Genomic DNA, 144,179 nt, shown 5'->3' on the forward strand with positions numbered 1-144,179 from the left:
GCATGCATAAATTGGTCTGTTAAGTTCCTCCATACCTCTTTCCCCAATCCCTTTGATCTACTGTAATGGTCTCAATTCTGTTTTTGATGAGGTTCTTTTCTTTCCTTTTTTTCTCAAGTATTTCATATATGAGAGAAAACATAGGACCCTTGACTTTCTGAATCTGGCTTATCTCACTTAGCATGACATTCTCCAGTTCCATCAATTTTCCTGCAAATGCCATATTTTCCTTTTCTTTATGACTGAGTAAAACTCCATTGTAAAACTTTACATTTTCTTTATCAGTTCATCCATTGTGGACAACTAGGCTAGTTCCATAGTTCAGCAATTATGAATTGTACTGCTATAAACATGGGTATGCAGGTATGACTACAGTTTGCTGACCTTAATTCTTTTGGATAAGTATTAAGTAGTGGCATAGCTGGGCCATATGATATTTCCATTTCTAATGTTTTGAGGAACCTCCATACTGATCTCTACAGTGGTTGTACTAATTTAAAATCTCACCAATAGCATGTGAGCATTCCTTTTCCCACATCCTCACCAACATTTATTATTTTTTATATTCTTAATGATTACATTCTAACTGGAGATGAAATCTCAATGCAGTTTTGATTTGCATTTTCCTGATTGATTGCTAAAGATGTTGAACATTTTTTCATGTATTTGTTGGAACTTTATATTTCTTAATTAAGATTGTATATCTGGGTTTAGAAAAGACAAGATAGATGATATGATTTGCATGTGGTTTGTTTACATTTTTATTTCTCCTAGGTATATTCCTGGGAGTGGAATTGTTGGGTCATATTATGTTTCCAAAGTGGCTACACCATCTTACATTCCCACCACCGATGTATAAGACAGTGGTCCTATTTTTCCACATCCTTATCAATACAAAATTATTATAAAAGTCCATAGTTTACATTGTATTTCATCCTTGGAGTTTTGATAAATGCATGATTTCATGAATCTACCATTAAGATATCAGAACAGAATTGTTTCACTGCCTCCCAGACCCTTGTGCTCCCCATTCATTTATTCCTCCCTCTCAGCTTCCAAACCCTGGACACGACTAATGTTTCTTATAGTTTCAGTAATTTTGTTTATTCCAGAATTTCTTATAGTTGGAATCATAGTGTGTGACCCCTTCAGAATGATTTGTTTTTCTTTAAACAATATGAATTTAAGATTTCCCTAAAGTCTTTTCACAGATTGATAGTCTTCCTCTTCCTCTGTGTCTTGTTGTACCTAGGGGTCAAACCTAGGGTTTGGGCAAGCACTCTACCACTGTGTTATAGCAGTTCTTTTTATCACTGAATAATATTCTGTTGGAAGGATGATGGATGTACATCTGTTCATCCATTTGCCTCTTGAGAAACATACTTAGTTGTTTCCACATTTGGGCAATTATGAATAAATGTGCTATGAACATTCACAGGCAGGTTTTTGTGGGATATAAAATTTCAAATCATTTGGGTGAATAACAAGGAGCACAATGGCTAGATCATATGATACTATGTTAATTTTGCAAGAAACTGATACATTTGTCAGCTATACAGTTTGCAATGCCACTTGATATTAATGAGAGTTCCTGTTGCTCTTCATCCTCACCAGCACTGGTATTGCCAGTGTTTGGGATTTTAGCCATTCTAATAGATGTGAAGTGATAACTCGTGTTTTATTTTATAATTCCCTCATCCCATGATGTTGATCATCTTTTAATGTTTAAGCAACGCTTTATTGATATAATTCACATAATATGTAATTCATTCATTTAATATATACAGATAATGATTTTTAGTGTATTCACAGTTATGTCACACATCTCAACCAATTTTAGGACATTTTATCACTCTCAAAAGAAATCCCATACCCCTTAGCAGTCACTTCACCTACTAACTCACCTCTCCCACTCCCTGTGAATTTTCTGGACAGTTCATATAAATGGAGTCATATAACACCATAGCCTTTATTAACTAGCTTCTTTCCTTTTGTACAATTTTGCAAGGTTCATTCATGTTGTAACATGAACATGAACTTTATTCCTTTCTTTTCTGTTTTGCAATACTGGGAATTCATTTGGTTGTTTTCCATGTGTATACCTTCTTAGGGGAAATTTCTCTTCAGATCTTTTGCCCTTACTTTAGTTATGTTGCTTGTTTTCATATTGTTGAGTTTTAAAGTATTTTCTATGTTTAACATAAAAGCCCTTTATCAGATATGTATTTTGAAAATATTTCTCCCATTCTATGGCTAGTCTTTTCATTCTCTTAACAGTGGGTCTTTCACAGCATGGAAGTGTTTTAATTTTGATATAGTTCATTATATTAACTTTTTATCAATAGACATGTTTTTGGTGCTACATCTAAAAAAGGGTTACTTAGATTTTCTGTTATCTTGTAAAAGTTTTATAGTTTTGCATTTTACATTTAGGTATATGCCTCATTTTTAGTTGATATTTGAAAAGGTATTAAGTCTGTCTAGGTTTCTTATATTACTGTGAATATTCAGTTGTTCCACTACCATTTGTTGAAAGTATCACAGTTTCTCTACTGAATTGCCTTTGTTCCTTTGTCAAAGATCTGTTAATTTTATCCATATGGGTCTATTTCTGAGTTCCCTATTCTGTCTCCCCAATCTGTCTATGCTCTCACCAGTACACCCTGTCTTTATTACTATAGCTTTGTAGTAAGCTTCAAAGTTGACCACTGACAGTCCTCTGACTTGGTTCAATATTGAGTTGCCATCCTGGGTCTTTAGTCTTTCCACATATACTTTAGAAGGTTATTTTATAGCCACAAATAACCTGCTGAGATTTTGATCAGGACTGTGCTGAAACTACAGATCAAATTTGGAAAAACTGACATCTTTACAATATTGAGTCTTCTTAATCATAAAATGCAGAGTCTTTCCATTTATTTGACTGCTCTTTGATGTCTTTCTTCAGCATTTTGTAGTTTTTCTCACAGAGATCTTATACATACTTTGTTTACTTATACCATGCTTTTCCTTTTTTGCTTGTTTAGTGCTGATGTAAATTATGTTTTGATTTTACTTCAAATTCCAGTTGTTCCTTTTTGTCATAGAGGAAAACAATTGACTTTGCAAATATTAACCTTGTGCTACAACCTTGCTAATCACTTATTAATTCTATGAGTTCTTTTTGTGTTAGAATCTTGTTAACTTTTTTGTATATTTTTAAACCCAAATAAGAATGGGAATAAAAGTCCATTAAAACAAAAAGAAAACTGAAAAATGAGCCCAGTTATACTGCAAGTGATTCACAAACCACCCAGGAGGGCAAGAAGAACCCTCACCTAACTCCTGAATGTGTCTGTGACTGTATACTCTAAGTTGAATAACAGGGAAACAATAGCAAATATATCCTGACTTTTATTTTTTGGTACTGTGGATTTAACTCAGAAGTGCTTAACAACTTAAGCCACATTTCCACCCCTTTTATTTTTTACTTTGAGTCAGGATCAAAGTTGTTTAGGGCCTCACTAAATTGCTGAGGCTGGCCTTGAACTTGTCCACCTACCTCAATTTCCCAAGTCACTGGAATTACAAGTGCGCCCCACTCCATTGGCCCTGAGTCCTTTTTAGAAGGCTTGTTTTTGATGTTAGATGTATGGGTAAAACACTAAGAAATCAGTTAAAGTATACAACATAATTTAACAAACATGTTGATGTTGTTGGGAGCCAGGGTGTGGCCCATGGAAGAGGCCAGATAGAAATGAAATGGATCAAAGGTAAAAAACACCCTTTTGGGAATGTTTTGGAATTAGAAATACCAGTATGTACTCATGATTTCTAATATGTTTTATACTCACACATAGTGATAGATGTAAAATATTTTTGTGTATGTAAATATGTACATATGTATTTCTAACTCTGAGGGCTGAAAAGGCCTAGGGACAGAGATACCCCACTGAACACACCTGGTACCTAGATCTCGGTTTCTAATACCCTTTCCCACTAAAAGGTATTTAGGCTCCTTGGAGAAAGAAATGATTCCATGACTGTGACAAGGAATGTGATGGGCTTGAAATAACTGTTATGCCAGAAATTGAAGAAGTACTAAAAAAAAAAAGAAGTAAATCAAGGCATGCCAAAAGGACAAAGGTGGCAGCTTGAAGGGGACCCTCGATGATTTAATATGGAATAATTTGAGCATCAGAATAATTAAGGATAATAATAAATTATAAACAATTGAAAAATAAAAATCCTTTGATCATGAAAAACCAAGTGGATCTATTCTGAAAGAAATAATATGCTACAAAAGACACTACTGAGTCATTTCACAAAACAAATAGAGTCTAGATTAAAGTACTGTGTCATTGTTAGATCTTTTGAAACTACTAACACTGGATTATTTAATGGAATCTTTATTATTCAAAAACATATATATATACTCTTAATTATTTAGAAACAATGGGGCATGTGTTCAACTTACTCTACAATGATTCAGAAAGCAAGCTCTGTATATTACTTATCTGTGTACTACTTGCATGTATATATGTGTGTATGTGTGTGTGTTACTCAGAGTGCACAACATAAAGCAAATGGTGCATAAAGGTAAAAGGTGAATCTAGGTTAAGGATGTGCAGTTTTATACTAATCTTACAACTTTTCTTAAAACTTGAAATTCTTCCAACCAAATGGGTTTTAAAAGGTTGGTGTTCAACATGCACAAAAATCTAAGGGTAAGAGCAGACTTTTGAAGGCATGATAATGCCACATGTTTTGAAGGATTGTCATGTGGAAGGAAGATTAAGACTTTGAATTTGGGTCATCTTATTTCGGGTCAGTCTGCTTTGTATATATCATTATAGCATATCCAAGTGCTCATGGCTGAAATGAGAGGTAGGAGCTCTTAAGCTTTATGGAATCTTCAGAACCATTCAATACAAGAGGTGCAAAAATCACAGGATTCTGAGGGTACGTTATGTGGGATAAACAGAAGGGAACTAGGTGTCAAAAAATGGGAAATGATTGAGTATGCGAGTAATGCTTTTTCTGATGTCATTCAAATATAATTAAAGAAAAAGCTATAGCATTGTGTTATAATCCAGTGCTGTGTCTGGCCTAGGAGAGGCCAATTGTGACCCCCAAGTGTTACCTAATCTTTCGGGTGAGGAACAAGGTACCAAAAGTTACAGTGTATAAGATAATAGAAGGTGTAAATGTGTACGTATATATCAAAACCACACCATTTTTAATGAAAGAAACTGATATCCACACATTTGTACTTCTGTACAATTTGGGGTAATATATAATTTTAAGCTGTTTACAAATAACATGTACTGCTTCAAATATTACATAAGGTTGATAATACATTTCTAGCAGAAATAAATATATTGCACTTAAAAAGAACTTCATTAGATGTTATTTCATAGTATTATGCTTATAACTTCCTTTTTTCCATAAAACATTTCCCAAGCCCTTCCCCCCACCCCCCACCCACACACTTCATTACAGTGATGGTTCTCACACAGTTCAGTAAGCAAATGAAGACACGGCAAACCATGAAACTGTGACAGTCTACTAAAGAGGCATATCTAATTTCACCCTTTAGGAAATAAAAGAAGTTTTTTTTAGGTTTTGGAAATTAAAAAAACAACAACTAAATACTGTATGTTAATGTGCCAGAAGTAAAATACAAGAAATTGTATTTTTTGTCCAGATATATGAATTCACAAAAGTTATTTACTTATTACTTGAAACAATGAAATGTTATTATCTTATACTTTGTTTAAAAAGAGGCAGGGACTGAAATTATTCAAGAGAGGAACAGAAAGAAGGCTGGAAAATACTTATGGACTGCCTGTCCATCAAATATTTATAAGTGAACCTTTCAATATTTAAGCATGCTGAAGAAAGATAAGAATTAGGATATTTTATAAATGGAATGGATAAGGAAGTAATGAGGGAAAAGTTTTATGATTTTCTAAAGTTTTAAGATTTTGTAACCATTGCTTGTTTACAGAAAAAAAAATTCTTTTATTCTAATATAAAAATTTATATAAAACTCCTTTCAGGTACAACTCGCTAGAGGAGCAAGCTGAATATCTTCTGCCTAGTGCTTTGTCTAGATTTAGGCTATTTTGTTGGTTTAGTAATTATTAATTCCCTACCCATTTCATAATGAAAACAATTTTCTTTAATTAGTCAGTGGAAGATTGAATAAAATATTAGTTTTCTTGTGATGTTATCCTGCACATTGCATCACTGAATTTTTGAAGCTTTAGTTACTAAGTATGGCTGACCTTGTCTGTATATTTAATGGAGTTTAAAGTCATTTCATTCACTTTATTTGAAGGTGATCGGTCTCAGTATAATCCAGCTTTATATAAGCAAAAATTTCATTTTTGTATGAAAAGCAAATGTGAAAGATAGAAATGGGATAAATATCCTAACATCTTCCTGAAAAATTTATAAGCAGTATGAGATGAAGACACTTCAGTTCTAAGACTATTTCCTGGGCTTTTAGAGGGTTTCCTTTTCCTTTTGTTTGGGGGGTGGCTGTGGCTATAGAAACAAAATGACAGAGGTATGGGATAAGGGTGGAAGAGGGGAGATCTTGGAACATCCCAGAAGTCAGTACCTCCTGCAGCATAGCCCTACACAAGGGCACTTGCTAGATAATGAGTCACTATCAGGAAGCAGGATAATACCACCTACTCTGTGCCCACGTAACAGAAATGGTGATTGGCCCTTCAGACAAAATACCATTGTTATAAACTCAAAGGGACCAGCAATGCAATACAAAATCATTAATCTAGACCTTGTTACCTAATAATTTGTGATATGTTAGACACAAGCTGGATAGATTTATTGCTTGTACTGCTAAAGGTAGGCAGAGGGGTGAAGATTTACTAAATAAGTAGAAAGAGTAATTGAACTTAGAATTACTGACAAATGTTTTAAAAACAAATCCCAAATGTAGAACCAACTAAGTTATAAACTAATTCCTTACAGTTCCATCAATCTAGTCTGACAGGAACTCTTTTTAGCAGCACTGCACATTAGCTGTGCTTTTCGATACTGTAATATAGAGGGAAAACCTGAATTTATTACAAATATAACTTCTGGTTGTTATTATTTGATTGGCTTTCCCATTAAGTATATGTTCTTGCAGTCATTTTAGGTAGAATAGATTTGGAATTTTAAATACTAAGCTCCCCAGGGGTTAATAAGAATTGACAACCATAATTACTTGGAATGCCACAGGTGGGGTAAATGTCTACCCCTCAGTTCCCATGACTAGAGTGACTGATTTGCTTGCACTCCGTTTCTCTTGTGCTTTTTCTCTCCAGTTCAGGTAATACCAATGCTTAAAAAATATATCCCATGTAGAATTTCAGGTATCATTTTTCCAGAGCATACTTTGCTTTTCTCTAAGCACTCTACCTAGTTTTAGTCCCATATTGCTTAATTACAAAACAAAGGTTTGAAGTCAGGAAATAATGATACACAACTATATCTAACAAAAAACACATAAGCCTACTTTGAGGCACACATACTGGGAGTGAAATAGTAAATAATTCTCTCATTCTCTTTGAAAAGGAAATTCAGACACAGATTCGCTTAAGTAGACCAGTAATTTATCATAGTATTGAGTATCATCAATGTGAAATAGCTAGCATCTTTTGTTATTCCTGCTTTAGGCAACAGTATTCTGTATTCAGAGGAATACTGGCAACAGGCCAACTATTCAACATTAAGCCCCTATCCCAGCTCTATGAATATTTAGTCTAAACATTAGTCATAACTGCTTTTTTAAAGAAATGTACCTCTGTACTCTGGGAACAAACTACCTAAGGCTACTAAAGCATAACATGCAAGAAGTTAGAAATTAGCCTACAGTATTTGCCATAGGGCTTTGAAATGCTTTGTTAACAGAGTTCATGCTCCTTTGTAAGTAAACTGGAGGATTCGATGAAAAATGGCAAGTGCAAAGTCCAAAACTGGCATCTTAGTCAGCCCATGCCAAGATGCCTTGTTTCATGGACTGGATGTGCCCAAGAAAGGCATTTGATGTGGAGAAGCCTAACATTAAACAACCAAATAAAATCTACGGAAGTCTAATGTGATAAGTATATTGCATTTACCCCCAAATACACTTCTACTGTCAGTAGCAATATTTTCCACCTCTTATAACAGATTCAATACTTCTGCAGTAAGAACAGAGTAGAATTAAAATCATATACAGATATTAAATTAGAGTTTTGGGGAAATTTACTAAGAAGACAGTTTACATCCTGTAGCTGGAATGCATTATATCTGGAGTTGAAAGAGTATTAATTTCATTAAATCTCTATTATTAGGAAAATGAGCGGTTGCAAAATACCAAATGTGGTTACCCAGACAATAAATGCTAAGATATATGATGCTCAAAAATAACAGATTATATAGAATTAAAATATATAAAATATAACTATACACATTAAAAGAAGGCTTAAGAAGATAGCAAAAGTTGAAAAAAAGTGGATGAAGCTCTAATTGACTTATAAGAACTGCCAATATTTCAGTGAGTCATTGAGCTTATATGCAATTTCATATTAGAGACTGAGAATATGGTAAAAGAGTCTCCAGATGTAACACAGCAAAGGAGAATGATAAGTCAAATACATGGGCACATTACTACATATGAGCACACTAAATCATGGCTACCCAAGCATTTAGAATGGTCATTCTCAAATCCCTGTCAATCAGTGGCAGCAGCAACAAAGCAGATTTATCAAAAATAAGAATATGGCCCAATGCATTTTAACATCCATAAAGTCTCCCAAAAGCTGAAGTGAAAATGAAGGGACTTTTGCCTTGGTAGAAAAATTCCTTTCAGAATTGAATAACCATCTTTTTATTGCAGTTGTAAGTGAAATAAAGCCTCACATATCATCATGCATAGGCTTTGGAGTGTTCCTCAGTGATAAGTCAGTAGTATATTTAGAATGCAGCCCCACAAAAATCAGTCCTTAATCTAGAGAGCCCCTTGCTTCAAAACTGTATATGGAAGATTTTTCCTATAACCAGCAAGTAGTTGCAAGAAAGAGAATTAGGAAGAAAGAAGATCAAAGACTGAGCTTGTCAAGTACTGGCCCTTCAATATTGCAAAAAAATGCGTGATGAAGGCTTACTACATATTCATCCACACAACAGGATGCATTAGCATTATCTCAGCTCCTTCCCCAGCAAACTAATACAAAGGAAAACTAAACATGCTTAAGCTACAGCACTACAAATATTTCTCTATTGGCTCCCACTTTCTACAGGGAGAAACTGACTTAAGTTAGTCATATGGTCAGTATGCTATAAATAGTATTGCCTCTTTGAAGAATCTTTTTTACTTGTGGAAAGCAGAAAGAAAACCTATACACACTGATTTTATACATTACTGCATTGACACAGCATTTTTAACTAAGGAATAAAGCACCTTAACATTCATCTGCCTTATATTATTAAGCTTTCTGGGTAAATTGATGTCTTATTAGTTGCAAGATTTAGGCTGGCTAAGAACTTTATTTTGATTCTCTTCGGAACCTAAGAGAGGTTCCCAACTTAGCTTCCCTAAGAGATATTCTCCCAACTACAGATGAATCCTGGTCCATGGTGCATTCCCTTAGCAGTAGGTTTTATTGTGAGTCCAGCTCTCCTCTTTAATAGGTCCCATGTGTCTTGGAGAGCCCCTGCTCTAGTACTCCCCATCCCGACCACCCAACCCTGCCTATATTTCCATACTCATTTGCGCATTCTGGATCTAGCTTCTCCCCTTTTTAGAAGAGTCATACAAATGGTGTCATCACAGCAGAGGAGTGGCGTAGTCCCTGGATGGCAGCATAGGGCCCCTGTTGAAAGTAGTGATGATACCGTGGCATGTGGAATGAAGGGAACGTTGGACCACTCCCTTGCATGGAGCTGGCAATGGCTGATGGGGTCAGAGGCATCCCCAGCCGGCTATATGGTGGCAGAGAACCCTGTATGGGGTGAGGAATGGGTGTTGCTATGGATGCTGTGCTGGTGCCAAGAGCAGTCAGAGACTGTGGGTGCTGAAATCCAGGAAAACTGGAAGAAGATGATACCCAGGAGCTGAGAGACAAATTGTCAGATGTTGTAAAGGCTGACCCTATGAGGAAAAAAAAAACAAGCATTAGACTGGAATGACATTATCTGTAAAGATCTATTTATTTTCAAAAATATTTAGTAAATCTGTGATTTGAAAAGATGGATGCACATGAGATTTGTCATGGGCCAAATCTACCTTTCTAGATACAACGATATCATTTAAACACTGCATGAAAGAAAGCATTTACTAACTGAAAAAAGTCTTAACTCACTAAATGGCCTGCATCTTCCCACAGAGTGGTCAAAACACTAATACCTTGCCAGAAGGTGATGAACTGATGCCCTGGGACTCCATATATCTACTGTGTGTTCTAACCTTTGCAGTATTTTCATAAGGAAGACTGAATGTCTAAGTCTTGACAAAGCTACATGAATTCCAACGCCACTTATGAGAACCTGAAAGGAAAAGTTGTCCTACACTGCAGCACCTAAAAGTTTAAACAAGAATTGACATTGAATTTTCTGGCTATATTAGCAGTTTGTGTAGATTAAGTAATAAGAAATATTCTGTATTTTCTCTGATGATATCATCCATAGTTTGGACAAAAACAATGTCAGAGGTTCTTTCCCCATACAAACAACCCAGTTCCCAGGAAGGAGCACCTCTGGCTTCTTTTCTAGGGACATCCTTCCCAGGTGGAGGGGCTCCTCCCTAAGGCAGGGAAACTCGGTTCATCCTTCCTCTCACTGCTGGGGCCACGACTTCTACATGATGCCCTGCACAGCACAATCTTTTTTTAAGTGTTTTCCACTTTTTTCTTTGATCCTAATAAGACATTCCTAATGTACTTAGAGCAGATATATTCCTTGATTTTCAGATTATATAGCTGAGGTTCAGAAAGTCTAAGAAATTTTCCCCCAAATTCAACAGCTCTTTGGTAATAAATTGCAGACAAGTACCCCCGACCCCTAAGACAAAGACTCAGTGTCCTTTTACTAGAAAACAGTAACTTCAGGAAGCATTAATCACTTAGAACTTGGGTAAATTAATGAGACGTGGAGATCAGCATTAGGGACTGTCCCCTCCTGAGAAGGCCTCTGAAACCCTTTCCTGACATTATGTACCCTGAAGACAGTCCATCTCATCAATTACCTGCCTTCGTTCTCCTTTAGGAACTCTAGCTTACAGTGGTTCACAACCCCCAAAGCTGTCTTACCTCGATTTTGTGTTGTCTGAGTCTCATCCCCCAGGACATCCTCTTCTCCTCCATAGGTACGGATGGGTGAGCGGGCATAGGAATGCTTCTGGATCAGGCTCTCCACACTTTCCCTAGGTTACAGAGTGGTAAATCATGAGTTCATTACAAAGGTAAGTACTCAGATATGGAAGGAGCTCTTAAGGATAATTCACTAGTCAGTAAATCTGTTTTTTCAGCCAGAAAGAAACCAACTACTTCAGGGAAAGAACATTCAAAACATGTACGTGTGTTCTGTTATACAGTGATGACTCAGACATGAACTCAAGTGCATAAATGCAAGCACATATAACTATAGGGTAAGAGCAATCTCCTGAAACCCTGGATGATGTAGGACAAGGAGGGGAACAAGGAACCATGATACCTGTCTACTGGAATATAGAATTTAATGATGTAAAAAACTTTGTGACAGAAGAGGGTCTGTTGTGAATCTTCTAATTGAGTTCATGAGCTAATGAATACAAAATACTTAAATGATCCAAACTGCCCTGATTCAACATATGACTAAGTGTTAGCAAAGAATTCAAAATATCGATCATAAATATAACTTAATGTTCCCTAACAGATCAAACAAATAATGATAGTATATGACAATATAGATAGTTTGGATAATGTACACTTTGAGATCCTTATTGCTTTAAGACTGAAAATTACAGAAAAGCTGTGAAGGAGACATAAATGGCCAGTAAGCTATTTAAGCCCCCAGAAAAACTGGTACATTATCTTTGTAGATGATCTTCCTCTTACACTATAGTCTATGAACCAAAGAATGAGGTTAACTTTAAAAACAAAAATTAATTTTGGTACTGGACAATTGATCTTCTGCTATTATAAAAAAGGGTATCGAGATTTTAGCCACATAAGTTCTTGGCCAAAAATGAATACTAATAACACATCAGTTTGCACAGCATATATTTTGGGCCAAATGACAAAGAGAGGATTTAAAAATTTATGTTGGTAGTAAATTTCATATTGGCAGAATAAGAAAAACAAATAAAACATACTAGCTTTTCAAAATGTGACTCTCATCATTTAACATAGATATGCCTACTTGTGGAAAAATACTATCTAATTCATAGTGCATTTGGTGTTCTAGAAAGCTCATGTACATATACAGATGAAAGAGGTAGTCTTCTGACTAGAATAGAGGATGGGTCTACTTCTCAATCCTCCATTCTGTTCTTTTAATCTATTTGTGATCTTGATAGCAACACTGTCCTGATTATTGTAGCCCAATTAAAGTCTTAAAATTAGCCAATATTTTTTTCAAAGTTGTTTTGGTTATTCTACTTCCTTTGTATTTTAATGTGAATTTCAGTATTACTTTATCAATTTCTTTAAAAAGGCCTACTAGGATTTTGATCAGAATTGTGTTAAATCTATAGATTTAATTTGCAGAAAACTGACATATTGAGTCTTTTGATCCATGAACCAATATATCCTATTTAAGTCTTCTTTCTCTCAGCAGTGTTTTGTAGTTTTAAATATGTCTTACGCATCTGTTGTCAGATTTATCCCTAAACATGTTTTACTAAATATTGCTTCTTATTTTGATCTAATTGTTCATTTATAATGTTATTTTTTGTATGTTGATCCTGTGACTTAACACACCTATTTAGTAGCTTTTTTATAGGTTTGCATTTTCTATACAAATATTTGTGATGTCTATGATCAGAGATAATTGTACATGTTTATTTTCCAGTCATGATGGAGTTTAATTTTCCTGGCTTACTGAAATAGCTAAAACTGCCCATACAAATTTGACTTCACAGTGGTAAGAGTGAACATCCATGATTTTTCCATATCTTTGAAAAAAATCACTTAGTCTTTGACCATTAGTTAGACCTCAGTGTTTTGTATATGCCTTTATCAGACTGCAAAGTTCCCTTATATTCCTAGTTGGCTGAATTTTTACCAGGAATGGATGCTGAATTTTCTTAAATGCTTTTTCTGTCTATTGAAATGATCAAATGACTTTTCTTTTTAGTTTGTTAATATGGTCAATTTTATAATAATTGGACTTCATATGTTAAACTAACCTTATATTCCTGAGCTAACCCCTAGTCAGTCATAATATATTATTCCTTTTGTTGGACTCAACTGCCTAGAATTCTGTTTAGAATTTGTCCATAATATTTATAAAGTATATTGGGCTATAGTTTTCTATTTTGTGGTATCTTTCTTTAGTTTTAGCATTAAGGTATTACATTGGTCTCATAGAATGTTTTAAAATATTCCCTTTTCTTCAATTTTCTAGAACAGCTTATGTAAAATTGTTATTATTTCTTCCTTAAATGTTTGGTTCAAGTCACCAGTAAAGTAATTGCACCTGCAGCTTTCTTTTTGAATGGCTTTTAACTAAAATTTCACAGCTATCAGATTATCTGTTTCTTTTTGAATGATACTTAGTAGTTTGTACCCTCAAGAAATTTGGGTATTTCATTTAAATTGTGGAAATTATAAGAAGTGTTCATAATATATGTTATATAATAATATCCCTTATTATCCTTCTGTTTAACATCTGTAGAATCTATGGTGATATTACTCCTCTCATTGATAATGATTATTTGTGGCCCCCACCCCTTTTTTGGATCAGTTTGGCTGGAGGGTTATCAGTTTTATTAATCTTTCCATTTGATTCCATTGATGTTCATTATTGTTTTCCTGTTTTTCTATTCCATTGATTTCTACTCTAATACTTATTATTTCCTTTCTTCCACTGAACTTGGATCTTATTTGCTCCTTTTGGCCTAGTTTCTTGAGATGATAGATGAGGTAATTGATTTGAGATATTCCTTCAATTCTAAAGAAGATATAATTTCCTCTAAATACTTTTTAGCAGCATCCCACAAATTTCTATACGTAGTATTTTCATTTTCCTTCAGTTCAAAATATGTTCTGTTTTCCTTCTTGATATTTTCCTTGCTCTATGGGTTGTTTACATGTGCTACTTAGTTTCCAAATATGTGTGAATTTTCCAACTGTCTTCCTGTCATTGATCTCTAATGTAAATCCATGTCCACTGTGGTCAGAGAATATATTATATAAGAGTTACATGCATTTAAATATATTGATACTTGTGATACAGAGTATGGTAAATTTGCAAAGAAGATATTTGGCTTATGTTGAATGGAGTGTTTTCTAAATGTAAATGGGGTCAATTTGGTTAATAATATTCAAATATTCTGTATCATTACTCATTTTATGTCTACTTGGTCTACCAAATTTCTAAGGATGACTGTATCTTTGTCCTTGTAGTTCTGCCAAACATGAATATTTATTATTATGTGCATAAACACCTAAGACTGCATGTCCTCCTGAGGAGTGGAAACTTTAATTAGTATGAAATGATCTCTTTGTCTCTAGTAACATTCTTTGCCATGAAATTTACTTTGACATTAATATAGCCATTCTGGCTTTCTTTTGATTAGTGTTAACACATTAGACCATGTTTTTCTATTGCTTTACTTTCAATTTATGTCTTTATATGGGAAGTGTGTTCCTTGTAGGCAACATAAATTTGGTCTCCCTTTTTAATTCAAACTGAAAACCTCTACTTTTTAATTGAGGTATTTAGAGCATTTATATTTAAAGTGATTTTTATGTGGTTACCCTGAAATATATTAGCTTTTTATTTGTTTCTTATTTGTCCCATCTGTTCCTTATTGCCTTTTCCTCTATTTTTCCTTCTTTATAGTTAAATATTTATGATTCCATTTCGTTTCCTTTGTTGGTTTATTGGTTCCAACTTTCTTCTGTTATGGTGGTAGATTTCTTCACATTTGTAGTACGTGTCTTTACCTTATCATAATTTATCTTCAAGTTAGTTATTATATCTTCAAGTATGGTATAAGAACTTCACCAATCCCCAGCAGTGCCCCCCTGCAAAATCATAATATATTCTAATTTCTCCTTTTCAACCTTGGTGCCATTCTTGCCAAACATTTTGATTTATATAGATCCCACTCTGAATTATTATAATTGTTTAAATTGTTAATTATCTTTGTTAAAATTATATATAGTATGAAAATATTTGATCTACTTATCCAAATAGTTATCATTCCTGCTGTTCTTCATTCCTTTGTGTATACCCAGAATGACATCTAATGTAATCCCCTTTCACCTGAAGGACTTCATTGAACACATCTGTACTGGAGTTTGTTTTAGCTTTTGTATGTCTGGGGAAAAGTCATTATTTTTCTTTTGTTTTTTGAAAAGATATTTTTTCTGGGTATAGAACTCTAGATTGACAGCCCTTTGCTTTCTTTTCTTTAAAAATAGTCCTTCACTGTCTCCTCACTTTGTTTCTGTCAAGAAACCTGCTCTCATTCTTATCTTTATTCTTCTTATTCTAGAACTTATCTTCTTGGATATGGGTAAGCTACTTGGAAATAATTTTGGGTTTGGTTTTCAAAATATGTGATATAGGACTGGACTCCCTTTCAGCTGAAAGCTAATCTTTCTTTGCTTCTGAAGCAAAACCCTCCTAAGCACTCTACCAAATGCCATGTAAATCACAAAAGTTTTCCACTCCAGCTGGTTGGAACAGGTACTTTTCCCATCCCTGAGTGAACACTAGGCACTGTTTGTTTCCTGCAATGTTTGCAGATGCTTCTATGTAAATAAAATGAGTGAATAATGAATAAATGAATATATAATACATATATATATATCCATCCAGACATACAGACATGTATATGGTGAATTGCCACTGTGAACAATGCATTATTCTAGAAATTGCGGGGATAGCAGTAAACAGAGCATATAAACTTCCCTGCCTACTAAGGGAGGAGAGTTGGGGTGGGGAAGAGAAATTCCATAAATTAAATGATAGTGCTATGGAAAAATAAAAATAAAAAATCAGAGAATAATGATAAGAACTGTTAGTGTGCACATTAAGCGATACTGAATTTGAATTACTTCAAATAGTATCTGACACATAGAAGATACTCAGAAAACATCAGAGCCCTATAAAAGTATATCTAAAACAGACAAAAATATTTTATTCTCTAGATTGTTTTTCCAATTCTTCTACCTCTAATTCATAATAATTTGACCCAAACAAGAGAATTTTTTCAGTGATTAAATATTAAAGTCAGCAGAGAAATTGTTTAGAATGTTTTTTGCAATGTTACTACAAAATGATACCTATCATATTAACATTTTCATGAGTAAATGGTAAGCTTTAGTTTGTATCACTTGATTAAAACTATAATCTATTTTTTAAAATTCCTTGAGCAGACTTGTTGAAATAAAAATTTCATCGTGGTGACTGTATTAAGTACATAGATCTACTTCTTGATCAAGTTATCCCACTTCTGGGTATACATCTAAAGGAAATGAAATCAGCATGCTGAAAAGATACCTTCATGCCTCTGTTCACTGTGGCACTATTCATAGTAGCTAAGATATGGGATCAACCTAGGTACCCATCAAGAGATGAATGGCTAAAGAAAATCATTCTCTGTCTCTCTCTCTCTCTCTCCCTCTCTCTCTCTCCCTCTCTCCCGCTCTCCCTCCCTCCCTCCCTTCCTCCCTCCCTCCCTCCCCCCTTCCTCTCTTTCACACACACACACACAGTAAAACTATTCTGTCATAAAAAAGAAATCCTATTCTTTGCAACAACATGGACATTACTGGAGGTCATTATGTTAAATGACCTAAGTCAGATATAGAAAGACAAATACCACTTGTTCTCTCTCGTGTGGAAATTTAAAAAAATTTTGATCTGAATATAGAATAGTGATTACTAGAGATTGGGAAGTGAGGACACGAGGGTAGATAAAGACAGACTAGATCTGATAAGTGTACACTGTATACCTGTGTTGAAATATCACACTGAACCACATTAACATGTACAATCCATGTTAATAAAATAAGTTAATGGAAAGGATAATTTAGCATGACATGGGCCCTAATTAATCTTCTAACTGCCATATATTTAAGTCATTATATTCTGAATGTTGAACCTAGAAGTTTTAACACTAATACCACTTGCTCAAGGATTTAATCTACTATAATATTAGAAAGTGACTAATTTTGGATAACCTGTTTCATTAAGAAGAAGAAAATCAAATGACCTGGACAACTCATAATAAAATGAAAATTATAGCAAACATTCAAGTTGGTGTCCTTTTGAGAATGAGCCACATGTTATCTTTTAATATTTAAAATAAAATTAGAAAAGAATTAGGTGATTGTTTTAGTATAAGCAAAATTTGTTACAATATCCTAGAAATGTTTTCTTTGGAATAGTTATAAACAGATGGCCATCAAAGAGCCCAAATTATTGATAGTATATTTCTAAGGTATATTCATCTTTCCATAATTTGTAGACACAATTCTACATTCAAGCATTGAAAGTCTAAATAAAGTATTTGCCTCTCCAAAAGTGCCTTTTTATATAAGATCATTTAAACATCTTTCACATACCCTCAAAAGAAAACTCATTTTCCAAATGACACAATGAATCACTGCCTTGTGAAACCATTCTGCTTTTCTATAAAAAAATACATTATATTCATTTTGTCCTTGCTAGATCATTGGTATCATTACTTATGCTAGTCTCTAGGAAGGGAAAAAAAGGGATTTTATCGAAGTGATTTACTTGTGTCAGGCCTGGAAGTGAACTGAAAGCAATGGCAGTTCTTATATAAAGGATAGCATAATTGAATTATTGCCTTTTAAGTGATTGAATACAGTGGTGCATATCAGAGCCATCTCTTCGGAAGACGTTACAAAAAGTAGTCAGCCCATGTTGTTTACTTTATGTCTAATCCCTATTTGCAGCAGAATGAAAAGTGCAAAGAACTTGTGTAGCCTGGAAGCCTATTGCAAGGATTTCTAAAATGCTGTACCCTCAAAAATAAGGGATGACTCACCTAATAGGTTAAGTGACTTAGGTCTTTCAAGCTATGACAGTATCTTGTCATGCTGAATTCTGTTTATATCCCAGTGCAAGAGACTTTAGTTCTAGTAGATTTACCTTTGAATTTAAAAGTTAAATAAAATGGATACCATTAATGAAGGTTAGCTTTTTAGCATCTACTGTTGAATTACTGTGAGACAAAAGAATATATTATTCTCTTAGGTGATCTTTAAAAGAACTATTCTGACTACTTTGTAATCATCAAGTCCAGGAATGATAAACATTTCAGAGAAACAATCAGAGCTAAAGATGAACAAAATAGAGGATGGTGACAATGATTTTCATTGCTTCTGTCAAAATGTTCAGAACTACTTCAAGTCATTTGGACTACTCATTCAAATTCTAGACACAAGCAACACTCTCCCAATCTTGAAACTGGCTGCCCTTCCTCTATCTCAGAAATATCTCAATGCTCAAAAAACAAAGCCTTCCCTTTCCCCTCACCTTCTCCTCCACATTACCACCGTTCCGAATAAATTCCTCTCTTACTGTACTTAACTAGATTGATAACAGTTCTGTGCTTGCATTGACTGTCTTCACTATTGGACTACTGGCCCCAGATCAGGAAAAAAACAATGCTTTCTTTGTCTAAGCAGGGATTCTTAGACTTGGTGTGCATCAGAATCACCTGGAGGGTTCCTCACCACAAACTGTCCAGCCCCACCCTTGAGCTTCACTCACTATATGTCTGGGGGATGAATGTGATGTCTCATGTGTTTCCAAGTGATACTGATGCCACTAGCATGGAAGCCACACTAAGGAAACCACTGCCCTAGGAAGCAGTTTAGGAGTGTGTTTGCTGGAGCTGCTTAACTTGCCCTTCCTCTACAATGTGTCAGCTGTGTGCTTGAGGGCAAATTACTTCACTTGCCCATGTCTCCATTTCCTCATCTGTAAAATGAGGATTTCAATATGATCTCTTGAAGTTATGTTTATGTGAATTCATGCACATATACAGCTTAATTATTACCTAGCACATAACACAATTAAATTTCATTATTACTAATGAATATCAAGATCATGTGTTTAAAAAGCTGGTTACATAATTATATTCATTTTATATGAAACTGACACTGCCAAGCTTTCCATGCTTCATTTAAACCTTCCTTCCTACAATATATTCATTCTTATGTATATTCTTATATATATTCTTTCTGATATATATTTTTTGTATATTCTTTTTCAGTAGTTTTTAAAATTTTTTAATTTTACTTGTTCTAATTAGTTGTACATGACAGTAGAATGCATTTATACATTTTCATAGATCATACATAGAGTGTAATCTCATTTTTTCTGATTATACATATTGCAGGATCACATCAGTCATGCAGTCATACATGCACATGAGGTAATAATATCTGTTTCCCTCTACTATCATTCCTTTATATATTCTTTATAGTGAATACATATACTATATATATTTTTTCTGATATGTATAATTAAATGTTATTTCAATTTAAACTTTAATTTTCTCTTCTAAATATAGACCTGGCAAATGATGTGTTCAGGAAGAAAATGTCAAATCCATAAAAATCAAACCCAACTTTTGGTAAACAAAATCTTTAAAGCTGTTGCTCATCAACTTGTTCAAATTTATAACATGTCTCACTGGGTCTTTATAAATAACTCCTTGTCACAGTATTTTGCTAAAGATTTATGCAGCTATATTATAAATTATAATATATCAATATTTGTAGCTTCCACAAAATACTTGATAAATGAAAACTTTTAGGTAATACAATTTTAGATGTATTATAAATCATTAATTTTAATTTGAAAATCAAAAAATATGCAATCAATTTTTGAAAAACAAAATAACTAAATTAATCTTTTAAAAAGCTTTTAGACTTTATTTTTATTTGACTAAATCCTATTGATTTTTTCCTTTCCATAGTAATATACATTTCTAGTTTTATGTTACCATTAGTAACTTAAATAATGTTTTGGTGAAAAAAATAAAAACCTAGTTTCGTAAGTCTTAGGGCTGTGACAACTAGAACTAAGCTTTTATGCAAGGTACAGACTACTCAGCCTATAAATAAACTTCACTAAACCGTGAGGCAGGGAACAGACGTCCTTTAACTCAGATAGAAAGACACCAGCAAGAACAAAGCAGGATTATTCACAACCATAAGTCAACTGTGAGCAACTGCTACTCTAACTCTCAGACTTTTTTGCAGTTTTGTAAAGCGAATGTTTCCTCTTAAAAGTTGTGGATAAATGAGTAACCTCTTAAATGCAGGAAAAATATTTCACTAGTTAAAGGAGTTTGTGGTGAGACTCCTCCTAAATCATTGAAAAAAGAAATTAACTCTGTTGAGTCCATCCCTTCTCATTTATTGTTTTCTTAACAGACTACTCAAATTTTATTAAATGAATAGATTTTATTAAAAAGCAAAATTTAATATAGTTTCCAAGCAAAACCACTTTTATTTTATGCATGTACTTTTATACTATTTTCATTAGAGAAACTAAGTAATTGGATTATATATATATATGTATATATATAATTATCTATCTATCTGTCTATCTATATATGTGTGTGTGTGTGTGTGTGTGTGTGTGTGTCTGGGCTTTGATTTATTCCATAAAACGGGGTGTAGAGGGGAATGGAAGGATGGACTAGATGATCTTGTAGGTTCATTATGGCTCTAATGGTTTATGAAGCTATAAATACAGCTGTGTACCACATAATGACATTTCAATGACAGAACCCATAGACCAGGATGGCTGTATCTTACAGCCCAAATGTGCAATGGGCCATACTACCTCGGTTTGTATTAGTGCACTCTGTAATGTTTGTACAACTGTGCAATGTGTAAAGATATAATTTTCAGAGGATATCCCTGTAGTTAAGTAACACATGACTATATATAAACAAAAGTAAAAACTTAAATAGCTAATTTGAAAAAGTCAAGTGTGAGTTGCCAAGAAACCGGGTGCTAACCCCAAATCTACTACTTATGTGGCTGGCCATAAGCAAATCACTTCCGCTGTCTGGACCCTAGTTGCCACAACTGGTATATCGACAGGGATAAAGTAAGAAACTCTTAAATTTAATTCTAATGTCAAAATAAATACTTCCTATTAAATTCTTTTCTGAAAATTGAAAAGCAAAGTGCTAGGGCACACCTTAGTACACATAATAAAGTTGAAAAATAATTTCTTACTTTTCAATCCATATTTGAGAAAGAGTAAAGCACATGCCAATACTTAAGGAAAAATCTATTCTCATTTCTACAGGATTAGAATATTATAATACACTGTTCAATAGTCACAGAGATAAAATTTAATTTCAAACTCCTTGATTTTTGTTTCTTGGTTCTGACATCTATCATGGTCTGAATGTTTATGTCCCATTAAAGTTCATATTTGAAACCTAATCCCCAAAGTGATAATATTAAGAGGTAGGACTAGGTCATGAGTGTGGAGCCCTCAAATATGAGATTGGTGCCCTTATAAAAGAGACCTGAAAAAGTTTATTTGCTTCCATGAAGAAGGTGCCATCTATGAACCAGGGATGGAGATATGAACCAGACAACAAATGGGCCAGCACCTTGATCTTGGACTTTCCAGCCTCCAGAACTATAAGAAACAGATGTTAGTTGTTTATAAGCCACATAGCTTATGGCTTTTGTTAAAGCAGCCCAAGTAGACTAGACACATCCAAGCAACATTGTGCTGCTGGGTTCCCTGCCTCCAAGCAAAGGGGATATAGATGTCCTCTCTCCTCATCTCAGATGCCCTAATCTGTTCCACAGCTCCTACTGTAGAATAGAGGTCCCAGGAGAGTACTTTGGGTCGGTAGTAGCAGGGGTAAGGTCTAAGGGACAGCCATTAGCTTTTGCCATTTCCTACCTTTAGTATTTCTTTCAAGTAGCTTGCTTCTTCTGTAGTGGGTCCCTTTATTCAGGATTGTTTGATGGATTCTTTATGTACACTTCATTTAAATGGCATCTCATTTCTACTTTGTTAGGGAGATTTCATAATCTACTTTGTAAAAGTCTCCATAATACACAAATATAGTTGCATTTATGAAAGATTAAGGGAATCAGCTAAGTTATGAGCCATAATAATTTTGTTATTCACTAGGTTTAAGCCTAATCTGTATTTTTCTGAGCCAAAAAACTCTATTTTTCCCTGCTTCAAAAAATACTATAAATAATCTTTTCCTTGACCCAAATCTATTTTGATTTTTCTTTTAAAGAGATAAGAGTGATAACGAGAACTTATTTGTTAGCTACTTAGGCAACAACTATCAGGTAAGGAGCCCTGAGTGGGCTCTCTTTTCTGTGCTAGACAGAGGGCTTGGAAGAAAGACCAGACAAGCACATATCCTACACAGTGAAAAGTGAAGACAAAGCAGAGAGGAACTAGGTGCATTGCAGAAAGTCTCATTCTGGATCAAACTCTTAATAAAATGTGACTAATATGTCCAAAATTCCAAGGCAGAGGAGAATTTTAAAAGAAATGCCTCTACTATAGGACAGCTGGAGAGACTACTGAACATAGCACCCATTCAGATCTCCCAGGAGTCCACTGAGCTGTCTCAAGTGCCAGAGAACTGGACAAGATCCATAATGCAGGGGAGGGAAATCTACATAATCCTCACACTTCGTTTCACTGTGAATTTCCTCCTCTCCACCCCTAAAGTAATCAGCAGAGCTTTTGACAATGTAAAAGGGATTCCACTGGGAAGTTCACTATAATTTAGAGTAAGCAAAGTCTGGAGTTGTCTTCAAAAGACCCCCCCATTCTAAGAAAGTGCAAAGGAAAGAAAAAGTGATGTTCAGAGGATTGCTTCCACCCTTTCTGTCACTTCACATCATGTTTGGGTAAAAGAAACAGAGGCACGCAATGCCAGTAATGCCCCCTGAAAACTCTACCCTTTGAGTAGACAATAAAAGCAAAGCAAAAAGAAGGTATCTTCAAATCTTAACAAGTTGATGTTTTAGTAATCTTTTTAACACATGCTTTCCTAACTCCTTTAATACAAATTGTCTAAAATCTCTGCAAAGTTCTAGTACTCTAAAAGAGAAAAAGAACTCCAACTTGTCTTATTCTGTTTTGTATTACCATCACAAAATATATGAGACTAGGTACTTTAAAAAGAAGAGGTTTATTTAACTTGCAGTTTTGGAGGCTGAAAGTCCAAGATGGGTGACTACATCTGGCAAGAACCTGGTTCTGTGTCATAACATAGTGGATGGCATCTTGTGACATCATGTGTGAAAGTGATGATGATTGTGTGCAGAGGAGAGAGAAGTCACATGGATAGAGAAAGCAAGCAAGATGAAGGAACACTCGAAGGGTGAGCAGTCTAGTCCTTCCAGAGCAAGGACTTACTCCCTTGAGAAAATGTTAATCCCTCCTGGTCACCTAATCATCTCATACAGGTGCCATTCCCACCAAGCCTCAACGTACAGCCTTCAAACCATAGCATCGCCTGGTTTTCAGTCATAATAACTGAAGCACAAGATTAGAAGATGGACAGAAGTAGCACAGATATAGGGAATCTGAAATGTGTGCATCTCCAAGCTGTTACCTTTCCTACTCTGTCATCTTCCTTCTGGCTTGAACTACAAGTGCTAAAACAACCCTAATAACCAGCCTCCACTACCTCTGTAGGGACAGGAAGGACATGTATTGGCAGAGGTCAGATATCTCCAGCTTTCTCAAGTAGCATCACCATATGGTTTCACAATGAGGTTAGGATTCTTCTCATTTTAATTACAGAAAAAGAGGAAAAATCACCCTAAAGAGGTAAAATTTATAGTAGGTTTCCTTTGCCACCTCTTGCTCAAGGTTGTTTAACTGATTAGAGGTGGGCCCCACTAACCCTGCACTCTTCCTAAGGAAAATCTTCTCCATCTGAAAATGCAAACTAGCCTAGATCTATGATGGGACTACACACTACTTTCTGGCAGTGTAAGTCACTATAAAAGATCCATAAATTACCCACAAATTGTGAACCTCTTTAGCAAATCTGCCAACATGCTTGCTGCTCAGTGCCTTGATGTAGATAAAACTTCTATAATTTCCTAGAAATTAGATTTGAAACTTCATTTCCTAAAGTCTCCTTCATCATCTAAACCAAGAGAATGAGTTCTGAGCAAAACAAAATAAAACCCCACTGGGATTTTGTCCAAACTCCAAATTTCATGTGTTTGAAAGTTTTATTCAATATAAGGGGTTTTAAAATCACTTTTACAGAGACTCTCATTATGGATTCCAAACTAATGGGGTGATATAAACATATATTTAATTTCCTGTTCCACTGATATGACCAAGACAACAAGAGAAACCCAAAGCATGAGGTATGGTGCCAACCTTGTAATTAGATATTTCAGCCACAAACGGGAGAGGTGTGAGAGAGGTATCTACCCGCATGACACCTATCAATGTGCAAAAAGAAAGCTGTCTGGGGGAAGTAAATGAGAAGACTTCTGAGCTTTACTAGATCCCTACTTGGAGCAATGGAGGTTAAGATGAAAGCGGATCTTTGTGTACTTGATGGGGAGCAGATTCTCATACTTCTGGAGTCCAGAAGGACAGCGTTAGCCCACAATGCATTTGGCACACCCAAGGGTGTGAACAGCTCTGGAGGAGGGCATAGGTCACTCAGCTGAGTGTTGAAGGGAGCACTGCCCCATCTGGTTTCTAGCAGCCAAGGTAGAGAGAGCTACATCAATGCAAAGAAAATGCTATCCCTTTTCAGAGGCTGCTTCCCCCGTCAACTGCAACAACTCTCTAATCCACACACAATTACTGTTTTTCCATATTGGTGAAATGAAAATAAATTTATTCCTCTTTCTTTAGTCTGCATTTAGAAACGCTGACAAAGCACCACACACTTATATTCAGAATTAACCTTAGCTTCTAATATTAAACAGATATTGTATTCTATAGAGCAAATGGAGAAAAAACCCTGGACATTACAAACCATTCAGCAATTCAGAAGAAGAGTTATTTAATAAAGTAAAATAAATTATTCCTTCTGAAACAGATATGTTGCAAGAAACAGGAAGACACAGTTTAAATTTCTAACTTGTGATTTGAAATTTTCAATGAGATTTAAGAAGACTATATTAATGAAAGAGGAACTAGGAGCCATGAAATGGAAACATTTTTGAACTTGTAAAAATTTTCTAGAAATGACAAAATAGCAACATATTTTATAGGAACTCAGTAGGACAGTAAACAGAATATTGGATGCTGCAAAAAAGAGAATCAATGAATTGGAAAACTGATACAAGAAATTATCCTAAAATTCAGAGTAAAAAGTTAAATATATAAGAAAAATAGGAAATAGATTCAGGAGATGCAACATATGTTGCATGATAGGAGTTTTAGAAGATCAATTGGAAGCTAGGAAAAAGAGAAGAGGAGGAGGAGGAGAAAGAAAAAAAACAGGAAGAAAATCTTCCTACACTCAATTAGAACTTGAGTTGTTAAAGTGAAAGTTTAAATCATTTTTAAACGCTAATGAAAAAAATCTACAATAGGACAGGTATTGATACGATTTATGCATTTTGATGATAAAGAAAACATTCTAGAAATATTGTATACAGACAGGAAACAGGTAACTTTCCTGCAAAGGAAAAACAGTGAGTTTAGCATTAACTTTCATTCTATAATATGTAAAACGCAGATGCCAAACCTAGAAGGAAGAATTAACAAATTCTGAGGAAAGACTAGTCAGATTCATACTTAACAACAGAACCTCTCCAATAGGCAAGAACCCATGAGGACCAGCATGACCTTCCTCAACCAATTACTCAATGTTTACTAGCAACTGAGAATGAAGTCAGAATACAATTCCAATAACTAAAGAGAGTATAGAAGGAATGAGCAGTAAGCAACAAAATGAGTTGCTTGCGTTAAATTTAAATGATTGTGATTAATGTGTTGCAATCCTTCTATTAACATTAAGGAAAAACTTGCAAAAGACATAAAAAAGATGCATGTATAAAAGTCCGCATTTTAAGTTTGAGATTATTTAAACACAAATTATTGGTTGAGAGACAGGTAGTATTTATAGTTCCCATTTAATCAGACAAGAAAATGTATAAATGTATAAATTCATTCTTGGCAAAAAAGGAGGAATATCAACTTTATGATTATGTTCTTCTAAAGTTTTAAGGTTCTTTTAGAATTTAAGAATGTTAATAATTATTTGAAAAAAATATAATAAGAAAAATATAATGACATTAGAGAAAGGACTTTTGGTTTCTGACAAACTGAACTGGGTTCACATGATTTTTGTATAATCATGTAATAATCTCTCTAAGCTGCAAGTTTATCATCTATAAAAGAGGGATGATAATAGTTTCTTTGTTATGTGACTGTTCTCAAGAGTAACTGAAATAAAACTCATGAAGTATATAGCTCACTGCTTGACAGATAGCAAATACAGAGTGTTTGCTCTTATTGTTCTTATAATATAAGGATAAAGCTTAGCTGAGCATGGTAAGGCATGCCTGTAATCCTAGCAGTTTAGGAGGCTGAGGCAGGAGGATCGCAAGTTCAAAGCCAGTCTCAGCAACTTAGCAAGGCCCTGAGCAACATAGCAAGACGTTGTCTCAAAATAAAAAATTAAAAGGGCTGAGGATGTAGCTTAGTGGTTAAGTACCCCTGGGTTCAATCCCTGGCACCAAAAAAAAAAAAAAAAAAAAAAAAAAAAGATAAGCTTGATAAATAAAACAAAAATCTAGAAAAGAAATTAAAAAGTTAAAAGACAAAGCAAATATTCTCTATTATACAGAAAGCAGAAACAGTTCAAAGAAAAATCAGTTACTACAATACTTGAAGATAGGTTCAATTTTTCTATTAAAAAATAAAGACCATCAGATAAGAGACCAGTGTGGCTGACCCACTGAAGGAAGACAGAGAAGGCAGGAGAGCTGGATGAGGTGGGGCAGATCCATAGGGCCTCTGGAGTTCACTCTAAATGAGTAGGTAAGTAACTGGAGAGCTCTGAGTATGAGTGATGTGATCCACTTCCTTTCTTTGACATGGTCATTTCAGATTGCATTACCAGCAGCAGACTTAAAGGCAGTAAGAATGGAGGCAGAGACCAATTAGAAAACTAACATAATAATCCAGGGAAGAGATGACTATGGCTAGATCAGGTGGGAGCAGTGAATGTGGTAACTAGTAGGACTCCTCTGGACATATTTTGAATGATAAGTTGTCAAGATTCAACAACTGTTCAAATGTGGGCAATAATAAAAAACAGGAGTTAAGGGTGACTCCTAAGTTTTTTGGCCAGAACAATGGGAAGGACTCAGTTGTCACAGCTAAGATGGGAGCAGTAAGGGAAAGGCAGGATGTGGTGGGGCACTCTGTTTTAGGTGTGTAAAATCTGAGGTGCTCTTGGGGGAGAGGGAAAAGTAAAAGTAAATAGCCAGTTAGGTATTTCAATCTGGAGAATACTGAACAAGAAAATGTTAATTTGATAGTTGTCAGCAAATGATGGCATTTAAAGGCACAAAATTGGATCGGACCACCCAGGGAATGGATACGGAATAAGAAGAAAAGTGCAAGGACCAAAACTTAGAATATATCACTATTCAGAGATGGAGGTGATGAGGAGGAACCAGCAAGGTGGGTGGAGAGAAATAGCCAATGGTAAAAACCAGAAGTGAGAGAAGCCAAGGGAGGGAATAGGGAGAGAATGAACAACTGTTCTAAATGCTGCTCACAGGCTAGTAAGATAAGGACTGGAATGAGCCTGGCCACTGGGTTTAGCAATGGCAATGTCGCTGGTGACCTGGAAAAGAAGGGCTGGGGAATACTAGCAGTGCAAGTCTAAAAGGCAGAGCAGCAGAAAGGAAAGCAAGGGGCTGAGAAGGAAATACACATAACTTCCTAAGAAGTTTTACTCTGAGAAGGAATAGAAAACTGGGAAAGGCAAATGAAATTAAGAGAGGGTTGTTTTTGTCTTAAAGTAATTTCAGGATATTTCTATGTTGTTCACATTTAAGACTTTTTGTGTCAATCTTCATAACAGAGATATGACTTTGTTTTTCCTTCTCTATCAGTTTTGGTTGTCATGTCTCTGCTAGTTTGTTCAAACAAAATGAAATATTTCCTTCCTTTTTCTTTTTCTTTTTTGAATTAGTTTAAATAGCAAAGAAGTAATCATTTACCTGAGGAGTTTACCAATCCGGTCCATAAATCCATCTGGGTGCAGTGTTTTTTGGAGGAAATAGTTCTCTTTGTTTTATTCATTCTGTTATTTTTTCCTTCCCCCTTACCCTTCCCACCCCTCTTTTTCCTCTATATAGTCCATCCTTCCTTCATTCTTGCCTCCTTTCCACCTCCCCCTTATGTATTATCATCCGCTTTTCAGCGAGATCATTCATCCTTTGGTTTTTTGAGATTGGCTTATCTCACTTAGCATGATATTCTCCAACTTCATCCATTTGCCTGCAAATGCCAAATTTTATTCTTCTTTATGACTGAGTAATATTCCATTGTATATCTATGTACTACAGTTTCTTTATCCATTCATCAATTGAAGGGCATCTAGGTTGGTTCCACAACCTGGCTATTGTGAATTGAGCAGCTATGAACATTGATGTGGCAGCATCACTGAAGTATGCTGATTTTAAGTCCTTTGGGTATAGGCCAAGGAGTGGGATAGCTGGGTCAAATGGTGGGTCCATTCCAAGTTTTCTAAGGAATCTCCACACTGCTTTCCAGAGTGGCTGCACTAATTCGCAATCCCACCAGCAATGTACGAGTGTACCTTTTTCCCCACATCCTCGCCAACACCTATTGTTGCTTGTATTCTTGATAATCGCCATTCTAATTGGGGTGAGATGGAATCTTAGTGTAGTTTTGATTTGCATTTCTCTTATTACTAGAGATGTTCCCTTATTATTATATGAAAAAATGTTTGACATCTCTAGTAATAAGGGAATACTTCTTTAACAGTGTTCTCAATTTGTTCCAAATTCACAAATATAAATCGACTTCTGTCCTATTTTGTGCTGTTCACCTTGAATTCTACTTTTTCTAATTTACATTGCTACCCTTTAAAAAATTTTGTGTTGTTTGCTTGTTGATTTTTTAAAAATGTTCCTGTAGCAATATGCTCCACTTGTATTGAGTATCTATTTGTAACAATGAAAACATTCTGGAAATGGATAGAGGTGATGGTAGCATGACATCATGAATGTAATTAATGCTGTGGAATGGCACAGTTAAAAAACTGTTAAATGGTAAGTTTTGTGTTATGTATATTTTACCACTATTTTTAAAAATTCCATGATTATACAGTTTATTAAACCATTATTATACTATTGAACATTTAAGTTCTTCTGATTATTTTAAAAAGTATATTTTAGTTGTCAATGGACCTTTATTTATTTATATGTGGTGCTAAGAATTAAATCCAGTGCCTCACACATGGTAGGCGAACACTCTACCACTGAGCTACAACTCCAGCCTCCTTACCCCCAATTTTTAATATTAAAAATAGCACTACAATAAAAAGAAAATAAAGTATAAGTCTTGACTCAGCATTTTTATTTGCGGGTATTTGTCTTACCCACAAAAATTATGTGGGTAATAATTAAGAATATGTATAAAGAAAAACATTTTTGTCCTGTCATACTTGTAATGGGGAAAAATAAGGAACTTAAATAGACAACACATTGGATTAGTCAAATAAATTATGGTACATAATGAAAAATTAGGCAGCCATTAAAAATTGTGGTACAGACATAGATCATTAGGTAGATAGGCAAAAAATGATTTAAAATAGTATGTGCAGTAGGACAAACTTTAAAGGAAGTAAATGTTCTTTACATGCATAGAACAACACTTGGAAGAATGAATAGATAACAGAGTTTGTCAATGGTTATTTCTTAGTGAATGGGATTTCATTATTTTTATGCTTTTTCTTCCTTGTCATTGTTTTCTGCAACTGATTTCTGAAGAAATTATTTTTTAACAAAAACATTCCCAGCTATTTTTCCTTTCTCAGGATTAACAACATGGCTTTGTGTACCTCACAAAGTGCCCCTTGCCTAAAGAAAAAAAGGAAATGCCAACTGGCCGACTGTCTATTTATCATATAGAACCAGCAGGCAATTCTTTTCCTGATCTAAATAACTAGAAATTGTATTATATTAAGATATCCCTTTGGGCTTTTTAGACTGCTTCTTAGCTGGCCATAGTAGATATACTTTCTACTTTTGATAATGAAATTGGTTTTCTTTTACAAGTGAGGAAGATGCTTCCCTGAAAAGTAACAGTGTACATGAAGTGAGACATTCCACTATTCAAACAGAATGCAGTAAAATTAAAACTAGAAAAATGCTAATGCCTTTAAAAGTACCCAAAGCTAGTGCAGTTACAAAAGGAAAAATACTGAGTTTCAAGGTATAGGCAAACAGATTAGATCTGAAAGGCATTTTTGTTAGGTTGTTCCACACAGTGAGTTATAAATCTGGAACAGGAAACTTGAAATCATTAAGGTCACATATTCATAACATCATATTCAATTAGGTTAGAAAAGTGCAATATCTGTCATCATGTCATAAAAAGATGTGTTTTTCTCTCAGATCTCTTATGAAGAAAAGCTCCCAATATTGTTACAGATAGGGCTGTTTTCAATCAGTTACAAGAAGCAATTCAATTACTAGATGGTTTAGTGCAGTAACTGACTCCAGACTAATTTAATTTCTTTAGGTCTCTAAAGATCAATTGATCTGATTTGTCCCATCCCCAAAGGCTGTTTAGGAAAAATTCAAACTTAACTACCTGGAAATGAAATCCAAAACCTTGGCCAATTTCACACTACTTAGGTCATCTTGCAAACTTTCAGCTAGTCACGTAAGAGTGCTCTCTTGGCCCTCAGACCATCGAAAACTACTTAGCTTCACGTACACGTGAGTGCTCCCACATCAGGATGCTTATTCAATAAGTGGAAAATGTGGCCACATGCATTATCAAATCTGTTGCTCTAAAGGGCAGTCAGACTGGGTACTCCTATCTCATGAGCACATGTGTGACTGCAAGGCTATTTTTACTCTAAGAGTAGTTCATTGAGACCATTAAAAGTAGACTTAGGAGGTGGACAAGCTGTGAGAGGCAATGCTCATCTAATATGATCAGAGACTTGCAATTATTTTGCATTTTTGTATTTATAAAGTGCTTCCATAAATGTCATATTATTTGATGCTCCAAAAAACCTTCAAAGTGAACAGGGTTATTGTATCCATTCTCTAGATGTGGAAACAGACCCAGGTTCAGTGACTTCTTCAGGATCATTCTCCCAGCAAAAGGCAGAGCTGCACCTCTACCCCATGACTGTTTTCTCCCAATGTATCATGCTTACCCCCTGATCTGAGACAGGAGATATGACCCCTACACAGTGAAAACATATCACTACTGCCCCACTGAGTCACTGTTTACATTCATACTTGAAACCCAAATAAAACTGAGGAAAAGTTCACTTAAAATCATTCCAGCTGCACAAACTCATCTGCATCAGAGCTTCTGGCCCTCAGAAGGAGAAACTGGAAAAGTCATGCCTAAATAAAGAAGGCCCTGTAGGTAAACTCCTTTCTTACCCAGACTGGTCACCACATTCGCAACTGACTTATTTACCTAACTGTAGACTTACCTACTTGCCTTCTCTCAGTATTTTGCAATGGATTTGCAACCACAAGCCTGAATTTCCTACCCTGACCTACTATCCCCAACCACTTGTCAAACTCTCCAACTAATTAATCTTTCTTTTTAACTCAAATCCCACAGTTTGCACCCAACGTTCAGCCAGTCCTGCTCGATCCTCTGCTTCCAAACACAGTCTCTGTATCTTTTCTCCCCATTCAAACCACCTCCCCATGCTCTGCCACCTGGGAAGGTGTAAGGAGAATCAGACTTCATTATCCCTTAATGTGAATTGCCAAGACAGGTTGGGCAGAAGTGCTGAGGTCAGATGTGGCTATGTGGTAGCTAACGAAGAGTGTGGCAGAAATGTATAGCAGGTGATGAGGAAACTATACAAAGATGTGGAGACACAAGTAAACCAAAGGGCTGGAAGCTAAGGTACTCAACTTATCAATAGAGACATCAGTCACATAAAAAATTAAATACAGAGAGACAGTGTGTTAAAGAAATAAAAATAACTGATATGGTTAGAAATCTCTTTGGGAAATACATTTTTAGACATTCATATTGGACAAACTATGGGCTCCATATAGGCATTACCCAAGACCTAGATGGTCTCAAGCTGCATGAACCATTTTAATTGAGAAGAAGTGAGCTAAGTTATAGGTACATGACTATTGTTTGTCTTCATACAGGTTCTGAGACCTGATGCTTCTTCTGTTGAAGATAAGCAGTTTATAAATAAAATTACATAACCTTGATTTAAATTATATTTCCTTATTTCAAACTTCCAAATTACCCTTACGCTTTTGGTGTTAGCAAATACCTTCCACTTCAGGACGGAAAAGGCTATCAAGTTTTCATTGCTACAGACTGCCACTCATCAAGACATGAAACTTAATACCATCAAGAGGACCAAGACTTTGATAACAACAAAGTCCTATTTTTTACAGTGAAATTAGTGTCCCAACCAAAGGATCCCCTTCACTCAAACTGAGCATATGATAGATTCAGTTACAGCAGCTGTCAAGACTTAAGAGCTGCATATCTGCAGGGTTTACAACTGGAAGGAAGGGGTGCAAAGAATTGGAGACTATATGCATAAGGTTACGGTTCCTTGGCGTCGAAAGGCATGTGTTCTTACAAACTCACTCTTCTCTTTATCTTATCTGGACAAAAAAGTAAACAGAGAATTCTCATTACCTCTCAATGTCAGTGAGCCTGGAGGAGTCCCGGAATCCTTTGGCAAAGGGATTGCTATCTATTTTCAGCTTGGTTATCTGGAAAGAAAAGAATGGGTACAAATCAATCTCATTTCTGAGCTCAAGGAAGTAAAATCAGAACGTTCTTGCACTTTTCATAGCACCACAAGAATATCATGATGTCTCTCAACATTGTGAGAAGGATTTCCAGTGCTAGCCAAGTTCACAGAAGGAATGGATCATGGCCAAGATAGACACAATTAGATTTGGGGGCCTTGCAGGCAAGAGTAGACATGAAATGGGGTTTGAATCATTTCAGGGAATAGTGAAACACTAGAACTCAACTGGGGAAGGGGGAACTACCTATGTGGGAGAGCTGTGTACAATTCCGGCATTGGTGGAGAATGGGGAATACAAGCAAAACCCCGAACTCACTCTAACTTGGCAACAGATTTTGTTAATACTATTAGCATGTATATATACCATAATAGATGAAAAATTAAATGACCAATAATAGCCTCATGTTCAATACTATATTAATTACATGGCATAAACACATGATATAAAGCCTTCAAATTATGTTTACTCCTTTCCCTCTTTCCACTTGACTAAATTAGAATCAAATTAGTCCATTTTTTGTTATCTTCCATACAAAGTTATTTATAGAACTCTTTCTAATAAGAATTGTGGTCTTAGGTATTAAGTGTCTATGCCAAAGTATTTATAATTTTTTTTTTTTTGTACTGGGGGCTGAATCTAGGGGTGCTTTACCACAGAGCTGCATTCCCAGTCTTTTTATATTTTATTTTTGAGACAGGGTCTCTCTAAGTTGCTGTGGGTCTTAAACTTTGCAATCCTTCTGCCCCAGAGTCCTGTGTCACTGGGATGACGGGCATGTACCACTATACACAGTATCTATAATTCTTATAAGACTAATATTAATGTAGAAAGAGTCATTAAATCATATGTACCATGCCTCCAATGGAAAATACATCAGGTTGTGAAGCAAAAAAATAAATGAAACACTAATTAAAAGATACTTGAAAAGGAAAATCCCTGTCAGAGCTGAAAGGAACCTGAGAGAGCAGTGAGTCCATGCCTTCCTCTGACAGATGGACCCACTGAGGCACAAAGGGTGTAAGGACAAAGTCACAGCTGGTCAACAAATGAATTAGAACAAAGAACACCTACCAAAAGAGGTATATTTCATCAGCATCAAAATTAGAACCCATGTTAATCTTTGCAGGAAAACACATACAAAATATTCTTAAAGGGAAGGTAGTCATGAATTGAGGAATGTCCTCCTCCTTCAAATTAAGGAATAAACAACTAGAACACAGGGTGAAAGAATATTTTGCCAAGTGTTAACTTTTCATTTAATCCAAGTGCATTCACAGTTCCCTTTAAATGATTAACACCTGAATAATTTATTTTCTCACTACAAAAGATGCTTTTTTCAAGTTTTCTTAATGTGAGCTAAACTTGCAAAACTGCAAACCAGCTCTTCACTTCCCTTAAGATGGAAGCTCTGCATAATCCCAAGCAGATGGATGGCTCTGCTCTATGGATAACACTAAGGAGTCATAAGATGGGTTCTGTGATAATAACCTTTAAGGGCACCTTAGTGTCTCAGAAATGTCTATCTTTAGTTCATGTGCATTCACTGTAGAGCAGCAAAAGAAAATAACTAATATCCTTTTATAGAAACTGGTAAACAGGGAAGAAAATAAGCAAGACAACAACCTGGCCACAATAGAGAACAACACCTACTTAGAGCATGTACACAAATAACATACAGGCCCCCTGAGGTTGCTTCTATAATGTGCCATCAAGAGCTGGTGGAGAACTTTTTTTCACACATGACTAACATTTCACAAAAAGTTGTTGACTCCAGCCATTTGTTCATGCAGACTAGGACTTAATTTTTTGAAGACTGATTTTCAAGAAGGAGAAAATTTCTGTTTGTTTGAAATAAATCATAAACATCCAGACCATCAATAATTCTAAGATTGTAAGTACCAACAAGATTTTTTAAATTCTCAAGGGCAAAAGCTATGCCTCTTTCTACTAAACAATTGTGATTTAAAATATTTTCTATTTTTAAATATTGTGATTTAAAATATTTTCTATTTTTAAAGTGCTTTACAGTTCATGAAAACGTTTTTGCAATAATTCATCAACAACTACTTAATGAGAATTACTTCATCATGTTCTGTGCTACATGTTGGGTAGTTTAAAGATAAAGAACACATGATCTCAGACCTAATGGAGCTTACTATTCCTTGTAGCAGACAGAGAGATGCACTGCTAACTGGAACTGAAAGGTGGCACCATGTCCCCGGCAGGGTTAGTCACCTTCAGGGTAAATCAAATGCAGATGAAAATTTCAAACCCAAACTATGGGACAGTACAATAAAAGTGAGCCTTCCTTCAAGAAGCATGTTTATAAAATCAAAAAGTGAATGGATTTTCCAGTGGTTAAAATGTTCTAGAGATAACAGCAGATAACGTAGGGGATAGAAAAGTTCATATTGAGAATAATTCTTTCACAAATGTTCTTAAATGTGAACTATAACAAGCTTTATTATTTCCGTGTAAACTAAAAGGGTAGAAAGAATTATCTATCTTTTATCATTTCTAAATACTTTTGTCCCTGAAAATGATTTTGCAATATATTTGGTCTTGTTCATATTTCCAAAAATAAAGATTAATGACTCAAATGTGATGAGTGTGGAGTGATCTTAAAGCCTTCAGTCCCTAACACCAGATAGAATATGTACTCTCAAAACATGTGTTGTTCACTGTCTGCCTTATCTAATGTTACTGCCACAGCTTTGAACAAGGAACTCAATTAAATTCAATGTGAGTTTTCAGATTTCCTTGAATTTTCTTCCATTATTAGAATTATCTACTTCAATATCTCTTAAACCCAGCTTTCATAATCCCCAGGAGTCTCAATAGTAAGTTCTTCCTCTACATTTTGGTATAATTTCAGATTTCAGAAAAGTTGCAATAATTGTATATGGTACTCTATACACTCAGATTTACTAATTAGGTACAGAATTAATTTTAGGTTACTAATTAGAAAAAAGACTTTGAGACAATTATCAGGTATTTACTTTCTCTAAGGAACATTTTTATCTAATTCTGGAAAAAATAATTGCTTTTACACATTAGAGGGGAAAAAGCTAAATGAATCTATTATCATTAAAATTGTATGGGGACTCTTGGTTGATACTATATCCTTAAACATTTTTCCTGGAGTATTAATTGGCAGCACAGAGACATGGGTTCAAGCTCTCAATGAGTCCATCACATTCACTATAATTCAGCTAGACTCTGAATCTAGCTGGGTGTCCACACTAATACACTCGGAAATGTTTGTTAAGCTTTACTTCAGCAATGAACAGCCAGAAATATGATTTCATCCCTTTACCAGTCACAGACTAACTGAAACTCTTCAGTTTATTTAAAAGCATTTTATTTTGCTTTCTAATTTTTAAGATACAATTATTCTTAAATAGCGAAATTTTAACATTCTAGGTAATCACATATGTTAAAAGATCAGACAGAGATTTCCTTCATCACTGTTTAAATAAAAGCCAGCAGTTATACAGAAAGATTCACTTCAGAAGGTGTAGTTTTACATCCCTTTCTGAAATTTGGGATAACTAAAAAAGCAGTGCATTTGATGAGAGTTGGTCAGAGAAAGGAGTTGAGCTACTGATCTCGCTGCAGTTGGACATCACTTCATAAACGCTCTAATACAGGAAGCCTTTGGTGTGCCATAGAACAAGATTACCTTTGTCAAATATAAAATTAAAAGAAGAATCAAAAAAGAATCAACTACCAAATGTCATTTATAGAGAAACCAGTGCTAAGGCTTTTTTATCAGTCAAAACTAATTTTAAAAAGCAGAAATGTTTCTTACCTGGTGAAGAGAATGTAAAGGTAACAATATGTGCTTAAGAAAGCCTACAGTTGAGTGTGTGTGACTAATTTAGGCCAAAATACAATGCTGTTTTCATTTGTCATGTATAATATCCACAATATAGAATATAATGCATTTCCTTTGCAGAAAAGGGCTCTTTTAACATCTCTATTATCTGCAAATAAATACATGAATAATTGGAGGGCAGATTTTTGACACCATCAGTTGTGCCAAAGAAAAGAAAGCTTCTGATTCCCTGTGATATCACTGAACTCTGAACCCAACCTGGGATTCCTAGCGACAATGTGAAACTGGCCCTCAGAGACTTACTTCTCCAATTATCAGGAAAAGATCTGACCAAAGGCATTTAAAAATGAAACCTGACCTACACTTCAACTCTACAGCAATGATCTGCCTGCTCAAAAACAATGCATGACCTTTAAATTTTAAATTATAAAACAGTTTGTTGAAAGTGTAATGTATTTAGCTTTTATCTAATAATGTAAAGAAATGCAATCATTTCTTTGTGGAAAAAAAAAAAGAAATAACAAAAAAAAGTTCCATTTTCATTACTTATAAATAAAACCACCAGCCACAATAAATGAGAAGATTTTTTTTTCCCACAAATTCTACTGGAAGCTTTGATTTGGATTTTAATAGAAATAAAAATAATGGTCCTATCCAAAATTCAAGATATAAAGTGGTCCTCAAAACCAACTTTCAAATCCTCTCTCCTCTTTTTTCTTACTTCCTTGTTCTTCACTCAAGGAAAAATTCTAATATTTATGGTATACATAGTATATATTTGTTTATATCTTATGCATTTATTTCTTACAGTATGCTTACTGTAAGAAAAACAGTACACAAACAGCATAGTACTAAAGAAGCAGTTGATGTAGGGAGACCTAGAAAGAGCTAAGAAAACTTTAGAAAATGGCATAGAACTAGTGAAAATGCTAAATCCCCCAAGTTGATTTATTAATTCCACATATTTTTAAGCATCTGCTTTAGGATTTTTGATTCATTTTCTGAATTTATAAACCATTTGCAAAACTGGCCTATTGTTATATCAAATCAAGTCTTGGACTATTAACTGGATTTCACATATATAAGGTTTTATACCAAAGATGGTGGTTTTAAAGGCAGATGCAAAGAAATAAATTCACACACAAAAGGGTCTGCTGAGGAAGTTAATTCTGAATTCACATGCTTCCACTGTGGGTTATTTAGCAATGAAATGACACACTAATCATATTATTCTTTATACTTTATGATGCAATAAAGGATAGCAGGGTTCTTGTGGTTGGTTTTAAGCCGATTTATAATATCAATTAGAAATAAAACATTAGCAAGAGAAGCTATTAATGTTGGAATCAGCATCAATTACTATCTTAACCTATTTTAACTTAGCAACATTTTCAAACTCACTTCTCAAACCTTTGACACGGGCAGTGGTTATATCCTTGGCCTTGCAACCCATCAAAGTGCTACCAAAAAGGTAGAATTAAAACCTGGAAGATCAAAACCTCAGGAAGGACCTGTTGTTTATCAAATTTGTAGCCTTGGGTGAGTAACTTAACTACTCTGAACCTCGGTTTTTTAAATCTACAAAATGATGCTCATAGGGCTTCCTTTAGGGATTACTGTCAAAATTAGAGTACAAAAATAAAGGTGGAAAGATTCAAACTATGAACTTTAGTTAGAGCCTAGTTCAGAGAGAGAGGGAAAAAAATTACCAAAAACATTATTGGTACATCCTACAAAGTATAAGAATACCACAAGAGGAGAGCAACTGTCCTGACTACCCACAACTAATCAAATAAAAGCAAGATACAAAAATAGGCTATTAACAATTGAATGGTAAGTATACCGAGAGCTTACACCCCTTTTACTGAAGAATATCAAAATTCTAATTCTGATCTTTCTAAACTACAGAAGTTACTTCTCAGCCTCAGCTTCCTCACCTGTTGATTGTTTCTTTTACTGTAAATCCTTTGAGCTCATGCTGATCACAAAAGAAGAAAATGTATTAACATTGCTAGGCCCTTACTGGAATCTTGGAATCTTGATAAATATTTACCATATTGGACTAAACTTTACGGACAAATAAAATGCACAAATTTGAAATGTATTATACAATGGAGAGTAGAAAATATATATATCCAATATTATAAATTGAATATCTTGATATTAATTAAATACACAACTGTTTATACACTGCAAATTCTAGAAAAATTTAAAACCATTTTTCTAGAATCATTCTAAATTACTAACTGAGTCAGCCTCACAAAATATCTGAAGTATCAGTAGTTTGGACAGTTGGCAAGAAGATGAAACATTTAATTTATCAAAGAAACTGAACTTTTAAATTTTATGAAGCAACAAGTATATGTTGACAGGAAGTAGAGAAAAGGAAGCAGGTAATCATCTGGAGAAGAAAATTTGAGAAGGCTGATTGGGGCAAGAAGTGGGCAATGAACAACCTGACTTGGAGTCTAAAGATTCTAGACAGTAACATGGTGTCATATACAGCTACTCATCACACCCCTAGAGGGCCTAGGGCTGGCATTCAATAGTTCTCTCCAAAGTAAACATCCATTCTGAGTGCTGGCAACTTGAGCGTCCTAAGTCCTTATCCTCTGCAGAAACTAAATTGTGAACTGTGCACTCACCAGCTGATTCTGGTAGGCTGTGACTGCTGTAAAAACTGTCTCAGGAAAGATGAACGTTCTGAATTCTTCGGACTTCAGGTTGAGCAACGAGGCCGTGTGGTCTTTCTTCTTAATGATATGTACCCGTGGCTGGTACTTATGCATTGAATTCAAAATGATCTACAACAAAGAGATGGGAAATACTGACTTTTACATACTTAGCCAGACAAAGAGTACAGTGAGGCAAAGCAAAAACAAATCAAATTCAATTTAAAGATTAGGATCTACCCTTTCCATTCTCCAGGCAAATCATTTTCACACACTTCTGCAAAGTCATCATTGTGAATCAGGTTTTACCAAAACAACTGCAAATAACACAGGTTGCTTCAAAGGTCTTTTCTAAAATGATGAGGGAGAGGGAGTGGGTCATCTGGAGGATAAGTTGATTCATTTTGTAAAATCAAATCCTTAAAATGCTTTAATTAGACCAAAAATGTATGTCTGAATTTTCTAAAATAAAAAATACATATATTATAGGAGGCCAGGTTATGATTTACTGGGAGGGGGTATGAAATAACTTAGAAAGGCAGTATGGTATAGGACACATGGGTGAGAATACCAGATTTTCCATTTTATAGCTCTCCATTTAATCTTGGGATCAAATGATCTCAACTCTCCAACCTCTAGTTTTCTCAAACACAAAAACAAGGCTAACCTCGTAAGGCTGTGGTGAGAATCAGACAGCATAACCCTAGAAGCACATAGAAATAGGAAATGCTCAGTAGATACTCTACTGCTCATATTTATGACAGTTTTCTTCATTTGTAACTTCCAGTTGTAAAACTAAACCTGAAGTCTGGCACAGTGCTGCATGCCTGAGCCCAGCGACTTGGAAGGCAGGAGAATTTTAAGTTCAAGGCCACCTTGGGCAACTTAGCAAGACCCTGTCTCAAAATAAAAACTAGAAAGGGCTGGGGATGTAGCTCAGTGGTAGAGTATTCCTGGATTCAATTCCCCAGTATCTGCCCAGCCAAAAGATAAAAGAAAAAAGCTAAACCCAATCACAGTGATGGTCATCTTCCATTCTATAGCTGATAAAAGTTGTCAAATTCTTAGAAATAATAAACATACCCTGTAACAAGTCAGCTAAGAGACCATATTTTTTTCATTTCTCTGTTAAAGAAAATATAAAGCATTATCATTATGAAATATGAGCAACAAAACTCATTTTCACATATAAAAAGTTTCTCACCTCTTTCCCATTGCCACACACATAGCTACCTAACTCTCCAAAACTGGTTCTGCCTTTCCTAGACTTGGGGGCTCACATTGTTTGCTTTTCTCCAAGCATAGGAGCAGAGAGCTGGCTCTCCTATTCACTTGGTAAACACATGGCAGGGCTGCAGGCACTCAGTGTTGGTTGCTGCTGCTGATACTGTGGCTGATGACTCCCTTGCTCTCCAGCTAACATGGGTGTGGTGAATGAGTGTTTCTCCTGATTGCCTTTAGCAGAGTTAAGTACTAGCTTATTGTGAGATAAACTGATATACAATCTGCATTTCAAGATTAAATCAACCTCCAATTAAAAAAAAAGTTTTTTAATTGCATCTGTACCGAACATGTTGACTTTTTTCTTAATTGTCATTATTCCCTAAACAACAGTATAACTGTTTACATTATATTAGGTATTATGAATAAACTACAGGTGAGCAGAAATATATGGGAGGTTATATGCAAAGACTGCATCAGTTTATATAAGATTCTTGAGCATCCATGAATTCTGCTATCCAGGGGGGGTCCGGTAACCAAGCCCCTATGGATATGGAGGGAACAACATAATTATCTCTGTCAATCTCTTTGACTTGGAAGGCAAAGTAAAGTAACAGGAGGGGCACTGAATTTTGTATATGCCACCTTTTTATGACTCTAAACTAGAAGAGGAATAACTGAAACAAATTAGAACTTCAAAAGAATTAAACTTTTAAGAAGTAATGTCATCTGTATAGTGCATTTATTCCTGGCAGTTCATGCTACTGATCCTAATCGGTACACACAGAACTGGAATACATTTGAAACAACAAAAGGAGGCATTTGTCCCCTGATGCTGATATAAGAAAAAAAAAAACTTCAACATTCCTTATGTGTTCAACTAAGAAGAATAATTTTCAAATCATGTACACACCAACCCACACATATACATACCAAATGACAAAAAAAAAAAAAAAAAATACCCTAAACTTTAAATAATACCTTTTCCCCACCTCCAAGTGGCCTGAAGGCCAATTTCACTTGGGAATATGCATTGAACAGTGAGACCCCAGGGCTTCTAGCTCTGATTACCATGCCCTTGTGGGGCTAGGAAACACTAACAGAAATGTGGACTCTGCTTCACTGAAAAATAAATTTCTGGGAATAGGAAATTGTTCTGTTAAAAGACTAAAAATGCATCTGTATTAGGGCTTCAGAACAGATTCAAAGAAGTCAGCCAAACAACAGTGTCAAAATTTTTTTGTTAAAATTTTCAGAACACACTCATTCTGGTGATAAAGGGTTATATTAAATCATGAAATTTTAAGGGCAAAAATGGATATAAGCAACCTTCTAAGAGAAAACCGTTCATCAGGGTCTGATCTTGACATGAGCAGGTTAAAACCCAGAGCTCCTGAAATCCAGTGTATTGCTCTTCCCACCACGAAGCTGATACTAACAAGAAAGACATTTTAATTCCAGACAGCTGATCCCAAAATGAACAATGAAGTCTTTCTGGAATGACCCAAATAATCCTCCTAAAAGCTTCACATGTGGAAAATAGCAGACCTATAAAAGAATTTCCTTTCTCCTTGCAAAGATTTCAGTTGGTGCCCAAGAAATTTTAATATGAAAAACATTAAAAATGATCACTGACCTATAAAAAATATCACTCAGATGCTTCATAATTTTTAACCTGAAAAAAATCCTTGAATGGAAGCATCAAAAAAAAAATGATGATGATGATGATGAAAGGAAGATACGCCAATATCCATAAAGGTCAGTAACTAAAACAACAGAAGCTTATTAACCTACTTTCAATATCTCAACAGTGCCATCACAGCCACAAGTTAACCTGGTCTCTCTGACTCACTGTTATAAACAAGGCCCAGGGCAACTGAAAGGTGGTTCCAGGTTCAATCCAACGATTTGAAACCAAATCTAGAACTCTAATATCTACTTAAAGACATCTTTGAAAAAGATTTTGAAATGCTTCCTCTAATTGGCAGATTCAATAAAAACTAAAATCTTAAATAACAAAATAATAAAGGGACATGAGAAAGAAAAAATAGTAATATCTTATTAAAAAGAAGTCTGCAAGTTTGTCCAAAGTTTTCTTAATATAAAAACTGAATCAGAATGTATATGTAAATTGTTATATAGAGCCACTGAATGACATCAAAGATAATGCCTTCAAAAGGAATTTTGGCAAATGTGCAAGGGTCTCCATCAATGACTACTTATTCTATTAACTACTGATAAGAGCTCATAGTTGAAATTTCTCTTTTTTTTCCATATTTTAATGAGCTCTCTATTGACACAAAAAAATGCTTCATTTTTAATTGCAGAGATTCTCTATGTTTTAACATTTACAAAACTCTCCACAAAGGGGATACACAATAAGTAAACAGCATTGCAAACTTACTTAGAAATAAGCCCTTTTATTCTATTGCATCTCACATGAATGTGTTCTGTAGAACACACCCAAGGAAAGTCTTAGTTCCATTTCCTTTATGCTAAATTATTTGACACATTACTAACAGAAATTAGATGCTTAATCCAAGACGAGTCTACATTAGCCTCCTATGTGTAGTTGGCTCAGGTGATAAGGCAGTTGCAGAAGTGTTGGGAAACCCATGGCACAGAAGATCCCTGGGTCTCTCACACAGTGGTGACATTTGGCATCCCTGTAAATGGCTTCTTGACAAAATCCATCAAGGTTCCCTGAAGAACACATGAATGTTCTCATAGAATGACTGACAGATGAAGGAAGGAGGGAAAGGACTGACAGGACATTTTGTATGACTTCGCCATTCCATCCAGAGGAATGGGCATAGTTCAAGGCACCGTACTTACATGGCCATGTTGATCCAGTTCATTGTTGGTGAGTTTCACCTTTTCAAAAGACACCATCTGTTTGAGTAGCTGCTCGCCAGTAAAGGGAGAGTCTGGGTGCACATAGAGCCTAAAATCACAGGAGAATTTCATTGAGACACTTTTTAAAAATCTGTCTCTGTGAGTTGTACAATGTTCTGTGCCTAAAGGAACTCGTAAACATCATATAAACGGTCCATTTTATTTGCTCTACATGCCTCAAATTTATTAATATAATTAATGCTAAACTATAATCCCAGCGGCTTGAGAGGCTGAGGCAGGAGGATCTTGAGTTCAAAGCCAGCCTCAGCAAAGGCAAGGTGCTAAGCAATGAGACCCTATCTCTAAATAAAATACAAAATAGGGTTCAGGATGTGGCTCAGTGGTTGAGTGCCTGAGTTCAATACCAGGTGTCCCCCCCAAAAAAAGTAATGCTAAAATAACTCTAAAACATCTCATATATTTCATGTACCAATGATCTAAAAGATGTAAAAATAAATAAATTTTCTATTATGTGCTGAGCAGGCCATTTTTAAAAGATGAGTGTTTTCTTTCCTTCTATCTAGTTAGCTACTGGTCTGCAACTGCCAAATATCAAATCTTGTAGGTATTTTCAGAAGAAAAAAAATTATTAATAGGAACTATTGCAGGAGTTCCTATTACAAATATCATTAAAAAGCAAGGAAAACAAAGCATTTAAAAGAGGTGACAATTTGAATCCATTTATTTATACTTAATAGTGACTAGGTTTAAAGTCTATGTTCTTTGTATGCATAAAAACAGGAATTTTAATACAGGGACATGGAGAATGCTTAATAGCCCCAGCGTAGAGCTGAGAGTCTGATGAGCCTCCTGGTACTTTAAACACTGCCACCTATGTTCATCATCATCTATTTATATGCTCACTAAATGAGAGTCTAAACAAGTTGCGTATTTAAACACTGCCACCTACTTTCATCATCATCTATTTATATTCTCACTAAATGAGAGTTTAAACAAGTTGCATAAGCTTTGAATTATTCAATCAATTCATTTGCAAACAGCTTAAGCAAATAAATAAATAAATAAATAAAAGTTTTAATGGAAAAAATCTATCATTTATTGATCCATTCCTACATGCAAAGCAATCTTTTACTCAGAGCAAAACGTAGTCCATTTGTTTTACCTGCAATCATTACCCTAAGTACAATTCTTTGTAAATCTCTATCCTGTCATCTTCTTGACAAAACCTTTCCCAATTGAGAGGGAGATTACAGAACTATTGAGTGGGGTGGGGGGAGGTAAAATCCAGGGCCTCTACATGCAAAGAATGAGCTCTACCACTGAGCTAGACCCCCCAACCCTGATAAACTTCTTTATCCATATAACAGGCTATTTATTTGTAGGTTTCATATAGCATTCTTATAAATATAATTAAACATTAATATTTTGGTTGGGCAAAGCAAAAGAAAAAAGTCACAAGATCCTTTGCTTATAACATTCATATACAGAACAAGAAGGCTGTGCCATGGTTTGCCACACAAGAGGACTAAGAAAAAGGACTTGTGTACTCAGGCTGGAATTCACAAAACCCACCAAGAGCAAAGCAGAGGAAAAACTAACAGCACTGAAGATTCTTGCCAGATTCAAAGAAGAACTTTAAAGCCTTCAGGCATTTGCTGCCTGTTGGTTTCATATCTTTTAGGACGGGTGCTCATAACTGCTTTTCAATTACAGTATTCATTTTTTTACAGCACAGACATGACAGTCTTTCAGATTTCATCCCTCTGAAGCTGTAATTTCATAGGTGCAGTTGTTCTGTGGATCAGTCTCCTTTCCTGCCCCCTCCTCCAAAAGTACAAAACTACTGAAAATCTTGGAAGTTAATGAAATTTTCCTCTTTAAAGTATCATATTTAATACACATAATCACATTAATAAAAATAGTAACCTATTTACATATGAATTACTTTTATAAAAAAAGAAATGTCCTATATGAAAATGTAATATTAATTTAGATCAGGAATAATGTATTTTCCATTACTATCAAATAATATTGTCAGGCATTATTTCCTCTGATTAAAAACAACAGACAATGAATTTTAGTCTAAGATAAAGTGCTTCAATGACCTAGAACCATAAAAAATTCTACCATGAGTACAAAAATTCTCATTTCCCAAATTTCCCCCCTTTTCTTAGTAGAGGTAGAGAATACAGCAAACTATTTATTTTGACAGCAGTAATAAAGAATAGTTGCTTGAATTATCTAGAATATTTATATTCCATAATCCACTACACATTTTTATCTAATATCAACATAAATAAACTGAAGTAGGATAAATGAAAACACATACAGGAAGCCCCTCCCTTTTTGACCCCCCCACCCAACCCGGACTTAAAATTCCAGCAATAGCTTAAACATGCTTCAGTTAAGATAGTGTATTGGTACGCACTTTCTTTCTCTAACCAGAACAGATTAGTAACATAAACAAGACATGTCATATTTCCAAAGTCCTGCTGGCCTGCACCATTTCCCCATACCTTCAGATAGGAAGAAAATGCATGTTAAATAAGAGTGATTAACTTCTTAGAAGACTGAGAAAAATAAAAAGGAATGTTTGTTTATAAAAATAGTTAAGAATCAGCTAAAATCTCTCATTTAAAATTTTAAAACAGTAAGTTCACAAGGAAGCTCAAGAATAAAACTAAACTGACTATTAAACAGTAAATACAGAACACTAGTTCTACCAATTTTATATTGTAAACTGGCACATCTTTTTCAATGAAAAAAATGAGTTGCAATATTTAAGATTTCTGAGTCCTAAATGTTATTTAATATACTGATTTGGAAGGGTTAGGAAGATGACCTTCCTAGTCTAGAAAACTGAAAAGCTGCTGGTAATCTCTTCTCTAGTGCATTTAGCATGCTATAAACGATACTGTGATCAACTATTCATTAAGCACAATGCTCTATCTGAACTGTATGTGCAAATTGTGTTGATTCTGTCTTGACAAGAATTCCTTACTAGATACATTTCAGTCAGAACTTCAAAGTTCCTAAGTCTGCACATTTAAATAAATTCTTAGCTCTGACACCAATTTTCAACCACCACAAAAAAAAGTCATAAAACAATTTAAATGCTGAGGTTGATGAACACAAAATACAAAGTCAGCTAATATTCAGTTTTATATTATAGTATGAGATTAGATCCTATACTTCAGCTATTCACAATATGTGTTCTTTTTTTCTCCCCCCTCCCAGAATAGTCCTATGGGTGAAATATCAACAATAAAAGTTTGTCTGGAATTTTTTAAAACAGGGTATTCCTAGAAAAACATTATTAGCAATAACTACCACATAAATAAACATATATGATCCCTAATACATTGATTGAATAATGTTTCATGTAAAGGAATATTGTTGAATTACATTCATCAACTAAAACTGTGGAGGGGAAAAAAGGGTTTGTTTTTCTTAAATCTGAGTCCTTTATCTGCCAAAAACAACCAAATTTTAGCAAAAGATGTTTATTATGTATAAATGTAGCCAATTACTAACAAATGCTCACTATAAGCAACCACTTTGCTAAAATACATTGCTCTGAAAAGAATTTTAGGGCAATCATTTCATTAGTATGTTTATAATCTGGTTTTAAGTACCAATTAGCAATTAAGCAATTTTATACACAAACATATATCAGATGGTTCACATTTCTAATAAATATCCAAATTAAAGAAAACTTTAAAATACAAGAAAAATAAAATCAACGTTTGCTCTATGTGCAAACTACCTTTCTTGGAGACTGATATATTTTCCATTTGACCCTGGAGTTTCCAGGTTTAGAAAAACTTCTTGCCAGAACCCTGCTTTAAAAACAGACCTGCTTAAAATTTACACAAGCCAGAGACATTGTGCCAGAGGGGTTAATAACATTTTGCTCCAGCGAAAAATCCAGAAGCACGAACCTGGCTGGCAGCGGCGGGTCGGCCTTGCCCGCCACCAGCCAGGAGGACCGGTGGTAGGCGTAGCGATATCTCTTGTTGTCCACCGGGACAATGTCCATCAGGACTATGTACTTGGCTTCAGGATCCACACCCGAAAACGACACCCGGATGGTTGGAAACATCCTCCTGACAAAGAGAGACAAAGAACCCGCCCTGTTCACACTTTCTAGAGAACTGACTTGAACTGGGAAAGGAGGGGAAAGACCAACTTCCATCCCTGTGCGTTCCTCTCCACAAACCACCCTTTTTTTCTAGTAAAGCCACAGTGATGTGAATGTAGAGACACAACTTCTTCTAAATGTAGATGATTTTAAGTGTCACCTTTATGCAAGTCCTCATTGCTAGGTGACAGTTTTGCGGTCCCCACCCCCACACCCCAAAATCCGTAGGTGTGCGTTTAGAGAAAATCCTGTTATTTATCTGGCACATTCAGCTAGAGAGGACTCAAAGTCACCAGAGCTGATCCAATTGTACAAGCCACCCGGGAAAAGATGGGGGCGGGGTGGGGGGAACAGCAGGGATTCCAGGAATGGCTTTCCCAAGACACTGAGACTTGAGGGTATCACAGGTATTGCTCAGGGGCACTGACCTAGGAGCCTTTGCCGGGTTCCAGCCCACACTCCATAAGACTTCCTGCCGGCTAGAGCCTACCCAACTTCAGAGCCAAAGGGCCCACCGCACAGCGCTCCTTGAGACAGGAATTTTTTTCTTTCGAATTTTATTTTGAAATAAGTTTTTAAAAATTTAATTTGCGTAGTTAATGGAAGTTGGTGGCTTCTGCAAGTTGAGGATAATAAAAGGGAAGCGACCGCCCTCCCTTGCTGCCATCCAGCCGCCCACGCTGTACTCGGATCTCCCCTCAGATCGTGACCCAGAACCCCAAACCCTCCGCGGGGTGCAGGGATAGGATAAGAAGAAATCCCACTGTGTCCTCTTTGGGGCAGCGCATTGTCAGTTTCTGTACTATCCTCATCAAGGCCCTAGTGGGGCTTCCCACAGCTAGAAAATGCAAACATCTGCAGCTCTTTTTAAATGCCACTTGGCAGAAGGAAGCAGCCTTCTTTCAGCAAAACTGCTTCCCGGCTCCAGGACGAGCCAGCTCTCAAATCCAGTTCCTGGAAGCCCCTGAGCACTTCCTCCGCAGGCTCTTCGGTTTCCTCATTCCCCACCCGCAAAGGCCCAGCTACCTGCCCGACTTGGTGATGATCATTTCCGTGCCCAGCTCGTGGAATTTGTCCCAGAGCTCCTTGGTCTCCAGGCTGCAGGCAATTTTGGCCATTTCCTCGCTGGGGATGATGGGGGTGGTTGGGATTAGCGGCTCAGTGCAGAGAGAGGAGGACGATGGGCTGCTACTGCCTCCACCGAACTCCCCATGAGCATCCAGGCTTGTCAGCTCCCCCAGAGGTTGGGAGCAGGACGACTTCTCTACAAATTGCTCTGGAAGTAAAGAAAATAGAGAGTGATGGCTGACACTGCTAAACACGGAAAATTTCAGGAAGAACGGCATATCCAAACAAACACCTGGATTTGATGCTGGGAAAGTTAAATTCAGAAACTCCAGGAAGCTAGGAAAGATGTATCACTGTACAAAATGTACCTGAGATTTCCAGAGGGTAACACACCCATTGCTTGCTTACTAAACCAAATGAGTGAGTTCTAGAACCATCACTTGTTACCAGTATTATTGAAACCCACTTGGGGGGAAATGTGAGGAGTGAAGAGAAAGGTAGTGATCAGGAAGGCTAAAATGTAGACTTTGTAGCTTGTGGGATGTGGTACCAGTTTTGTCTCTAACAACCAGGATGCTTTCCTCCTTGGAAATCAAGGGAGTGAAGAGATCAGTCAGGACCTTCACCACTTTGAGAGGGATTTTCCCTTCTTTCCTGGAACATTCTCTCCATGAAAGGAGGACAAGGGATTGGGAGAAAGGTGGGGATGTGATTAGTAATAACAACTCCATTTCTGTGTCTGGCTCTTGGTTTTCTAGACTTTGAGATGATAATGATAGATTATAACAATTTTATAATCTCCCTCCCAGTCTGAGATCTTACGAACAATGCCAGCATACAGTTTGTTACAGCAGATTAGCAGACTCTTCAGGCCATTTTTTAGACTTGGAAAATTCCTGGAGAGGTGATATGTGATTTTTCCCCCCTTCAAAAGGATTCTGTAAGTGAGAAAAACCACCTCAAACCCAGGCTAGCAGGGAATTAAAGTGGGGAAAGCAGAGAGCACTACCCCCATCCAGCCTGAGGATGGAATACCACTGGATGATCCAAACATTCTCCTGCCCCTCTGATAAGGGCCTAGGACTACACCAGTCACTTTGATGGAATACAGGGGGACTTTTGTAATTGTCCCAATTATCTTCCATCCCTTAAAAAAGAAACTACTTGAATCTACAATGTGAAGCTGATCTCCAAACAACTCTATTCTAAGTACTCTCAAGGACTGGGAACAAGTTATAAATGTATGTATGCACAGGTATACAAGGTAGATGGGCACACATGGCATGTTTATATCATAAAATTCTTTGTTATTTCTCACACTTCTTCTTGTGGGACAAAGAGTATGTATAGAATAATTGCATTTTCTTCTCATACAATGGTCAACTCATGGAAGTGTTTTAAATTAAGAATAATCAAATCAATTGTCACATTGATTGTTTCAAATTCAAAGAAAGGGAACAAGGCCATCCCCAAATTTTATCTTCTCCTGATATTTTGAGAAACACATTTAAATGATATCTTTATAGGGATTTAAGTAGTGACCTTAATATTTTTCTTATTTTCCAATAACTGAAAGAGACAAAATTCCTAAGCCTCAGACTTAACCACTACATTGGGAAGCAAAGGACAAGAAAAATATTAAGATTACTACTTAATCCCTATAAAGACATCATGTGAATGTGTTTCTCAAATATCAGGAGAAGATAAAATTTGGGGATGGCCTTGTTCCCTTTCCTGGAATTTGAAACAATCAGAATGACAATTGATTTGATTATTCTTAATTTAAAAGCTCTAGTGGTTCTTTTAAATAGTTTTAAAGGGTGAACACAGGATACATTGGACCCCCCCCCCCCCCATACACACACAGTGCTTCAATAAAGGTATCGCGTTGTCTCATAACAGAACCTTTGGGTGTTCTCTGACAGGAGTCCTTGGCTTACAGTCATTAACTGTGCTCTGTTGAACTGGCCAGTGCAAGAAAGAACACCTACCAGTTCTTGCTGAGCTCTTTTCAAAAGCTAAGAGGATGCTCATTTTGAGAGTATATGGGAGGGGTCAGGTGGAGGGGTTGATGAGGACAGGGAATGGCTTTACAGTTTGGAATTTAGAAATTTGGATAGAAGGTAGTTTTTCTCAGAACAATAAATATAAAGAAGTAATATGGAAATGATAGTGCAACTGGATCTGGCATGTTCCCCAGTTCACTGTCTACATATCTGTTAAGAATTTTAACCTGGAATTCTCTTTCCTGCTAGGCACCAAAATGAGATGGGGAGTTAATAAAGAATTCAGGATCCCTCTAATTAGGAATGAATAATGGTGGGAAGTCCCACAAATACGACTTTGAAATTGATCGTTAAGGTTTCTTCTAAACAACTGAGTTTTCATTGGTTGCTCCCATTTCTTCAACAGGTTTTGATGGAAGGTAGGCGGGAAGAACCAGAAAAGGGGAGTGAGGACCTCAAAGGAGAGACTTTTTGACAAGATCTTTCCTGAAGATCTTCCGTTTCATTTTCCTTGGTTCCTGTTGCTAGGGATTTTAGTTCTCTGGCCTCTCTGCCTAAGCCTCTTGTTTTTCATCTCTAATACTTCCTCTTACACATTAAGATTATTTTGAATATGATATGATATTAAGATTATTTTGAAGATTTGAGGAGGATAGGAAGGAGAAAGTAAACATTGGGGGAGTTAAAATAGAAAAAATTACCTTAAGTTTGCTATTTATTTTCACTATATTAGGTATTTGAAGGGATCAGGATATGTGACAATTATTTACTGAGGACACCGGAGTATCTGAGAATACTTCTCTCTCCTTCGATTGTAAAGGGATTTTAAAACACTTATCTTGGGCAGTTTCTTTCCCACACAACTCACTTGTGCTAAGGAGAACATAAACCGTACTCTCCCTTTACTCTGAGTCTAGTGACTTCTATAAATGGCAAAGGTTGTTAAATAAACATTATAACTAAAAGTTGAGGAATTTGGGAAATGGTTACTGGTTAATGTTTTTGCCAACCTCAAATGAAAATGATGACAGTTACAAAATGAGTTTTACTGATAAGTGTGGAGCTTCTGTAAAGAAAATGGTTCATGCGGAGAGAAGCGGCTTAATTTACAGCACTTCACAGTGGTGTTAAGGACTTGGCTCCGTTTAGTCTACTCACATCGGAGCAGAAACAAAACCGAAATGGTTTCTTGTGAAATCGTTTGGCTTCTCCTTGGTTTCAAATGCACAAAGTAGGTGTTACACGCACCATAAATCCTGTGGTCTTAAAGAGGGTTTTATTATGATTTGTCTTTGAATATTTTTATCCCCACAAACCCAACACTCATACGCCATACGTCTGATTTGACATCAGGATTTTAGACACAAGGAGAGCGACTAGCTCAATCTGGAGATGCCATACCCTTGGTGTTCAACATACTGTGAAGCCTTCAAAGAAAACCTGAGCGGAAAAGGAAAAAAAAAAAAAAAAAAAAAAAAAAAAAAAAGTTCCTTCTTAGACAGGACCGGGGCAGGTCAGAAGCTCCACGAGCCAGGAAAACGGCTACACTTGCCACCAGACTCGCGAGCCGCGCGGAGTGGCCAGGAGACAGAAGGATGCGCAGCAATTGCCTCCCCTGTCCGCACGGACAGCCAGGCACTCCAACTTACCCAGGGGTTTGATGGTGTTCTCTGCCGCCTCCTTCTCCTTGGAGCCGCCACTCGACATGAGCGCAGCGATGGAGAAAGCGTTGGCCCGGGAAGACAGCTGGGGCTTGGGCGACGCCGTGAACTCCATGGTCCCCGGCGCGCGGTCCTGGCCAGAGACAGGGCCTACTGAACTACCGTCCAGCTTCCCCAGATAAGACAAAGACCCGAGACACAGCTCAAAGTTTCCGAGTACAGTCACAGCGGAGCCTGGGACTTCAGAAGAAACAGCTCTAAACTTCCCAGAGCGCCACACTGTCCTCTCCTCTCTCCCACCGCAAAGCCCCAGGGCCGCAGAGACTTTGAACCAGCGGAAGAGAAAGGGAAAGAAGCAACCGCAGACTTAAGAAGGTGCGCAAACTGCCCGGAGCGCGGCAGGAGCACAGACTGCCCGAAGCCGGAAACGAACATCAGCTGCGGAAAGCACAGGGGTCAGCGACACCCCCTCCGCGTTCTTCCTCCCTGCCTCTGCTGGGTACAGCCGGACCGTCCCAGACTGTCGGGAGGTGGCGACCGACCGTTCGGCGCTGCAAGGGTTCCAGCACCTGGGAGCCCCAACTCAGGCGTGCAGAGCCCGGCGAGGCGCGACGGACACTGCGCCAGGGCACTCGCTGCCCTGCGTCTTAATTTGCTGGCGGTGGCTATCCCTTAGGCCCGCAGCCAGTCAGCGCTGTTTCACGTCACCGCTTCCTGATTCTGCCGCCGGGGGCGTGGCCGCAGGCGGGGCGGGGTGGGCGCGCCTGGGGTGCGGCGCTCTTGTGGCTGTGCGCTTTCGCGGGCCCACAGTCCAGCACCAGTTCACTACAAGGGGTCCTGCCATCAGCATGACACAGCTACAGCAGACACTCACTCCTGACCTTGCAATTCTGGGGCGGGAGGACGTGCGCGCTGCCTGGAGAGGGCAATTTTATCACGGCCTAGGACCTGGGATGAGGGCGTAGAAACCTCGGGGAAATCTTGCTTCTTCCATTCTTTTTCTTACTGGGTCTCAAAGTTTCAAAAGAAAGTTGGGCAGCGCTAAGTAGAACGGAAACCGGCGCCACTGAGCTGGCACTAATCGGCTAGGTCCCCGGACTCCCACTCAACGGTCTCCAAATTCTATCTCCTGACAGTGGGGTTGAAGAAATGCAGCCCTAAGATAGAAACGCTGAGGGAAAGCTGCGAGCATTTGGCAAAGGATGCTGCACTCAAAACCTTGGCATCCGTCGCGCATTGGTGCGCCTCTAGCCTAGGGTTTCTATTTACGAGAGGAACTGTGGAAAGTGAGGCGGAGGCCTAAGGGAAAGCGAGGGTCAGGGCGCGGAGCCCTGCGGGGACCACGCGACGCTCAGTGGGAGAGTATGACCTTTACAACACCTGGCCTCAGAGAACACGGAACCCGTCTGCCTTTGCAAACTCGGTCGCGGCCAGAGCTTCCCACAGCCTCGTGGGGGGGCGTCCAGTTGGCCTTGCGCAGCCTGAATAACTCAAATTCTCCGAATTCACAGGGTAATCCGCTTCACTTGGAGTGGTGTAAACTCAGGCTGACACACATATTCAAACTATACATGTAAATATTTGCCCTCCTTTCCAGTGAGTCGGCCTGGCGATTAGGGGCCTCTTGGTAGGTCTTAAAAGAAAAGGAAAAAAGAAAAACAGCTCCTTTTTCCCACCCTCCCCCGCCTCCCGCCCCAACTCCCGAAATGAAGATATGGGGAAAAACCAAACGTCGAAATAGTTGTTGAAAACATTTGTGTAAAAAAAAATGCTACCTCTAGAAGAGTTCTGATTCAAGTCTGTCTTGGTCATTTTGTATCAATACTTTTAACAAAGTTCTGCATTCAGGTGACAAAAATACGTACAATGATATCTTTACCTAAGTGCAAAAGGTCTATGTAAAACTGGGAGAAACTAGTAAAACTATGGATTTAGGTACTTCAAGGAGTTCACACCGTTGTCTAATTCATCACCATTTGCTTTTTGCGGTCCCGAGTGGCAGAGCTGCTCATCATCCCTGCAGTCCATTCCACTAGCTAAAGGGAAATCGCTGTGCGGGACTCACTCCACGCCGGGGTCATGATTATACCGTGACCTGTGGCTGTGCTGCTTCTAGATATGTCTGAGGATCGGTTTCCATTCTTGAATGCTTTGCTGGTTTTGGACAACCCAGACCAGTCCAGATCCCTGGTTTATTAAAGTCACCACCCCAAACTGGACTTGGTGGTGCACACCTGCAATCCTAGTGCTGCAGAGGCAGAGGCTGAGGCAGAAGGGTCACAAGTTCATGACCAACCTGGGAAATTTAGTGAGACCCTGTCTTAAAAAAAATAAAAGATTACCACCCCACACACCCTTTCCCCTCCCAAATACAGCACCTTCTCAAGGTGACATTTTCTTCTTCTGAACGGTAAGGCGTATACTGGTTTATTTTTTGTTTGAAATGCTAGACCTTGGTACATACTTAAACAGGGGTTAGCACATTTCATTGGCTGGGTTTTGTTTTCAAAAACTTGCTGTGGAATTATACCTCAATTTAAAAGAAAAAAATCACCATTGCATTTCTACAGAGCGGAAAAAACCATGTCTTATGTATCTTAATCAAGTGGAGTTTGAATAACATCATGAGAGGGACATTTTCAGAAAAACTGATGAGTAAAGGGGAAAGTGAATGGACATTTGTCATTTTCCACCTTCTTTCTGAGCGCTGGTGCAGCTTTAGCCCAGCTCTTCTGGGCAGGCAATCCCAACTTTCCATCCTACTAAAAGTAACACAGGAAGCAAGAAAAGCTGAGTGACTGGAGGAGGCAGGCAGCAGACCAGAGGAATTGAAAAGACTACTTGAAAACAAATCTGGGTGCAATAGGTAAGCCATTTGGGCATCCCTAAGCTATGTATCTTGTTGGTGTTGAAACTTCAGCAGTAAAACATATGCTGCAGCATTATTATCGGGGACACACTGTCCCTCCTCTTAGATTTATTGCCTTTAAGAATCAATATGGTGCTATATAAAGGGGGAACCAGAGCTTGGCAGAGAGGTGCTGTCAAAGGATGATTAAAAGCTCTCCTAAGCAGAGTTCTAAGGTCCCTTCAAAATCCCATTGTTGGCACAGGTTAACAGGTAAAACCACCTAGGGGGTTGAAACAAAGCAGTCACATTCACACATTTCTCCAGTCCTTCCCAGGCTGATGGCAGACCTGGGGGCAGCTTTGGATGTGGAAAATTTGCATTACAATCAGAGAAGTCTTTGAATACGGCTTTAACAAATATCAGTTTTGAGACTTTGTAGGTTATCTAAACCTCTCAAAGTTCACTTTCATTATCTACATTAAAATAGGGCCAATAATTTCTACACGGATGATCGCTCTATAGATTAATGAAATAATGTACAATGTACCTAAATAAGTAACATAAGTAACAGCAATATTTACTCCTGTATAAACAAAACAACACATACTTTTAATTATATTAATTTTTGAACTGCAGTTTTTTTTTGGTTGGAAAATCTTAATCTCTCTCTGCTCATGTGGAGCTGTGTAGACAGTTTTGGAATGTACACCGAAGAGTGAAGCCACATGATGGTATCGAACTGTTATTTATATCCTGGTAAACTTTAAAGCCTAGGATTGTAAAATTTTTGTTGTACGTCTGAGTTCAGTTATATGGAAGACTAGAAGATGCCTCCTATTATACAAATCGCGGTTTCAAATTTCCATTCGTAGCCTCCAGAACTCAGGTTAGCCGACCCCGAAAATTGTCTAGGAAAAAAAATGTTTCCCGCTTTTGACCAATGATCCCTAGCTTAACGAATGCTAATGTAAAACCCTTCTGTTGGAGCTTCAGGAACCGGTCCCTGCAGGTCTCGCGCGGACTGTCTGCAGGCTCCAGGGCCGGAGTTTCGCCCGGGCGGCGGGCCAGGTTCCAAATAGAGGCTGCCGCCTTGCTGCTGGTGTCAGACGCAGGAAAGGAGAAAAGAGATCCGCTTCTTAGCACACGGGCAGCTACTAGAGAAGGTGGCCTCAGATCCCGTCCACATCCTCCTTCCAGCTCTTTCCGGTAGACGCTTGAAAAGCAAAAGTAACGGGTCTTGGTGCCTTTGGATTCATAAATTCGGTTTCCAAAACAGGAAAGATGACGAGAGCACTGTGCGGAGAGCGACCGAAGTCCTTTGGGGACCGCTACTGCGCGTCCCCAGGCGCCCAAGAGCAGCTCGCGTCCGGTGCCGGCCAGAGAGCGTGGCCTCGGATTTCACCGCTCCGCGGGAAAGTGTGTCAAAGCCTTTCCTCCGCATAGCCCTAACCTGGGATGCCACACACACTTCCGCTGGGTTAAGTTTTCTCGAACCCAGTGGTCCAGAAAAGCTAGCGCCTATGTCCCAGCCCAGGTCGCAAGAAGTGGCCCGAATGTCCAGATCTCTGGCAACTCCTGTGGCCCCTGGGCCACACCTCTCAAAACACCCTTGTCCAACTCCTTTTCTAAGACTGAAGCAGAGAGCCAACTCCTCAAGGGCAGTGACTGAAGTTTGTCATCGGAGGGTCCCTGGTGATGTGTGTATGCGCGTGCCTTGGGCCCGCCCGGCATCTCACACTCGCTGGGGCAACGAAGAAAGGGATGTCGTTGTGGCTTGAAGCAGTTACATCATCTGTAGGGTAAAGCGCTGGAACCAGAGGCGTGTGGTCAGGAGGTAAAGGTCTGGAACCAGTGGTGCTGCGACTTTAACTGGCCCGACCTCAGGCTTCCGGAGGTCAGCTGCTGCGGGGGCACATAGCCTCCATTGCTAGGCTGTGGGAGGCTGCGAGCCACTCCCCGCCCAGGCTGTCCGGTGTGCCCGCTCCAGGCCTCCACCGGGTCCCACCGCTCAGCGCCTTGCGGCCTCCGGGCCTCCTGGACTCCCCATTTCCTGCACTCAAGTCTCAGAGCCAGCTCATAGTACAGTCCTCAGGGTAGCGACCCATTCTCTCCTCCCTGTGGCCACTCTTATCCCTGTTCGTTCGCAACGCAACCAGCCCTGGACCACACAAGCCCTCGGTGCCCCGGGCAGGGAAGAACCTGAACCCTAGCGTTGGGTGCAAAACACGTGCCAAGAAGTGTGAAGAAAATTCTCTTCTGACTGTACGCACCGGAACCCAGATCTATTCTCCCCAAACCCCTGCACCCCAACCTCCTTCTCCCCCTCCTCCTCCTCTACTTCTTCCTCCCCGAGTTCCCACCGTCCTTCTCCAGCCCTCCTCTTGGGCCATCGCAGCCTTACCTCTCCCAACCGCCCAACTGTTGGTGGGTGCTATTTAAAATTTAGGTATCGTATACATCGTGATTTTTGCATGAATTTTATTTCTGAAAATTATTTCATTAAAATGTTTTCTTGATTATTGAATATTCTTGGCGCCTTCCTAAACTTTGAGCTCTCCATTCGTCCTGGGACTGTCATAAAGGGTTAAGAATTGGATCGAAATCACGCTGATAATAAGCTGTTGAGAGGGAACTCCAACGCAAATCTACAGGTTCGAAAGCGGTTGTTTCTGACACTGTGGACTGTACTACTAGCCTGTTAAATAGGCACCCGCAAGACCGGAAGCAAAGAGGCCGGAACACGCGTTGCCTGCTTTGGGATGAAGGATTTTGTGGCCAGGTTCCCCATCCCTCCCCGGCGGTCGCGTGAGCCACAATGGATGGCTCAAGCCGCCGCCAGACAGGCAGCCTGAAGGTCCTCTATGATCCGCGGTTTAAAAATAAACAAACTCAAACTAAATGTGTTCTTGAACGAGTAACTACAGGTGTCTTACTAGCGTCCTTCCCTACTCAAAGTAGCGCCTGTTTTGGAGATGTCATCCAGTTAAATTTATAGCAATGGAGCCTTTGGGGAAGATGATCGAGCCCCAGCCAACAAATATTCAGTCTCCCTTCTGGTGATGACGGAAGCGTCTTCACACATTTTTCCAGTCACTTCCCACCTTTGATCTTTAGGAGACAGAGCCAGCTGTTTGGTGACAATCTATCCACATCTCTGTCAGGAGCTTTTTGGGGGATCAAGGTGAAGACCTTAGCAGAAGTAGTCCTTCTCGTTCTCTGCCACCAACTCCCACAGCAAGTCATCCTGAGGCCATGGACTGAAGTTCATATTATTCCCAGCAGTGGGAAAATTCACCCACTAAGGGCTTGGATGCCGAGTCACAAATATCAATGTTGCAGACAACTTGAATCACATACATGAACAAAGATGCATATATCTAATAAAAGGTGAAGAATGCAGTGTATTTGTTCATTCACCAATATTACCTAGTTTTACTCTGGGCTGGATACTGTGTGAGACCCAGGGAATGGAATAGTGATCAGAACACTAAAATTTCTGCCTCATGAGACTCACAGTCTGGTGAAAAACACAGACAATATACATGTAAACTGATACAAAACACAGAAATTATGATAAAGATTCAAGGACTGTAGAAACAGACTTAAGAAAATTCTACCTATTTGTGGGCATTCATTTGTACTGGGCCTGGTATTGGCTTGTTGAGGTGGGATAAGTTGCTACAATTTGCATATGATCCCTGACTGCCCAACGTTCAAAGCCTAGCTTGGAGATGTATTTAAAAAACATCAATGTAGAAAAAGTATTTTTCTATATTGTTTTGCTAAAAGAACTCAGGAGGAAAGGTATAATGACTTAATGTTAAAAACACCTAAGATAAAAAATTCTAATTTGAATGCAGAAGAAGTGTTGAGGTCTGATGTCAGGTTGTGCTGCAATACTTTCCACACCTGCAAAATATTTTTACTGTTGAGACTACCTACATTGAGTTTGTTGTGTAGATTAAATTAAGCCATGTCAGTATAAGAGCAATGGTTTTCACATGCATTACTATTTGCCAAATCTGGAACTGAGAAGAGGCCTCCTCAATTCAGAGATGATATAAATCAGATCTGATCAATGTGGAAATGTGTTTAAAAGTCACAATTTCAACTCAACCTTTAAAGGGTCTGAGAAACAACTTTCTCTCTAACCTCTGTGTGGGTTTTCAGGAGCTCTGTGTTAGGGGCCAATGGATAAACACACGTGTAAGTGCAAGTGGAAGCCAGTGCAGATGCTGGGACAGGAACCCTCTGCTGTGAACCTCCTAGCTAGAATGGCCGAAGACCACAATATGCCTCACCATTTTCATGGATTGACTGATTTTTTTTTTTTTTTTTTTTTTTTGTCCATTAATTCAATTCCTTCTTTGAGGGCATCTGCATACATCTTAAGTCTGGTATGCCAGCTTTTCAATGCATTACAGAGAGCATTTTTTTTTTTCTTGTGCACTCAGTGTGTGCCAGTCTTTGCACTAGATACTTGAAATGAAATATATAATGTTGATTACAAGTCAGGTAGTGTTATTATGTGCATTTCAAAGTTGCATGAAATGAGGCTCAGAAGGCTAAATAATACTTGCTCAAGGGCTCATGGATAGTTTCAAGGTGGAGCCCCTGGTCTGCGTGACCTACATCTGTTCACTTCTCAGTGTTAACCTCCACCCTATCTGATTTCTACCAGGAGTTAGATTTGCTGGATTTTTTTAGCTGGGATGAGGGGGCTGGATTTTCTTGGTCTGTTTATAAGTGGCAGTCTGAGAGTCCAGAAATACGTGCATATCTTTGTTACCTGCCCTCAGGGACCCAACTTCTCCGCGTGCAAAGCAGAAGTGAACCAAATAAATGTCTTTTGCAGTTGCGCTTGGACCCCCCAGTCCAGTCGGACTTTGTAATTTGTTTTCTTTTCTAAAAGGCATTGCTTAGTAATCTGCACGTTGGCCTAGGGCAGCAAAGACGGGGATGGAATTGGGAGAAGTGGGTGGTGGTAGGGGAAAAGGACATACTCTCAGGGCTGCGAGCAGTCTATGCGGGCTCCCTGCCTACGGTGCTAGCTTCCACGTGGCCGGGGTGCTGACAGGGCACCTCATGCCGCAGCGCTTGCAGTCTCCACAAATCCCCAAGTGTTGGAAGAGAAAACCGACTGCCGCGGTTCGAAGTCAGCTTTGTCCTTTGCTGGTTACGTGACCCTGGCCTGTCTGTACTGCTCTGAGTCCTAGTTTCTTTCACTGCGAAGGTGGAGGAAGTGTCCTTGGTGTGGACCTCATCAAAAGGCTGTGCGGATTGTATACTATGATATGCAACGCGTCTTGCAAAGAGCCAGGCGCCGGCTGAGCGCTTGGTAAGCGACTGCCCTAATTAGGGCGATGAGATCGTAGGAGGCAGACACTTCCTCTGCAATGAAGGGGCGCGGACACACCGAGTCAGGGGCTTCAAGGCGTGGTCTCACTCACAAACTGAGTCTGGGATCCGCTGGCTCCCCGCCCCCAATCCACTCCATCTTTAGCATCCTTCCTTGGTCCCAGACCTCCAATTTGGAGAGACCAAGGCGGCCCAGAATTAAGGGGACAGCAGCACCTTACGCCTGGCTCTAGAGGTCAATCTGTCAGTTCAGACTTCTCCCAGGCCGACGCTGTCCAGGTCCCTGCGAGCGACTAAATAGTCTCGGCTCGCGGTGCCCAGATCCCTCTCGGATCCGCGCGGTCGCTCATCCGGGACCGGAGGTCCGAGACTGTGTCCAGGGCTCTGGCGGCCGCCACCCCTGCGGCTGAGATGCAGACGCCGAGTTAGAGACCCCGCCACTGCGGGTCCATGCTTCGTCGACTCGGTGACGGTGGCGCTGGCGGCGGCGGGGGCCTTCCTTTGGCTGCCCCGCCATTTAATCAGGGCTATTATCAGACTCAGCTTGCAGGATGGCGCCGGCCGAGCTTTACCCCCATTAGCACAGGGCAGAGTGGGGGTTGGGTTCCGAGACCGCGGCCTGTCCGGGCCGCAGCTGCCGCGCTTCTGGGGTAGGATGAGAAAGAAGGACTCACAGGTCTGGCCCGGCATGCGCGGTCTTAACCCGGCAAGTTTTCAGGCTGACATTTTATTAGAATTTTACTCCCTAGCTCTCCATCCGACGTTGACTGCAGTGTAAAGTTGAGGCATAATCCCTGAAATTTTTCTGAATTTTAGTTTTCTCATCTGAAAAATGGGTCTGGATAGATATTTAACTAAAGGTTGTGAAGATTAAGATGAGGCGTCTTTGTTATGCGGAGGCTCTAGTACACATTAGAATTTAGCTTTTTAAAAGTCCCTGTTTATTTGTTTAAAAGGAAAGAGGAGAGAGGGACCAAGGTTAAATATCTCAAAGAAATCTAGGGATTAAAAACTTACTGGGCTTCCCCACAACAAACCGGGTTCAGATTTCACCTTTGCATTGTAACCTGTGTGGATTTGGACAAGTCACTTCATCTCTCTAAACCTCATTTGTCTTAGGTGTAGGATAGATGGAGTAGTAGCAACCACATCATCAGATTCTGGTTCACATGAAATGAGATGGTATTTGTGAAATGCTGCCCACAGTGTAGACACTCCTTAAGCAAAGGATATTTCCTTTTTGTTATTAGCTAAATATTTTTACAAACCACATACTTTAGATTAAAAAAAAAAAAAAAAAAAAAAAAAAAAAAAAAAAAAAAAAAAAAAAAAAACCTCCCTGCAAGCAGCCTGCTGTACTCTGATCCTAAAGGGTATTTATAACTATATAGGGTGCACAGGTTTAGGCTTGGAAAAAGGAGTTGTGAAACACCCACCAGCATTTTCTGGCCTCCTGTTTCCTCTTTGCATTTCCAGTACAATGCCCTATTGATCTTTCATTTAAAGATAGAAGCCCAACATTAGAATAAGTCACCATTATTATCAGATGGCTGCTAAAAATAAACAACAACAAAAACTAGCACTCATAACAACCTAGTATTGTCAGCATAGTTTCTAATCAGTAAAGTGTAATTAGTAAAGCAGGGCTAATTATTAAAGTGACCTTCTAAGAAGTGAATGTTTGTGAATGGTCCTTAAGTGGGATGTGCTGGGCACACAGCCCAACCCTGTGAATTGCATAGGGATTCTTTCTGCTCAGCTTCAGCCAGGACTGGCTCCAGCTCTCCAGTTTCTTCCAAAGCATAGCCTGTTTTTGAATTGACTCTCTCTCTCTCTCTGGCATGTAAAACAAATGGCTCATAATAATGGCTAATGTGTTTCAAGTGCTTGTAGGTGCCAGGAGGCAGCCCAAGCAATTTAGCTGTATAATCTGATTTTATTTTCCCCATTTTACAGATGAAGAAACTAAGTTCAGAGAGATTATGTAATTTACTATAAATCACACAGCTCATGGGGTGGTGAAGCATTGGCTTGAACTAATGTCTCCCTTTCTCCCAAAGCTCTTAAGCCCGGGTCCCCCAGCATCATTCACACTCTACTCTTATGCTCTAAATTCTTATCCTCTAAAAACACTTTGAAACTGATGCAACTCACTGAGTCAGTAGGAAAACAAACACACAAACTCAGAAAGCTCCTGTGCTTCTAAGGAGGCATCTAAGGGTATGCAATAGTTGCTGTAAGGGTCCCTTTTAGTCAACATGGCTTCTTATCAGTCCCTCACCATTGAGCCACCATTCACTCTTTTGTAAAATGATTGCACACATCTTATTTTGTATACTTGAACAACTAACATTTGGTGAGACCTAATGTATGTCAAAACCTGTGTGGGTGTTCTTTTATTCATCATTTTGTTTTAAATGAATTTCATAAATTTTAGTTTATACTAAGTAGTCTACTTTGTTGGGCTTTTTTAATAATCCAAAGAAACAAATACTTGGAAGTATTTTTTAAAAGAGCTTATTAGAAATTATTATTGTTATTCTAAACATTCAATATGATGCATTTCTTACCACAGCAGTTTTTCAATGTGTGGTACTATGGCTCCCTGAATTCAGAGCACCTAAAAGTTTTGTGTATGTCTTGGCTCTACTTAGTTGTTGAACTCAAGGCCCCTGGGGTTGTGTGAGAGAGGAAATCTGCATTTGAACCAAGTTCTCCCAAGAGGCTGCCAAATTCCTAGTCTTTCATGGTAGCACAGTCTTTCTTCTGGATACATTTAGTTTTGAATTTGACAAGCAAAAAGAGAAACAAGCTGATAAATCTTCTGTGATGATATAAAAGTCCTACATCGAAACCTGTTACTTTCATAATTTCCCATCACACCTTTAACCTGAGGGAGGGCCTTCTGGTCTGTTTCTCTCATGGGTGAGTACTGGAAGATCATGACCAACACTAACTTGAAAAAAGAAAATTCACCAACAACCACCCCACAGCCCCCATTACATAGAGGGCAATGCTAGAGGTGACTCGCCTCAGCTTCGATTACTACAGAGAAGGGATCAAGACATTTTAGTGTTGGAAATGATCAGAAATGTCACTAAAATTCACCCCAACCTCCATTTTATAGATGAGAACATTGAAAATTGAAGCCTAGGTCAGGGAGTGACATACCCAAAGTCACACTGCTGGTCAGGTCTTTGAACCCTGATTTTAAATTAATGCTTGACGTTAGTCTTTTTGACACAAACTATCCTTGGGGGTACAAAGCCTTCTCATTATCTGTTCGGGTTCCTAATTTATACAACTATACCTCCCCAAGGTGGTGGCTTACATATATTTGGACTTCTTAGTGATGATTATAAAAATCACATGATTGCTCTGAGAATTGAAATTGAATTTTGCATCTTGGCTTCATTTGCTCTTGAGCTGGGAAGAAAACTAGCACTCATAACAACCTTCAAGGATTTGACTTCTGGAGGAGTTCCTGGTCATCTGCACCACACAGTAATAATCATCTTTGGATTTTAAGGTTGACAGATCTGCATTTGTAATTCTCTCTTTTTGGGGGGAGGAAGGGGAGGGCAACATTTACACATGCCAGATAAAATATAAGCACCACAAATGAAACAAAACTTTTAAGGAAGGGAGGGGGGGTGGATTGAGATGATGTGTATATCAATTAGGATTCTATATTTTGAAGAATGTGAAATTCTTTTCAATCTGGTTTGAACACTAAGAATTTGTTGGTTCATCTACTTCAATAGTTGAGGGACAGCTTCAGGTAAATCGTGGTCCCTGACTCAGAGGAAACCCTCTGTGCCTTGTCCCTGGCTTCTTGGTCTCAAGTGTGTTTGTTTTTGTTTTTTGATTTGGTACTGGGGATTAAACTCAGGGGCACTTAACCACTGAGCCACATCTCTAGCCCTTTTTTGTATTTTATTTAGAGGTAGAGTCTCATTGAGTTGCTTAGGACCTTGCTAGATCCTCCTGCCTCAGCCTCCAGAGCTGCTGGAATTACAGGTGTGCACCAAAGTGCCCTGCTCTCAGTGCTATTTTAAGCAGGTTTTCCTCTGGGGTCACAAGATGGCTTCAATGGGTCTCATGACAACATTCTTCCTTGTGTGCACCTATTAGGAAAATCTCTCTCCTTCAGTAGACCTGCAGAGAAAGCAGTTGAGGAAATACCTCTTTATATCTCATCGACCATGATTTAGGATCAAATCAACTCAGTGCCCCACTTCTGGAATTTGAAGCCAAGCAAGCCCTCCAGAACCACATGACTGAGACCATGCTAGGCATGAATTCATTAGGGAGAAATGAGATTACTATTGATAAGAGGGTGAACAATGGTCACAGGGAGAGCATTTCTAGTAGTCCACCAGAGAGGTGGGAAAGACAGGGACTGTCTTGACCCACCAATATGGTTTGTTTCCAGCTTTTGAAAAGACTGGGGTAACCAACTCAATACAAAACCCCTGCAATCATAAGTGGCAGTCAGTGAAGAGGGGTCTCCATTGCATCCTGTGTTCCAAACCTCATTTCCTTTGGGAAGAACTTCTGTCCCTATGCCAGTTGCAGGAGAATTCAGGATGCCAAGAATGAAGTACAAGGTGGTTGGTCAGGTGGCAGGAACATAAAGTGTCTGTGCCAAAATAGGGATCTTAAAAATCATCTCTTGTCAAACTTTTCATTTTAGGGGCATCTTTAGAAGTCATAATCACACTCAAACTTGTGGGATTTTGCTTAAAGATATATACATATGACATATATTTAAGTTATAAATATATATGTATATATACATATGTATTTTTTCTTTTCAGGAAACTTGGACCGTGTTTTCCAATAGTTTCACAGAACACAGGTTGCTGTAGATGTTAGATCTGTTGCACATCCTGAGAGTTAAAAATGGTTTTTACATTTTCAAATGGTTGGGGGAAAAATCAAAAGTAGAATAATATTTTGTGACATGTGAAAATGATATGTAATCCACATTTCAGTGTCTACAGAGTTTTATTGCAGGGGTTGGTGAATGCTTTCTGCAAAGGGTCAAATAGTAAATGTTTGGGTTTTGCAGACCATATTCTGTCATAATGATTCCATTCTGCCTTTATAGCATAAAACAGTCACAGACAATACCAAAACAATCGAACATAACTCTGTTTCTGGTAAAATTTTATTGTGGACACTGTAATCTGAATTTCATGTAATTTTGAAATATCACATCTATCTCTGTCTCATATTTATTTATTCTTTTGAAGCATTTTCACAACCACTTAAGAATGCAAAAACAATTCTTGGCTAGCAGGCTGCCTAAAAACAGGTGACTGGCCAGATTTGACTCATGGATCATCCTTTTCAGATTTGTGGGATGGGGGTTGTTAGTTTTTCAGTACTAGGAATGGAACCTCGTGGCTCTCTACCACTGAGGTACATCCCCAGTCTTTCATTTTTATTTTTTTAATTTTGAGACATGATCTCCCTAAATTGTCCAGACTAGCCTCAATTTGTGATCCTCCTGCCTCAGCCTCCCACGTCATTGAGATTATAGGAGAATGCTACCAATCCCAGCTTGTGCCCCTATTTTATTGGCTGCTTTTGCATTAGAATGGCAGAGCTAAGTGACTGTGACAGAAACCACATGGCTTACAAAGTCTGAGATATGTACTAGTTGGCTTTTTACATAAAAAGTGTGCTTAAATTTAGAAAAGTACTTCTCATTTTAATTTGCATACAAAGCAAAGTACCTGAGAGAATCATATTAAAGTACAGAGTATAATTCTATAAATCTGTGTCCAAAGGTTCTGCATTTTAGTAAGTTCTGAGGTGGTATTGGTGTTGTTGGTCTGCAGGGCACATTTAGAGGATTTTCACTCATTCTTGGAACATCCCATATCAGAAACCTCAGGTGAACTCTGTAGCTCCACCCCCACTTGTTGCATTAGCATCAAGTTGGCGAGGGTGAGAATCCTCCATTAACCATTAAGCATTTTTGAGAACCATTGATCTGGATGCCATAACAGAGATTCAATGACAAAGTCATTGAGGAATCAATCAAGGTATCAGCCAATCAGGTACCTTCGTGCCAAGGAAATTTTGGTAGCTTTTTGTTCAATAGAAGATTAATAGCACATTTTAAAAAGCTATTAACCATGTAGTTACTATGCTGCAGTAATTATTTATCTGTTGGTTGATCTCCAGGGAGTAAATGCTGCTTCCAGCCTCCTGATTTTGTATGAAGGCAGTGACTTAGGCATATTTATTTCAAGCAAACCAGTACTTTCTTCATCATCATAGGTCTAAAGACAAGGGATAGGGTTTATATTTTACATATAGTAGCAAATAAACACTGTCTATAAAATCCTTCTAGACCGTTTTATTATATCCTTTCTCTTGTATCCTCCTTCCATTCCTTACTTTCCTGGATGGCTCTCCATCTTGAAGTTTTGATTTTTTTTTTTTTTTTTTTTTTACCTCAACTACAGTAAACTTCTGAAGAGTTAACTTTCCAAATACCTTGTACCTTTTATATTAGAGGTAAGTTAGAACAAATAAAACAAATTAAATTTAAAAAAAAGAAATGAGAGGGCTGAGAGTGTAGCTCAGTGGTAGAGTGCTTGTCTAGTATGCAGAAGGCTGTGGGGTTGATCCCTAGCATTGCAAAGCAAAACAGAACAAACAATAAAACAAAAACAGACAAACCCAAAAAAGTGAATCTTTAGGGCTTACAGAGTGTGGTTCCAGCAGGAAGCAGACAACCTGGGAGTCCTTAAAGACTGGACAGCAGCTTCAGAAATGAACACTCTTGTTTCTCAGTGAATGAAAATCTGCCCTGTGAGGTATTACAGTTTGGATCTGGAATGTTCTCCAAAGGCTCATGTGTTGAAGTCTTGGTCCCCAATGCAGAGCAATATTGAGAGGAGGTGAAAACTGTAGGAGATGAAACATAGTTGAAAGGAATGGGTCCCTGGGGGTGTGTCCTTGGGCATTATATCTTGGCCCTGTCCTCTTCCTTTCTGTTTCCCAGCTACCATGAGCTGAGTAGCTTTTCTTTGCACACTCACTGCCATGAGCAATGGAGCCAGCCAACTGTGGACTGAAACCTCAGACACTGTGGACCAAAGTAAGTCTTTTCTCCTTTAAGTTGTTTTTCTCAGGTATTTTGTCACAGCAACAAAAAATTGACTTACACGTGAAGTGTGGTATGTTAGAAGCACTGTTCCAACTGTCCATGGCACTGGATCACATGAGTGGAAGAGCACTACCTGTGCTTTCTAACTTTTTATGCTTGCCAATGACTCAAAGCCAGCTTTTTAATTCAGTCTGGGCATGTGGTCATATGAGCCAGGACCATCAGTTCTCTCTGCTTTTTATGGCACTAGGAGGGATGACACCCTGGAGAAGGAAGAGGTATATGGAAGCAATTCTTCCATTTAGAGGCTACACAGAAGTCTAGAGTATCTTAAAAATCTACTAACCTGTTATTAATTTGGTTTGTTTACTTCAAAGTGGACCTTGATGGGCAATGTTATTTTCATTAAAATTTGCAGAGTTTTTTGGGAAAGAGATCATCAATAGATGAAATTCATTTATTTGCAGTGCTGGGGATTGAACACAGTTCTCTCTCAGTCCATGTGAGGCAAGGACTCTGTTTGGAGGTACACCTTTAACCTTAAGAGATGAAGTTCAATAATGATAGTCTTTGTTTTGAAAAGGAGGACTATCATGAATGTTCTCAAATACTTAAACTCATTCAACCAAGTCAAGTCATGGTGATAGAGAAAAAGCAACAGTCTACCAAATGAAGCACACACACACACACACACACACACAACTAACTTGTCAGGTGGGAATGTTGAGTACAGAAAGCCTTCTATTCTTGACTTAATGCTTACCGTAATGCAGAATGATTAGTCTCTTAGCTTAAAAGACCTCAGAGTAAAAGAAACCTGAAAATGAAAATCCCCTTAGACCTCTTAGAATAAATTATGTGGATCTGCTAAGTACACAGACTGGGCCTCTTAAAAGGGAGATAACCACTTTAACTATTGCCTTCGAGAGACAATCCATGAGGCCAATTACGAGTCTTATTTTACATTAGTCGTTTTACACCAGTAAAAATAACCACCTCAGATCTTTCAAGGGGTGTTGTTTTAAAACAAAAACCAAACGAATTTAGAATCTGTTTACATTTCAAAGATAAAGTAGCAAAGTGTAGTAAAGAGACTGTCAGATTAGGAGTCAGAAATCCAGGATTCTCCTGGCTCCTTCTGAGCACGCTTGGCAGGCTTGTGAGCCTTAGTCTTTTTCATTTATGAAAGGTAAAAAAAAAATGTCTGCATGGCCTTCTTCGTGATATTTTTAAAAAATTGTGGTCAAGTTCACAGTACTTTTGTGAGTCATTGATAAAATGATGAATAAAAATTTCTCCTTTGAAAATGATAAATTCTAACAAAAGATATTTTGAAAGGCTGAAAAATATTGATAGAGACCTTCACATCAATGTGATTATTTTAACATCAAATCATATTCCATTTTCATTTTCTCTTCTTAGCTTCAGTTTTCTTGCTATACAAAATTATGTATGATGTGAGAAAGATTTTGAGATTGCTCTTTCTTGATGATTGATCCATAGGCTCCCTAGTAACCAGCCTCCTGCATATTCCCCAATGAACCCACAACCTGTTATGACATCCTTGTATAGCTGCCCACTTCCCTATATTGTTTTAGGGTTGGCCTAAGTGGCCAAAAGAATACAGTAGAGGTGATGGTGTGTCACTTCTGAGCTGACTTATAAAATACTATAGCTCTTCATCTCTTTTCCTTTCTCTATTCCTCTTTCTCTCAGCTCTCACTGGAGAAAGCAATCTGTGAGCAGTCTGAGCAGCTCTGTGCAGAAATTCAAGTGACTAGTATCTGAAGTCTCCTGCCAATAGTCAAGTTTATGAGCAGATACGCCAGCCCAAGTGGATCTTTTAAATGATTTCAATCTTTCCAATCAGCTCGACTGCAACTTATGAGAACTCTGAGCTAAAATCACCCAGGCAAGCTTTGTCTCAGATTCCTGACCTTAGACAGAGTATAAAACAATAGATATTTATTATTCTAAGCTGCTAAGTTTTGGCAAAATTTATTGTGCAGCAATAGATGACTTGTATAGTTTCTAATAGGAACAGAAAATGGCAGAAATGCAGATGACAAATTCTTTTAATTAGAGAGAACTTAATCAAGAAATCCTGTTGGGTTCACATTTCCTTACTCATCAGTTTGGCTTTGATAAGAAATGGAGAGGCAAAATATCAATACAGAGTCATTGAATGTAAAAGCATGTTTTCATATTGATGTTGCCCTGAATGAAACAGCACACAATGAGCATGGGAAGTAGAATTCACTGAGGAACACTGTGGCTTAGCCAGGTTCTAGTCAGGAACACAGAGCCCATTGCCAGAGAGCTCAATAGAGGGAATTTAAGACAGGAATCCAGCCACCCAGACTCAAGGAGTCCAAAAGTCAAAGGCAGACTGGGAGGGAACCAAAATTAATAATAAAATAAGCAATTATACCTACCCCTGCAGAAAGCTATGACAAGGCTAGAGATGAGCTCACAGAGAAGGAGGCCCTGCTGGAAATGCTGCCCTAAGTGGATAAACCAGGAGAAATTATGTCTCTGCTCCCTTGGCTGGCCTTAATCTTTCATCCATCCCACCCCTGGCTGACCTAACCAGGATCCATTTATAAAAGAACCTTAGAAATGTCACTTGCCAGATCACTTGCTTGTGAAGCAGAGGAGGGAAAGAGTGGGAACTGGGTCAGAGAACAAATGAAGGACCTGGCACAGTTCACCTCTTGGGTTTGGCATCGACTCTCACACTCCTACCCATATTTATTTTCCAAACATTATCAACTGCACACTTATAATTGATGTAAATGAAGTCTCCCACCCTCCTATAAGGGGGAGATGGAAAGTCACATCAGTTATTTCAAAGTCCATCTCTACTCATTTCAAAGCATACTACAGAGATACAGCCATATCAATGTTCATAGCTGCTCAATTCACAATAGCCAGATTGTGGAACCAACCTAGATGCCCTTCAATTGATGAATGGATAAAGAAACTGTGATATATATATATATATATATATATATATATATATATATATATACACAATGGAATATTACTCAGCCATAAAGAGTGATAAAATTATGGCATTTGCAGGCAAATGGATGAAATTGGAGAATATCATGCTAAGTGAGATAAGCCAATCTCAAAATACCAAAGGACGAATGATCTCGCTGATAAGTGGATGATGACACATAATGGGGGGTGGGAGGGGTTAGTGTTAGGGTTAGAGTTAGGGCTAGGGAGGGGGGCAAGAATGGAGGAAGGAAGGACTGTATAGAGGGAAAAGAGGGGTGGGAGGGGTGGGGGGAAGGGAAAAAATAACAGAATGAATCAAACAACATTACCCTATGTAAATTTATGATTACACAAATGGTATGCCTTTACTCCATGTACAAACAGAGAAACAACATGTATCCCATTGTTTACAATAAAAAAAAAAGTGTAGAATCAACTTCCTCATTCCAGGCAATTCCATCTCTTCCCAACTCCTCCTTGTGGTCAGCTTTATTCTTTCTAAGCCTTTGCTCAACTGAGCAACTTCACCACTGCCTATGTAAGAGGAGATCCATACTCTTCTTCTAGGCAAAGTGGACAACTAATGTACTGCATAAAGATTCATTTTCATTGAAAGTTCCCTTCTCCACTATTGGGCCACTCTAGAGTAGAACTTCAGTGTGGCAGCTGGAATTCCCAGTTGGGAAGAGCAGATCATGCAGACTTCTATATAAAATGTGTTGAAGTGTTTTCCTCCTTCTTTGACTGCTTATAGGGAACTCCTCATGGGGTCACAGGAATGGTCTGAGGGCCAAGTGATGACATATTGAAGAAGATAGTCTAAGATATCTACCCATTCAAGCATTTTTCTTCAGGCTTCCACACAGCTTGAGCTCAAATCTATATATACCATTCCCACTTGATGATGGATTACTTATGTGCTCACCCTAATTTATGGCTTGATGGATCACAAAACACCCAGTTTGAGTGGTTTTGTAGCCTAATTATTGGGTGTCCTATACTTAAGTATTTAGTCTTGTCTAGGACCCAGTAGTAAGCTGAAAACTATTCTCAGAAGGAAAAGAATTATCAATAAGTGTTCCATGTTCCAAAATTTAGGGGTCTGCATAGGATTGTTTTGTCGTGGCTTCCCACAGGACCCATAAAGCATCATAATTTGCAGCACTCTAAAAGCACTGTTGATCTGCAAGTTCAGAAGATCTGAGTTGCAGAGTAATTTGTACTATGGTTTTGACAAACCAAAGGATCTTATCAAAATTAGCCATCTTCCAGGCAACTAAGTAAATAACACTGAAGTAGCAAATTCAAACAAGGAACTTACTGCCATCAAAATGTACAGGCCCATTAACAATTGTACCACAGAGCATGATGAATCAACTTATCTTTCATTTTCTCCTAAATATTACACTTTTACCAACATGTTCCTGAACATTTGAAAATTTTATTGAGTGGCAGGACCATAAATTTTTATGGAATTCATCTTCCACCCCCTAGAATACATGTGTCTTTCCAAGGTGTCTAAGATACTTGCTGTCATTGCTTGCCAGGTCCATTCAGCATATTTACAATGTGGGGGAGAATTATGATGTTCTCCAGAACATCAGAACTATCAGGGACCTAGTGCACAGTGTATGATGGAGAACCAGAAAGTTGACAGAGCCCCAAATGAAAATAGTGAAGGTATATTACTGTCCCTATGAAGTGAGGGCTAAATGTTTCTGATTTAATTTGCTAATTGATATAGAAGAAACAGCATTTGTCAAATCATTAGTTGCATAATAAGTGCCAGGAGTTTTAGTAAAAATTTCCAGTATATGCACATTCATCTGGAATATCATTATAATTGATACACTACTTTATTAATTTAATGATAATCATAGTGGAGTCATTCTTCACATGGATTTTTCTCAGGCCAGAATTTTTTTTTAAAGGAAGTTAAAATGGAATATATGGGATTCATTATCCCTGCATCTTCAGGTCTTTGATGCTGGAATTACTAAGCTCTACAATTCCTCCATTCATGTGATATTTTTTGGTTTACTACTTTGGCAAAAAGAGATAATTCTGGGATCTTCAACTTGACCCTACCACAATAGCCCTTATGACAGGTCATGGAGCCAATGAAGGTGATCTTCAGGTTCCTTAGTATTATGTCTTCTCCAGCATGCTATCACCACATGCTTGGGTCAGCAGTCCCTCTAGGACTAGTCTGAGACTGACTAGGACCTAAAAACTCCATTTCAGTTCAGACTTTTACAAACATTTCACTTTGACCAGTGGATCACTGAGAAATTTTGGGTTCCCGGAAATTTATGTGAACTCAAAGCCAGTGTCTAATAACTTCTGAAAGCTTTTGGTATTATTGCCCCTACCCTTGATGCATTGTCACTTAACTGAATGGTTACAGTTTCTTTGGGGGAAGGGATGGAGAAAGATCTACAATGTGGGAACTGTTATGGCAATGAGTTTTGCTTTCCCCTCAAATAAAAGAGTCTAGGAGTCTAGGTCTGCCAAGCTACTTGAGTTTGGGAACTGGGTGAAAGGACTTTCTTCATCTTCTATGGTGGCAGCTGAAGTCAGGGATTATGCTCACTAACCCTGCAATTTTTCTGATAATACAGATCAAGAAATATTTTGGTAGGCATTTCATCCTTAGAAGCATGACGATCCATGAACCACCTCATCGATCCTCATCTAAGCACTCTGGTTGCCATTCAGCCCTACTGCTCATTGTGGTAACTGTACCCACCATGTGGCTTCCTGCGTCTCTAAAGTCCCACCATTCCCATAGAAATTAGCACACTTATTTCAGTGGTAGTATCTCCTCTGCCTGTAAAAACAGCAGTCACAGAACTTACCAAAGATGCTGGGTCTCCTCTCCCTGTTTCGTTTTTAAAATTCCAAAATAGACTATCCCCCCAAAGTCCCACAGGTTGCACAGGGATAGGTTGCCTATGATAAATTTACTGAGGTATTTACATCCCCTTGAACTTCTGAATTCTCTCTTCCATACTATATCAGAGAAGTTATGGCATCTTGATCTCATTAGATATAGGCCATCAGGCTATTCAGAGCCATTTGCCACCAGGCAAATTAGCACATTAACTTCAGAAAGTTGGGTAAGTGCATTTCTATTGATAAATTTAATCTGTACCTTATTGGTTCGAAAATTATTCACTCCCACACATGGTTCCCAGGTTCTTACTAATATAAATGACAAATACCTTCCAATTTTAGGGGTGCATAAGCCATCTTCCAAGAATAATCTTTACTATTCTTCTTGAAGTATGTTGGCATCTGACTTTAACTATGGATCTGAAGGCATTTTTTAGGTCATGAAGCATCAGAGGATAGTCAGGAGAAAAATAGATATCTCTTTGCAAAGCAACTTTAAACAAAGGAAGAATGGTCTGAACCTTATTAACTGGAGATTTGCTAAGTTTATACATGCAACACTTAGCAACCTGGCACACTGGGTTCCAGTCTGATCAAAAATTTACAATAAATGCTTATGGCAACAGAACTTGTTTTCCTCTCAAATCAAAGTCTCTGGGTCTGTCAAGTTGCCAGATATTGTAGCCATGTCTGCCCTTGGTGATAAGCAATAAAAATTTTCAGACTACTGTAGACTTTCTCTGATGCTCTGACCATGCCTTGGGTTAAGACTTAAATTAATGAGCTTATAATTTAATTTGTTAGTTCTTCAAAACCATTAGAAATAGACTGCCCATTGCACAGTCTTTACTATCTTCATTACTACCATAATGGTGAAATGTGGCAGCCTAGAGTTGGGCATGTGACTCAATGGTAGAATCCTTGTGTAGTATACCTGAGGACCTGTGTTCACTCACCAGTACCAGAAGGAAAAAAGGAAAAAAAAAAAAAAAACAACCTCATCCAGCAGGTCATTCCAAGCAATCTCGCATGATAATTGGAGTAATATGAATGTCTGATTATTATTGCATGTCACACAATATCAGTATTCCTTTTCCTATCATCAATGAAGTATTCCTGAACAATGCTAAAACCTCGTAACTAACTCTACTAATCAATTTTTAGATTTGCAGAAAAATTACAAAGATAGCAAAGAATTCCCCAGTATACCATTCTCCATTTCCTCAACTAGTATGGTTACTTATACTAATATAAGGTGTTAATTTGTTGCAATAATTTTATTACAAATAATCAACTATTATTTTGCTACAAATAATTGGTGATTATTAGTGCATTATTATTATTGGCATATTATTGTTGACTGAAGCCTACACTTGACTCAGATTTCCTTAATTTTTACCTAACGCTCTCTTCTCTCCCATGATTCCATCCAGGATGTCACTTGACATTTTGTCATCTGTCTCTTTAGTCTTCATGTGACTGTGTCAGTTTTATTCTTATTTTTGAAGGTTATTTTCACTAGGTATAGAATTCTACATTGACAATGTTTTTATAAATTCAATATTCATTGACAATGGAATGTTGGATGAAATTGGAAATTGGACTGTCACTAACAGTGTCATTCCACTATCTTCTTGCATCTATAGTTTCTGATGAAAAGTCATGAGAGCCAAATAGATCATGCTCACACTGAAGGTACTTAATACTACCTGTTATGGTTTGAATATGAGCTGTCTCCCAAAAGTTCACGTGTGAGACAATGCTTCCATTTCTTCAGAGGAGAAATGATTGGGTTGTAAGACTCTTAACCCAATCAGTGATTTAATCCCCTGATAGGGATTAACTGAGTGGTAACTGAAGTGGTAGGGTGTGGCTGGAGGAGTTTGGAATTGAGGCGTGGCTTTGGGTATATATTTTCTATCTGGAGAGTGGAGACTCTCTCTCTCTGCTTCCTGATCCCCATGATGTGAGCTGCTTCCCTCTGTCGCACTCTTCTGCCATGCTGTTCTGCCTCACCTTGAGCCCTGAGGAATGGAGCTGACCATCTATGGACTAAAACCTCTAAAACTGTGAGCTCCCAAATAAACCTTTGCTCCCCTAAAATTGTGCTGGTCAGATCTTTTAGTCACAGCAGCAAAATAGCTGATTAAAACACTACCACACAAAAATGTTATAGGTAACAATGATTATATATTAGAAAGAACTTGAGATTAGACGTGGAATTTGAATCTTGGCTCCATCTATTGCTAACTATAGAACTTTGTGACAGCTTTTCTTAGACTCTCTGACCTCTGGTTGTCTTACCTGTACAATGAGGGCACTAAGATTTGCCTCACAGAATGGTGGTGATGAATAAAATCACATTATATGTACATGAAGTATCTGATGTTCCATAAACACTCTTAAATAGTAAGAGTCAACCATAACAACAATGTGATAACACTGACTGATATTATCATAATGTCATTAGTAAAATAATTATGCCATTGATTACATAATAAATATTTTCCAGTTTTTAAAAGCCTTATGATGGTTAATTACAGTTTAATAGAGATTGCATAATAACATGCCAGACCAGTTATGCTTCAGAATGAATTTCTTTTTAATGTTTTTTCATTTGTTCTTTTTAGTTATACATGGCAGTAGAATGTATTTTGATACATCATGCATACATGGAGTGTAACTTCCCATTCTTGTGGTTGTATGTGATGTGAAGTTACATTGGTCATGTATTCGTATATGAACATAAGAAAGTTATGTCTGATTCTACTGTTTTTCCTATTCCTATTCCCCCTCCCTTCCCTTCATTCCCCTTTGTCTAATCCAAAGTACTTCTATTTAAGAATGAATATCTGGTATCATTATTTTTTGCCTTCCTTTTATTTTATATTCCCTAGAAAAATGCTTCCTCAGGACAGCCAGTGCAAAGTCAAGAATGCTGTCAAGGGGAAGTGGGTGCTAAGAAAGTCCTCCTGAATATGCTTGGCTCTTGAGTTCATGGAGACAAATTGGCCACAAGTCCCCTGTCATGATGAGATGACTCCATACTCTGTCAGAAGAATAGCAGCCCTAGAGCATGAAGCTTGTAACTTTATAAGATAGGCCCTCCAGAGTTGAGCAGTGCCAGCATTGGAAGAGTTCTGTGAATATAGATCTGAATTATATTACTCTGGAATTATATGGATCATGCAGAATCAAAATCCGTCTCAGAATGCTGTACCTCATATACCAATATGTGGAATGTTTTCAGAAAATGTCTGCTGAATGAGTAATGAATAACTTATGAATGTGCTAGGTGCCCTGGGATGCAAAGAAGGGCAAGACTTGGCTCCTGCCTTTGGGGGCACAGGATTGAACACCAGTAATATAAAAATAGAATGTGATTACATGATAGGAAATCAAAGGAGGAAGCTGGGGATGTCATAAGTGGGATGAAATGGAAAAGGATGGATGAATAAGATTTTTATGAGTGAAGAGAAATGAGAAGAAATTCTAAGGGAGAAGAATGACAAAAGCACTAAAAGTCCAAATAGTCAAGTTGAGGATGATTAAGGAAAGGGAGTCACACGAAGGGTTTTATTCTGCAAGAATGGAGTCTGGTAAATTTGCAGGTTTTAAGACAACTCAGCAGAGATGAGAGGAGGAATGGACAGACAGAGCAGACAGAGTGGATGGGGAATTGGATGGTTGATTGTGGTCTAGACTTGAGGACCAGGAGTCACATGAAGGACAGATAAAAGAGAAGTTTCTATAGAAGGGTTGTCAGGGCTAGATAAGTGCTGGTTATAAAGATGTCTTCCTGAGAAGTGGGGTGACATTGGAAGAGAGAGGGAAGGTGGAGAGGTACAGGTCTAGACAAGTCCCAGTGTTTGTACCCTGTAGAAAAGAAGAACAACTTTACTGTGTCTAGGAACATGAAAATCAGGACAGAGGATTAGCTGGGGAAAAGATGGGGAGTTTAGTTTGAGAGTTTGTGTGTTTGTGTTTCTCAAAATGTCTATATGCAGATGAATGACAGGCCAGAGTGGGAACAAAGCAAAACCATGTAGAGAGGAAATAACATTGTCAGTGTTTTGTGGGGAGTCTCTGGGGCTTAGTGGCAGGTGAGGTCTTTAGTTCCATTCTTCCACCCACAACAGTCTATAAGATGGTGTTTGTGTTAGTCAGTTCTTTATCATTATGACAAAATACCTGCAATTATCAACCTAAAAGGAGGAAAGGTTTATGTTGACTCACAGTCTCAGAGGTTTTAAAATGTCATTGGTTACTTGGCCCTGGTGCATTGGGCCTGTAGCAACACAGTATGTCATGGTGGGAGCACATAGCAGAGGAGACCTGTTTGCCTCATGGCAGCTGGGAAGTGAAAAGAGGGAGGAAGGGACTGGGGTTCCACAAACCCCTTGAGGGCACCTCCCCAATGCCTAACTTCCCCTCACCTAGCCCCACTTCCTAAGGTTCTAGCAACTTCTAATTGTGCAACAGGCAGTAACCAAGTCTTTAACACATGGACCTTTAGGAGAACTCCAGATCCAAACTGCGGCAATATGGTACAATGAAAGCAAACTCCAGACAGACTCATACCAATGTTTACATCAAGCAGGAGCAAAAGAGTTATATCTCCTGTTCCTGCAAGCTCAGAGAGCCCCTTAGATACTTCGAAAAGCATCTTGCCTGGAAAACTCTGTGAGAGGTAGATATAATAATACTATGATGTAGGAGCAACCATGTTTCTGGGCCACAGAGTCACTTATTTAATGAATGTTAGGGTAGAAGCAGGGTGGACAAAGAGGTAAACTGAGGGTCAGTCAAAGAACTCATTGTACCACATTCCTACCACGTGAGTAGAGTCCATAAAAATCTCTCTAATAAACCACGTATCTTGTAGACCTCTCTTTCCACAAATTTAAGAGTGACAAATTTCAACAGCCATTGTACAAAATAACACCCCCTCCAGTGCAGGTTTAAATGACAATATTAGAAGTACTTGTCACACACACATAAGGCCCCATTCCTCTTACTGGGGATATGAATTCCTGATATTCACTAACACATATATCTCATATGCAAAAGTACTTTAAAGTAAATTACTACACAGAGAGGCAGTTCCAAAGAGACAGAGCTGAAAACCCCATGAGGTGGTGAGCCCTCTTGGGAGATGACCCCTGGTGGAAGGTCACCTGAATGCAATGAGAGCATTTCAAGAATGGGAAGGGTAACTGCCAGCCACGAAACGCCTAGAAGAACAGCATCATTGGAGTTGGAGATTAGGGAGGTAACCAGTGACCTTTGAGAGAACAATTTGTGAGAATAGTTGGGACTGAAGCCAGATGGCAGGAGTGAGGGTGAGTCTGAGTGGCTTGTAGACACATGAAAGCAGCGGATGTGAGCCTTGTTTTTGAGAAGTTCCATCCCAGACATGGGTCAAGATCCTGGACCAGATGAGGCATCAGGGTTGGAATGTAGAGAGCCATGCTGGTACCTCAGAGGTCCATTCAAATGCTGTTCTGAGGCCCCTGCTACCAGTCAGCTTTACGAGGACAGTCTTCCAGCACTTGTGTAGTACAACCTTTTTGACAGGTGGGTGGTGACCCACCTTCTGCTAAATATTGGGCAGTACTAAGGACAAACTTCTGAGTGTATGATTTCTGGTCCTTTGTAGCATGGTTAGTTCTCATGTATGGTTAGTTGTATTTCTTTCTCTTTCTTCCTTGCACAAATGTATAGTGAGGGGCAGTGGTTGTCTTGGGTCTCATAACAGATACGACATAAGCTCTGCCTTCAGGGCCAACAGGTTAGTTGGGTATAAAAGGAAAAGGTCACAGAAAGATATTATGTACTAGAGGGATAGGGAGGATGTTGTGGAAATGTTGCCTGGAAGGGCTTTCTAGGGAAGGTTTAGAAGGATGGTTAGGAATTTACAACCTAATTAATGAACCACAAAGCCAGATAGAATTAACAGAGCAAGGCTTTCTTTGTCACATGGCTTTCTCCAACTGCAAAAACGAGTGGGAAAGTGAAAGCGAGGCCAGAAGAAGAGATGCTTTTGTTCCAACTCTCGTTCTCCATGCTATGGGACACTGTATACATTTTTGCTTAATATTTAATGAGAAAATAAAAGGTGCTTGTGGTTTCAGTAAAGAGAGTCATTTAATACATGATAGGCATGAACTCCAAATTGGAAGATAAGTGACTAAAATCACTTTAGTAGTCATGTGGTCACAATGTGCTCTTCAGCAGCTACCTGCAGAGAGAGAGATGACTTGCCCAAAAAGCTGAGCCTTCAGATTAAAAAAAAAACCACAGATGCAGAGTGGAAACCAGACCATTCCACTGTGAGAATCCAGGCAGTACAAGATAATCCCACCAGGGCAGGGCCTGTCTTTCCCCAAAGTCTGGTTCCCAATGACTCTCAAAAGTAGGAGAGTTGCTTTTGCAACTCCAGAGCTGCCTGGTCAAGGTGCCATGTAGATGTCTTCCCTAATCTTTTCTGATGACAGGCCCAGTGACCTTTAGTGGCACTCAAACTTTTGAAGGGAAAAAAATCATAACGTGCAGAAGCCTAAACAATCCAGTCCCCAGGATTAGCAGCCCATGTCCAGCCTTCATCTTGAATCCTTCATCTTGCTCAGTTTCCCATTAACATGAGACAAGGTATTAAAAAGGTCGGAGTTCTGAAGGAGTCTGTGTGCTGGGCTTTCTTTCCAGGTCTGTATTCCGAGCATAATGAAAAGGCTCACTTCACAAATTTGTGCACAACTCAAGAGGCCTAAAAGGAATCTAAATGTGATTTTTAGAAGAACATTTTGTGGCTTGGAGAGGGGCAATCCATGGTATTAAAGTGTAACTACCTGTTCCCAAACCCTTTTCAATAGCATGTCAGGGAGCAAAGCTGCTCTTATCAGATCTGACAAGCGTATGCTGGTGAGGAAGTGGAGGGGAAGCTCTCTGTTCATATGACTAATTAGACGGACTTCATGCTGGGTTGCTCTTTTTTGATGCAGGTCCTGGTCCTAATTGTCAGTTTGCTCCTCCAAAAGTAAGGTTGAGTTCAAATGCTAATGTGGCCTGTTTTTTCTTAGCATTCTGACCTGAAACTGATGCGGGGTGACAGGGAACAGAGGGGGGAAAAAGGACTCATTGCATTGGGAGTAAACCTTTTCAAGTTCCCCATGAGGAAACCTGGAACACTAGGAGCAGCTTCCAAAGACTGTGTTTATCACCTTCCATGACTCGCACCTGCTGGGAGCTCTGCCTTGTAGATTTCTAGGCTCTGTGATGGCCTGCCAAGCACAAGTGGGGAAACCAGAAAAGCAGATTGGTCAAGTTCACTTGGACAGTTCTCCAAAGGCCAAGGTGGTTATCAGAAACAAACCTGGTCCCTGTGCATGGTGATAAGTCTAGGAAATGGGAGATGAGGGACTGATTGCAAGAATGCTGCAGTTCTTCACCCCTCCCCATTGTCATGGCCGTTGCCATGTGGTTTTGCAGCTCTTCCTATCAAGAGGTGTTTTCTGTTTCCTCAGCCTTAAATCTATGCTGGTATTTTCACATTGTGGACCAGCTAAATGCAGTGGAAGTGATTTCATTAGATTCCAAACTCAGATCCTGAGAGATCTGAGCACGTCAGCTATTTCATGGGTAATGCTAAGTGCATGAATCCAAGGATGAGAAATCATATACAGCAGTGCTGGAGTTGAGGCCATCCTAGACCATTCTGTGCCAGGCTGAACCACCATCATGACACCTGAGCAATCCAGCCAGCATAAACCTAGAACACTGGGTTGGAAGAACAGTCCAACCAACCCATGGATTTATGAACAAAAAGAAATGCTATTATGATCTTAGGGGATTGAATTTTGGGGTGTGTGTTAATTCAGATCCTCTGAGAAATAGATGCCAAGATGGAGGTAGATGTACAAGAGACTGATGTGTATAAAATACCTGTGATGGATAAATGGGGGAGGGGACCAAGGTAGAGAGGACTTTCAGACTAAGATGCGTGTCTGATTTCCAACAAAGAAAGAGGGAAGGAAGGTTTGGGCAAAGAGTCTCAGACTGCAACACAGTTCTAAGAAAGTCCTGGCTAATTGAAGGGTAGTCCTAGAACCAAGGTCACTGTTTAAGATGCTCTGCATCTCAAAGAAGTGGGTCTGCATTAGTCAAGAACATCGCTGTTCTCAGTCACTGACTGGGAGAAGCCTGGGAGAAGAGTGGCTTCACTGTGAACTCAGGGTGGGGGGTGGATCCAGAAGGGTAGCAACTTGGGATATTAGTCCCCAAGCAGGGATCTGAGAAGCACAGGCTTGCTCTAATGCAGCATTATTGGGGCAGTAGGTAACTGATATGTGAGGCAATTAAGTCTCAGTGCCTCAGAGATCTCTGTTGTGGCTGAGCTTGACCTTCCTTTCCCCTAAGCATTGTCTCTTTGATTAAAACTAGAGCAGATCTTTTCCTTGAATAGCATCAATTTTTTTAAATGTTCTTTCTTATCTGCAGTATCTAAGACTGGAAAGATCTGACAAAAGGCAACAGATCCAATGTCCCCTGCAGGGCAAAGCAGAGTGTAAATTGTTCATCATTTTGTCCTGAAAGGGGGTCACATGATGTCTTGCATAGCATACCAGGAGGAAACCGAGTCCTTGACTAACAGAATTCAATTACCAAGATTTGAAATTGGCTTCAATCTGTGATGTAGAACTTATGGAATATTGTTGTTGATGAAAAATCCTTTATGAATCTACATGGCCTGGATTAGCATGCCTCATTATTATTGTTTTTATGAAGCAATGTAATTACTAAGCATTTGCAATCACTATAATTAATTAGTTTTTTATAGATATCTAGGAAGAGGATACAACTTCAGATTCAATTAACATTTATGGAGTTCCGTTTATGTGCTAGGCACTTTGCCAGGGACATATTTTATTGAATTCTCACCAAAACCATGAGAGGTACTAATTATATCTATTTTCTCAGGGATCACTCTATTAGGGTAGAACACAGACATGGAGTCAGGTCCTCTGACTTCACAATCCATGCACTCTGCAAACATGTATTGAGTACCTAGAAAATTCTAAGAACTGAACTATATGATAGCTACATCAACATAGTTCCTGCTCTCAATTTGCTCACAGGTTAGTAGATACACAGATGTCATAATCATATATACTTCATATACACATATACATACACATCATATACACATATCATATACGTATCATATATCACAATCGTATACACATATGAGATGTGTGCTATGTCTGAGAGAAGCAGAGGGCATGGTGGACACTGAGAAATGGCCCTTTGTGGACTGAATTGTGCCCCTGTCCATTTGTATAATGAAGCCCTAACCCCCAGTAGCTCAGAGTCTGACTGTATTTGGAGGCGGAGTCTTTGATGAGGCAATTAAAGTAAAGTAAGGTGATATGGTTCAGTCTTATTTGAAAATAGTTGGTGTCCTATGAAAGAGGAGAGTAGAACATGGGCATAGGTGTGAGGAATGACCATGCAGGGACACAGCAGGAAGATGGCCATCTGTGAGCCCAGGAAGAGACCTCAGAAGAGACTAGTCTTGTTGACACTTCACTCATGAAACTTCTGGTCTCCAGAACTGGGAAAAAAATTAGTTTTTGTTGCTTTAGCCACCCTGTCAGTGGCATTTTGCTGTGGCAGTCTGAGGTGACTGACACAGTGCTGACCCTCCTGGGCAAGGGTGGGAGAAAGCTATTCCCAGCGCATTTCCTAGAGAGGCAGGCTTGGTAGAACAAGATGGGACAGGCTGCACATCCCTGCCTGACCATTGAATCGCCCACGGGCCCTTGGCAAATTACTTCTCCTCAGGCCTCAGTTTTCCCATCTGCAAAATGGGGAGAAAATCCCAGAAATGCATTTCCCAAAGCATGTTTCATGGAACACTGATACCTTGAGACAGTTCTCAAGAAATGGGACAGAGGGGTAGCTGGCCAGATACATTTGGGAATACTGTTCACTGGTCTCCTTCTTGGTTATTCAGAGCATGGAGTTAAGTATATTACAGGTTGAAATGCTTCAGGGGAAAAAAAGTTTCATTTTCTTAGAACTTACTTTGTTTAGCCACAAAACTCCATTTGACAGCACACTCAAAACTCATGTTCCAAAGAACCCATTTTGGAAGACTGAGGCCCAAGTCCCATATATCTTAATTTTCTGAGTCCTTACTTGGTAACTTAAAAAAGTAAGTAAAGGTAAGCATGGTGGCAAATCCCAGTGACTCAGGAGGCTGAGGCAGGAGGATCATAAATTGGAGGTCAGTCTAGGAAATTTAGCAAGAACCTGTCTCAAAATAAAATAAAGAGGGCTGGGGGCTAGAATAGTGGTAGAACACTTGCCTAGTATGTGTGAGGCCCTTGGTTCAAGAGTCTAGACCTGTGATCTAAACCACTGATCTAGTGAAGTAGTTCTAACACCAGGGACAAATGGAAGAGGTGGCATTGATTCGGATTTTAATCTTCTATTTGAGAATTAATTTTTTTCATTTCTAATATTTTAATATGTAAACTTACTTCTCCATTTCCTCCCCTTCTTCTCCTTCCCACCTCCCCTCCCTCTCCCTTACCTCTGGTTCTTCTCTTCTCCTCTGATTTTTTTTTTTTGAATGGGGCAGGGATTGAACTCAGGGGTGCTTAACCATTGAGCCAGATTCCTGGTCTTTTTTAATTTTAATTTTTAGTTTGAGACAGGTCTCACTAGGTTGCTTACAGCCTCACTAAGTTGCTGAGGCTGGTATCGAACCTGCGAACCTTCTGCCTCAGTTTCCTGAGCCGTTGGAATTACAGGTCTGAGCCACCATGCCCGGCCTCCTTCCTTTTCTTAACTTGTTCCCTTAGCAAAAAGCCACAGACCAATGTCAAATAATAGTGATGATAGTGGGGATTCTTGGCTTTCTTTTGGCTGTAACATACTAGTGCTTCTAGTGCTTCACCAATAATTTTTCTTTCTTTCTTATTTTTTTTGTATTGGGGATTGAACTCAGGGACACCTTACCACTGAGCTACATCCCAAGTATTTTTTATTTTGCTTAGTTGGTGAGGGTCTCCTTAGGTTGCTGAAGCTGACCTGAAAGTTGGACAAATGATTATTGATTTTTTAGCAAAATCCTGTAGGGATAATCATGTCGTTTTATCATTTGAATTATTAATTTAATAAATTATTTAATTGGTAAATGACCATTACACTCTTAGTGCCTTTGTCATGAAGCAGTGTGACACATTAATTGGTTTCAGAATTTCAAGCTAATATAATTACTGACTTTCACCTGATTTTGATCAGATATATATATTACAAAAACACTTAAAACAGATTTGTGCTAATGAGAATTTCACCAAATTCTATCAGGATGCTTTAGTTCCCATTAGATAATCAGCCCAGCTCTGGTTCAAGGTGATATCAGTCAACTGTTAATCTATTTTAATATTCAGTAATGCATGCATAGAATTTAACAAAAAAGCAGGCAGTCTCCAGAGAGCCTTTTAAGGAAAATTCTGTCATAAGAATCTCAGTTTATATATATTAGTTGTGGCCACACAAATACAGTGCAAAGAGTTGGCATTTTAAGGTTAAATAGAAAAATGAGACAATGAAAAGAGTTTTTAAAAAAGGCATGTTAGCAATTATCTTTTGCAAATGCTCCTTTCTAAACCCCACTCTTACAAAATACTGATGTATGTAAATTTTTTCAGCTTTAGCTGTAAAACGCCATATCTAATATCTATCAACAAATGCACCTACCGGTTTCTTTTTACAAATTTCTAGCTAAAAATGTGATATCTAAACTTTTTCTCAGATTGACTTTTAGAAAGTGTAAGCAATAGAGTTGGACTAATTATGATGATAAAGTAAAGTGAAAAAATCATTAGGGCTGATATTCTATACCTTTTAGTAATGTAAAACAAAGAAAATAAGACACCAGGGGAAATTGCATCGGGCTGATTTATTTGGTAGTTAACTAGTTTATTTCACATTTATTATTGATTTAAATGCTTACTCACATCTTGATAGTAACACTCAGATACACATCAATGACAGATTATTAATTTATGCTCATCTCAGCAACGTTTCCCAGCCATAGAGACAATCTGACTTTGGAGATCTTCAGAAAAATGTACACATTAAGTCCAGTAACATCATTAACCTCTTAATTTCTCTTGCAACTGCAGCAATAGTCATGGGACTCAGTCTGTGTAAAATCACTGCTTCTTTTTCTAATCCCTGGATTCTTGGACCACATCTTTGCTAAATGAGGAGCATGCTCAGTGGGTCTTTGAGTGCCAGGGCTGGGACTCTGCTTTGCTGTTGGCAGCTCAACCAGCAGCATTCTTTTATCTTTTTGAATGCCAATGAAAGCAATAAAGACGAATGCGGTACCAAGAAGTGAACATCTCAGATTATAGCAAAGCAGTATTATACAAGTCAGATATCTGAAGCCAAGTTAGGTACATAGGTTCCTCTGGACTTAGGATGGGATTGCATCCTAATAAACTCTTTGTAAAATATAAATATTTTGAGTCAAAAAATGCACTTAACCCACTTAACCAACCGAGCTCCCTAGTTCAGCAACACAGTGTGCTGCAGAGTGAGGGTCATTTTGTCCCCCAATCACATGACCAATTGAGAGCTGTGGCTCAGGGCCACTATGTACCATAGGAAGAGAGTCAGACAGCAGATCATGCCCTGAAAAGGATCCAAATTCAGATTTTGAACTGTGGTTTCTAATGAATGCATGTCCCTTTCGCACCCTCCTAAAGTTGAAAATTCCTAAAGCTACTGGAAATCTGGGACCATCTATATTTTCCTCTGGGAATCACAGAACACCAGAACTGAATATGAACTTAGAGATGGCTTTGTTCCACTCTCTTATTTGGTCTGGTAAAACCAAGTGGCAGAGTGCTTGTGTGACATGCTTTCTTGCTAATGCAGACTGCTTCTGTGCTGCTTGGTTTCATTTCTCTGTTCTGGGGTCCCATAAAGACAGCATTTCCCAAATATATGGTGATATTAGAGTTACAGGACTAAGCTTGGGATGGGGCAAGGTGACATGTGCCATGTCATACCTGGAAAGCTTCTTGTCTCACTCATTAGTTGAATCAGAGGATCCTGCAGAGGACTCAGGAAACCCTGGAAGATGACAGTAAAACAAGATAAATAAAACTAGCATCCCTGAAATATCACACAGAAAGTAGGACACATGGATGTGAAACATACCATTATAGTGTTTGGCCATGAAAATTTAGGAGGTTGTTACAGCCCTTAGTGAAATTACCCTAATACACTGATGCACACAAAATTTGCTGGTAACAGAATTAAAGCCAGGAATTCTAACATCCTGTCCTTGATCTCAATCATGTGTCATCCTTTATGCAGAATTATTATCTCCACAGACCCCAAGGAATAGCTTTTTCTTGAAAATCTTCCGGGAAAGTTTCTTTGTGGCAAAACTGAAATGACGAGGGGTGACATGGTCACATTCAAGAGTTCTCAATTTGTCATGATAACATGTGTATTTAGTCCTTCAGACGTAGCTGATGTATAGCTGGGCAATTACCCAATGTGAAATAAGCTTTTTTGAGGGGGTGGGGATCCCTTAGACCACATGGAGGAACTCAGCAATATTTAGGCACCTCTGAAAATATCTCAGGAGTCTGGGACTCTGCTTGGAGAAGATAGTCTCATGGTCTTTTAGCAATTCCTTTCACACTCATCATTAGCTTGGAAAATGATTAAGAAGCCCATAGGAGGGGAATATTCCCCTTGACCTTCTGGCCTGTTGAGTGAATATTGACCTCATATTAAGCTCTTGATGGCCTGTCTGAATAAATTCACCAGTCAGCCCAACTATCATCTTACATTCATGTTCATGAGGAGGCGGAGAGAATGTTTGCTCCTTTTAGCCAATGTGGTAGACTCATTGTGTTGCAAAGGTGAATCCTCTCTCTTTTCTTTCATTCTCTCTCTCTCTCTCTCTCTCTCTCTCTCTCTCATCAGAACTGGAGATGGAACCCAGGGTACTTTACCACCGACCTACATACCCAATCCTTTTCATTTTATTTTTATAGTTTGACACAGGGTCCTGCTAAATTGTTAAGGCTGGCCTCAAACTTGTGATCCTCCTGCCTCAGCCTCCCCAGTCACTGGTGTGTGCCACAGTACCCAGGTGAATTCTCTTTCTTAGTTGTGAATATTGAGCTTTCTAGTGATGTTTTCTGTGGTATTTTTTGTTCTTATTATTTCTTTCTGATATGCATTTCTGATTTGAATTGTTTTCCACCTGGGGTAAAGGATAATTTTCTTTTAATCTTCTTATGTTGCTTATTTTATGCTACTTTCTTAGAAAAAATAAGACTTTTTGGAAAGGATAAATTTCTCCATGAATATTTACACTTAAGTTGAACCCATTGACATGTTGCTCAGTACCCACTTGGATGAGTTGGAATTGGCTTCCTTCAGAGACTGAAGCATAATTTTTGGGAGTGATTGAGAAATAGTTTGATCTAATCCAAAACCATTTTCAAAAAGTTAGGAAAAGAACAGCAAAATAAGCACAAATAAGGTAGAAGGAAAGTATTAAGAAAGATAAGAGTAGAAATTAATAAATTAGAAAACATATATATGTATAATAAAGAAAATCAACAAAGCTAAAAATTTTTTTTCTTTGAAAAAACTAATGAAGTCGATCAATAAATCAATCAGAAAAACTGATCAAGAGAAACTCTTTTGGCTGTAGCTGACAAATATTAAAAGCAAGCTTTTTTGTTTATTAGCACTACATTCATATTTAATTTCTAATTTCATTAGATTTCTTCTTTGACCCACAGATTTTTGAGGAAATATTTCTCTTACTTTCCAAACACATGGGTATTTTTAATTTTCCACATGACTTCAATCATTTGAAATTTGTTAAGACTTTTTTCATGACCTAGCACTTGTTCCTTTCTTTTTTAAGCATTTCATTTGTACTTAAAAGACACAGATTTGGTGTATTATATATGTATTTGCTAAAGTATGTAATCATGTTGTTAATGTCTTTTAAATCACTCTCAGTTTCTGAGAGGGATGACTGTTGATTTGTCTAGTTACCCTCTTTGCTCTGTCAGAATTTCTCTTTATATAGTTTGAGGCAGTTTTAGGTGCATACACATTGATGAAATAAACCTTTTGTCATCATATGGTGCACTTTTTAAGCTTCAGTAATTTTTTTGCCCTAAAGTCTACTAGTTTAATATTGATATAGCCATATGTGCATTCATTTGATTATTGTTTTCATAGAACATGTTAAATACCATATATACTGTGGAGATTGTACAAAATTTTCTTTTACTTTCTACCTCTCTTGCTCCTCATGTTATATATGTGTGTGTGCATATATGTGCATATATAAATAATAAACCATATATATATATATATATATTTCTTAAGCCCAGTATGAGCATCTTTGTCTATTAGAGCATTTCATTCTTTAAGGAGTGAGAAGTATTTAACAGAATAATATGACTAAAGTTGTAAAAAGAATTAGACCCAATTTAGCTGCTTGACTTGGGGTTGTAGGCAGTAAGACTTATTCATGCTCCTGGCTGAGAAAGTCCTTCCTGTATTTCTGGATATCCAAACAAGTGAGAAGACAGACAGGCGCTCCAGGCACTCCTCTCGGTTTCTGAGAGAGTCATATTCTATATGAGGTGGGAGCAGGGAAGAACTGCCTGGTGAGCCAGATCTGCCCCATCTACCCTGGCTCCTCACAGAGGACACATGCCAGGGCCAGACGGTCCTCTGATCCAGAATGCCCTGAGGGCTGTTCCGTTCCTTCTGTGATTCCCAGTGACTGGCAGCAAAGTGGCCATGTGCAGATTCTCAACCTTCTGTGCTTCGTTAAGGGTATTGCTTCTTTTGGTGTTTAGCTAAGGAGAATTTCCTTGTGGAGAATGACAGCGTTTTCTTCCCACTATTCTAGGTCGGAAAATCTGATGACAAAATTCCAGTTGGTTCTGTAGCCTGTCTATGCTCAAGACCAATAAGGCTCCCTTTGTAGTCTTCACTATGTTGTCCAGATCATATTGTACCTGTTTGTTTCCTCTACATGGACAAGACTGCCTCTCATTCTTCTTTAATCACGTATCCAGTGTATCATGGGCATTTGATTAAACAATGGTGATGTGAACACTGAGCAATCTGTATAATTCTACTTCACTGGAGAGTATGGAAGAGTTAGGGAAACAGTGGTGTGAGAGAAGATATTCTTTCACATCTATTTATGAGCCTTTTATTTAGGAGTTCATTGCTATTAAGATGTAAGACACGTTTGATTGTTATTTACAACTTCCGGTTTAGAGTGTTACCTTATTTTGGTCCCTAGTTTGTAATAAAAATACTTGCTTTTCATTAAATTCTCCCTGGCAGCTCTTGGTGTTTTTGTTCTTTCTAGAGGAGCTTTGGCGGTGGTAATCACTGAACATGGCAGCTTCCTGGTTTACATCTGTTAGATTCTAAACTTCTCCATACTGGTCAGGTTTCAGCAGAATATGTGTTACCAAGGTTCCTAAGCCCTTGGGGTCTAGTCCTTCCTGCCAGGTAGGAGATAGATATATCTAAGACATAAGCTGCTTTAAAGCAAGATTATAGCATCTACAATAACACTGCAAGCTATCAAACAACTGGCTGATATTGCTTTGAACATGAATGAAGTTCTACATCTCCTCCAACTATTGAAATTATAAAGTTGGACTTCAGCTCCCTCAACTAAAACAATCACAGCATCCTCAGGGACTCTGCTCTGATGAAGACAGTTGCTTGATAAAGGAGAAAAAACTTTTTAGGACCAAATGGACCAAAAAAAAAAAGTTCTTTCTAACTAATGGCCTCTGTGGGAATCATGGGATTACATATGATAATTTGTGATGTGCTCGTGGTTTTAGGTGCATAAAATGACTCATTCTAAGTTTTGAGTTAATGGGGTGCTTGTAGATGTTGAAGACTTATTTATAATGGAATATTTGCTGATGTTACATGATCATGGTTGGAACAAAAAATAAATCTGGAATGTCCTTACAAGAGACAGGACAAAAACTACCATATATTTGATAAAGTTTGGGCACTCTGTCAAGGCCTCCTCCCTGTTATGGCTCTGATTATATTTGAAGATAGTCCTTGTCTGGCACTTAGTAGAGGGGAATTCATTCTTGGATTGGAGAAGAAAGGAGAATTGATCTCAGGTACTAAGATATTAAAAGGGGATAATAAAGATATTGGTATGACAAAATCCTTTACCAGAATGATAAAGATATCAGTAATAGCAGTGGTCATATATATGAGAGAATGGTCACAAGAAATCAACATGATCAAGTGGAAATAGGGTTAGTAATGTTTCCATGGGAACCACATTGGTTTCACTGGAAGGATAACACTGAACAGTGTGACACATTCAGCATTCCTAGTTGTTAGGGCAGTAATATCCTTCAGTCACTGTATACAATCAAGTATGCCTCCTTCGAAATGCTCACTAGGGGGATGATGCAGACCTCCATTTGGGGTCACTGGTAGATGTTCAAGAATCTTGGCCCTAGGCTGGGTTTTGCTAGCAATATCCTGTGAATCTTTAGAAAAATAATTTTTGCCTATATTGACCTTAGTTTTCTCATTTGGAAAATTAAAAGGATTGGAAGTTCTATAAGATTTCTTTCAGCTCTTATCACTTCTGTATTGGTCAGATCTCCATTGTTGTAACAAAATACCTGAAACAGTCAACGTTTAAGGATGAAGAGGTAATTCTGGCTCATGGTTTCAAAGATTTCAGCCCTTGGTTGCTCAGCCTTGTTGCTTTAGGCCTATAGCCACACAGTACATCATGGGGGAGTGCATGATGGAGGAGGTCTGTCCACCTCATGGTGTTCAGGAAGCAAAGAAAGAGAAGGGGAGGAACTCAGACCCCAGTATTCCCTTCCAGGGCACTCCCCCAAAGAACTTGCTCCCTTCCATTAGGCCCCCCTGTTTAAGGTTCCACCAGCTCCCAGAAACACCACTGGCAGGCAGCCAAGCCTTTAACACAGACCAGCAGGAGGGGCATTCGGGATTAAAATTATAGCAATTCCTAAGTAAAAGAAAAATAAATGGGTTCCTTGTATTCTAAAAAGAGACTAAGTACAACTCTCCCCAAAACACAGGGAAAAGCTAAGCCTGAGATGACTACCCAAGAAGCTAAACATAAACTCTGAGTTGGAAGCCCTGTGGTTCCTCCAGAACTGATGAGAATCTTTTCCTTCTTTTTTTCCCCCAGAAAATAGTGACTCATTTCTATGTGAATTGGGTGGGAATGGAAGGAGATCAGATAAAAGGAGAGAGTAAAAATGTTTCATGGTGTTACGTGAGTTTCATTAGAAATTATTTTTAATGCCATGGCTTGCCTCTTGTTTATTTCCTTTTTAACTTCTCCCCTCTTCTATCTTAGCTCTCCCTCCAAGGGCCAGGCTTTTATCACTGGGATCATTTGTTAAAAGTCCTGCTTTGCTATGTGAGATTGCAAAAAGGATCTGTATACCCAGGAACATTCTCACCATTTTCAAAGTATCCAATTTTTGTCTCACTTGCTTGGTAGGAACGTTTACCCTTGGGGTGTTCTTACTCACTTGAGTGCTTTAAGTCTACATTAATACACTTATTTCAACCAGACCTTTAATCAATATTTCATGGGATGTATTGAGAAGACCCATTTAATCTGTTTTAGTCTCTGCAGGTGTAGGAGTGAGAGAAAGCACTGGCCCGGGAAGACGGGCATCATTTACACACAAATGAAGATGTTCCTATCGATCATGGGCTTGTTGGGATAATAATACTTCTGATGAATCATTTATGGGAAGGGAACTGGGCATTTTATGTTTTACAGAAAGGAAATTTTGGATCCTTAAGTGTATACCAGAAGCCCCTTATTGAAAAAGTCAAGGATAACCATCAGATTGACTTCCTAGCAAGGAAAAACACAAATAACAATAAAAAAAGCTTGAAGAGTCAGGCCAATTGGGATCACAAATGATTCCAATACTTGTATACCGGGATATTCTGAAGTGTTGGAATTCTACCATCTATGGACGAATAACTCTCAATAAAAAGGAAGGTTGACATGACCTTTGGAGTGATAATTTGGTTTTTGGTAATATTTATAGTATGATGGTAAATGATCTGGGATTTGAAATCATTCAGGGGACCTAACTCAGATTTTGTCTCCAACACTATCTGTATGACTATAAGCATTCTACTTTCCATCCTTCAAACATCACTTCCTAAGCTGTAAAATGTGTGATTAATTTCTGACACAATTAAGCACTTACTAGGTGAAAGTCACTCATCTCAGCTCTTCATATATATTATCTTTTAGTTCTAAAAAATAACCCTCAGACTACTGATTGCTATAGCTATGAAGTAAGTCTATAAAGGAGGTGGTTTTCTCTCACTTTTTTCTTCTTTTTCAAACTTATTTTAACTGTTTTAATTCCTCTGTGTTTTCATATAAATTTCATCTTATTGTTTTGCTGGGATTTTGATAGAGTTACACTAAACATAAGTGTTGATTTGGGGAGAAATGAGTCTTTGAATCCATGAAAAAAGTACATCTACTTATTTAGATCTTTGATGTCTTCCATCAGCTTTTTGGAGTATTCAGCATATAGATCCTGCAGATGTTTTGTTAGATTTTAATTTGGGGGTGATTATAAATAGTATTAAATTTTTTAAAATTTAAGTTTTCACATATTTATTTCTATAGGAATATTGCTGATTTTGTTTATTGATCTTGATTTCTGCAAAGTTTATGAGCTTACTTAGTTCTAGAATTTTTTGTTAGAGAATCTTGGAATTTTCTACATAGACATTCATTTTTATCTATAGAGGATGGGAACATAGCCTAGTGGTAGATTTCTTGTTTGGCATGCACAAGGTCCAGCACTACAAAAAGCAAATACACAAAAACCCAAAACATTTAATTCTACTAAATATCCTGAACATCACAGCTTAGCCTTGCAACCTTAAATATACTCAAAGCACAATCTTACAGTTGAGCAAAATAATCTAACATAAGTATCTAATGTCAATTGTTAAATATTATACACCATATGATATAAAATGTGTTGTTTACCCTTCTGTATGCATGACTGACTGGGAGCTGTGCTTTCTGCCACTGTCCTGCATTTTAGGGAAGTATTAGTACTAGTATAAGTATTAGTAGCCTGAAAAAAAATCCAAATTCAAAATCAAAATACAGTTTCTATTGAATGCATATCACTTCTATACCACCATGAAGTTGAGAACAATCTGTATTTCTTCCTTTTCAATTTGTATGACTTTTAATTCCTTTTCTTGCCTTATTGTGCTGGCCAGGACTTCTAGTATAATGTTGAATAAGAGTGATGAAAATTGTATTATAAATGTTTTCAACTTTTCCACATAATGTTTTGACCTCATAAACAAACAGACAAACAAATAAATAAGCATCATTCTGATTGAGGAAGGACTACACTTCCTGGGGTTAACCAATTCTTAGAGATAGCAAAGTGCACAACCAGAAACATGACTTTAACATGCAGGCTACCTAATTCAGGGCCAAGTCTCCTCTATCTGTCCCATATACCCCAAGAAGCAATATTTCTCTGTCTTCACTATCCTGGGCCTAGGTGTTAGGCAAGTAGGGGTCACCTCATAGTTCAAATCTTGACAATTATTGAAACTAACCAATCCTGAGCAGTTTTCCCTGCCCTGCCTTGCTTTCCCCTTAGAAGCCCCAGTAAAGGCTCTGACCGAAACCTTCCCTTTTTTCCTATCTTCTTCCTCTTTACCACCCTGGTGCCTTTCCCTTGTGGTCCCTTTCTAGCTTACCATTCTTTCTATCTGTAGGACCTGTGAGTATGATAAACTTTTTTTTCCTGATTCTGTCTTCTGCCTGATTATCTTATGAGAGAAAATAATGTAGCTGACTTCCTTTCTTTTGGCCTTACAAAGAAAGCATTCAGTTTTTAATTATCAGTTATAGGATTTTTTGAAGATAGATACTCTTTATCAAGTTAAAGAAATTCTTCTGTTTTAGATTTGCTGAAAGTTATTTATCATAAATGGACATTGAATTTTTTCAGTGTTTTATTTGCATCTATTGATATGATCACATAATTTTTTTTATTTAGTCTTCTAATTTGGTGAATCATACTGATTGGTTTTCACATGTTGAATCAATCTTGCGTTCCTTGGAAGAACTAAATTTTGTTGTGCTATTATTATTTTTATACATTGCTAGTTTTAATTTATTAATTTTTTGTTGAGAAAGTTTGTACCTTCGTATGTAGGAGATGTTGGTCTGTAGTTTTTTCTTCCATGTCTGTCTAATTTTGATATTGATATTTTAAAGTTTTTAACGAACACTTTTGACTTGGTATATAGGAAAAGTATTATTTTTTCTATTTTCTTCTATATCTGGCTACTGCCCTGAATTTTTTTCAGTTCTCATAATTTTTAAATTGGTTTCTTGAATTAGACGATGATTTTTTATTTAAGAAAACACTTTGGTCTCTCTCCCACACCCCAACTGATATTTATTTTTCAGTTGTTCTTATATTTGCATACTATCTGGTGCCTCTCAAATTCTTATAATTTTAGTAATTTTTAATTTTTATAAATATAATTTTCATGATACTCATACATAATATTTACTAGTAAATGTAACCTCCTTTATACCTATAGTTGTATTCCTTTTTTCATTCCTAAATTTTGCAATTTTACATAATCTTTTCCTCCCTCCTTCCCTCTCCCTCTGATCGGACACATCAGGACTTTAACTTTTTAATTGACCTTAAAAATAACAATGTAGGATATTATGATTATCTACGCTTTTTGGTAATACTTTTATATTTTATTAATTTATGTCTTTTTAAACTGAGCTCTAATTTTTTGCTTTATTCATCAAATAGTTTATTTTCAGGCTGTTTACTTTTCTCTGAAAACACTTTGGTTACATTTCATAGGTTTCAAAATGTCATGTTTTCATGATAATTTATTGCTAAATAGCTTAAAATTTCAATTTTGTTCTCTTCTTTAATCCAATAATGTAAGTCTTTTTAAAATTTGCAACTTAATAGATCATTTTTGTCTAAACTTTAAAAATATTAATTTCTAATTTCATTGCTTTGTATTCAAAGAATAGGACATGGATTCTGTTTTGTGGTTTAACACATGATCAATTTTTATTCCTATAGTTATTTGCAACAAATTTTCTAATTAGGAGATAGAAATATCTTTATCTATCTACATATCTATCTATCCATATCTCAAAAATACTAAACTGTTCAAGTCCTCTGTATATGTGCTTAAATCTGTCAAAGATTTTTAACTATTGTAGTTTTATGGATTTGGGCTAATGCTGCCATCAGCATTATATATTTTAATGTAATAGTTTTTGTACACAACTATTTTATCTGTATTATGAATTTTATCTTTTGCTATTTAAAAAATTTTCATTTTTCATTTAAAGCCATTAGCCTTTAAATATCTTTTGCCTATTACTATAATTGCCACCACTGTTCTCTTTCTGTTAACATTTTCTTGGCATCTCTTTGATTATTATCACTTTATTTTCAATTCCTCTGTGTGAGTTAATTTTTGTTGTATCAAACATGTAGTAAAGACGGTTTTCTGAAATAGAGAATTGATCTATTCACATTTATTTTGATCATTAATATATTTGAACTTAATCATCCTCACATTCTTTTATATATTCTGCTTACCATATTTTGCCCTTCAATTTTCCCACTTTCCTGTGTTTACTCATGGTTATATGGAATTTCTTTTTTCTTTCCTTCTCCCTTAAGTGAGTTGAAAATTTAAACTGGACTATTTTAAAACACAGTTTTATGTTCATTGCAGAACTTTTCACATCCCTCCGCCCCACACATGCACAGCCTCCCCCACTGCCAATATCACCTCCCTCCCACAGAGCAGTATGCCTGTTTTAGCTGAGGAACCTACATTGATGCATCCCCATCACCCCAAGTCTATAACTCACTTGGTACTCTACATTCCATAGGCTTTAACAAATGTACATTGGCATGTATACACCATTGTGGTATCATACTGAATAATTTCACTACAATAAAAATCTTCTCTATCCCACCTATTCATCCTTACCTGCTCCTTAAGCCCCAGCAATCACTGATCTTTCTGCTGTCTCCATAAATTTTGTACTTTCCAGAATGTTACATAGCTGAAATTATACGGTATGTAGCCTTTTCAGATCAACTTCTTTCATATAGTAAAAAGCCTCTAAGTTCCTCCAAGTCTTTGCATAACTTGAGAGATCATTTCTTTTTAGCACTGAATAATATCCCTCTATTTGGATGTACCACAGTTTACTTATTCATTCACCTACTTGAAGGACATCTCGGTGGCTTCCAAGTTTTGACAATTATGAATAATACTGCTATCAATATTCATGTGCAAGTTTTTGTGTGAACATAAGTTTTCAACTCATTTGGGTAAATACCATGGCTGTTATCATAAGGTAAGAGCATGTTTAGGTTTGTAAAGCACTGTTAAACCATCCGTTAAAGTGGCTGCACCATTTTGCACTTTAACCAGCAGTGGGAGTGAATGACAGTTCTTCTTGTCCCACATCCCCACTAGCAATGGATATTGTCAGTGTTCTGGATTTTGTCCAGTCTAATAGACGTGTAGGTCTATCTCATGCTGTTTTAAGTTGCATTTCCCTGATGATATTTGATGTGGGCCATCTTTTCAAATATTTATTTGCCATATTTAAATTCTTTTTTTTTATTGTAGTGACTATTAAATTTTTTATGAATGTCTTTGGAAATGTATTTTTTAATTTTAAAAGCAACACAAACTGTTTTAAAATTCCATTAATATAGAAGTCTAAATAATAAAAATGAAAGTTCATGAATACCCCGGGATAATCATTGATACATATCATACTTTCAGAGTTTTTGATGCATAGCTAAGTACACATCCAATTTTCTCTGCAAGTGTGACTATACTATATATGGATTAATATACTTAAGCTTACTTTACTTTTTCTGCCCTAACAAATTTTATGTGGAGTAGAAAAAGTCATATCTAGTTTTAGTTCAAGATGAATCACTTTGTGTTCAACATTTTGCCTCAATATTTCTTAACAATTGCATCAAGATCACAAACACATCACAACCCTTTAGCTATAATTGTCCTCTTGCTGTTATCTTTGCTTACCAAGCAAAGATTTTTATTTCAAATCTTCCTCTTTGTTTATTTTGCTTTTTATTTTGCTGGAGAATTTCTTTTCATAATTTGTTTCAGAAAGGGCACGTGTATAAGTTTTCTGAGTCCTTGACAAAATAACATTCATTTTATATTACACATTAAGTAATAAATTTCTTTGTTACAGACTAAAGTTGAACATTGGTCAAATGTTAGTTTCTTTGTAAATAATTTTTTTCTTTTATTTTCAAGATGAGTTCAGAGAATTTTCTAGTCTATGTCTAGATAAATATATTTATTCATTATTTTTGTTCAGGGTTCAGTAGTATCTCAAGTCTTTGCTATCTCAATTAAGTTATCCTCTATTATTTCTTTTCTTGGGTCCCTCACTTCTTTAGTCTGTTTTCTCTTCTTTTTCTATTAAGTGGATACATAAGTGCATTTCTATTAAGAAAATCTTCTAAAAATAACCCTTAAGTAGATTTTTTTTTCTTTTTTTATTGTTCTATTTTCTGGGAAATTTCTTTATATGCCAGATCTTTAATTTGACCTTTGAATGTTCCATTTTATTACTGCAACTTTAGTATCTCTTTAGAATAACTGCTTCTTATTCTTTGATTTCTACTTTAAAATGTTACCTTTTTCTTTTTCTCATGGAGCATGCTAGTTAGAGAATATAAAATTCTCTTTCATTTTCATCCTTTTTGTTTTCTTCAAATTCTTCAAGATTGTTCCGCTAATTCATCTTGGTTCTTGCTTTTGGAGTTTCTCAAATATCTGATGATCTTACGTTTATGTTTATAAAACCAGTGATTTCCTTTTTGGTTTTTTCCTTGTGCATATCTATTTTCATGATTGACTTCTCCCCTGAAATGGAAGGGATGGTGTTTTAGTCAGCTATTTTGCTGCTGTGATGAAATTATCTGACTAGCACAATTATAGAGGAGGAAAGGTTTAAATGAAGGCTCATGGTTTCAGAGGTCTTAGTCCATAGAAGGCCGGCTCCATTCCTCCGGACTCCTGGAGATGAAGCTGAACATCATGGTGGAAGTGTGTGGCAGCGGAAAGCCGCTTACATCATCAGGAAACAGAGAGAGAGAGAGTCTCCACTCTCCAGATACAAAATATATATGCCAAAGCCACGCCCCAATTCCAATCTCCTCCAGCCACACCCTACCACTTCAGTTAATCCCATCAGGGATTAATCCACTGATTGGGATAAGTCTCTTACAAGGCAATCATTTCTTCTCTCAACCTTCCTGCGTCGTCTCACATGTGAGCTGTTGGGGGACACCTCACATCCAAACCATAACAGATGGCTAAGTTTGGCCTACTGACAGGCATGTCTCTCTCTAGAGTAGAGGAGGAAGACAAGTTGAGTTCTAATAAGTTTGCCAAAGGAGGAAGACTTCACCCTACTAGTAGAATATTTCCTTGATTCAATTCCTGAAAAAGTCCCCTTTCTTCCTTACCCCATATGGTCTATTATTTAAAACTAGAATGTCCTGGGACTCTGTTTTACTTTTCTCTCTTTGCAAACTCAAAACACACCCCCTCACCTCCCTGTGGGTGGGACAGGGGAGTCATGGGGTGGGGGGGGGGGGACTTTCCACCTTAGGAAATGTTCTCAAGACCCTGTCTTAGAGGTAAATACAGTGGGCGAGTCCATATACCCAGCTGGGAGGGGATAGCAGTCCCTACTGTAATGCAGACCATCCTCTACTTAATTTTCCCATCGCCAAGTTCTCTCCAGGCCACTGCATCTGTCTTCTCCACCTTTGAAGACTCCAGAACTCTGGGGAAGAGCAGATCTCTTCTCTATAGTAACATTCCCTGACCCCTCACTGTTTGTCTTGTAGTTTGTTTTACTCTAGTTTCTTTATCAATATGATATTACTAGTTTTTCAACTTCCAGAAGTTCCCCATAGTAGATGGCCAATTGGTGGTCCTTTCCTACTTTCCAGGTTGTTGTAAGTTAATTTTCACATTATGTACTTTGTGTCATTTCCAATAGGTTTTGGGAGGGAGGGGAAGTAAAGGTGTGCACTGGTCTGCCTCATCGAACTGCAAGTCTTCACCTATTTATGATTCACATTTAAGGTTAATTTAAGACTAATCAATTAGAAACTATGATCAGTGTCTGGATTTTCATTTCAATTATTGTTTAACTTCTAAATGTAAATGTAAATATAAATGTAGGATGGAATTTCCATCCTAGAGTTCATGGACCTCTAATAATCAATTAATTCCTATGTTCCTAAATAGGCTCCAGTCTCTCTTTAGAGGACTTTCAGGAGAAAAAAAAAAAAATAGAATAAGGCCTTTTATAAATATTTTCAGTGGACTTCTTAAAATGGCAATGGACAGCTAGTGAAAGGTAAATGAAATATAAAACTATACATATCCTTCAGGAAAAACTTTATACAAGGTGATTTCCCCCAGCATTATATTATTAAAATTTTTAAACATTACAAGAAAGTTACAAGAATTGTACAAAAAACATCCATATACTCAAGTTAGGTTCTACAACACACTTAAGTTATTTGCTTTGTCTCATATCTTATCCATCCCTCTATCCATCCAACTTTCTTTCCTTTTTGATATATTTCCAAGGAATTTGCACATTAATGCACATTAGAAGATATTTTAAAATGACAATACATTTCCTTTCCCCTTAATTTCTTTCTTTTTGTCATCACATTCTCATGACAGTAAGAAGTGAGCTTCCCTAGGACCTCAGGCCTTTGCCTGCTTGATTGGATAACTGGTTGGGTGTTAGACATGCAAACAGACTGACTGTTTTAAGGGCCAGCTGAAAGGTCACCTCTTCTGTAAAGCTCTCCTTGACTGAATGAGTTGACAACCTTTCTCCTGTGATCTTGGAATTCCTGGTCATATCTCTGCTGAGCTATTCATCAGATTGGCGGTATGGTTCTCCTTCATATGAACATGTGTCCCTTTTTTTGATTATGGGATCCTATGTATGTATGTGTCTGCATTTGCATGTGTGGCTGTAGGGGAGAGTGTATTTGAGACTAGGTCTTATTTATGTCTGCATTCAAGAGCTGAAACAGTTCCTGGAACATATGAAGTGAATAAATCAGTGGATGAACAAATGGGTCAGTGTTTCCTGTGTTTGAATAAACAAAATTGTTCAAGACTGTTTTGTGACATTGATTTTATATTACCTTGACAGGTTAAATTAAATGGTTTCTTTCCTTTTGGCTACTTGCAATTCACATAATTGGTATGGTTTTGGTATAATACTTACAGAAGGTAAGAAGATGGTCCAAGAAGACTCTATTTTATTCCAGTTTTAATACCTCAAGATCAGGGCAGACATTTCTGTGCAAAACTGGAATGAATCTATCACGTCATCAACTCTGACTCAGGCCACACCTAATATCTAATGTCTGTATTCTGTTTTGCTAGAGTCCATACAAACTTTTCTTGAATTTTGTTTCAATTGAGAATGACAGAAACATACCATTGAAAGACATTGCTTCTGACTTTCACTTTTTCTCAATTTTAGAAATGTTTGCAAGATGAATTTTAATAACTGATCTAATAACACCTCTCTCTAGAGCCAGATGAGACCTTGCATTTTTTTCCATGCTATTCCCATGATACCCCTTCCTCTGAGCCCAGGGGACTGAGAGGCCATCCACAATAAAGCAACTCAGGGAAGGTGTTAAACAGAAACTAATATTTGTTGCTGGTGTGTGATAGGCTTGTCAGTAAGCTAGGCAGTATACGTTGGTTGTGTTTGTCTTAAATTAACTCCCATTGAGGGGAAATGAGATTGACTGAAGTCACCCAGTAGAACTAACCACATGGCTGTGGTCACCGGTTACTTGAAGCTGAGGAACTGTTCTTGTTTTTCTTATGTGTCTTTGTGGTTTAATGCTATAGTGAAGACAGTGCCAGAGAGCCAAGTCACCAGCAAGGCCTGTGGGGCACATTGGGCTCACTTCACTATTTACTGTTTAAACAAGGAAACACTTCAGCACATTCCCTTTATAGACAAGACGCTGGGAAGATCTTTTGAGCTGAACTGTGTTCAAATCACAGATTCCTGAGAACTAGACCCATTCCCCCTCATTCCTCAGTCTCCACAGTGGCTTGCAGCCTCTTGCTTCTTTTTAGTAACCCCGGGAGTGCATTTGACTGGATATAGCAAATGTGGTCCAGAAGGGGACAAAAGGAAGCAAGTGTGGTTCACCCTGGGAGAAGCCCAACCGCTGGGTCCTCTTGGGTCCAGGGCACCTGCGGGAAGTGCTTCAGAAGCCAGTCGGGTCCTATGGCTCCAAGGCATTGCCCAAACACCATTGGATGGCTGTATTCTTTGCTCTCTGAGATGCAGCTGGGCAGCCCATGCTTGTGGGAACAGATAAGAAGTGAGCTTAGAGGGGCCTTTTATCAGCTGCTTGTGTTCAGAGGGGCCAGATGATCTTCAAGGAGTTGCTTAGCGATTTAAAGCACTGATGTGACAAGGATGCTTTGATTCCAAGTTCCAGCTGGCTCCCTGCAGCCGCTGTTTACATAAACTTGAAAAAAACCTGCCACTACTGCTCATCGCCCTCGTTTTTCAATCTTAATGGTAATTACATTCCAAGGACTAGAAGAGATTTAGCCTACCCTTAAATCTGGGGGTGAATATTCCCCTTCAACATGGTATTGAAGCATTGGAATCCAGTGCTGGGGGTACACTGGTAGAGCATGTTCCAGGAGACAGAACTTGGTATCCAGTGGGATTTGATATTGGTCCCGGGAAAGTTTCGACTTATTTATTTATTTATTTATTATTGTGTATGCGAAGTTCTAACTTAATAGACTTGAGCTTTTTTTGGCTTTAATATATCAAAGTGTATCAAATGTTTGCATATAATCAAAATTTAAGAATTAGTAGTGGAAGCCGGGAGGGTCACTGGAATCCCAGTGACTCAGGAGGATGAGGCAGGAGGATTGCAAGTTTGAGACTAACCTCAGCAGCTCTTTCTCTGCCCTTCACTTCCAAGGGGACTTAGATGTGCCTACTACCATCCTCCTTTTCTTCCTCAATCTGTCTTTACTCTTATGCTTAGTTTCCTGTAAGAGCAAAAGGAAACAAAGACTATGAATGGGCGATAGAATGGTGTGTGAGAATACAATTGTGTTTTGTCTCTTCTTTGCTTATTTTCCCTAGTCAGGCCCTAATTAAGATGGAGCTGGAGGGTTCCTCTAGACCAGATCCTGGGTCCTGAGCATTCAGCCACACCCAGCACAGCTCTGTAATCTCTGTTTGGCAGCATAGGTGCCATGGAATCCTTCTCCTGGCATGGCACTGAGGTGAGTCCTGCTTCCAGGCTGATCACTGGAGTGGTGCTGAAGGCATGGGCACAGTTACCCAGATGAAAGGAACTTGGGTCCTGTTCCTGGAATCCAGAGCGAGGATCCTAGTGGAACCTTTTCTTCCTCTCAAAGTTCCAGCCTCTGGCAGACTTCTCCTCCATCTCTCCAGGAAGAAGCATCAGGGTTTCCAAGAGCAGGCCTAGGGCAGAGCTCTTGGCTTTTCTCAAAACCAACCCTGCTTGGCTGGAAATAGGAATTCAGTGGCAAATGTGAGTATTGTGGGGACCTCAAAGCTTACACAATTTTAAGGGTTTCTCTTTAAGAAAAAATAGGAAAAAAAGTATGTATTCAACTTCCTCTTAGGCATGTACCAAAAGTGCCCATGAATATTTCAAAACTACCAACCTGATCAGAAGTGTGATGAAGTAGAAAGAGACAAGAGTCTTGTAAATTGAGTTAAGATGTCGCATGTTAGAAATTTAAACAACACATAATCAAGTGAGCCTATTATTGGGGATCCACCCATGACCTGGGAAGATGCCTGTAGGAGTGAGGGGGCCTCAACCCCGCCTCATTAGCCTCTCTGTAACACTGCATCTATAGGAATGTTCTACTCTTGAACAAACGAAAACATATCCTTCCCTCCCCTCAAAGCACATTATTTTATCTTTCTAAAAATGCTTTTCAAAAGATCTTCACATAATTTGACAATATGTGTGAACAGCCTGAAAAAGTTCATGCTTTAGCCCAGTAATTCAACTCTTGGCAATTTAGCCTAGGGAAAGTAAGTGTCTAGGTCATGGTGGAGCTTTGTGCATAAAGTCCTTTGCATCATTATTTATAATAGCCCAAACCAGATACACTTTAATGACCAATAAGATGAAAATAACTAAGTAAAATACGATATATCTATCTTGTGGAATATTACACCAATAGTGTCAATGAGTCTTTGAACAAAACGCTCTTAATAACCTGGGGAAATGCCAATTTACTCTTATCAGAAAATAGCAGCACACAAAAATATAAAAATAAACTTTAAAAGCTAATTTACAATAGAGTCACTGAGTTTCCAGCTCTTTGGAAGTATTCTTGTATTACAAATATCTCTTTAGGACAAAAAAGTCTGAACCCTTCAGATCCTTGAAATTCCCAAAGGCGAGGACTGCCACTGACTATACTAGATGAAATTCTCATTTTAAAATAGCATTCAATTTCATTTTTTAAAGATCATTTCTGACATTGGTGTAACCATGAAGAAATCAATAATTGTATTTACTACTTACAGAAGAATGATATATTGCTATAGCCTTTTGGCAATATTAATCAAAAGTCTTAAATATATTCATATTCTTTGATGCAGTAATTCCAATTCTGAATATGTATTCCCAGGAAATTACCCAAAACATGGAGACACTACGCACAAAGATGCTAATTGCAACGAAATATATATCAAGAAGGCATTACTGACAACTTAAAGACCCAAAGATGGAAGAATGCTTTTAAAAAACACTGCAAATATCTATAATGGTATATGGTACATTATGAATATGATGACATGGGTGAGAAAGGAAAAGCATAAAACAAAAACGAAGACACACAATGGAGCTAAAACCAAGATCAATACAAAAATGCATATTAAAGAGTGTTTTTTAAAAATCTCCAGCATGTACCAGTTATTGTTCTAAGCTCCCCTACCCTTTTTATTTTTTGTGGCACTGGACCTGAAACCTTGCATATACTAGGTGACTGCTCTACCTCTGAGCTGCACCTCTAGCCCGTGCTTGGAATTGTGTTATTTAGGAACACAATTAATCCTTATAAGAATGCTATGAGGGTAACTCTATAAACATTCCCATTTATGGTTGCTGAAAGAGTATGAAAAGAAATGTAACTGGCTCCAAATTGCACAGCCAGTAGAACTATGGTTCTCATTCAGCAGCTTTGTTCCAGAAGTCCCTGCATTTATCTTCTATGCTATGCTACTTCAGCTTCAGCCCTAAGCTTTCTACTAACCAACATGAAAATGGAAATAAGATCAGTTACTCAACTTGATGTTGGAATATAAAATAATTTAGTTTCAGCTATTCCTGATACACAAAACTAGAATGTTGTATTATTTAATGAACATCATCTTTGGAGTAGACCACATACCATCTTCTATGTGCCATTTTTTTTTTTTTTTTTTTTGTGGGGGACAGGGAGGGGTGCAGATCTTGCTCAGTTTCCAAGGATGGTCTTAAACTTGCAATCCTCCCACCTTGGTCTCCTGAATAGTAGGGATATAGGTGTGTACCATCATGCCTAGCTTCTATGTGCCATTTTTTAAAATACTTCCCTCATTGTAGACTGAGCCATTGATGCCAAAAGACATTTCAGCAAGAACAGTTGTTTAGTGGGTAGGTGAGGGTAGGGGAGCAGTAAAGTTATCCAGACATTTAAGAAAGCTTGTCAATATTTAAGAGAGTGGAATGGGGAGGCTATCAGGAATTCTCTGTGCATGGATGTGGGCCCCCAGCTGACCTGTATCTCTGTGATGTGAGCAGGTGAGGAATGCTCTCAAATGACAGGACAAGAATTGATTTACTTTTTGGTTTGACATCTATGTGAACTTCATTAATTCACATCAGGTATATTGGAACTTTTTTTTTTCTTCTTTCTCCTTCCTTCCTTCCTTCCTTCCTTCCTTCCTTTCTCTTTCTCTCTTTCTTTCTTTCTTTCTCTCTCTCTCTCTCTTTCTTTCTTTCTTTCTTTCTTTCTTTCTTTCTTTCTTTCTTTCTTTCTTTCTTTCTTTCTTTCTTTCTTTCTTTCTTTCTTTCTTTCTTTCTCTTTCCTTCTTTCTTTTAAAGAAAAATTTCCCATGTTTTGGCTAGAGACAAATGCCTGTCTGCATGAGCCTTCTGCAAGAGTGGAGGTACTCTGCTTCAAACCACTGATGCTTCTGAATTTACTTTCTATTTCTGGAAAATTAGAGCTTCTTGTCTGTTGAAAAGTGCTCTCTTATTCTCTTGACTGTTACAGATTTATGTCTTCATTACTTGTGATCACTTTACAGGATCTGGAGATGAAGATTCTATCACCAAGAGGGACATAGTCTATCATCTTGAAGCCAAGTCCCTAATGTGCTTAAGAGGAAGCCTTTAATTACCATGGATGATGTTTGATTTTAGCCCAGCTTGAAAAAGAATAATTGGTATAGACACAGACAATTGTAGAAGACAGAGCAGACAGAGAATTTGTTTGAGTTGTATTATGGAGACAGGTGTGATCATGCAAGGTTTCAAACAGCATAATGAACATAACAGCTTATTAGGATCCCAAAGTTCCAAGAGAGCCACAGGAAATAAAGCTGGAAGAGGAATCTGGATTTAGAACTTTTAGTTTCACGGGTTTGGTGTGGGGTTTGGCTAAGGGATTTTGAGTACAACAAAAAGTAATGACATCAATATTTTAGAAGGATTCATTTGGCAGGACATGAAAAATGCTTTGGAGGGAAGATAAATTGGAGGCAAAGGACCAGTTAGGAAATAGCCTTAACCATCCATTTTTGAAATGAGGGATGATGGCAATGGGGATAGAAAAGTAGGAAGAGCTTAGAAATTAGAAAAAAGTATCTCTAGTACTTGATGACTTGATATGAAAAACTGGCATTAATGGAGCCAGAAAATTAATAGGCACTTACTCTACTTCCACCTCTTTTATCTTCAAGATTAGTTTACTGTAGAAATATTGTTTTTGGTGTAGATTTTTATAGGTAACAGTAGCAGTGGTGTCTTGTGGTATTGACAACAGCAATAGTGATGGCAATAGTGGTGATAGAGATAGAAAAAATTATGGTGGTAGTTTTAGTAACAGTGAAAGTGTTGACAGTTATAGAGGGAGTGGAGTGAATACCAGCAATAATTTTGGTGGTGGTGGTGATGGTACTGACAGAGTTGGTTGACGGTGATGGTTGTGGTGGTGCTTACAGAAGTGGTGATGGTGGGAATTATGGAGGGGACTGGTGATGGTAATTATGGAGGTGGGGATAGTAATGCTGAAATAATGGCAGTGATGGAGAGAGTAGTGATAATCATGGGGTGATACTGAAGAAGTGATCGTGGTGGTGGTGGTGGTACTGGTGGAGGTGGTTGACATTGATGGACATAGTGATGGGGTGTTAGTGGTGCTTGTGATGGTGATAGTGGTAATTATGGAGGGAGCTGGTGATGGCAATGATGGAGGCAGTGATGACGGTGTTGGTGGTGATAGAGGTGGAGGTAGTAGAGATGGTTGTGATCATGATGATGGTAGTGATGATGACAGAGATGGTATGATAGTGGTATGATGGTGGTGAGGGTACAGATGGATTTAGAGATGGAGGGAGTGGTGGCAGTGGTACTAATGGTGGTGGGATGGTAATAGTGGCAGGTGATTGAGGGAGGACGGTAGTGGTGACTGCTTGTGGTGGTAATGACGAAGGTGGTGGTGGTGGTTGCTGGAGTGGTGATCATGAACATAGAATGGGTGGTTGACTGATGAATACCATCATGGTGGTAGCCACTGTTGCTGTGGTGGTGATGGTAATAGTCCTGGTTTCTGTTGGCATGGTGGTGACACATCTTAGCTTTGCAACTGTAACTAATTCTTGAGCTGCTGTTCTTTATACATAAAGCAACTCTAGGAGAAAAGGAGCAGGTTTGGTTCCCCATAGAGCTATGTGATCCAGCTCTACAAGGAGTGAGCATTTGTCTCAGGAGAGCCTGTCCTTAAACTAAAAAGATTTTCAGCCTTTAGGATTTAAATAAACGGTTTGGAAATCATAGTTTTAAGATGTGAACATCTGAATTTAAAAGACTAATAGAGTCACAGCTCAAGTCATCACCAGGGCAATGGAATGTGCCATGGACCAGAGGTTAAGAAAGAGCTCGCAAGTCAGGAGTAAGTAGGAAGGTCAGGGTAGCAGGAGATAAAGTGGACAGACAGAGAGAAGCAGAAATGAGGAAAGGGCAGCAGCCTCAGTTCCAACTACCAAAGTCTAGGCCTCAGGGGTCCTCAAAAGCCTTTGAAAATCTGTTCTGTTTTTGGGTGCCCGTGAGATTGCCAGTTGTATCCTTCGATACACTTCCCTTTCATTTCATTTACTGTGTGTGTGGTAGGGGGAGGGGTGGGCTCACTTCTATTCCTAGGGGCAAAACGTTCCTAACATAAGCTGCTATTTTCCATGCTGTATGCAGACTTCTTTAAGCATCACCAGCTCCTCAGTGCCTGTAATAGAGGTTTTTGTGTTTGGGTCACTCAGTCCTCTTCCAGGGACCTTATCCTGAACAGCTCAGATACTTAAGAATTTTATTTAATATCAAGTCCATTTCAAACAGGTCCAGATTTTACTTAGTATAATCTGGTATTTAAGAGTTCCTCCTCAGTATTTCAAAATCAGAGTCTCCTTCTCCTGAGGGACATTACATCCTGCTTCTCTAGCTGAGGGAATGCCTCTCGGTTGTGTCCCTCAGACCCTCTTGTTTGTGTCCCTTGTGTTCTTGTTTCTCTTGTTCGCATCCTGTTACTTCACCTCGACCTCCTCCGCTTGTCCCCTTTAGATGTCTAACTCAGATTCTCCCTCTGATTTGGTTTTGACTCAGTCTTAAGAACCTGACTCTGGAGTCTCTTCATCAAGGGCAATAGCTCACTGGCAAGTTGAACTTGTGCCTGATGCCCTGTGGTTCTGCTGGTTGAAAGAGGGTGGAGAGAACTGTTATGTACCGAGTTCCTTTCATGACCTGGGTATTCTATATCTTTTTTTCCTTTTACCTTACTGATGGTAAAGTCTCTGAAGCTCAGAGACTTTAAAGTGACTTGTTCAGGTTTATATAGTGAGTGAGCGACAGATCTGGGATGTGAACTCAAGTGTGTTTGGACTTCAAAAGCCATTTTTCCTTTTTAAACTGTTCTATTTTCTCAAAGGATGAAATAAAACCAACATTTGTTGAGCACCGTGACAGTGACTTTAAGTGGCCACCCTATGTTCATTTTCTCCTTCTTTCTTAGTAGTAAACCCTAGTTTGTTTTGGTTTGGAATTGTGTCTCTTTGAAAGACTCCATGTCCCAGGCTTCCTGAAGCAAAGTCTGGCTGTATGGAAGCTGGTCTGATGAAAGTGGAAAGATCCTATTAGAGTTCCAACAAGACTTCTTGGGGCTTAAAGCTGAGCTGTCTGGTAGGTTCTCTCTTCTTTCTCTTCAAAACACGAAGAGCAATAACCACCTTGGATGTGAGAATATCCTGAAAATAGAATCCATATTCTAGAAAAGCAGAGACTGGGTCACTGAAAGCTGCATCAGCCTCATTAGCTCTGGACTCACTGCCTCTGAACTTTTTTATGCAGGAGAGAAATAAACACCTACTTTGTTTAAGCTACTTTTATATGTACCTCCTCTATGTGAGGCACTGTGCTAGCACTTTGACATTTGATTGATCCTATTTCAGATGAGGACCCAAGTTTCAGAAGTTTGGGTAATTAATTTAAGATGACTTAACTAAGTGGAATGTCTCAACTTTAACACATATTTCTCTAATAGAGTAAAAATCAAAATTCCTAATCATGATATATAAAATATCTACAATCTCCCTACTGCATAGTTCTCAAGTCTTATATTTCTTTTATGCCTTTGAAAAGACTGCTCCTGCTGCCTATAATTCTCTGCCCCTACTTTTCTTCTGGGAAATTCCTACTCATCCTTCAAGGTTGGAAAGTGCTATCACCTCTTCAAAGAGTCCTAGACAGCTGTCCCAAGATACATATTCCTTCTGTGTGCCTACTGCTGCATAAAAAGGTGTCGCGTTGCATAGAGTATGGTAATGCCTTCCTCCCCTCTAAAATGTTGTCTTCTTTAGGAGCAAAATTTTCCCATCTTTGTTCTCAGCATTGGTTCACTGCCTGGCAAAATAAAAAATATTTATTTATTTATTTATTGAATCATCGGCCACCTGAATGAATAAAAGTAGGCAATCAAGTTGACTAATGCCTTTTAGTAAACTTGAAGAACTAACTATACCATGTTAAGGCTTATCTCCTTGTCTGTCTCCTAAGCCACATGGGAGATGTATGGGGAACATGTTATTGGTGGGTTACTTTAAACAGAGACCTTTAAGGACTCAGGTTTCCATGGAGACCCTTCCATTCACTCTTAACTCTCATTCCGCAGCTTCTGTATCTTAAGAGGACTGTGGCATATTTCCAATTCAAAATATTGTTTTGTTGTGGAATGTGACTGAAAGACCATAAAGGCAGATTTGATTCTTGTTTAAATCTTTGAAAGAAATTGAATCAGCTCTGACACAGCATCCTTTTTTCCAGATTTTGAAACCTTTGGATCCATTTTAAACTAGATTGTGATGGACAAACCCACGGGAACATTAGCGAACAGTTAAATACTAATTAGCCAAACCCTTGCTAATCTCCCAGCTGTCAAAGGCAGAGATAGAGACAAAAGCTTCAATTAAACCTGAGTTGGTCCCTGAAGAGGGAGAGGTCAAAGGGGAGTGTTCAGTCAACTGTGAGATTTTTTGAACCAAGTCCTAAGTAATCATCATAAAAAATGCGATGTCCCTTTTACTCATTTAAAAAGACATTATATTGACATGAAAATTCTCCTTTTGTCATTTTCCTTCCCCCAATCTTGCCATCATTGAAATGGTTCCCATTATTTTTAGGATAAAGTTCAAAGCTTTCCCCCCCATATTCTGCCCGTCTGAAGATTTCCAGTTAGGTTTGCAGCTTCCTCCTCCTCCTGGAACTTCTGCTCACAGGCCCAAAGTGCCCTCAGCTGTCAGAATTTCAGGCTGAACCTGCCCTTTGGTTCTACAAATCTGAGCTACCTATTCAGATTCAAGATTCTACCTCTTCTTAATAATCCAGCACAATGTCACTTATATAATCACTTCCGATCTTCCCCACAGTTTTAAAAAGCAGATTTCGGAAAAAATAAATGCGCCAAAATCAAGAAAGACTTCAGGGTCATGTCCAAGATTATACAGGAGCCAGGTGCAGAGCCAGGGCGGGAACCCAGGGCTCCACCTTCCAACCTTACCTCTCTTGTGACATCACTGACTCCCAGGTGTGGGTCCCCAGGAGATTTTCCTCAGCCTGATGAAAAATGTTACTAGTTCCCTTTTTCTCTGACATTATACTTAGAGGGTGAAAATGTACTTTCTTTTTATTAAATAGTAATAGAAGTAAGTTATAGCTTTTTTTTTTTTTTCTTTTCAATGCTTATTTAAAACCCTAATTCCGGGGCTGGGGATATTACTCAGTGGGTAGAGTGCTTGCCTTGCAAGCACAGGCCCTGGGTTCAATCCCCAGCACTGCAAAAAAATAAAATAAAATAAAACCCTAATTCCGAACTTTCAAACTGATGTAGACTCCTCCATTTTATTTGAAGTTTTGGTTATTATAAAGTCCTAAAATTTGGAAGAGACCACACTTCATGTGTTTTGGGAAAGATTTCCTTGACTATATGGTCTCAAATTAATCCCTACCTCTATGCTCCTTGAAAGGTCTAAATTATTGCATAATTCATTTGACAATTAAATTTAATGATGCATTATATTACTATTGCATTAGTAGACAAGCTCTGTATTTATCATGAGAAATTCCCCCTCTGATTCCTTATTGGCTAAATAGCCCATTCCTTCTTTACGCCATCACTGTCTGCATAACATGCCCCTAGCAGAACTTTTAGCACTGCTTGGTTCCTATTTGTTCACCGGCCAACTCCTCTTCTAGTTCACGAGTTCCTTAGAGTGTAAACCTCATATCCCAGCACCAGGGTACCTGCCCCATCAATATTGAGTGACCACCAAGCATACGACCAACATCTGAATTTGGGAAGCTGAATAGTAAGTAGTTCAGTTGAGTCGACAACATCGATAATAACATCTGCTATTTATGTGCAATAGTACACATTTGCTTCCAATTACACTTTCTGCTAAGTATTATTTCATTTTAAGTCAACATCTATAAGCTGAATCAATGCAGTTTCAAATGGGGGTTCCATTTAATCCAAAAAAGAAAGACTTTCTTTCACAAACTAGATCATGCTTGGCCTTGAAGATAGGTAGAACATGGGGGTAAGGATGTAGCTCAGTGGTAGAGCACTTACTAGCATGCATGAGGCCTTGAGTTTAATTCCCAGCACCACAGAAATAAGAATGTGTAAATAATACCTGGATAGGTAGAGCAGGGAGAATATAGTGCCAATGGCATGCTGGAATTTTAAAAAATATTGAGAAGTTGTTCTTGCCTATAAGAGACCTACTTCATCCATTCTTTCTAAACTCTATTGTTAGCAGTGCATCCTTTTGTCAGTAATTCATTAGCTTTTTCTCTAGGGGCTTCATTTAAAGTGAAAATAGTCTTGGCAAGGTACTTACAAGGCACAAGGATAGAGAGACACTATGGCTGTGAATGGTGGTGGCTGGGAGGTGTTGAGGAGCCGAGGTTGAAGAAGCTGCCCCTTGGAAGGCCCAAATTCTCTGCAGAAAAAGTCAACTCTACCACCATGGGTTACTTTTCTATGACATTCCATTGCCACATCTAAAAATCTTTCAGTTGTTTTTCAAAATTTGAGCAGATGTAAACCGGCATTCCAGTGAAGCCTTGCTAACACCCAACTTTTCTTTCTGGTAAAGAGGTGGATTTCGGGGGGTGTTCCATAACTTTCACATAAGTCTCACAGGCATTTAAAAGTTCCTAAGGTTAAGAAACATCATTTTATAAGAGATTAATATGAAGAATTGAAACAAAATTTTTAAGTTACAGTCTGTGGGCTTCTGGGGATTGGGATCAACTGGGGACTTCCTTTTTAATACAGATTCTTGGACCCCTAGTGCAAAATTCTTGATTTAAAAAATCTGCATTTTTAAGTCCAGAATCTGCATTTAAAATCCTCCCAAGAAAAAATACTTTAAAATTTGAGAATCAATAGCTTTAAATCAATTTGGGTTGATGTTTAGTGGTATTTTATACATTCATAGGTATTTTATTATTATGCATATTCTTTTTAAAAATTATTTTATTTTATTAATTCTAATTAGTTGTACATGACAATAGAATGCATTTATGTATTTTGATAGATTATACATAAATAGAATGTAATCTCTTATTTTTCTGATTATACACATTGCAGAATCCCATCAGTCATGCAGTCATACATGTACATGAGGTACTAATGTCTGTTTCACTCTACTATCATTCCTTCCCCCATACCCCTTCCCCTCCCTTCACTCCCCTCTACCTAATATAAAGTAACTCAATTTTTCCCTTCCCCTCCAATTCTAATTTTTAATTCTTTGGTTTTCTGAAAAGACAATCATAGCCATCAGAAATAATTATAATTTCCCTCCTATTTTTAATTTCTATGATTAATTATTTCTTTCTATTCTCTTATTGGTTCTGTTATAGAACAGGGGTTGGGAAACTATGTGTCAACACAGTTTGTATGAGCCACTAAGAATCCTTTTTACATATTGAAATAGTTATATTAGTAGCTACATTATGTCTTCTCTGTTTCCTCTTGGCCAGCAAGGCCTAAACTGTTTACCATCTGTCTCCTTACTGAAGCAGTGTGACCCTGGTGTAGACTTGCACATGCACCATCCAGACCCCACTTCAAGGAAGGATGAACTGCACCACAGAGGGTGTGTGGCAGGGAGGAGCCTCCAGCGGGCTGTTCTTTCAAGGCTGGCTGCAGCTGAAGGAAACCAGCTTTCCAGGAGAAAAGGCTTTTGGGGAAGCCCATGATGGAGATCGAAGCAAACTGGGGTAAAAAGGCCAGTTCATTTCAGCTCTGTGAGGGATGCTGAATGGCAGTTTTTGCTCCAGGTTAGCTGAGGCTTTGTCGAACTGTCACAGTTGGACTTCTTTTTGCTTTCCATTCCTTACCTTTGCAGGTGTTGACTCCTTAGTAAACATCCTGTACTCCAAGCCCTGCCTTGATATCTACTTTCAGAAAGCCCAAACTTTAGCAGTCTGTAATTTTAAATATGACATCAATAATGTTGGTAATAGTGAGTACTGTCATCTTAATTCTTTTTTAAATTTTTTAAAATTTGTTTCAATTAGTTATACATGACAGAATGCATTTTGATACATCATATTTAATGGAGTATAATTAATTTCTCATTCTTCTGGTTATACATGATATAGAATCTCTGAGCTATATCCCTAGCCCCATGATCAGGTTTTTGTGTGAACAGAGTTTTTCATTTCTGAAGGGCAAACAGGTAAGAATTCAGTTCCTCACTCATATGGTAAGCATAGGTTTAAGTTCATGGAAAGCGGCTAAACTACACTCCACAGCAGTGATTGAGGGTCCTGTTCAGCCAGCAGTAAATGACAGTTCCTGTTATCATTCTGCATTCCTGCCAGAATTTGAGATTGTCAATTTTTAAAAATAGTCATTCTAATAGGTGTACAGATGTATTTCCTTGTGACTTCTAATTTGTGTTTTTCTAATGACTAATAAACATCAAGAATTTTAACAAATGCTTTTTTTGTCCTCTGTTTATCTTCTTTGGACCATTAAAAATGGAATATTAGTTTTCTTACTGATGGAGTTTGAAAGTGTCTTATATATTCTGGAGACAAATGCTTTGTCAGAAATATGGTTTGCAAATAGTGACTTTAATTCTGGTAATGGTGTTTTATGCAGAGTACAAGTTTTAATTAAAAAAATGTTTTCCCATATTGTGTTGTTGGCATCATATCCAATAACCCTTTTCTTCACCCAAGGGCATGAAGATTTCCTTCTATGTTTTCTTCTAAAAGTTATATGGTTTCACATTTAGATCTATGATTGAGTTAATGTTTTTATAAGGTGTGGAGTGGAGTTCAAGTTTCTTTTTCTCATATAGGTGTCAATTGTTTTGAAAACATTTGTTGAAAAGACTATCAAAACAAACAGTATAATTATGTGGATCTGCTTTTGTCTAGGTCTCTCAACTTTATTCTTCCTTTTCAAATTTGTTTTGACTATTCCAATTCATTTGCCTTTTCACATAAATTTTAGAGCCGGCCTATCTATATCTATGAAAATCATGGAAAGATTTTGATTGCTATTGAGTTAAATCTATGAATCAATTTGACACGTTAACTGTGTTGAGTTCCAATTCATGAACACGGTAGGTATTTAATGTTTTGTAGTTTGTAGTATACAGATTCAGCACAAGTTTTGTTAGTTTTATATCTAAGTATTCTTCTTTTTCTTGAGCAATTTAAATATTACTTAAAGGTTTCAGTTTCCAGTTGTTGATTGCTAATGTGTAGATAAACAATTGATTTTTGTATGTTGACCTTGTATCTGGTGATTTCGCTAAACTCACTTATTAGTCTTAGGACTCTTATTGTGTTCTGTTTTGTTAATGCTTTTTCTGCAGCAGTTGATACATGATCATGTAGTTTTTATTTCTTAGTATGTTTATATGGTAGATTACATTGTTGTCTGAATGTTAAACCTAAGTATTTCCAAATCAAAACTCATTTGTTGTGATGTATCAGTCCTTTTATACATTTCTGGAATTAATTTGGTAATATTGTATTGAGGGTTTTCATGTACATATTCATTAAGTATATACATCCTTAGTTTTCTTTTCTTGTACTGTCTCTGGTTTGGATTCAGGTTAATGCTTATTGCATGCAATGACTTAGAAAGTGTTTTCTTCAATCTTCTGGAAGAGGTCGTGTACATTTGCTGCTATTTCATCTTTAAATGAAACCATGTGGACGTGGAATTTTCTCCTGAGGGAGGCCTTAAATTACATTTTCAGGACTGGTGATGTAGCTCAGTGGTTCAGTGCTTGCTTAGCATGTACAAGGTCCTGGGATCAGCGCCCCAAAACAATCTCTGTAAGGATATAGGACCATTCAGATTAGCTATTTCTTTATGATTTTGTGGCTTTTAAGGAACTGGATCATTTCATCATAGTTGTTGAATTTTTACTTGTAGGATTATGGTAGCATTCTCATATTATTCTTTTAATGTCTATGGAATTAATGTTATTCCTTCTTTTACTTCTGCTGTTAATGATAAGTGTGGTCTTTATTTTTTCCTTTGTCAGCCTTTCTATAGTTTATCAGCATTATCCTCTAAAGAACCATATTTGGGTTTTATTGATCTTCTCTATTGTTTTTCTCTTTTCCATTTCATTGATTTACGCTCCTGCTTTTATTGTTTCCCTTCCTCTGCTTGGGTTTCTCTTTTTTAACTGTTATGTTATATTCTAATATTTAACCACTGAATTTTGTTCCTACTCTTAAATTGTGGCAGTATGTCTTCAACAAATCATTCAAAAAAAAGTATCATATTATTTTTTTTGAACCCCTGCCTGTCTGAAAATCTCTCTGTGTTAGTCATACATGAAAACCAACTTAGCTAGGTATAAAATTCTTAGGTTATAATATTTTTACTTAAAATATGTAGATTTGGCTTCATGGTCATTTAGAATTTGGCATATAGGGGCATTTTTACATTATTATAGGAAACTGATTTCTCTCCTCCTCCTCTCCTCCTCCTCCTCCTCCTCTTCCTCTTCCTCCTCCTCCTTTTCCTCCTTTATAATTCAAAGTTTTTGCCAAGATGTTTAAAAGTATGTGTCAATTTTTAATAATTTTTCCTAGTCTTTGTTATGTATAGTTCTGGTTTTTCACTTGTAAATATCATTATCTAAATGATAATTTGCCATTCCTGGTTCTGTATCTCTACTGATTTTGGATTTTTATTGTTTTTTATTTGAAGTTTGTGTTGCCTTCTTATTTGTTATTTTTCCATCTCATCTAATTCTCATGATTTCAGATTTTTGGCTTGTATTTACTGAGGGTATTTCTATTTGCACTGTTCTGAATATGGCATTACTTTTCTGAAATTTTATTCTGGATTTTGCAGTATGTATTTCCTAGATTTATATTTTTAGTCAGAGTCTTTGTTATATTGTTCTTTTTCCTTTGCTTTTCAGTACTTAAGTGAAATTAACTTACATAGGTTTTCTTTCTTTACTCAGTACTATCGAGAATTGGGCCTGGTACATAGTAGTTCAATGGACATTTGTTGAATGAATTAATGAATGAATGGTAAGGAAAGTGAAATCTTTCCAGGTATTGGGCATGTGCATTACCCTCCACCCTGCTTTTACCCTAATTATGTAATGATTTAATTTCCCTTCAAGATATTAGCTGCAGGCTAATCGATATGCAGTTTTCAATCTAATTCCCAGACTTTCAACGTGCTCTTTCCTATTCAGATGACATCTCTTTCTAGGTCTGATGTCCTCTTGTCTAATACTCTTGACTGATGGAATGTATGAACAAGCATAATTCCTTGACTTTCAACTTCTTCCTATGTCTGTGCATAGCTATAACCATTTTTTGTTGTGGTTAGCAATCTCATGTACATTGCTGAAATGAAAGTTTCCTATCTGTACTTTCTGCCAAGTGATATTTGACATTAGCTCTTTGACTATAGGAAGATGTTAGCAATAGCATAGAGGTTTTCAGATAGATGGGAACAGTAGTACAGCTGTGTTCAGTCTTCAAAGGAAAAACTAATGTTCAATATTTTGGGTGGTACAAACTGGAGTCTCTAAGTCAATAGTAGTATAAAATAACTAATTTTAAACATAAAGTAAGTGATTTTACTTTTTATCTTTTTCGTATGCTCATTTAATTTATTGGGAAATTAGGAAATATAAAATACAGACCTAAACCAATACCATTTTGAGCCAGAACTCTATTTCTAGGATATTTTTAAAGTATTAGGATTTATTGTATAATCTAGTCCAAATCTAAGATGCTTATTTTGAATGAAGACACATTACTGGTTTTTCTTATCATACGTACCTCCTCCTATACACTCTTATACCTAAATGTGCCAAAATTAAATACACTAAATGCTCACTTCAGATGGTTGATAAAGGATTTTTAAAATAATGTCTAAATATTTATTAAAGTAAAATAATAGCAGCTGTTACCAAAAATAGCATCTACTTCAGAATATTCACAACTGTTGATCTCCAAAATTGTTTTATGTTGACTCATATTTTCATTTAATTCTAATGCTGACATCGTTTTCTTTCCCAAATCACTTCAGAGTTATTGACTCTTCTCTCTGATAAATTCTCAGCCCAATTAGCAAATGCTTATGTATTCTATTACACTGTCTTACACAGTGTCTTGATGACTTCCATGTCCAGCACAATCTATCTCTAGTCTGTGGCTCTTCCCATAGGATTTTTTTTTTTTTTTTTTTTTTTCAATTCTTAAATGTCAAAGAATTTATTTTCAAAATAAAAACTGATAAACAAGTCATAGAAAAATGTGTGTTTTCCTCCCAAGAAAGATTACTGAAAAATGTAAGGAACACTCCTGACTCTGATTTATCATCTACAATAATCCTGCTTTACATATTGACCTCAACTAATCCCAGACTGTTTGCTTCCTAGATGAGAAAGCATAGCTGGGGAGACTGCTTTGGCTGCAGAAACAAAGGAGGGGACTTCTCAATTAAGGGGGAAAAAAAGAAAAAAAAAAAAAACAAGGAAGACATAGACTGTATATACATGATTATGCATTTTTCATTTGAAACATTTTTGGCAGTCATTTTTACAGATCTATTTTCTTCACTCTATTGGTGTTTTTAAAAAACAGTTAACAAGGTCCAAACCATGGCATTTACTGTTTTGAGATTCAGTGTTTGTCTTTGTTTGAACAATGGCTGTAATCATGTTTTCTCAGGTCTCTTAGAACTTACACTAATAAGAAGTAGCAGACGGTTTTGTACCATGCATTCTAAAAGCAGATTTCTCATGGGGCAAGACAAGAAAGGGAGAAAAAAAATCATTGAACATAAAATGCGACCGTATATCTGAGACCCTGTGAGGTCATGTCTGTACCACAGATTGGAGTCCCGCTTAAGTTTTCCTAATGGAGGCAGGAGTGATTTGGTGATGACATAAAGGGGCCCTGATAGGGGGCTGTCAGCTTTTTCTTAGGTGACAAGACCAGTTCAGAAAAACAAAAAAATGATCAATCAGTTGCCTCCCACCCTGCTTGTTCAGAGCAGAAATGGAGTTGAGACTTGCCTAAATGACCTCCGCAACTTGGCTCTGTCCCTTTTAAAAATAGGTGCTGATGTAAAAAGTAGTAGGACTCTGGCTCTTACCACCATCACTGGATGAAGTACAAAGTTTCTTAAAAGTTTATTTCCAAGCTAAATCCATGTGTAGTTGTGCCCACAGTGCCATCGGTTGGCTCATTCAATAGACATTAGGAAATAGACACCTGCATGCATATATTTGGGGAAAAAAAAGTTGATTTCAAAACTGGTAGGAGAATTTGTCAGGGGAAAATCTGCCTTTGTCTTATGTAATGCCTTAGCAGGACATCTTGATAAAGAAAGACCCATAGAGGTGCCCACCTGTAATCCCAGCGTCTCAGGAAATTGAGGTAGGAGGATTGTGAGTTCAAAATCAGTCTCAGCAACTTAGTGAGGCTCTAAGCAACTCAGCCAGACCCTGTCTCTAAAAATAAAAATCCTTTAAAAAAGGGGGCTGGGGATGTGGCTCAGAGGTTAAGTGCTCCTGGGTTCAATACACACACACACACACACATACAAACACACACACACAAAATAAAAAAAGAGGAGAAAGGCCCATAGCTATGAGCTTAGTGAGGGTTAAGTGGGGCAGAAAGGAAAAAAAAAAAAAAAGTTCAGGCTTGGGTTTCCAGAGCAATCTTAGAAGAAGTATAGCAGGTCCCATAATTGGGGAAAGTGGGATGGAATGACAGAGTAGAGAGATATGGGTCAGGGAAATAACTGGAGGTTGAAAGCTAAAGAGACAGTCTCCCAAAGTTACCCATGGGAGCAGAATAAACATAATAGAACTGTTTCATATCTAGTCTTAAGGTCTTTATAGTGTTTTTTTTTTTTTAATGCATTCTCTTTATCTGTCATAGTTATGTTTTATAAAGTTGCCACAATGCTGAGTGGATGAATTCTGAACCATTGCTCCTAGGAGATCAGTGTTAGGTTCCTGCAAGCCTCTAGTCACATTTTCATCAAAGGAGTAATACGACCTCGTTTTATATATTTTGTTTAAAAATGCTGTATTTGATATGCATGGTTGATTTATTAATGATGAATGCACAGTCAACAGTTTCATAATTCAAGCCTGCACAAAGCTTATTTAATACACATAATTTCCCCATTGGGCATGTGACAGGCTTCATGTGATTAGGAACACTAGAGTATGCTTGGAGGTGGGGGTGCATTTTAAATGGCAAAACTGCCAACTAAAATACAAAATGTAAAATCAGGTCTCTAAATAGACCTCGAAAAGAATATTTATTTATCTCAGTTGAGAACATATGCATCAGGTAATTTGAATGTTTTGCTATTCTGTAAGGGTCCATGAATGACAACAAATAAATATTTAGTATAAGCATATCCCATTCAACATTTGGGACATACTTATGTTAAAAATTTATTTGTTGTTTCTTTGAAGTTCAAATATAACTGGGTGTTCTGTAGTCTGTCTGGCAACCTTACTATAAGATTTCTAGTAGACCTAAATTCCAAGATCATTTTTGATATCTATCAGTCAGGATTCAATCAGATGAGCAGAATCACTGAATTATAGAATAAGAGATTTAGTACAATAGTTAGAACTTACACAACTGTGGAAAGAATTGAGGAAGTGAAAATTCAATAAAGAAGTTGAGAATTAGGGTCGCCAACCAATCAATCTGAGAGACTGAGCACTTCCAGCTGTCAAGTGAAGCACAGACTCCTAGGGAGATTATGGGCAAGTGAGTGTCTGCCTCGCTACCATCTCTCAGCATGTACCACTAAGCATCTGTGGGTGCTGGTGGTGACTCTGCATCTGCCTGACAGACATTGCACCTCACCATGATGACCTTCAGAGAATAAGGACTGCTGCTCCACTTCTACTTCCAAATATTGCCCGTATTCCTCTTTTGGCTAATTCTAATCTGGAGAACACAGAGGATTCTGGAGAATACGGCTCCAACTTAACTAGCTTGACACCATATAAACCATCATACTTGGGGAATCCAAAGGACTCTATTGAAAACTATTGGGATTAATAACAGAATTTGCAGATAACGGGGAAACAAGCCAGTAATTTCCCCATAAACCAGCAATAATAAATCAGAAAATATATTGGAGAAAATATCATTTGGCCATCCAAATTATAAAACACTTAGGAATAATATGGATAAGAATTAGGTGATGCCTAAGGAACCATACTAAGGAACATAAAAGCAAATTTGTATGAATTGTGACCAATAGAAACATAATCCATATTCTTACAAGTAAACCCAGTATTGTAGAGATGTCAATTCTTTAATTTGTAATGTGATACAATTCCAGCAAATTTCAATAGCATTATGTTTTAAAACCCCATAAAGATTATCCTAAATTTCATCTGGAGGAATAAACAAAGGAGAAGAACTAAGATCACCCAGGAAGAACAATGAGGGAGGACTGGCCTTACCTGATTTTAAGACATACTGTAGAATTACAAAAAGTAAAACAATATAGACAAGTCAATCACTGGGATAAAATATCAAAATAAAAAGCATAAATATAGAAATGATTTGATAAAAGTGGCATTTCAAAGAACTAGGTACAACTACAATAGAACTTGTCTCTGAACAACTAAAATCCTAGTTGTCTCTGGACATGTGGTTTGATTTTCATTTCTTCATTTAATTCTGATTTCTAAATTTTGTATAGCAAACCTCTTTTCTTTTGAAACAATAAAATTCATAATGTTAGTTATTGTTCTATTTGATTTTTTTTCTTTCTTTTACATTTTCTACCTTTTGCATTCCTTAAAACATTTTCTCATTCACTCCCAGTGTGATATTTGGATTTAGAATCAGAAGAGAAAATCAATTTCACCTCAATCAGAAGCCCAAGAGAGAAACTGAGGTTGAGGAACTTCACTGGCAAAGAATGCACACCAAGTAGGCCAACCTCCTGTTTATCCAGTAAGAAGGGAGAGCAGTGCACACTTGGGTTAGAGATTCAACATGCAGCCGAAAGCTCTTTTGAGCACCCCCTTCTGTCCACTCTCGCTGCTACTTTCCATCCAGCTCCCTGTGGCTGTTCTTCCCACCTCCAAACCTTGCTACATCTCATTTTCTCCACTGCTACATAATAAAATCCCTACTCCTCAGTTCAACACCCCAGACCCCTCCATCAGGCCTCTGCCTACCCACTCCTATTAGCTTCATTACATCTTTCAGTGCAACTCCACAGATGAGTTCCTGCTTCCTCAACCTGCCCTGCCTGTCCTCATGCTCAGCCTGCTCAAAGCTATCCCATCATTCAGACCTGCTTAGATCATACTTTTCCCACAAGGCTTTTTCAGTATTCTTCCTGCCAGGTTTCCCCAGGATTGGATCTTTGTACCTTGTGCATGTCTGCCTCACCTTGCGGTTCTTTGTGTGCAAGCCATATCTTTTGTGTGTGTGTGTGTCTTCCATAGTGCACAGGAGCTCAGTACACTTTTACCCAAATAAATTCATGCTAAATAGGAATTAGTGGTTTTCAAAGGATTAGAGGGTATAAGTGCACTTGCCACTGAAAAGTCTAAATATTATATATTTAACAGAATAATACTTTATTTATATAGTGTTCTACCTCTTATTTACAAATCTCCTTTACATGATGAGAACCAGTCTGGGCAAATATTTTTATTTGCATTTTCCTGAGAAACTGACTTATCTAATGCTACATGTAGATAAAGAGCAGAGTAGAAATATGAAATCTGATTTCTTTCTTCTCAGTGCTGTGCCTTTTGTTTAACTAAGTGGTCAACTCAGAAGGGACCTCAAGATCTTGCAATATGAGAGGGCATCATCTTAATATCCATTGTCATTACAGAAATTCTGATGATAGGAGTTTTTTGATTATTTCTAGTCTGAATAGATTGAAGCTTTATCTTGTGATTGATTTGTTGAGCCCACCAGTATTGTTAGTAGATGAGGGGACCCAGCTGGTCCCCTAGTGCCCTGATCTGAGGGGTGATCTCCAGGTATTTCTCCTTTCCCAGGAGGGGCAGGGCTGCCCTGCATCCTGGCTAATACTGGGCTCACCCAGCCTCTTTTGTGGAGGTTATTGGGCCCTGTATGTTTTCCTACAAATGTCTCTGGCATTTGGGAGGCGAGTGAGCCCCACAGAGCCTGCTAGTTCACAGAGGGCCTTATCAGTTGTTGATGAGACCCTGTCTAGGCTCACAGACAGGCAGTTTCCTCCAGCCCCAGAGCCCGAGCCCACTGTGGAGCCAGAAGAAGGTGATAAGCCCCCGAGAAGATTTTTTAGGAGCCTTGCCTATCTTTCACACCAAGTCGCCAGGGTACATTTTCCATGGTCGCCATTTACAGATAGGGTGGCGGCTCTGGGATAAGTCTGGGGGTGGAGATGGGGGGGATGTTCTTTAAAGGGGGCAAATGGTTTTCCAATTAACTCCCTTTAGGAATCCCTCAGAATAGGACAACTTTTTTGTTTTGTTTTTAATTTTAAAAATCCCTCTCCAACTAGCCAAGCAAACCCTTAGTGGCTAGTTCCATAGCAATCAGGCAGAGTAGACCTCATGGTGAGAGAGCCAGGGGTGGGGGTCTTATTGGGGCCTTAACCATAGGAAATAGTCTGTCTGCAGCTGCCAGGCAGGAAGGCTGTGGTGATAGGGTTGGTGGCACTGCCACAGAAAAGCCCAGTGTAAAGCTGGACATCTTAAACCAGTGAGGTTACAGAAAATAGGTTTATAGAATCCACCATGGACCGAACCCTTCATGAAGCCTCCTTGTCCAGTGTTTAAGGGAGATCAGAAAAGGACAAAAGAGATGCACCAGGTGCTTGGCTGGGAAGCAGAAGACAAGTTCCTATTTCTGGGACCCAGAATACCTATCATCTTTTTGGACACATTTTTATGAGTGGGAAATGAACAACAAAGGGGCGTACTGCTGATTTACAGCATTTATAAGTTAATCAAGGGCTTCAAATTGTGTGTAGAAAATGCATTATTTTGGTTTTGTGTTTGGAAAAATAAAGAAGTGTTCAAGTTTTACAAAGAGAGCTGAAGTACAATGCATTGTAAGAATGTAGAATCTTAAAGTTATTTATTAAGTGCCCATCCATTGCCAGGAAGATTGTACACATCGTCCTCATTGAATTCTCAGTACCATGTTCCCATGAAGAATCAGAGGAGCAGAAGGTACACTTCCCAGTGTCACACAGCTAGTAGGGAGCAGAGTTGGGATTTTAGTTGGTCTCTCTTTCCTTTGTTCATCTTGCTTTCAGTTTTTCTAACTCCTAGTTTTATTTTGGTCATTTTCCCCAAATGAGCCAAGAGAACATAGCCTTCTAGGGTCAATGTGAGAATAAAGCCAGAAGTTTGGTAATAATACAAAGGTGTGTATTGGTGAGTGGGTGGGGTTGGGGGTGGTTTAAGGTTGACTGCTCTGGGAAATAGGCAAAGATAAGTTACAGGGTGCCATCCCAAAGACTGCTGTCATTCTTGACTCAAGTTTTCCAAGGGATAACACTCTGACCATTATCAATGCTCTGAAACACACTGGCATGTTTTCCCTAATGTTGGCTCACATCAGGATGTCACTAATGCATCTGTCCCAGATACCATGGCATGGAGTAAGCAGTTTGGGTTTAGCTCACATACTTTGTCAAGATGATTCTTATACTACCCACAGACATATAGAAAATGGACCATAAGTGACCATTATGTATGTCATTATCAACTCCAGGAAAGAGCAATGGTGTGAGAATGTACAGGGTCCTTTACCACAAAGAGAAGAATATAAGCAGAATAAAAATAGAAAATGCAAAGGATAGAACTTCATTTAAAACTCCTTACAAGTCACAGAGGAAAAGTTCTGGTACCTGTGGTACCACTTTGTAAATATAATTGCAGGGCAGCCACCCTCTCCTCCTTGTCTAAGGCCTGGACCCTCTTCTTTCTGGTTTTTATTTATCTTAAGAAACCTGAAACTTGGGGGAGACCTACATAGGTACAAAGAATCAGTGGTCTGCAGAGTAGGCTCCCAAGACTAATATTTACCTTCCTGCCCAGATTCTTTATTTTGGAACTTGATATAACTCAAGGCAATCACCAGCAAGACCACCAGCTACTTACTCTGTATGTAAAATTCCACACTGGATCATGGGGGGCCTTGGTTCACTTTGAAGGTGAGAAGCCAACGTTGAAGATTCACAGCTCACCATGTCTCTGGATGCTGCCAGATACCAGGCAGCTCTCTTCTTCTCCTCCTTCTCCTTCTTCTTAGATTTTTAATTGGTGTATAATAATTATACAGAATAGTAGGACTTGTGTCACATTAGTACACGCATATAACATAATTTGATCAATTTCATTCCCTTCTACTTTCCCTCCCTTTCTCCCTCTCTCAGTCCCCAATCTTTCCCCTACTAATTTCATGATATCACTTCTATTTTCAGAAGACCTTTCCCCCCCATTTTCACATATGAGAGAAAACATGACCCTTGACCTTGAGTCTGGTTTATTTTGTTTAACGTGATGCTTTTCAGTTCCATCCATTTTCCTGCAAATGACACAATTTTCATTCTTTATGGATGACTAAAATTCTTTTATGTATATATACACTACATTTTCTTCATCCGTTAACCTGTTGATGGACGCCCAGACTGGTTCCATAACTTCATTGTAGTAAATTGTCCTAGGCAGTTGTCTTCTAAGGAAGGAATTTGGGATGGGTACTGTGGTACACCCCTGAAATCCCAGCTACTCCAGTGGCTAAGGCAGGAGAATTACAAGTTGAAGGACAGACTGCACAACTTAGTGAGACCTTATCTCAAAATAAAAAGAACTGGGGATGTGACTCAGTAGTAACACATCACTTGGTACCATCCCCAGTACTAAAAATAATAATAATAAAATAAAATAAACAAACACTGAAGTGATCATAATATTGCTCAGAGACCCAATGTGCCCTTTGAACTTTGAGGTCAGACTCTGGCCCTAAAGGTGCCTCAAGAATCACTTATATCCATCAATGTTTTTTCATTTCAATACAGGGATGGCAGAATTTTTAGGAACTTTGGTTGTTCATGGAAGATGCTGAGGCCTTAGCAAGTCTCTGGATTATTAAGAATAAAAACAAGGTCAGGACAGAGTGGGTGGTAAGCCTGTTTATGTTTATCTTATAGGTGAGGAAATAGCAGAAGAGAGAAGTTTACATAGAACTCTGGGAATCTACATCCAAGAAAATTCTGGATCCCTGAAGCCACACTGCAGGGGTGATCTGGTTGTGCATTTAACATAGCGTGATAAACTAGTGGGGGGCTGAGGGGATGTGAGGGAACCACTTTGTGCTCTACTCAGGGTAGTTTGCCTCATGGGGACACTAAGGCACTGCTTAAGTCTTCCCAGGGCCCATCAGTCTGTGACTCAATACCCTCTCTTGAGCACTGACCCAGCCATGCAGATATCACACCACTCTTCCTATGGTGCAACTTTACCTTGGAGGTCTCTCTCACCAAGATGGAATGCAGCCAGTTGCCCCTGGGGAATCCCCATCATCTGAGTTACTACCGTCCTAGCATTTATGAGTTTTCCTTTTCACATATTTTTCCTATTAAAACTGAGAAATAGAAATTATCCATTGGGAAAACAAATACAATATGCAGTTTTCTTTTTCTGTAAATGAAAGCCATCTTTTGTTCTCTTTCTATAGTAAGTCCCTTTTAGCCACCATCTAATCAATCAGAAATTCAGCAACCCAAGATTTTTCAAAACATATTGATGGTTTTAACAAAAGTAAGATAAATAATAATGTGAACAATCCTTCACTGGGAAAAACTTTTTAAAAGCAACTCCCTGTATATACACCAGTAGGACCAGTGTACTTTCACTCAGTACTCATTTCCCAAATCATGTTCCCTAGGACAATCAGGCCTCTGAGGCCCTTCCTGGAGGACCTCACTTCCCTGAGTCAGAAACTAGAAAACTCCTGCCTTGTCCCTCTCACATCTTCAGAACTGGACCAAGACCTTAAGGCATAACTCATAATTCTCAAAACTACTTCTAAATCATTCAGGCTCATTTAAATGGCAAATGTAGTTATTGCTCTTTGACTCTGAGAGTTAATTTGTTTTTTGGTATGAGTGATATAAATCTGGGATTCTCAGACTGCTCAGATTTTCTATCATTCTGGAAAAGCTGGGGGCTTTCTGCAAGTGTGAAAAAGTAAGGCAATTTATTTTTTCCTTTCCCACATTTGCCAAGTTGCTTTCAGTGGGTGTCAAAGATGTCGCCCTTTTTGTTCACTGCTTAGGTATAAGCCACAAGTTTTCTGTTTGTTTGATGCAGGGACTTCAGAAATTAAGATCCATATTTACCTTTAAAAATCCACATGCTAAGCAACCCATGTGCTCATCAATGGATGAATAGATAGATAAAATGTGGCATATGTATACAGTGGAATATTATTCGATCTTAAAGAAGACGGAAAACCCAACACATGCTACACATAGATGAAGCTTGAGGACATCTTGATAAGTGAAATAAACCAGTCACAAAATGACAAATATGGTATAATTCCACTTACAAGAGAAACTTAGAATAGGCAAACACAGACAGAAAGTTGAATGATGGTTGCCAGCGGCTCTGGGAGGAGAGAATGAGAAGTTATGTTTGATAGGTACGGAGCTTTTGTTAAGAAGATGGAAAAGCTCTGGAGATAGGTGGTGGTGATGGCTGCACACCCATGTGAATGCACTTGATGTCACTGAACCGAACTCTTAAAAATGGTTAATGTGACACATTTTATGGTATATGTATATTACACTTAAAAATAAAACTATGTCATGTGGATGTGTGTCATCCCTTGACTGTGGTTTATATCATTTCAAATGGAGATGCAGTTTTCTCCCCAGCACCCCGGGCAGCTCTGCAGCTTCAGGTCCTGTTAGCACTGAGGGGACGTGCTGTCAAGCAGATGCCAGAGTTCAGTCGCCTGCAGTCAGCATCCCTGATGTCCAGGACACTTACCAGAGGCTTTTTCCTGGGTTTGTGTTCTTGGCAAAGTGATAATGCTCCTAATTAGCACAGAGACCTACATCCAGACAGCCTGACAGGCCCTTGAATGTAGGGATGGGGAGGGAGGCCAGAGAAGGGCTTCCCAGCAGGACCTACTCCAGAGCTGAACCAACCCCAGTCAGTAAGAGTGGCTCAGCACATCAAGATGACTCCTGGGAGTCCGGGCTGGAAGGAACAGGGGGCCTGGGATAGAGAGGGCAAGAGGAGAATGTTTTGCTGACAGAAAAGAGATGTATTTTAGACCAACTTCTAATGCTAGTGAGGTTTTAATCTCATTGCCAGAGAATAGTGCTTTCAGGATAAACTGAATTAATTTAGTGTTCTCTGTGCTCTTCCTCCAGTGAGGACCCAGGAAGACTTCAAGACTCTCTTTCTCTCTTTCTCTCTCTTTCTCTCTCTCTCAATCACTCTCCTTCTCTACTTCTCTCATCATTAAAGCTCATGAAGATCTTACTGAATGATATAAAACGAATAGGAAGACCCAAAGAGTGGAAGCTCATCTATAACAATGTGGCACCCAGGACTTTCTCTTCCCCTGTGACAGACCCTCATATGGTGAGGCCTGTCTCTCACTGACCCCTATGATGCTGTAGTTGATTCACTGATGGCCTCCCCAAAACATACATCCACCCAGAACCTGGAAATGTTACCTTATTTGGAAAAATTCTCTGCAGAGATAATTAAAGATTTCAAGACCTGTTCATCCTGGAATGTCCAGGTGAGTTCTAAATCCAACACAACAGAAAGGAAGAAGACTTAGACATGGAGAAGGCCAGCTGAAAATAGAATCAGAGATTGAAAGGGTGTAGCCACTAACTCAGACCTGCTTAGAGCCACCAGATGCTGGACGAGGCAAGGAGAAGGGTTCTCCCCTGGAATCTTCAGAGGGAACATGGCCATGCTAACATCTTGATTTTGGATGTCCAGACATCAGAACTGGGAGCAAATAATTTTGTATTATTAGAAGCCACTGTTACAGCAGCTCTAGGAAACTAATACAAATGCCAACACCTAAAACCAGCATGGCAGTCTCCACTGTTGAATCGTGGCTGGTGGGACGCCTGCTTTCTTAGACTGAGAAAGAGACACATTAAAACAGGACTTGCTGAACTCTCTCAATCATCCCCCACCAGACCCTTTGTTGCAAGACTGGTTGTGAGACAGCAGGTTGGGGCTGGGTCCAAGATTCTCACACCACACTTTGAACCCACAAAAACTGTTTGGAGATACAGACTTTCAAAAAGCCGCACAATAAATAAATGTGTTAATTATGTTATGCCAGGAGCCCCTGGCTAGTATTTGGTCTTCACCTGGACCTCCTTTTGCTCTTTACATGCATTTTGTGGGTTTTATTTTAGCAGTTGTCTTAGTGTTTTCAGTGCTATATAAAATGTCAAATGGACTAGGGTTGCTCAAATTTCTTCCAGCTTAAACTGAGTACGAGATTGCTTTTCATATACAGACAGAAGATGCTGTGGATCCCGGTTGTCTACCTGTGTCTTTGAACACAATCCTTCACTTTCAGCTTAACACCTTTCTTTGGACATAAAAGAAATCTCACAAGTGGTGGAAGATCCCTCTGTTCATTGCTGCTGTGGTTTTTCTCATTGATCAGCTGAGGCGGCCTGAGTGAGGGTTGAACTTTATTCCAAGTAGCTAATTCTCACCAAGTAGTTGTTGCTAAGCCTGTCTAATCTGTCCTCCGTACTCAAGGGGAGGGGTGTGTGTGTGTGTGTGTGTGTGTGTGAGTGTGTGTGTGTTGAATCTCACTGACCTCATCCCTCTGGTTGGCTCATGCACGTAACTAAGTGTGAATGCTGACTCTACCCAGAGCAAGCAACTGTCTTCTGGGGGTGTTACTCTGAGGCCATAAAAAGAGCACTGTCTCTGTCAGAATGTTACTCCCTTAATAAGTGGTTTTTACAAAGAGCACTTTAGTTCCAGGATGGACACTAAAATTCTGCAGAGACACTGTACTGGTGTTCTATAATCCCAGCAGGACAGCCATTTTTAGGAGCCGTATTTCAGTTCCTCCGAATTCTTATTGCCTAATCACACTTACCAAAGTGAGCACTTAATAGATTTGACTTTTTTTAAAACCCCCCAAAACTGATTAGGCAGGAGCCATTGTTCAATGATCTCGATTCTCTAGCTCATAGAAAAATACATTGACCTTCCACAAGGCATCGTGGGTGTGTCCTCACTGACCTTCATTGGGGAGCTGGAGTAGGAGAGTGCGCTGGAAATGTAGTGAGAGGACAGAAAATACGTCCCCAAAAGTGCACTGGACAGTCAGCAGTAACCACCTTCTTTACTTTGATTAATTTTGCTTTTCCTCTCTTCCCTTCACTATTTTGGTGAAACTTGTTTGGTGATGAGAACAGCATTTCTCCTACTGTGGAAGTTGATAGTAGGAATGTACCAGAGCAGGAGTCTCTCTGTGATCTGAGGACAGGGGAACGTGTGGTGCCAGTGTTCTCTCTGCTACCTCTGTCTCATTCTCACGACTTCTCCAGGCCCCATTCTTTACCAAGCGGTTTCCTGTGTGCTTAGGATTTCTGCTTTTCTCTCATTGAAGCTTCTATGTGGTTCTTTTCAGTCATCTGAATATCTTCTTTCTTTCCGGCTTTACCTCTGAGTGCATATTGTGAAATTCTTTCCATGTATTTTAGTTCAAATTATCAAGAGAATTCGAGGGTCTTATCTTTTCATGGGGACACTGGGAGATTTCCGGCCAACCTCTGGTGCTTCCAGATCCTATGACCTGGGGTCATGTGACTTTCATGGACCCAATCAGCTATAGTGCAGGTGTCACAGGCTATAAACCACAGCCCTAGGCTGTGAAGGGGAATTGGACAGGGCTGGCAATGACTCAGTTTCCAGGGCACACACTTCTTGTTTCCTTACTCTGAAAGGGTTTTGCTTATGAAAACCAAGTGGGAAGGTTGAGGGGACTGGAGGGTAACAGAACACAGAGCTATCCAGAAAGTACCAACTCTCTTCCTGGTTCCAGTCATCAAAGGTGAGACATGAAGCCAGAGTCAGGGAGAATTGAAGCTGACCTCCTTGAAAACAGGACCAAGTAAGTGTTCAGGAGTCAAAAGTGAGCTACTGCCCTTGCAGAGATTCAACCCAACATATCAAAACACTGTCAGGGAGCACAGGCGCTTGCTGGGAAGCAGTGGGTGTGAAAGGGCAGGAGGGGCAGGCTCTCAGCTGTGAATGTGTGCACTTGGAAAGGAATCAGGCCACAGCCCTCCATGCTGCACATCAAGGGTCATGCACTGTGTGAATTCCATTTGCAAGTCCCCTTTTTAAAAGTCAAAACTGACCTTCCTGGCTCTAATGGAGAAAAACAGCTTCAAGATTAGAGCCAAAGAGGAGGAGATTTCCTCAACACTCGAGAGATGCTGATGGTCTGAGCTAGGCACCCACTTTGCTTCTGCTGTTCTAAGCTTCCTGTTCATTGCCACTTCCTTCGCATTGTCTGTTCTCCACTTCCTGTTCACTTTTACTAAAGATTTCTCATGTCTGAAGAGCCATATGTGGCATAGACTGACTTGAGTTGGTTGGGCATCATGGTGCACACCTGTAATCCCAGCAGCTGGGGAGGTTGAGACAGGACGATCATGATTGGAAAGACAGCCCCAGCAACTTAGGGAGGACCTAAGCAACTCAGTGAGGCCCTGTCTCTAAATAAAATATTTTTTAAAAAGGGTTGCGGGTGTGACTCAGTGGTTAGGCACCCCTAGGTTCAATCCCTGATTCCAAACATAAAATGACTTGACTTAAAAAATATTTCAATAAGTCTTCTGGATGAAAATAAACATACTTTCACAACCTGGAGACAAGCAGATTTCTTAAGACACCAAGAGCACTAACCACAAAATGTTGGATTTAACCAAAATTAAAATTTTTACTTATCAAAAGGTACCAATGAGAAAGTAAAATAAAGCCAAGGACTGAGAAACTTAACAGAAGACTTGTATCCAAATACAAATCAATAATAAAATGGTAAAAAAAAAAAAAAATTAAGCAAAAACTAAACTCAAGACTTGAGCAGACACTTTCCAAACACATAAATGATCTAGAAACACATGCAAAGTGCTCATTCCTTATCAGGAAAATGCAAATTAGGAACCACAGGGTGATATTATTTCACAGCTACTAGGGCGGTTGCAATTACAAAGACTGACAATACCAAAAGTATTACAAAGACTGACAATACCAAAAGTATTACAAAGACTGACAATACCAAAAGTATATCAACTGAATGTGGAAAATAGAACTCCCATATGTTGTTGATAGGAGGGCAAAATAACAGGTCCATTTGGGGCAACTATTTAGAAGTTTTTTAACCTCATGACCCACCAATTCCACTTCTGAGTATTTATTTGAACAAAATAAAAATATGTATGACCAAAGACTCTTTTAAGAGCATTCACAACAGTTCTATTCTTAATAGAAAGAAATGGAAAGCAACTGTATGTCCACCAACAGGCAAATGAAGAAATGATTTGTGATACATTCATATAGTTGAATGTTACTAACATGTTTTTAATTCTGATACACAAAATTGTGATTAAATCTAAAAACATATATCCCAGACACAAAAGATTAAATTTTTGTGATTCCATTTTATATAAAGTTGTAGAACTTGCAAAAATACTTTATGGTGATAGAAGTAAGAGAGTGGTTATCTTTTGATAGTGGGGTGGGGAGAACAAGGGACAGAGGATGATGGCAAAGGGTATGAGGAACTTTCTGGGGTGATAAAATTTTTTTGTTGTTTTAAATGGGATATTGGTTACACGATGTATTGAATACCATGGTTCTCTGTTCACATACCCTATTCAGGGCTGACACACCCAGGCTTTCCTCTTTGGGCAGTGCCCTTGGCTACAGGGAACTACCTTGCCCAGTCACCTTCTTTGTAAGGGCAGACCTTAACCAATGATCATCCAGAACAGGGATTCTAAGAACTACCCGCTGCCTCACTTTGAAAATTTCTGAAGGATTATTCCTGCCCCAAAGCTCCTTCTAGAATTAGTCAAGGCTTGGTTGCAGCAACATCGTGAGTCAGATACTCTCTCTTCTCAACCCTGCCTTCTTCATTTCTTTGCGTAAGTATCATCAAGAGCATGTACTAATAAACTTTCTGCATATAATTTCTACCGAAAATGGAATTAAAGGTTGTCCTTGGACTTCAAAATGGGATTTGGAGCCAACAGGATGACAATTACAACCTATCTCTAGTGCTAGGGAGAGTACAAACATTCCCTAGCAAGCTGTGTAGTATGATTGCTACCATTTGTACTGGTGGTAGACATGGTTGGAACATTAATGGAAGAAGATGCATTAAATGGCACACTTGAATAGAATGGGGGAAGTACTAGCCACAAGGACTGTGGCATGGAGTGGCCATTGCTGCATGAATGGATTCACTGAAGAAACATAGTGACTAGCTCAGGATGTTTACTACCAATTCAAAACAAAGTACAAAGGCAGTGTTTAAGGAAACTAAACTGTACCTGGCAGGGCGTGAATAGCCAGGTAGAAAACTGAATCACAGAAGTAATTGTGTTAGTCAGGTTTTCATTGCTGTAACAAAGTACCTAAGATAAACAACTGTAAAGGAGGAAAGATTTATTTTGACTCATGGTTTTAGAGGATTCAGTTCCTGGTTCATTCAGTCCATAGCTCAGTTGCTTTGGACCTGTGGTGAGACAGAATATCATGACGAGGAGTGTGTAGCAGAGCAAAGCTGCTCACCCCATAGAAGCCAGGAAGCAGAGAAAGAGAGAGAGAGAGAGAGACTGAAAAAGATTAGGGTCCTGCTATCCCCTTCAAGGACACACCCAATGATCACTAGATCCCGCCTCCTACAGATTCTACAATCTCCCAGTAGTATCTCTGCTGGTCAACAAGTCTTTAATACATGGCTTTTGGGGGACATTAAAGAGCTAAACCATAAGAGTAGTAGGACTTCAGAGAAGGTTGACTTCTCAGCCTGACAGATCTCCTTCATCAAGGTAAGACTTCTAGTTCAGGAGAAAGGGAATTGTTCTGGGATACAGGTAGATACAGCTAAGAATCTTAAAGTCCTAAATAATCCTCAAGACACTTGTGTATAAGTGTCCTCACTCTTTCTTAGTTAGAAAACAATACCCATCCTTCTTGTTTTAAGATCATGCAGAATTCACAAGTGAAATAATGACAAGACAATGCTTGTCCCCACTTAGGATTCTACTCCCTTCCCACATCATCCTCTTTATTGGCAGTAAGACCACTAACAAAGGACACAGACTGGCTTGAGAGGTGCTAGGCCTGCCTAAGTCTGACAGGGATTATTTCTTTAGTATCTGCTACATCAAGGAGCTGTAGCTGATAAGTACTGGTAAGACTTTGTCATACCTGCATGGGCCTGGGCCTTAAGAGTGCAGGATCAAGAGAGGAGGAACATAAAGTTGGATAGAGGAGAATATATTGAGATGGAAATTCTCCAGTGATCCAAGATTTAGCACTCTGGCAAGAAACCTGGAGACATGGCTAATATGGTCATTGGAAGCTTGAGAAGAGTGATGACCCCATTCCAAATGAACTGCCATGGAAGATAGGAAAGAGAGAATCGAATCACTCTAAGACGTAAGCATGCAAGAGAAGGTGTACATCCAAGGGCTAGAAAACTTACCAACCAACCAAAATACAACCATGGTGTATCTTTTAGAGTTCATGCATATGGGGGCCAGATAATAATTAGTTTCCTGAACCTAGTCCAGCTAACTATGGAACTGCCTGGTGTTATTTCCCCAGTTCCTGAATGTGTAACTGGAAACTGGCATACTTGATAATTGGCATCACCTTTGCTCCAGGATGTTGCACCCCAAACTTCCCAGTTTCTCCACAGACAATGAAGTTCACTCCATTGTTGCTCCATAAACAACTTGGCTCCAAACGAGTTGGCTTTTCCCAATCTTGTCTGTTTGACTAACTGCTCAATCCCTGTAGCTATTATCCTGAGACCACAACTCTCACCCTGGCCAACCCAAGTAGACTCTCCTTCTCCCAATGGAGATTGTACACTCTTCAACCCAGTGATCCAACTGTCCTATTCAAAGGCAACCAAGATCTGGCTTGTACATCTTCTATTTATGCTTAGAGACATTGGATGTGAGAAATTGTGTTGTAATCTGAGGTCAGTGCTGAATACATAGATGAAATAGATCTTAAGTGCCACCAGTGCAAGTAAAATAATCAAATAAACAGATTTTACATAATACATCAATGAATGCAGGGATATATAGTTATTTGGAGACGGAATGGATAGCAGATATGCTTGTCATTACTAATAACAAATGATAATATTAGTAACAACTTGTTGAGCAACTGCTATAAACTAAAAAGTTCACATCTGCTCTCTCATTTAATATTAATGACAATCCTGTGAGGGAAATGGCATGCCCACTTTATAACACGTTATAAAGAAGAAAACCGAGGCTGAGAGAGCTGAGGGAAAAGACTCAAAATCATAAAGCTTGTGAGGGGCAGAGTTAGAATTCCATCCTGGTCTGTTGATTGGAGCCAGTACTGTTTCTGCCGCACCAGACTGAATCCTGGTTGTGATCTGTAGCCCAAGGACCTCAAAGAATCGTTTGACTTCCAGCAACTAGGCTTAAGAAAATATGCTTTTTCTTTCATGTTTTTGAAGACAGAATCAGTCATAAAGGGCATTCCTTTAAGACCTCTGCTTTGAAGTGATAAAAGCTAGATTGAGGGAAGCCTCCCAGGCCCCTGATCTGGGCTCACCCCTGCCCTTGGAGCCAGGAAATGTGATTTCTTCTGCCATCCCTTTCACTTACAGCACTAGCTTGCTCTGTGTCTTGGGTCTCAATGATTTTTTTTTTTTTTTTTTTTTTTCCTTAAGAAAAGAAGATAGCCTGGGTTAATTTCCAGTTCTCCACGATTTATCTGTACTGAGCAGGAAGAGTGTTGAGTGGGAAAGGGTTTCATTGTCCACCAGGGCCTCACGGCTCTTCAACACCCACCACTTCTGCCTCATGTCAAAGGGAAGCAAATAGGTTTATTAAATAGCTGTCAAACTGAATGAGCGCGCACCGAGAACACACAGAGGGGAGATTGGATTAGAGGTAGAGGACATGCCACACTAAACAAGGGCACGGATTTATGGCCTTGGCCATGCCGTCTTCGAAATGATGCCCGAGGTAGATATGAGTAGGGGGGAGCCTGGGCCAAGGAAGTGAATGGTGACATTCAGAGAGAAGGACAGAGGTCCGAGGAGCTTCTCAGTCGATGCCCCTGGAGTGTGCGCTTGGAGCATGCGTGAGAACCCAAGCAACCACGTGCACTTGTTTGATCCGTGACTCTCATCCCTTCCACAATGTCAGCTTGCCCCTGTGGGGGCAGGTTCAGCTTATTCACTGTTTCCTAGTCCAGGATACAGGGCTGGCATCATGGGCTGGCTGAGACGTTCCCAAACGTCATCACCTTAGCTATACTAAACTTAGCAACTCCAGGGCTGCTGTCAGTTTAGTAGGTATTAATGATGCTTTATTCACCAAACTTCCCAAGCTTGAGAAATAATCCATTTCTGAATCGGCCTGGGCTGATCTGGTAATCTCCATCTCCCGTGGTAATTGGTATAGTCATGGTAATGTGATCCAATGTGTACCACCAGGAAGGGAGGTGTTTCCTTACTTTTCTGCAAGAGCATTCAGGACCATCATTCTTTTTCTTTCCCTTTCTCACTCAGTCCGCAATCAGTCTCTGGTGATTGGCGAGAACTAAATATACGAGCAGTAGTTCTTACAAAGTGCCATAGATAGCTGGAGGAAGCCCTAACTGCCATGTATGCACCAAAAATAGTTAAAGGAAATGCACCAAGGACTGCTCTGGTAGCCAATTATTTATCATTATCTTAAGGTCACAGATGGTACTGTCATTTTAAGGGTACTAATATTATAAAGTGAAAAATATAAAGTAAGGGGAAAATATTAAAGTAAGGAAGAGAAAACAAAGGCAGTCTGTGAGGGGCAAAAACAGGTAGCAATGTGCTGTGAGCAGTTGTGTTTGGCCAAAAGGAGAATGGATGAAAAGCATAGAGATTGTTTCATTAGCTATTTTAACTTTCTACCTTCCACAATGAACACATAGCAACATACTTTTTGCTGACTCTTTTACATTCGCTGTCTCACTTCAACAACAACTCTGTGAGGTAGACATTATCTCCCCATTTTACAGATGAAGTAACTGAGGCTCAGGATTTGATCATTTGCCAACAGTCACACAGCTGACAAGCTAACAAATGCCACATTTGTTGACTTAGGAGTCTTGCTCATTAACCTTCACATGTTTTTTTTTCCAGAAAATGACGTGGGAAGCTTGGGCCCCTGAAAGACTGTGGGATCTAAGCTGGAGTCCTGAGGAACGGGTGGGGAAAGTCAGGAACCATAGAAAGCTGTCGCAGATTATCAGTCGCTTCTGATTGCCATGTTCCTGGGCAACAGCTTCGGTGTCTATCTCTGCTCTTGTGTGGGCCACTCTGGGGTCTGGGACATCACACGTCTGACCCAGCAATTAGCCTGCTGTCCTTCATCCTCCCCTCTCACCAGCCCTCTGGCCTCTCCAGACAACAGAGGAACTGCTGCAGTCAGGCAGTCAGCCACTCCCACCTGGACGTGACCAAGGAAAACAGATCAATGAACAAAGAAATGGATAGAGAAGGGGTGGGGCACCAGCAAAGTTACCTATTTTTAAGCATCCACTGTTCTTGGAGAGACTAATCTCAGAGGAGGAAGACCTAGTGCAGGATCATTAACTCAATTACTTAATTTTCAGGGAAAACATTTGCCTTCCATGTATAAAAACAGAAGAAACCATAGGTCTTAATCGCTCCTTTCAAGAGCCAAGGCCCAATCTACAAAAGGGAGGCATCAGTGGGGAGAACTGGACTCAGGGTGGATGCTGATTCCATCAACAGTGATAAAGGAACAGTCAAGGTTTAGTTATTGGTACTGTTTGAAGACCTGTGCATGTTCTCACCTATCTAGTCTTCACAAAAACCCTCTAAAGTAAGTACCATTATTGGCTCCATTTTCCAGATGATAAAACCAAGGCCAAGAAACTTCACACAGTTCGTGTTTAAGGTTGCACAGTTGGTGGCGTTGAGTAAGCATCTAGAAGACAGTTTCTGGTCAAAGACTGCCTGAGTCCAAGTCCTGCCCCACTGTGATTTTTCTCATGAAGAAAATGAGGTGTTATTAAAACATTTTCTTTGAAACAAAAACTCAGTCATTTTTTAAAAATCATTTTTGCAGTTTGGGGACAATTCTCATATAACCAGTACTATTATTTTCTCAGAACATTTTGTGAACTAACTTTAAAAAATATTTTTTGAAAGTTTCAAGAAGTGTATTTAACATCGGCACACACCTGAATTCCAGCAGCTCAAGAGGCTGAGGCAGGAGGATTGAGAATTCAAAGCCAGCGTCAGCAAAAGTGATATGCTAAGCAACTCACTGAAACCCTGTCTCTAAATAAAATACAAAATAGGTCTGGGGATGTGGCTCAGTGGTTGAGTGCCCCTGAGTCCAATCCCTGGCACCCCCCAAAAAAATATAGATTAAAAACCAGCATCTCTTGTCTTAGTAATCATAAAAACAAATATCAAGAGAAAAAATACTATTGCCTGAGTCTGAGGAACAGATCTGTTTTCTCCTTGTTACAAAGAGAGGTTAGCAAGTGTTAGAGAGATGTAAGGGACCTATTAGTTTCAGGTTATAATATCCTTCTGGACATAATCAGAAGTATTGAAAGAGAACAGAACAGGAAATGCCTCACTTGAGATTGCACTTGAGAAAATGTGTTGTTTGCTTCTCAGATCTTTCTCTTACATCACAAGTCTACAGTGGTATGGCAGAGGCTGAGTTTCAGAAACCTAAGGAGCCCTATATGGGCAAAGATGGTTCTGTGGCTGCCACACCAGGTGATTTATGTGCTGAGCTTACAAAGGTAGAAGGCAAGAACACCATCTTCATCCCATATAGAGGGATCCCCCAGCAAGAGTTCAAGCAGTATTGTGATAGAAGATATAGCCAGCCCACCTCCCCTTTTGGGCACATGGGAGATTTGCACTCCAGTGTACCCTTTACCATGACCATTTGACTTATTTGGCCAATGGAACAAGAGCAGAGAATGTGTGTCACTTGGTAGGAGCATTTGATATGAAGAATCAGTGGGCACAAGTGAACACTTGGAGGGAAATCTGAGTGTCTTTCCTGGCACATCCAGGGCACTCCGTATGAGGTGGTTCTGTCCATAGTTTCTATATACATCATGTCTCAATCTTTTTGCTAGACTGAAGGTTCTCTGAAAAAACTTCATCTTGCTTATGTTTGCATCTGTCTGGTTACCTACAGCTGTATAACAAGTCACCTCAAACTTACAAATAAGATGTAAAATAAACCATCTTATTATACTCAGATCCTGTGGATCATGAATTCAGACTGGGCACACTAGAGAACAAAGAACTGTGAAGGATCTCAGATTTTTACTTTCCCTGGAAAATTAGTCTGTCACAATTTTATGGATGCAGGTAGAAAATATAAGACTCCTGGATCAGAGACAAAGGATTTTATTATTCACAGCAATAGTGGTAGTTTCAGTACCAGTACTTTCTTGTGTCAATTTCTTCTGGCCCAATTCCCACAGGGTGATGCAATGATAGCTGGTGGCACCTGCACACATAATGGATTATGTTGCAGGAGAGAAACCTGGAGCGTTGGGAACCTGAATCTTTTATACTCGAAAGTAAGAAGTAGGCATGCCTGCCTTAACCTCAAAGAAGACAGTGCCTTTTTAAAATAGGACACTGCCTTGGTCTTCCAAGTCTGTAAGTGAAACTTTACTTCAGAGGGTGGCACAATCACTTACTTCTTTTAAATGATAATCTGAAACAAAGGTATTCAAAGCTTTTGCTATAAGATGTATAGTGAGAGACCCAGAGAGAATTGTTTTCCAACACGGCACTGGCTTTTTTCTTCTCTAGACTGTCTGGACCTTGACCAGGAAGACTCACAGTGACTGAGGGCTCAGATTATCTGGAGACTTCTTCATTCTTGTATCTAGTGACCAGCAGACCTGAAGGCTATCCTCAGTTGGGACTATGAACTGGAACCACACTCTCTGGGGGTTGGAACTCCCATGCCAGTTGGGTATAAAAGGAACTATTTCAAGAGGCAGCTTGTGGAGAACAACTTAACCAAGAGAATCCAGCTATAGCAGTGGTGTTAGCATGTTTTTTCTGATTAGCCTCAAAAGTCATGCAGAATGGCTCTGCCACATTCTCCTGATTATAAGTAAGCCCCTAAGAGCAGCCCAGACTCAAGTGGAAGGGAATTAGACTTAGTTTCTTGCTCAACCCAAGTCTGTGATAATTACAGAAATGAAAACAGGCAGATGTGAACAAAAACTTATCTTACGTAGACTGCTGCCAAGTGAGAATAATCCAACCTAAATGTCCACAGGGCTGGCTGTGTTCTAGTTTCTGCTGTATCACAAAACTACTCAGCTGTAGTCTTGGGCAACTCACTTACTTAACTGACCTCTGTGTCCTTGGCACCCTGAAAAACTTCTGAAATGTATAGGAACCTGTCCCTCCTGCTTCACAGAGCTGTTATGAACCTTGAACCTTGCATGAGCAGGAGAGTTCATGTGAAGAGTCTTGCTTCATGCCAGGCAATTGGACAAGGGGTTCTGAAGATTCTCTGACTGAAGTGTGACTGTTCAGGAGGAGGAGGGTCTTCAGACCATCTGTATGAAAGGCTCCTCTGGGTCCTCACTAAGTGAGAGGCATACAACTTCAAAATTAATAATGTAACCAAAGCCTTTTAATTGGTGTAATTGAGTTACCCAGGAGGAGCAGTGGAAGCATCTGGCTTTCAGCCCTAGAAGGACTAGAAAACCACAAAAGACTTAAGTGTCCTATTAAATCACTTCTGGGCTTTTTCCTAATCAGGGGCCTCCTCCACCAAGTAAAAGGAGAATGAAAAAAAGAGTGAGCGTAGGAGGAGATAGAAGAGGCTATAAGATTGTGGAGAGGGATGCGGTGAGCAGAAAGAATAACTAGCTCTGAATGACACAGACCTATATCCCACTGCTGGATATTGAGTTTCAGACTCCAGGAAGACTCAGGAACATGAATATGCTGCTTGGGTGCACAAAAATCACAATCTGGGTACTAGGAATAGGGAAAAGAGAAACCAAGTTGCAGGGAAGAGAAGCACATCACCGTGCATGGCCTGGAAGGGATAGATGCAAGGCTTACACTGAAGAATATTTGGCTCCCCACCCCTGCTTCCTTCACTGTTCCCACTAATTCTCTGCCTCAAGGCAGAAGAGGGCTGAGTGGAGAAATGAGAGGGTGTATGAGGGCAAAAGCTATAGTAAGGCTGTCCCAGATTGCCAGCAGAGGACTTACTGCCACAGGACACTCTGCCATGTGCCCAACATAAGGCTGAATCACAGAGGAAGAGGCAAGTGACAGGCTGAGGGAAAGTTGCCTAGCCAAGTGGGTGAGCTCTTTGAAACTACACCTGCAACTCCCTGTGCATGTATTTTTATAGTTGCTATCTTTTTTATAGCTCAAGAATGATGTGTTCTAGCCTTAAAGAAGAATGAAATTATGGCATTTGCTGGCAAATGGATTGAACTGGAGAATATCCTGATAAGCAAAGTAAGTCAATCCCCCAAAAACCAAAGTTTGAATGTTTTCTCTGATATACTGATATTAATTCATAATAAGGCGGGGAGCTAGGGAAGAACAGAGGTAGTTGAGGTTGGGCAGAGGGAAGTGAAGGGAGGAAAGGGAGGGGGTGTGGGAGTAGGAAGATATAGAATGAATCAGACAGTATGACCCTATGTGCATATATGATTATATGACTTGTGTATCTGCATCATGTACAACCAGATGAATGAGGGTTATTCTCCAACTATGTATGATGTGTCAAAATTCATTCTATTGTTATGCATAACTAATTAGAACAAATATATATATATATATATATATATATAAAGAATGCTGTGTTCTGAGCAAAGTGCTCTTTTGGGCCCAGTCTCATGCTACTCTTCTTAATTGGTGGGATAGTGGCAGGGTCTGCCAGGGTCTGTCTGGGTTAGGCAGTCTTATGGGAAGTCAGAGACAGAGCTGAGAATCTTTTGGATGCTGGCAGAGACAGTTCACTTTTCCACTGCAATTTATTTTATTTATTTTTTTCTTCTCTGGTATCTCTCTCCACTATATTTGGAGCAGGGTGTTTTTTGTGTATCAATTTGTTGAGAATGTGATATATGCATGGTGTTTCGCAGTTCTGCTATATATTCTTATATTTTTATTTTTTTTCCCTTTGTATGTATTCTTCTTCTTATTTGTCTGTCTCCCTAGGTTTCCTTTCTACCTTTTTCCCACTTAACGGTCAATCTCTATTGGTTCCTCTTTCACTCTTCCACTGGAGTTTTGCTTCTGGTTTCTCTCTTTCTCCCTCATGAACACCATGTCCTGCACTGTTTCTGTTCTTTGTCCACTATTTGGGACTGTAAATCTGTTTGCAAATTTTATGTTTTTATTGTGGACAGTGATTGAACTCATCATGGCTGTTTATAGCAAGAGGGAGGTGAATGCCTTACTGGGAGCTATTAGATTTGAGGCTGTATATTGTTTGCACTGGGTCCTATTGATATTGGTCTCCCTCTTAAAGGTGGTATACTGGAAATCTTCAGTGACAATATAGGCCTACAGGGTAGAATCTGTACTGCTTTAGATACATAAAACTAGATGGGAAAACACACAAGCAACATGAAAAAGCAAGGGAACAAAATACCACAAACAAACCAAGATGCTCCAATAAAAGAAGTCACTCTCAACACAACAGAATCTCCATGAAGGAGATTAGAATATACATAGTTAATCTGATCTGTGAAGTAAAGGATGGTATAAAGAGTGAAATCAAAAAGAAAATACAGGAAGTGAAAATCACTTCAATAAAGAGTTAGAGATTGAAAAAAAAAAAAAAAAAAAAAAAAAACTGAGCAGAAATCCTCGAAATGAAGGAACCAATAAATCAAATTATAAATTCAATGGAAAACATTACCAACAGACTAGACCATTTGGAAGACAGAGCCTCAGACAATAAAGACAAAATATTTAAATTGAAAATAAAGTTGACCTTGCAGAGAAGATGGTAAGAATCCATGAGCAAAACTTCCAAGAATTATGGGATAACATGAAAAGATCAAATTTAAGAGTTATCAGGATAGAAGAAGGAGCAGAGATACACACCAAAGGAATGCCCAATATTTTCAATGACATAATATCAGAAAATTTCCCAAACCTAAAGAATGAAGTGGAAAATCAAGTACAAGAGGCTTACAGGACACCAAATGTACAAAATTACAGCAGATCCTCACCAAGACATATTATAATGAGAATGACTAAAGTACAGAATAAGGATAGAATCTTAAATGCTGTGAGAGAAAA

General features: G+C 38.5%; 1 protein-coding gene across 1 annotated transcript; it reads right to left on the reverse strand.

Annotated features, from left to right (window-relative positions):
• Positions 1-5,197: 5,197 nt before the first annotated feature.
• Positions 5,198-53,301, reverse strand: TBX20 (T-box transcription factor 20). Its single transcript, XM_079151158.1, has 8 exons — positions 52,655-53,301; positions 48,958-49,207; positions 47,732-47,896; positions 43,770-43,878; positions 39,687-39,845; positions 33,085-33,161; positions 11,286-11,398; positions 5,198-10,129 (listed from the first exon to the last, which is right to left on the reverse strand). Exons 1-8 carry the CDS (start codon positions 52,779-52,781, stop codon positions 9,789-9,791), a joined length of 1,341 nt encoding a protein of 446 aa, XP_079007284.1. The 5' UTR covers positions 52,782-53,301; the 3' UTR covers positions 5,198-9,788.
• Between the last annotated feature and the right edge of the window lie 90,878 nt (positions 53,302-144,179).

This window comes from Sciurus vulgaris (genome assembly GCF_902686455.1).
Source record: "Sciurus vulgaris genome assembly, chromosome: 8".
In the NCBI taxonomy this organism is placed as follows: domain Eukaryota; kingdom Metazoa; phylum Chordata; class Mammalia; order Rodentia; family Sciuridae; genus Sciurus; species Sciurus vulgaris.

Coding starts and splice junctions, on each gene's coding strand:
- TBX20 (XM_079151158.1), bottom strand. CDS start 52,781: ATGGAGTTCACGGCGTCGCCCAAGCCCCAGCTGTCTTCCCGGGCCAAC. Junction 49,208..52,654: donor GAACACCATCAAACCCCTGG/GTAAGTTGGAGT, acceptor CTTTACTTCCAG/AGCAATTTGTAGAGAAGTCG. Junction 43,879..47,731: donor GACCCGCCGCTGCCAGCCAG/GTTCGTGCTTCT, acceptor CTGTGATTTTAG/GCTCTATGTGCACCCAGACT.